The sequence below is a fragment of the Vidua macroura genome, chromosome Z (assembly GCF_024509145.1).
Source record: "Vidua macroura isolate BioBank_ID:100142 chromosome Z, ASM2450914v1, whole genome shotgun sequence".
Taxonomy (NCBI): domain Eukaryota; kingdom Metazoa; phylum Chordata; class Aves; order Passeriformes; family Viduidae; genus Vidua; species Vidua macroura.
Window position 1 is genome coordinate 58,405,624 of NC_071611.1, and position 134,454 is coordinate 58,540,077.

A 134,454-nucleotide genomic window follows, 5' to 3' on the forward strand; every position below is an offset into this window, starting at 1 on the left:
AAAAATACAGAAGCTGAAATTTACTAGCCATACATCAACGCCTTAATGAAAATGACACAAATAGACCGGCTGACAAGTCTAATCAGAATACACTAAATTACTAACAGTGATTGGCTGTATTATAAATATTGCTTCCCTCTGCTAGAGAAAATATTTCAAAAATGAACCAGGTTAAACCAGACTGAAGAATAACATTAAAGAGTTAAGTTATGCCATGAACCATATAGACGTTAACAAAAGAGAGCAAGTCAGCTTAAGTCTTAAACAACTTCATTTTATAGACAAGTAGGAATGGAAAACATGCTGCTTTCCTGATCAGAAATTCCAATGGCTTATGTGGAGCAACTGTACAAGCAGCAATCTATTTCTCCCCATCAAGACAAATCAGCTTATTTCTTACAGCTCTGTTTTCTCTTACATATATATTCCCTTGTGTATATATTTTCAGGCATAAGTATGAACTTTCCCCACCTGCTGAACAAGAGGCAGCTGGAAAGCAACACCACGGAAAGGGACATGGGGGTTCTGGTTGATGGTGAGCTGAACATGAGTCAGCAGCGCCCTGGCAGCCAGGAGGGGCAAGCGTGTCCTGGGGTGCATCAAGGACAGCATCGCCAGCCCGGCAAGGGAAGGATTGTCCCACTCTGCTCTGTGCGGGGGTCTCCTCACCTCAAGGCAATTTTGGGCACCACAAAAATATGTTAAACTGTTAAAGGGTGTCCAAGGAGGGCCATGAGGCTTGTGAAGGGTCTTAAGGAGAAGCCTTAGGAGGAGTGGCTGAAGTCACTTGGTTTGTTCAGCCTGGAGAAAAGGCTGAACAACCTTAAACAACCTCCTCCTGAGGGCAGACCTCCTCACAATCTACAATTTTCTTGTAAGGGGAAGAGGAGGGCCAGGCACTGATCTCTTCTCTGTGGTGACCAGTGACAGGGCCCAAGGGAATGGCCTGAAGCTAGGGGTTTAGGTTATATTCTAGAAAAATAAGAGTTGTGTTAGGGGTTTAGCTTATATTCTAGAAAAAGATTCTTCACACTAAGGGTGTGGGCACTGGAACAGGCTCCTCAGGGAAGTAGTCACAGCACCAAGCTTAACAGAGTTCAAGGAGCATTTGGACAATACGCTCGAGCACATGGTGTGACACTTATGGATGTCCTGTGCAAGGCCAGGAGTTGGACTCAATGATCCTTGTGGATTCTTCCAGCTCAGGATATTCTGTCGTTCTGTGAATTTTTTATTGGTAAGGAGCACTCCAAATACTGAATATTTTTGTTGAAAATAAAAAAACCCAAACAAACCAAGAGATAAGGGTGCAACTCCAAAAGTCACTTCTGCACCTTTCTCTGAAAAGGAGCAATGGCTGTTATCTGAGCCAATGACCCTTTTCAACATGCCTTATTTTCCTAAAGTACCAACAGCTATATTTTTCATATTTCTTGAAGCCATGTCCAGAAAAACCAAACAGGTGTAAAATTGCTTTGGCTGAGCTGGAGAGCAGAACACACGGTTGAAATAAATTCCAGAGCCTCCTTCCTTGGAGTGCATCAAGTGGAGAAGGACAGACCACGGTAATGGCAAGATTTTCCATGGAAAACACGGAGAAAGAGTACTGGGGGAGAGTGGGTAGGGAGGGGAGAGAGAGGAAAGATATGAAAACTGCCGGGCAAAGATTCCTTTGCCCCTGTCCCAGACAACATGGCATTGGCAAGCACCCAGGCACACTCATGCACATACAAGACACACGTCGTGCTGTCTGCCGAACCTCGTTCTCTCGTCGGGCTGGGCGCCAACGACGCGAAATGCAATCCAATGGCGTCCGCACCCTCCTCCCAGTAAAGAGTTATTTTAAAACTTTACGCATAGCACTCGCTAGCAACAGTGACCAGGGAGAAAAGGGCAAAGGAGAAGGGCACGGGAGGGAGCACAGGAATAAGAGGAGGGGTAAACCCTACCAAAGCTGCTGCAAAACAGCTGCAGCAGCATCAGAGGGGAGACCTGGGACGGGAAGGATGGCTCAGGGTCCGGGAGAATCGGAGACGGCGTCCGAGCTCCGGCGAAGCACCTTCCGCCGGGCTCGGCGCTGGCCGCGGCCCCGCCTGGCGCTGAGGGTGAGGCCGGGGCTGGTGTTCGCCGCAGGGGAGCGGAGCGGAGCCCGCACGGGCTGCGAGGCGGCGGCAGCGCCGCAGGAAGTCGGCGCCCGAAGGCGCTGGCACGGGGGTGGCGGTGGGGCGGCCCCGCTCGGGCCGGCCCGCTTTCCGCAGCGGTCGCGCGCCGAGAGCCGCCGCCGGCACCCGTCGTGTCGTCGACGATGGTGCTGCCGGGGTCCTGCTGCCCTCTCCCGGGATTCGTCCCGCTTCCTCAGGCAGGGCCCCTCCGCCCGGCCGCGCCGCCGCGCCGCCGCCCGTGCCCCCTGCTGCTGTTCCGCTCGCTGTTCGGGCTGGCGCTGCTGCAGACCGGCCTGGGATGCGCCCTGATGGCTCTGTGTTTCGGGGCGCTGTCGCTGAGCAGCGCCCCGCAGGTGAAGAACGCGTGTCCCCTCTGGGCCGGCTCCTCGGTAAGTGACGGCTGCGGGCCGGGACACGCCGTGCTGGGGTCCGGCCGTGCGTGCTCGGCACCTGCGGGGCTGCTGTCCCGAGGGAAGTGTGGTCCCGCTCCTCCGCGATGGCTTGGAAACGGCCTCCGGGTAACGGAGTAACGGCTTTTTGCTGACAGCTTTGTAGGTTGTCTGCAGGAGCCCAACGAGATTACAAACGTCGAAACAAGCAAATAGGGGGTTTATTTCCTGACGTGCATTTTTTTGGGAAAAAAAATGTACTCGCTTATTTTGCGCTATCAGACACAGGATTTTCAAAAGTTGTTGTGTGTGTAAATGTTGCATGTTTGTGCTTTGGGTCTTTAATCGTAGGCATAATGTAGAGATAAATCACCAATGTTCCTGGGGAAAAAATGGATGGACTTAGCACAGTTTTGGAAGGAGTACTGAAAGAAGTTATTCCATCTCCTGTTGGGCCCTGCTTTAAACCACAGCTTTATAAATATGGAATATACACAAGAGTTAATATTGCAGAAGCTAGGCAGCTTCTGCCTAAGTAAAAGTTAGTAAGTGTAGCAGGGTCAGACTGATTGGTCCCAGTTTTTGGGCCCTCCAGCAATCAGCAAGTCATGTACTGGGATGGAACACTCAGCTCCTGCTGCCTGTGTGAACAGCATCAGCCTATCCTTCATTTTAAATATTTCAATTAAATTATCATGTTGTTCACCACCTCTAAAAATGCTCTCAGTGCAGTAGTTTAAGGATCAAGTCATTCCTGTTTATCTGTATAATGCGGTGTTCATCCCTGAAGGTACACAGTCCTTGGGGGGTGAAGGAAATCTAGACTATCCAAATGTCTCTGTTTGGTATCTCTCTTGTGATCTTTCATCCTTTCTTTTTTTTTTTTTTTTTTTTTTTTTTTCATTCTTACTCTAGCTTAAAAGAAGTTTAAGTATATGTAACCAATGGACTTTCTTTGAATTCTGCACACAGAACTATGATTATGCTTTTAAACTGCTTTAAAATTGTATGTGTAAGATAGAGGAATTCAGTGTTTTTAATAATCAAGAAGGGTGTTGGTTTTACTTAGGGTTTTTAAAATTATATTTCTGAAACAATAGTACATTCAGAAAAGTTACCAAAATACTGTTTGGGTGTAAAAATATAAGCGAAAATTTTAGCCGAGAAGCAACCTGGAAAAGCAGATGCCATTAAAAGCTGACTGATGTGTCTGGTTGGGTGCTTTTTGGTTTGGTTTTCTTTTGGTTATGGATGTTACATGCTGACTTGTGAGGAGCATGTCAGGAACATTTTGAGAAGGACTTTCTTTTCTTGTCTTTAACAGATGTAATGAAATAAATTTGTTGTCCTTAAGGAAAAAAAAAAAACAATTTACATTAGTATTGATGTACTTTGTTATAAAATCATGTGTCCATTTTGCAGTCAGAGAATTCAAAAAATATTTTGTTATGAAACTGCAGTTATGTATGTGGTTTTGCAGTGATGATATCTGTAGGTGTTTTGGCCAAGTCATATATGCATGTTACACTAGATTAGATTGATCATGTCAAGTGAATGAAGTTACAGAAGGGATTTATTAAAAATACTAGTGGATGACTTCCTGCTTGTTCCAGTCTTCCTGTTTCTTTTTTGGGTAGGAGCTCGGCTGGCTTAGTCACAACATCCATCAAGTTAAAAATACAGCTGCTGATTTAGGGGACGTACTGAGAAACTTATTTGCCTTTCTTTACAGGGTTCCTCTTCTTCTGTGAGAGAGTATTTGGGTGTGCTGTTTGTTTCAGTTCTACAGCAATTATTTATAGTTTCTTAATTGTTTGGTCCTGTAAGGTAAAGAAAGAATCATAAGGATCAGGTCTGTGATTTAGCAAGTTCGGTCTAAAAACTGCTGTTGCAGAAGGATGTGCTTTTATTTTAACTTCTTCCCTCACGTTGATACTGGCATTCATCTGATTAAATAGCAACACTTTTCAGGGAGGTAGTGCTGGTGCTCTTTATTGATTTTGGTAGGGTTCAGGCTCTGGGTTTTAGCTCACCAAAATGGTCCGAAGTCAGCAAAAGGGAAGAAGGAAGTAGGCATTTAATGAAGTGCTGAGATGGTGATGGAGAGAAGGGAGGAAAAGGACAATATTTAGATTTGCCTAGCCATGTTGTAGAGAACAAATACTTAATTGGCTGAATGCAAATATTTAAGGCAAACATGGAGGTTGGAATTGCTGACATACTACTTGTCCCCATGCATGTTTTCTTGGAGGGAAAAATAAGAAATGAGCAAATTTAATTTGGTTGTTATTTCATAGCATGGTTCTTAGGAGCAAAGAACTTCTTCAGCACAGGTATTGTCTGCTTTAAACTGCATCTTCGTATCTTCGCAGCATTGCTGTAGTCTTCCAAAGTACAGTAATAAAAACAGTGTAAATGGCATTTTATGAACAGTTCTTTGCTTCTTGATGACACTACATTTTTTTATGTTGTAGGCAGTCTTATGTGGAATCTTAGGGTTAACAACATGGAAGAGGCCAATGCGGCTTTTGGTAAGTATGGATTAGACTTTGTAAGGAAATAAAAAAAAGGAGCCAAATTTAATAGTCACTGGTAAAAAAATAATCACCCCTTTCTCCTTTCAAAAAACTAATGTCGAGTCTTTCTTTTCAAATTGTAGAATCATAACTATTTAAAGAGAAGTCAAAGACCATGCAAAGCCATATTCTTTCCTGCATGGATGAAGTCCCAGTAAGGGCAAGAGTGGACCATGTCTGGAAAAATTGTTCATGTTATTTAAAGCGCACATTTTATGGTTTTTTATGTATAAAAAGTGCTGGCTTAGAATAAGTAATTTAGTTCTCTGAGGCAGTACAGCTTAAACTGAAATGAAGGAGATGGCTTTAAATTCTGGATTAGTTGTAGTGTTTTAGTTTTTGACAATGGATTTGAAAGCTAACTTAAGACCTTTGAGCAGGATCCAGTGCTAGTTTCATATACAGCTAACACTGTAACATTGCTGTGAGAGAAGTAGATTGATGTGCAGGGTGTGTAAGCTGTTTCTGCTTGTAAGTGAAATCTGAAGCTGTGTAGCTCTTAATGTCTCAGAGTTGGGATTTGAAAAAGAGTTGTGGAGTTGCTTTTGTTTGTGTGTGAGTTTGGGGAGTTTTTTCATTTGTTTTGTTGATTGGGGTTGTTTTTGTTTATTTGCTTGGAATTTTTTGCCTTACTGTCATTTCTGAAGACTTTTTTTGGGCCAAGGCAGTTGTTTAATTTTTCTGCAGCACTCTTTTGGGCTCCACATCAGTATCAGTGAGGAGTACCAAGGATTAGATGTGTGAGCTATAGATAGAATCATAGAATCATAGATTCAGCAAGGTTGGAAGAGAAATTTGAAATCATCAAGTCCAACGGTCAGCCCAACACTGCTCCAAATCCCTAAACTATATCACCCAATGCCAGATCCAGATGCCTCTTGAACATGTCCAGGGATGGTGACTCCACCACCTCCCTAGTGCATCCTATTCCAAAGCATGACTACCCTAACAGCAAAAACGCTTTTTCTAGTATCTTATCTGACTCTCCCTTGTCTCAGCCTAAGGCCATTTCCTCTTGTCCTCTCACTGCAGGCACTGTAGTGGATACGGGCCCTGGCTCACCACAGCCTCCTTACAGGGAGCTGCAAAAAGCAATGAGGTCCCCCCTGAGCCTCCTCTTCTTGAGGCTAAACAGCCCCAGCTGTGCCTCATGAGAGATGTTCTTCAGTTCTTTCAGGAGCCTTGTTGCCCTTCAGTGGACAGGCTCCAGCCCCTCAGTGTCCCTTTTAAAGTGAGGGGCCCAGAACCGAGCACAGACTTGAGGTGAGGCCTCCCCAGTGCCTGGTACAGGGGCACAATCACTGCCCTTGTCCTGCTGGTCACGCTGTTCTAGACACAGGCCAGGACGCCACTGGTCTTTTTGGCCACCTGGGCACACTGCTGGCTCATGTTCAGCTAGCTGTCAACCAGCACCCCCAACATCCATTGTTATTTCTCAGTGTACGTTGGTTAACGCGGGCAAATTCTTTAGGAGTTTTGTGGATATAGAGAGGAGCCAGCTGTTAGAGACCCCCCATCTGGAAAGGCCATATTTTCATCAAGATAAATGTACATACTGTCAGTCTCAAACTGCCTAAGGCTTGTACGGTACTCCTGTGTTAGTAGTGCCTGAGTTCTGTGCTGTTTCTATAGCATGTTGTCACTTTTTCACTCTTTAACGTTCTCGTTTGTATAAACCTTATTTTCCTTTCCTAAATTTACTTAAATAGAAAGCACAAACTCTTCTTGATCCCTTCCTTTATTTTAAATGATCTTTAGGATGGTCACATGCTGAAGGAGATTGCCCCGGGATATTATGCAGCAGGAAAGTTTCTGATGTGAAATTGATAAAAGCTCTGAGCAGCTTGCCATGATTTCATAGCTGACCCTGCTTTTGAGCAGGAGATAACACTGGAGTCTTCCTCAGCTCTCTCACAGCCACAATTATTCTGTGACTATGTGATTCTATGAAACTGGGTTTTTTTTTCTTATTTTTATGTGTGTTCTATAGAAGTTTGATTTTTGATAGCCATATTAGATCAGCCTTGACACTGGGAAGCATTTCTGCTAAAAGAGCAGTGAAACCCTGGAACAGGCTCCTAGAGATGTGTTTGATGCCCCAAGCTGTCAGTGTTCAAGAGGCATTTTGGACAATGCACTTAATACTGGGCTTTGATTTTTGGTGAGTCCTGAAGTGGTCAGACAGTTGAACTAGATAATTGTTGTAGGTCCCTTCCAACTGAAATACTCTATTCTATTGGAAAAATAACAATAAATAAACATTAAACTCTTATTGAGTGTAAGGAAATCATGCCTTAAACTAGCTACTGTCTTTCAAGGACAGATTGTTAGTTTCTGTGAAAATACTTATGTTGGGCTAAATATCTATTATGTCTACCCTCTAGTAACTTGAATGCTTTCTCTAGGGAGTTATGAAGATGCACTATTACATGAATTGTAAAAGCAAGCTTCCTAAATGTCTCAGTAAGGAGAATCATTACACAGTAATGACTTAGAATTATGACATTCATAAGGAAGACTTAAAAAGTTCATTCAGAACTATAACAGATCCCTTTGTCAGTTGTGACTGTCCTCCTCTTACAACTCCTTATGTAAAGCCTTAGCACTTCCAGTGATGGGTTTCTCACAATCTGTGTTTGGGTTTTTGTGAAGGGTCAGGCTGTCATGGCTGCCACTTCAATCCAAGGCCTTGGTCATGGAGAAAACAACCAGACTGTAGGGTTTTTTTTCTGTGACAGCAAGATTCTGGTGCTGCTGATGCTTGCAGAAAGCACAGGGCTGCAGCGCTGTGAGAAAGGAGTTGGGGATGGGCTGTGGTGTTTCAGCCACTCATGTTTTTCCTTGGAGGGGAGAAAGGAAGGGTAGCGCATTGGTTACAGATGTAGTGGACCTTTAGTAGCACCATCTGTAAAAAAACAGCCATGAAGAGGGATGGCTGTGATAAGACCTTTTAGTAATTAAAATGGAGAGCCATATTTGGGGTTTGCCACCCACACTGTTTTACAGCTGTATTAACAGTGTGGGATGATACTAGATAAATAATATATCTCAGAGAGAGGGTACTGCAAAGCAAAATTAAGTCATATCTTTTGAAGGACATTTTTGCAAGGAAGGCCTAGCCTTGAGCAGTGCAGCTGCTGAGAAGTCTGGCTTCAATCCTTCCTTTGTTTTAGGTGTTTGAGGAATTTCCATTCTGGATATCAATTGTCAATCAGTTTTGGAAGTCAGCTTGTAATGCTTGTGCTTTGAAGCTGGTTTTTCTTTGAGGTAATGGTGATTTAACACTGCACTCAATGATCTTGGAAATGTTAATGATCCTTTGTTTCTTCTTCTTTAGGACTGTCCAAATGTATTAATGTGGAAAGGAAAACTCACCACCACCTACCCCTCCAAGTTATTTGAGTATTGACTCTGAACTGTTCTGGGCTCAATGTTACCTTCCATGCATAGAATCCGGTTCCTTCCTCTCTTCTTCTAAGCTCCTTCCTTCCACACAGCTTTAAATCTTAGTTTTGCTTGAAGGAGCTTAAATTCTTTCAGAGAGTACATCAATTCTCCATTGTTATTTTGACTGTGTATGTTTTGAGGGCTCATGTCTTTGACAGGTCATGCTTCCTGCTATAGCCTCTGTCCTTACTTGTATGCCAGATTGGACTGATTTGAGTTTATCTTGCATTCCCAGGAGTTGCCAGGAGCTGTACATGCTTTGCTGAATGCAGAAGCCCTTACCTAATGAAGCATCCTTTCCTTTCAGTCATGCACAAATTAGTTACAACCCTGTAGAGTGCTTTTTAGGTGATTCTGTGATTGTGTTTTTTTCTGGTTTTGGGTTTTTTTAACCACCTGAAACAAAGACTTTGAGTTAAGTATCTCTCTGGTGTCTGCTTGGTGCTTGAATTCTGCTGCTAAAGAGGAGACTTAGCTGTGATCGAATGAAAGGGAAAGGAGTGCCAGAGCATTCAACAAGACACCAGCCTGTTGTGCTGTGCAGAGTTTAGCTGCTGCAGCTGTAAGTACTGGGGAGCAGTTTGGTACCTGCAAAATGCATGGGACCAAGAAGTCAATAGAACACATGCAGCCTGGTTGGATGTGACTCTGGCTTTTGGCTACATCAAGTACTGCATGCTTGTGTTGTTTGCTAGCATGGCAGCTTTTGTGTTCATACATGCCACTGTTTTCATGTAAAGATTTGAGGGTTTTGACAGAAAAGTCAGAGTTGCACATGCAGCATGAATCATTCAGTCTAGATTCTTCACATGTTCTACAGTGTGGTCACATAAGGATTTGAAATTTTTATTTGAAACACTTTTAACTTAAATGTGTTAATATTTTTGGTTTATGACAAATATTTACAGATCTTACTTTGGAAACAGGAAAGTTTATGGAATTCAGCTTTTATTTATAACCTGGAAATTTTTGAAGAATTTATTTGTGGTAAACCTTGTTTTTAATTGAAAATTTTTATCCAAAGAAAAATATATTCCAGAAAACTTTAAATAAAGATTTCTTAGGGCTGACTACTGCTATGATATCTGCACTTTGACAGATTTTCATTTAACTAAATTTAACTAAATTCTAAGAATTATAAGGATTTAACTAAAATTTAATGTATAGCTCAAGGTACTTCATTTGGGTAATGTTCTTAAATTTTAGCTCTGCTAGTTAGTTCACAATGAACTGTGAACAGAAGCTCCATATCATGTCCTTAACCCTGAAAACCAGTCTCTCCCTAGGCATGTGCTTTATAACAAGCAGTCATTTGACTTGTGAGAATTATTGTAGTAGTATCCTTTTTCCCTGGATTTTAGAAGTAAAATAGGTCAGTATTAACCTCTTTGCTCACACTCTAGACTCCAGCATTGTCAATAAGTAGTAATTATGCAAAGGTTTTAAAGTCAGTATAAGCAAATAGAAATATGCTTTAAAGTGTGGAAGTATGAAAAGCCATTAGAAGCTTATAACCATTTTTATGTTGGAGAAGCTTTTCTCTCACACATGGGGCGTTTTAGTGTTGCATTTAAAATATGTGACTTTTTAATTAAATTAATTAGTTTGTCTTTTCTTGTGGGGCTTTCATTTGTTCACAGTTGTATTGTGAGTTTCCATATGGTACAATGAATAGCACTCACAACTGACAGAAATCTAATAAGGTCCTATGAGTTTTAATTATTGCTATTGCTGCTGTGCATGTGGACAATTAATAAACAGATGTACTCTTTTCTACAGGATGTTTATAAAGAATATACATAGGCTTAAACGGATATAAGAGTTGCTGATTGTGAAACAACTGTTTTTTCTTTCATTTAAGTGCCTCCTTGGGCATCAGTCTTGCACATGCATGTTCAAGTGAAAGCAGTTCCTCTCTGGCATTAGATACTTGCTTCAAAGGCAGCAGCAGCAGGACAACAAGGAGCTTTCCCCTGCAGAAATAAAGATTGTGTCAGAGCTTTAGTATGCAAATATATGCTTCCTTGGAGTCCTCAAAAAGCATGATGATGCTTTTTTACCTGAAAGAGATCATACATGCAAGACATTAGCAAACATGAATAGAATGCACTTCACTTTCATGTAGTTTAATTCATATGAAGGTTCCTCACGGCTTTCTGCAGCTGTTCACAGTCCATGTGTATCTAATGCTCTGAATATGGAGCTGTGAGCCAAACTGAGGCCATAATTTGAGTTGCTTCCATTTTTCTAACTGCAGTCAAGTCCAGTTGTGTGCCACCCCGGACCGTGTCCTGTAGGGTGGCCCACGGAGTTGGCAATGTTACCGTCCCAGGTCCCACGAACCAATCCCCCAGCCGACCAGTTGACAGTGCCCAGATGAAGTAATCTGTGGCATTAGCTTTCGTTCTCCCCGGCTGCATGCAGTAATCCTCCTCCCCAGGAACAAATGGGAGTGCACTCCGTGTAGAGTTCCAACTGGGTTTATTTGCAGGCTGAGTAGAGGGTCCACAGGGGTAGGATGAAGGTAGGCTGGAAAGGAGGCAGGTGAAGCAGGAGGGAGACAAACCACAGGAGGAGGGATCCAGGGATGGAGCACCAACTGACAGCAGAAACTGTGGCTGGAGCTGAAAGCTGACAGCCGAGCGTCTGCTGAGAATCCCGGCGGGGGGGGGGGGGGGGGGGGGGGTGTATACAAAGTATATAAACCGGGGGAAGGTAGGCGGGGACAGGGTACAATTAACCAATGGGGACAGGGGTAGAAGGAGGAGTTGAGGTGGGATTATATACATTTAACCAATGGTGTAACATGAGGGGAGTGACTGTAACACAGGAGCCAATGGGGGAATGGGGAGATAGAACTTTCTGGGCTGTGGGAGTGAGTCCCGGGTGACTGGCAGGTAGCTATTAACATGCGGGAGCAGGGAGCTTCGGGAAATCGACACAGTTAAACAAAAGTATCCTCCCAAGTCATCCCAGGCCTGTTACCCTCAACACCGACCCCCACATCTGCCCCCTTTTTATTAATTAAATAAACGTCCCCCAAGGTTTTATTGACGGCTCTCTGGAAGCATTTCAGTGCCAGTATCACAATGAAGACTATGATGAGGATCCACAGCAGTCCTTTGATGACAGATGCAGCCCATCCTGGGATTCCCCATTTTGCCAGCAGTCGGTTGGTAGAGTCCACAGCCACGCTCTCCGTTTGGAGGGTCTTGACTTGGTCTCGGATTTGTTGGATATTTGTCTGGATCGACACGCTCTTGGATGATAAGTTGAAGCAGCATATTCCGGCGAAGTCCTCACAGCCATGGCCATGGGTGAACAGTAAAAAGTCAATGGCTCCCCGGTTTTGAAGTGTTGCGTGCCTGGTGGTTTCCTCGTCCACCAACAGATCGGAAAGTGCGGTGGATGTGGCATTGGCCTGCTTACTCAGCCAACACCCCAGGTGTGAAAGCTCACTTAGTGCCTTTGCTGCTGCGTACGAAGGTAAAAAGATGGATGCAGCAACCCTTTTGGCTTTGTCCCAATTATAAATTTGGGAATCACAATTTGGGTCGAATTCAGCTTAGGATCTTTTTGATGGGCCAACTGATTCTCTTTCTTCCAATTCATAATTTGAGTCTTGTTGGGGAGCCCACACCCTGTCACCGCAGATAAGGAAGACCCCCCCTAGGGAGCACCCTGGGAACTGAGGAGGACTTGGATACGGTGTTGCTGGTATAGTTGCACCAATTTGCTGTATTGTATCTCTTGTCATGGGGAGATACATCCTTTCTATTAACTTCATGTGAGCCAACTGGGTGGGATTTGGTTATCTCTGCCCAATCTTGCTGTGTGGGTTGGTAAAAGAACCTCACACAGAATGTAGCTTGCGAGGAGCCCAGTAGGTCCAGTTCCTGAGGCTCCTGTGGTGCGTGTGGCAGAATCCGTGTCCACTCGTCCCAAGTGTCCACAGGGTTAGGTTTCTTACCTGGGGTAGGGGTAGGGGTAGTCTTTGGGTGACAGGGGTATTCCCACTAGGCAAGTGGACAGTGGTCATCGACACTTCCTGTGGCCAGGCAAAAGTTGTCTTGTTGTAAAGACTTCACCAGCGTGACCCAGATGTTCTCACGTGGCTGCGGCACAATCCATCCTGCTGCTGCTTGGATGACAACGAGGATGGTGATAGTGGTCACTGGGGGCATCCCTCTGGGCACTGCTGGGACAGCTGGAGCTGTGGTCCCATTCTGGTTTTTGAAGGGTGGAAAAGACATGTATTACAAAATGCATTAGTGCGGTACGAAATCTCACTTTTCCCCCCATCTCCTCATCCTTTTTTCCTCTCTTTTCCTCCATCTCCTCCCCCTTCTTTAATAAAATAGTAGTAACGAAAAGAAAAGGTAAGTAGGGAAAATAGGGTTGGGATTACAGGGTTTAGGGTTAAGGGATTTTAGGGAAGAGGTAAGAGGGAAAAGGTGGAGGGATCCAGGGTGAGGGAACAAAGGGATTGGGGTCCTGACAGTGTGGTGGGAAATATCTTCTGGTAATCAAAACCCTGGCAGTGAGGTTGGGTGTCTTCTTTTTCCTCTGCCGCCAGGCCACTGCGTCATCTGGAACATCTTATGTGGTCGTGTTAGGTGATGCAGCTGTGGGTGCTTCTTCTTCTGGTGACATGTCCAAGTATGGCTTTATGAATTTGCTGGGGATCCATCTTGGGCCAGCCTCTGTTGAAATACAACCATACCCTCTCCCCCAAGTTATCAAAGGGTATGGTCCTTTTATGTCTTTGGACTCGGGGTCCCTGAACAACACCGGTGGTCTTTCTTTCAACTGCACGTAGGTATTATTATGGAAGTGGTGCAGTTACTTAGACTCTGCACTTACTCTGCCTCCCAAGGCATCCCAGGGCTGTTACCCTCAACACCAACCCCCACATCCAGTTACATCTGTTTATTTTTTTAAATACCATGTTTGCCTTTCTCTATTTTTTCCTAAATTGAGATGTACTTCTCTCCTCTGGGTAGGATCTTCTGTCACTGGGATAAAGTGTAACCCCTGTTTTTACTTGTAGGTGAGTAGTGATGGAGAAGATGTTTAAATTTGCATCTGCAGGAGAATATAAGTAACTAAATAAGCTGACAGAATACATGTTAGATTGGACAGTGAGTGACTGAATAAGTGGGCACAGAGGGTTGTGATCAATGGTGAAAGCTGAACCAGCCAAGGACCAGGGGTGAACCTGAAGGGTCGAAACTGAGGGGCCAGTACCACTGAAGTGAGTGCTCTGCACAGTGGATCTGAGTGTACTCTCAGCACAGGCGATGCCAGACTGGGAGGAATGGCTGATATGCTAAATATAGCCATTTGGAATGACTTGAACAGGCTGAAGATTGCATTGAAAGGAATCCCTTGAAGTTCAACAATGGGGAATGCAAAGTCCTGCCTCTGCAGGGAAATTATCCTATCACACAGGTGGGAACAACATGGTGGAAAGCAGCTCTGCAAAGAAAAACCTGGGGATTGTGGTGGACAACAAACTGTCCATGAGATAGCAAAGTGCTCTTGTGGCAGAGAAGACTACTGGTGTCCTGGGCTGGATTAGGCAGAGACTTGCCAAAGGGTCAAGGGATGTGATCCTTCCCACACCTGGTGAGATGTGAAAGCTGTGGCTGTTCAGTCTGGAGAAGAGGAGGCTCAGTGGAAATCTCCTGCATCTCTATTAATAGCTGATGGGGAGGAACAAAGAATAGCGAGCTGGACCTTCTCAGTAGTGCTCACTGGCAGGACAAGAGGCTGTGAGCAGAACTGAGAAAATAAGAAACTCCTTCTGAACATGGAAGACAACCTTTTTACTGTTATGATGGTCAAAAACTGGTGTAGATTACATATAGAGATAGTCAAAATTAACCGGGCATTATATTCAACAGCTTGCTGTAGGTCATAGAATCATAGAATGTTCTGGGCTGGAAGGGGTCTTGTGGTTCCAGCTCTACTGCTGTGATGCCTGCTTGAACAGGAGATTAGATTTAAATGATCTCAAGAGGTCCCTTCCAATCTCAGTTATTGTGTAAAAATGCTGACCAGTGATAGAGCAGAAAGAAAAAAGATTTTTTCTCTTGGCAGTCAAGTACAACGTCTTGTCCACTGTCAAGTGTGTGGTAGAGAATTTTGTGGTTATAGTTCAGATCATAGTAGTGTTTTAGATTGAATATAGAGGAATTATTCTTATCTTCTGCTCATTTGGCAGGATTTTCTGAATATTGGATTATCCATTCAAAAATACACTGTGCGTATAATAAAAAACAGATCAAGATTATACTTGCACATGGTAGAATTTATTAGAGCATAAATGCAGGAAGTATCATCCTTGTTTCACATACTTATGATAATGCTCCTCTTCCTCTTTGTTCTTTGATTTCTGACATTTCTTTAGAAAAATATTCATTGTTTTGTTTGTTTTTGAAAATTTTGGGTTGGAAATCTTGATTTTAACTGTAACTTTTTGTATTGCTATAGACAAAATTGTTTCTATTGCAGCTTCTGTACCACAGGAGACAACTTAAATGTGAGTTTGCTAGGGTTTTGTTTTTGTTTGTTTGTTTTGTTTTTTTAATCTTTCTTTACTTTGGCCACATTACTTCTTTTCTTCATTTATCATCAGCTGAAAAAGGACAAATACACCTCTTATTTATCTTAATATTATTTAATGACATTTATGCTATAGAGATATTTTATGTTGAAGCAGCTTCTATTTCACTTACAATACTGGCTAATTCCTAATTGTCAGTGCTCTGTGTTGAACCCAATTGAAAATTTTTCTTTATATGAAATACCTGTGTGTACCAATTTTTTTTCTCAAAGTCTTTTGTTAGAAGAGTAACTAAGACAATTTAGGTAAAAGCATAAGGAATGGGTTTCATTTATTTACATGCTGAGCATGGTGTAATTTTTAAAAAGTCATTTGATTCTGTGTTTGTATGGAAAAACAAATGACACTCAGAGTGCTTTCTAGAACTAAACTCTTATCTGTGGTTTTATTATTAGTACAAAGCTAGGACAAAATGCTCTTAATAATTTTTAAATTATTTTGTTTTTAGTGTGTCTAACACAAAGTAGTCCCAGTCCTCTTCACAGATTCACTAATAACTACATCAATTATTGGGGTTTTTGGAGTTAAAATCTACCTTACAGGATAATGTTATGGTCAAATTAGTAATGACTAGTAATGTTGTAATTGAAGAGTTTAGCTTGCATAGTAATACTCTTTGGCTCTTCTCCATTCATGGGGGATTATTTCCCTGAACCTCAGAAAATGGAAACATAATTTATGCAGCAACTGTTACCTGTTTCTGCTTCAGATTCCAGGTAGCTAACCCTAGTACATCAGCTAAATTTATTTGAAAGAGCATGGTGTTCTTTGCATGTTTAGGAAGTCCTTGTTACTGGATCTCTTCTGTTAAGCTCTCTGGAGCAGAATTGAACTCATATCCCTCATAGTGTCCTTCTCTTCCTCTGTATTTTTGTCATGTCGAACTTTTTTAATTTGGACCATTTTGATACAAAGAAACCTGAGTAGTGAGCAGATTGTTATTTAAAAGGATGCTTTAGGACATTAAGAATCTGATACCTGCTTTGTGAGATTGAATGCCTAAAGGAGGAATCGTACCTTTATTTGTCTCTAAAGTAGTAGTCTTACCCATATCTTATCCTTACTTCTCTTGAAGTACAGGATATTTTTACCTGTATGAATAGGATAGGGATGGTTCTTTTGTATGTCCAAAATCCATATCCAAAGTCATGTAAGCTTAGATTGTAAGGGCATAGGTGAAAGCAACACATCATTTTGTCCACTGCTTCTGCTTGTCCTTTTTTCATGTATTTATTACTCTTGCCATTGCTCATTTTCTGGTGGCATATAAATCTGAAACTATTGTCTCATTTACAAATATTCTGGTTTTAGTAGCCAGGAGGAAATAAAATCATGCAGCTCAAGTCTCTAAAATGTTTCCATCCTCACTGTACTGGGACAAATATTTTTCATATATTTGTGCTGTAAAATAATTCTGGAAATGTGCAGAGTGAATGTTAGCTTAAGATGTTTTCTTCCTCTTCAGTTTTTTTTACTGTTCTGAATGTGTTGAGAGCTAAACTTGGTAGAAGAGTATGGCACACAGTGGAAGTTGGGCAACTTGCAGATCATACTTTGCACTCCAGCAAAACCTTTAATTGCTTGTGCTATTACTACTGACATTTTCAACAATTGCATAACTAGTCCAGAATAAGGAAAGAGAAGACAAAGAATTTTGGGAATAGGTTAAGACACATCAGGGCACTGAAGTCATGGGCAGTTTTGAAAAAGCAGAGTCATTCCCAGCTTCAGTTTGTGAATGGGATTTGCTCTGTAATATGTTCCTTGAGTTGGGTTCCTGTGCCCAACTGCAGTTAACTTTGTTTTGGTATTCCAGGTTAACCTGTTTGTTCTGCTGTCTGTGATCAGTTTTATGCTGAACGTGACTGGATTAATACTAGGATGTCAAGGCATTCAATTTGTGTCCAGGGTACCCAGATGCAATTTGGTGAGCACACATATTGATTTACATAGATTTCTTCTCATTAAGGCATATTAGCTGGCTGTGCTGAGATCACAAAATGTCCTGATGTAGAGTTGCAAGTAATTAAAGAACTAGCACAAGGGATTTCTGTAGTAATGTAAAAAATGTATCTGTTGAACAAAGCCTGAGTGTGGGTAATGGTGAGCTACCCAAAAAACGTTCAGTCCATTATAATCTGTGGGTGGGATTATTCTTCCTGTTTTGCCTCAACTGGTGAGGACCATTCTGTGATACCTTACAGCAGAAGCTGTAAGAAAAAAAAAAAAATAAGGCAGATGAAAATCACAGTAGCTTTTCAGAACACTTCCGCTTGAGGAAGATGCAGTCTGTACAAGGCAGGACAGAATGCAAAAGATTTTTTTCAAGTGGTTGTCATGAGAAATAGAAAAATCACTATTTATGAACTGGAAACTGCATCCCAAACCTTTGTGTTCAAGGAGGGTGTGACAGGAACCACATCCATGGAGGTGAGCCCCATCTGCAAGCTCCAAGACAGATACATCCCCTGAAAAGGGAAACTCTACAGTCATCAAAATTTGTGCTAAAGACATGTTTGGAATGGGCAGGCCTTCTCTGCCACCCTTTAAATTGAAAAGTCAGAGGTCCAGCTGTCAAAGACAATTGGTTTGCTCGCTTGGTCATGGGAAACTTTTACATTTGTCGTATTTTAATGGCAAAAAACAAACTAGCCCTTCAAGTGTCTGGTCAGTTCCTATATCTACTCTTGTTATTTCATACATTAAAATGTAACAATTACATTATTTTTCAGGGTTGGAACAACATAAACAGCGAGAGCTGAGTTTTCAGGTGAAAATCAAAATGTGAAGTTTGGCAGGAGTTGGCCTTTGATCCTTGTGGGTCCCTTCCAACTCAGGATATTCTGTGATTCTATGAAAGTGTCACAAGACATGTAAATTTAAGGAAAGAGGTGATGCATGTTGGGCAGCAAGGCCTAGAAATCTACCTCAGTTCAGTTTAAAGTATTGTTTGAGTACATCCTGGAAATCACTTTTATAATTAAGGGACTCCAAGGAATATTTTTCTAGTTGCATATTCTGTAATAAGGTTTACCATAATTGTTGGACATAGCATTAATTTTCAAGGTATGACTGAGAGGGGTAGGCCAGATCAGGCATGGTTAAAAACAAAACTAAGATTCAAAATGTATATAACTTCATGGCTTACATTGAATGTAAATTCAGCATGAACATACTAGGAAAATGTGAGGAAGTAATGTTGTTGGAGGATCCGTCTCCATCGTACTCCAAAATTATTCTGAAGCCTTTTGAAACAAATTAAGTAGATTGTAGTTAAAAACTGTTTTAGCGTATTTTGTTTCCCCCATTTTTAAGACTAAAAAAGATAATAGCCAGCTGTCAAAATATCTGCTTTCCTTTCCTCAGATTTCTCTGTGCATTACCTCCATTGCCTTCACAGGAGCCTTTCATAAGAGGGCTTCCAGCTTCTCATTTTGGAAGTTTTATTCTTTTCCTGTCTGTGCAAGTGGTCTTCCATAGACATTTCTATCATTCTGCCCTTTCCTCTGAGCTTGCAAGAAAAAAATTTTCATAGTCATCTTTGTTCCCTCCAGCCCGTGTCCAGAGAAACCCTAAATTCTGGGAAGAAGGACTTGCTTTGTAGAGAGTAGCATCCATTAGTGACAGTGAATGAAACCTGACCAAAGTTCAGAGATCAAAATACGGGTTTCTGTGTGTTTCTTGAGGTTCCTGCTCAGCACCAAATCAATAACTAAAATAATAAAAAAAAAAAAAAAAAAAAAAAAAAAAAAAAAAAAAAAGCAGAGAAGAGCTGAGATGCTTTGAGTCACAGACTTCCCTGAGGATTGTGTGGGGAAGGTCTTCTTGTCAGCTCTGCTGTTGGCCACCACACTTTGTTACAGTGTTCCTGGGGCAATATAAATGTATGTTTATCAAAATTAAGGTTTCTCCAGGCACTGTTCTATTTTCTTCCTTCTCAGAGCTGCCTCCTAAGAGAAAGATGTTGCAGTAGAAGGTCTTTGGGATTTCTGCTGTGGTAAAGGTTTCAGAGAGCTCTTTGGAAGCTGTGGAGTGAGGTTAGCCATGAGGTGCATTTGCCTCATACAAGCCTTTGGAATTGGTCAACCATAATATTGTTGCATCATCACAAAAACAGCCTTCAGTTTGAATTTGGCTTTTTCTGTGCAGCTGAACATAAAGCACCAGGTCAGAAGTATCTTGAATTTAGGTTATAAGTAAGAACTCAATGAGTTTCACAAAACTCAGAGCTAGGCTGTCACATTTTGTGTGACAACCTGTACTTTAATCTTTTGTAACAAAACTGAATCTCTGAAGTAAAACTGGAATGGGTTCCTAGGCCCTGTACTGCCTAAAGATGTTTGAACTCTAAGGAACACAATGGAGAGGCATGTCCTGAGGAGCTAAACTGGGAATTACTCCGGCCATCTTCTGAGACAATGTCTTGCAGATCTTGGCGAGTCCAGTATCTGTGACTTACATCCCAAAATCTGAGCTGGCACAGAAAGCTGGTGGAGTTTGGTAGCAGGTGATGTTTTTCTGCAGCTGGAAAGCCATACTAACGGATTTGATCTGTGTTGTTTATTGCAGCACACCTGTCTCTGATGTGATTTCACTGCACTATACTTATGTAATACCAATCAGAGGGGCTGAAGTGTACTGCCCTCTGGACCCACCTCCGCCTTATGAAACTGTCTGCAGCTTAAAAAGCTCTGAGCAGGTATGGGCCACAGAAGTTTAATGTCTGATTTGATTTTTTCCACTTCAGGGAGAGGTTGCACTCAAGCATGGTACATGTATGTCAGAAGGATACATTTGATTACGAATGTAGATTTCACCAAAGATTTTAATTAATCACTTACCTCTGGAACTGAAAAGTTTTCTCCAGTTGGAAAACTGCCCAGGCATGGGAGAAGGAGCAGAAAGCAATGTGGAGCACACCTGTTGCTGGTTATTCTAAAAGACCTCCTTGCTTTACTTCACTTACTCCTCCCATGAGGGACTAGGTCAAGGTTTTTGCATCATTGGTCATCCTTTTTCACTGGTGTTTTCAATAGAGAGGTGCTTTTTCTCAGAAAATACTGGATAGGATTAAATTCACTGACCTGGATGATGAATATGAATATTAGACATGCACTTGGCCTTGATTTTGCCATGGAATTAAACTCATATCACACAGTCTCTGTGTAGTTAAGAACAGGTATTCAATTTCTAAGGTGGACGTTGCAGTTCTTAGGAAATGCCAGAGAGAGATGGTGACTTGTGAATATTCAACTTTTGCATTTTATTCCAGGGAGGTGCACTTCAAATAAATGGTGTGGAAGATGTTGATTCAGGGGAAGTAAGTGACAGACAGTCCTTTCAAGGTAAAAAGTAATTTTAAAGTTTGTTCTAGAATGTTCTCTCCAACACATACAACTTAATGCAGCAGCAGCAGCATTAATTCTTTGAAAGACAGCCACCATCCTGCAAACCAGAGATGCAGAATCATGATTGTTTTGGGGGTGAGAACCAGGATTAATATCTAAAATGTTTAAAAGCATAACAAGTTGTTTTCATTCAAGATAGAAAAAGAAGGATATATTTCCTTTTTAGTAGCCTGAAAGTTAGTTTTTGACATTATATCCATATGTTGCAAGAAATGATGTCTAGCTCCAGTGCTTCCAATTGCTTAGTGTATGTCATGGGGCTTGTTAACATTTTGTTGCTAGTAAAAATAGGAGAAGGATGGAATAATGCAGTACTGTGTAGAGCTAAACTGGGAATTACTGCATTATCCAGCCTGAACTGGAAGAATTACTAAATAATTTCTGCATCCTGGTACAGGAGATAGCTAAACTACTGTTAGAGACCACATCAAGCTTTGCTTTGTACTGTTTCAGAAAATCATGCCTACAGTCCCATGTTTTTTTTAGCCTAATGTTTGTTGCAGTGTAGGCTTGTGGCTAAACATTATTAACTTTCAGCTTTTCCAGTACAGCCCACAAAAATGTGTTCCAATTTTCATTTGGACTTGGCCATTATGGCAAGATTGTCTCATTTGCAATATCCACACAAGAGAGTAAAGACTCTGGCAGGGGGGAAGCCCCAAATCTTTTATTTGATTGTGGCCTTTCTTCTGCTAACATACTTATTAAACTGTAAAAAAAAACCTGGGTTTGAACTGCGTGAGTTGGAATTATTCCTTTTATATGGATTTAGGGGAAAAAGGAGTTTGTGTAGAATCATACTTTAGCCAATGTCAACTCTGTCAAAATCCCCTTAAATTCTGACAGTCTGCCTGAAACCTCTGAAAACAAGCACTTGGGTGCTTCTGGTGTCTTGCCAGCTGTGATAATCAGAATGAAACCTTTTGCTACAGCTCCTCTGAATTTCTTTCTCAAAGCTTTCTTACTGGTAAAACTCCTGTTGCTTTCTCTGAGCTTCCTGAGCTCAAACAAAAAGAGGTTATCAAATACAAAGATACATGTTAAAAGTTATGAGGACTGGAAACAGGAAAAAAATAGCACAGAAAGTGCACCTGCAGTGAAGGACAGTTTTGATTTTGTTTTGATTTGTTTTGAAAAAAGGCTCTGATAAGACATTGGTTGAGGCATTTGTATTTAAAAATTTCCTTTGGAAGAATCAGACCTACCTGAGCACATATGGCAAAGGGTACCCTCCTCTCTATCATCCTAACTGGTTTGTCCAGTATATTTTTAAATAAAAATGTCTGTAAAGAGACATTTAATTATCAGCCTGCCTGTTAAATTCAGATAAAAAAAGAAAGTAAGCCTCTTAAGAAAGAAAATTAACATTGCTGCTTTTTCTAGATGCCACAGCTTCCTAGAATTTAAGAAAAAAGAAATACACTGAGCAGTATTTCTTCGTTTATTTGAATTTGGAGAGGTGTACTACATCTGGCTGGAATTAAGTTAATTTCCTTCATAGCAGCCTATGGTGCTGGTGTGGATTTGTGACCTGTGGAGAGTGTTTCAGCATTGTCACTGTTTACGGACTGGCTGGGCATCAGTCAGCTAGTGGTGAGGTACTGTTTTTGCATCATTTGTTTTCCTTTGATTTTCTTGAGTTTTTTCCCTCCCCACCTCACTCTAGCTGTCCTTATCTCAGCCCATGAGTTCTGCCACTTTAGTCCTTAAATTCTTCTCCCCATATCACTTGGGAAGAGTGAGAGTGACTGTGAGGGACTGAGCTGCCTGCTGCAGTTAAACCACTGCAGGAGGGAAATATAAAATGGGGGCTTATGTTGGAATTGTGGCAGAGGAAGTCTGTGGGCAGTCTCAGCAGATGCAGTGTAGCAATCTATAAATAAAACCTGATCTTTCCGTTTATGCTGGCAGGCTGTCATGCCAGGGTATTTGTGTATGATGCTGTGATTCCCTTGGCATCTTCAGGGCTGATCAACTGAGCAGAGCTCCCAATGGAAGTTAAAGCTGTGGACTACTCAGCCAGCAGAATGAGGGGAATCCTGACTGCTCTCTGCAGGAGGAGCTCTAAAGCTTCTCTGTGCCAGCTAAAATTGTTTTACTGACTTCATAATCACTCCTGTTCAGCAGAATGGGACTTCCCCTGCTGACTGTAGTAGGCAGGCAATGCAACCTTTTGCTGGTGGCCGGAAGTGCTTGGTAGCTCTCTGTATCATCACAAACTAAGTGTATGCATTTCCAGTACACACCACCACAAGACAATTATCTTTCCGAAACTTTAACATTATTAAGGATTATCTTAAGATCACAAAATCTGTTGATTAATCTGTTTAGGATTAAAAAAAAAATACCAAACAAACATCTCCAAAGTAACTGCAGCATTGTACTTCCAGGGCTTACTGCTAACACAGCTCCACTGGTGTTGAAAAGTTTAGATTGGTGAGGGATTCTTTAATCCTGCATGATTCTTGGTCTGCCATATTTTGTTGCTGGGCCTTACCTTTTGATTCGCTAGGCTGGTACCTGTTTCATATAGGTTGTGTCATTCTTTCTTCTCTTTAGAGATTCTAAGTTGCATTTGTGTAGATAATAAGGTGGTGTGCTCAACAAGTACATATCATCAAAGCTTAAATTTTCTTGATGCTCCTGCAACTGCCACATACCTGTTAAGCGTGACACCACAGATTTTTGCTGTGTTCTGAATAAAAGACTGTTTACATTAATTTGGTTTTGTACTGGGTTTGCATGACCAAATTTTGGTAGTGGCAGGGAAGCTGCTGGAAGGTTTGAAGCTTCCTCTATGCCTGGCAGAGCTCCAAAGATGGACCTGCTGCTGGAGAAGGCTGGACCAGTTAGAAATGATGGTAACACCTCTGTAACAGCATATTTAAGAAGGGAAAAAAAGTTACTTTGCAGATGTGTTGGTGGTCAGAGAAGAGCAAAGTGAGAATATGTGAGAGGAACAGCCCAAACACCAGGGCCAGTGGAGAAGGAGGGACAGGAGGTGCTCCAGGTGCTGGAGCAGAGATTTCCTTGCAGCCGATGAAGAGGCAGCTGTGTCTCTGCAGTGGTGGAGGTCCATGGGGATAAAGAGATCCACCTGTTGGTCATGAAGAACCCCCGCTGGAGCAGGTGGGTATGTGTAAAAAGGCTGTGAACCCATGGGAGGCCTGTGCTGAAGCAGGCTCCTGGCAAGGACCTGCAGGCCCATGGAGAGAGGAGCCCATGCTGGAGCAGGTTTCCTGGTAGGACGTATGACCCTTTTGGGGGACTCATGCTGGAACAGGACTGACCCCACAGAAGAGTGACCCACACTGCAGCATCTTAGGTAGAACTGTTGCCTGTGGAATGGACTCAAGCTGGAGAAATTCTTGGAGAACTGTCTCCTGTGGGAGGGACCCTACACTGCAGCAGAGGAAGGATTCCTCTCCCCGAGCAGTAGCAGAAACGTGTCATGAACTGACCGTAACCCACATTTCCCTGTGCTGCTGCAGGGCAGAAGATAAAGCCCGGGGAGGCATGGGGGAAGATGTTTTTAAGATCTGTTTTACTTCTCATTATCCTGCTCAGTTTTGGATAAAATCAGCTGATATCCATGAGCTGAGTCTGTTTTGCCCATGATAGTAATTGATGAGTGATCTGCCCCTGTCCTTATTTCAAGTCGTGAGCCTTTAATCATATTTTTTGTCCCCTGTCAAGTTGCAGAGCAGTGGCTGTGGTGGGTACCTGGCATCCAGCCCGGGGTGGCCCACTACAGATTTTTTAACTCCTGAATGATCAAGAAAATTGGTTATTGTAACATGCCAGGTGCCACTAGATGGAGATACAGAACCAAGTTTAGTCAGAAATGCACACAGCTTCATCCTGTCCTGTTCATTAAATTGTAGCACATAGTTTCACTCTTAGGAAAAAGAGGCGTGGGAAGGATCTAGCATATCACAAGAATCCAGGAAAACATTTAAGTAAAAATTTTAATTCCTTTTTAGGGACTGGTCACTGATTTACAAGATATCTAATTGCAAAAGTTGACCAACCTCTCTGACCCTATGCTGTCATATCTTGGTACAACTGCCTATATGGAGGGAGGATTTGGGGCTCTCTGAGACTTAGCTTTTAGCCACTAAAGGTGTAGTTCCCTTGTCTCTGATCAGGTAGTTTAAGGTGATTTTTGTACAAGGGTGTACTAGACCCTAGTCTCTTGTTACTCCAGTTGCATAAGGCCAAACAGGTTTTTTCTAACATTTAAACAAGGTTTAGACCAATGTTACTGTTCATTAAGTGTGGGTCTGTGTACACATACATGCACCTCTAGACCTTTGTGTCCAGTCATTACAGATTTGCAGATTTCCCCATTACAGATAGGGAAAAAAAGTCAGTCTCTAATGGCTTCCACAGATTAGCTTTATTTTGACTGCTTCTACTTTTATGTTTCTTATTACTCAGCTGAAGAAATTCAGGAGCCTTCCAGCAGAGTAAGTTTTTCCCCTTCAAATGCAAGCTGTGTGCCTGAAGAAGTGAACAGGAGAGCCTTCAATCCCTTGTGGAAATGTTCTAAAAGTGACCCTGTGCTCCTGCACTGCCAGCTGCCTCAAGGTGACTCTGTTTTCTCTGTCAGTGATTCTGTAATGGTTCTTTAAAAGAACACTTTTCAGAAGTTTGTTACATGGAACCTGGTACCTGCAGAAATCAGCTACTGTTTTCCAATGGAGCACCTACATAACAGTACTTTGTGCTTTGCCAAACCTTCTCCATCTAACTCCTTAGTCTTGCTGCTGTTTAGGTTTTTATATCTAGAAACAGGGTCTGTATCAGGGTCTGGGTATGAGGGAGGGGTAGTGGAAAATGAGGCAAGAGAGCACACGGGATTCTTCAGTGCATTGACATCTAAAGTCTTACAAGTGCAGATGTCAATGTGAGCAATTTAAAGCAAAATTGGCTTGGGGATTTGGTATCAGCCTATAAATTTGCTCCCCTTTTCTCAATCCTCATATGTGGGAGGGGTCCCCGCCCTCCCTTGGGAGGCAACTTCAATATAGCCAGAAGTTGTCAATCACATGCTGTTTCCCTCCCCAGTTGAGGCTGTCTGTCAAAGCTTAACACACTCCCCGGTTCTAGAAAGTTCTTCTGTTCTGTTAATCCCATTGGACCCTGTTAGAATGCCACTCCTCTCCTGTATCCCGATTGGTTCATTACATGTCACCCCATCCCGTCTCCTCCCCTCTACCCGTTACCCATTGGTTGGTTTGTGCCCTAGCCACTCCTATCCCTCTGCCCTTATATTCTCGGTCCCGCCCTTGTACTAGGCTCCCTGAGTCAGTTTTCCCTTCGAGAGGTTGCTGTTCCTCTCCTACAATAAACCTCTCGGATCCTGCTGCTCGGGAGACGTCTCGTCTTTATTTGGTGGAGCTTTCCGGGTTTCATCTACCCCTCCCTGCGGACCGGTCAGCCGAGGATCACTCTCCGGACTGGCTGGGAACCCAGGGAACCCCCGGAGGACCTAATTTTATACACTCATATTGTCAAAAAAAACCCTCAAAAACTCAACACAACCCATGGTGGAGAGTTAATGAAACTGCTTTGGTGTCAGTGATCTAATTCTGTTGCTGTGGGAAAACTGTTAATGTGACTACACAGTCCGCGATACTGCTGACAATCTTGAAAAATGCATCAGTCAGCAGTCTTGCAGTTTTTACTAGAGGATATTGGAATCCCCACAGTAGCTGCTGATACATGCCAGCACTCAAATGTAAGTGCCAATGGGGCATGTTAGTAACAGCCATTTATTTTGGATATTGGGAGCATGCCTGTCTGGATTACATTTGCTGTTTTTGTGGAATGTTTTCATGGCTTTGCTGTATCATGTGCATTGTCTAGTCTTCCTATCAACTTCCACCAGAGCAGCCCAGAGAATCTGCCGCTGAAGCACTGGTTACATGACACAGAGCCTTTTCATAGCTGTGAAAGCAGAGTGCTTCCGCTGTCCAGAGACCCCACGTCAGGAACATTTGGAAGCTTTAGGCTTGGTGTTACCTGAAGTTAGGTCTGTTCAGCAGTTAGATCCGAGTTAGTCGTAAGTGCTATGGCATAGGAAATTACTGCAACAGAGGAATTTGCTTCAAGTTCGTGCTCTTCTTGCTGCAAAGTTTTGCATCTCCTCCTGACATTTTTTGGTCTGAAGCCAGCATTAAAGCACTTATTGAACAATCTGTAGGTGTGGTTTTGGGATTTTTTTGTTTTTTTATTCCTTTTAATGGGGTCAAAATTTGGTAACTGGTTTACACCAAAGGCAGTGAATTTTTATTTTGACCGAAGGCAGTGAAATTAATTCTGTATTGCCCTTTGTTTAGCCCTTGAAAGGTAATTTAGAATGTTTTGGTGTGGGTTAAGTTGGTTTTCTTTTTTTCCATTTAATTTCTACTTTGTAGTATTACTAGCTTCCAGCTTTACAGGTAGCTGTTTTCAGGTACAACTTGTCCTCTTGACTGCTAATAATTACAAGTTATAAAGTGTTTAGGAGACATCATTAAAGCCATTAAACCTTTATGTTTACATTAACACTCAACACTCATTTCAGGTCTCTTTAGATCAGAAACAAGAGAAAGGAACCAAATGTACACAAAATGACAAAGAGCTTTCCAAAGGGGAAGAGTCCTTCCAGACACTTTGACATGTAATATGCACTTAGTCATAGCTATGTATGACCATTTTACAGGCATTTTGTGTAAATCCAATAGTGAGCCTTCCATGCCACCCTGACCGTGCCAGACTGTTACGTTCTACAAGGTTAAACCATGCATTGCATCCTCATTGAATCAGGAGGGGAATCTCTGGGAATACCATGAACAGTGTGGATTATTTGCTTTGTTTCATCTTTGTCTTCAGGGACAGTGCTCAACAGTGAAACTGCAACACTCAATGATGTAAATCCACTGAATGCTGTCACCTTGCAGAAGAGTTCAAGAGCAAAAGCTTCGCGGGGAAGACCCCAATCTCTGATAGACTATAAGTCTTACATGGACACTAAACAGCGTGTGGCGTGGGTCCTTGAGCAGTCCTGCAGCATGAGCCCAGACATACATGACTTGGTGGAAAATATCAAGTCTGTTTTAAAATCAGATGAGAAACATATGGCAGAAGCTGTTGCCAGTGCCACTTTCCTTGAGCAGGTAGTTTAATTACTTGTACTGATCAGATGATGTGGAAACCCACTGCCCCTGATTTAGAAGTATAGGTTTCCATTTGCCAGTCTGTGTGTCAGAGTTTTTGGACGAAATTGGCTTCCTTCAGCACTTTAGTTTCATGTAGGGAGTGTGTGAGAGGCTGTGACATTTCTTAATCTATCAGCTAGAAGCCAGAGTATGTGTTTATTTACAAACTGAGTCAGTCTTCTATGAGGAATCATGAATTGTAAATAACGTAACAGCATTTTAAACTGAGTGTGGCAGGAGAGAGGGAGATGTTATAAATAAGCATTTGCTATTGCAAACCAGAAGGAATGGAGGCTGACAAGGAAATTTTTTATGTCAACCCACTAGAAGCAACTTTTTTGTGATTGGCTCCCAGGATAAAAATATGACATAGTATTAAAAAAAGAAAAGCAGAAAATAGAAAATCATGTGCTTAACATTAATGGAATGAATATCCAGAAATTTCAGACACTGAAGATTTCATCAAACAAATGTTTTGGTAACTTACAGACCATTAGGGCAGATAAATTGATTATGCATAGCACAAGTGATTTGCTATGACAGCTGGTTTTGGTTTGGGTTCTCATGCAAAATGCATCGGTGTCATTTAGGCTCTGCAAATAAAGTGGGATTTCCCACTGCAGCCTTCAGGCAGCAAAAGCCTTGACAAATTTGACAGAAACAGAAAAAGGCTCCTTAGGAGAATTTAATTTATCACACAGGCCTGAGGGTTATTACAGTTCAGTGGCTTCTGCAAGGAAGAAACATCATGTTCCTTTTAAACCATACCAGACATGCCATAGGTTGGAGTGAGAGCATTTGTCTGCACCTTCGAGGGGGAAACCAAACCAATCTAACAAAAACCCCAAAACCAACAACAAAATAAAAAATCACCCCACCCCTTCTCCCAAGTAGGACTGCTGTTCCCATGCCTTCTTGGCAAACGCTAGGGGTTTTACAGCTTTTAAAATTATTCTTTAAACGTAACAGACAACACTACAACTAGCTTCTTCCTATTTGGGTAAAAAACTGTTTTAATGGAACAAGAACCTGAAAACAAAACTGATTTAAACTTCTCTTTTCTTTTTAAAGGTGATGATACCTGCCCAGCAAGCCACATCCTTGAGAGCCATGTGTTACCTTCCAGATTGCATCCTGGATTGCTGTACCTGGAGAGCTGTGGTGACCTGAGTATTTTCATAACAGAGGGAGAACAGCTAGCAGAGAGGAGAATCCAAAGAGCAGAACATGAACGGACTCAGAGTGTCATTGGTGTTCTCAGAGAAACTGTGCTTTGAGCTGGTTTTTTGGTTATTCCTCAGCAGAGCACTGCTGTCAGACATATACATACTACAGAAGAAGATAATCTCTGGCAAATGGGTGGATGGGTTTGTTGGTAATCACCTTCTTTTTTAATACTCTTATGCACAGACCCCAAATGGCGAAGATTATTCTACAAAGAGTAATAAGCAGATTGAAAGCTGGCCTTTACTGGGCTCTCAGCTGCAACTTGCCTGTTTGTGACACACTGGTGCCCTGCATCTCTGTGAAGTTTGGAAATGTGTAGTTGTGGGATATGATGATCCTTGTGGAAGGAGCTGTCAAAAGCAGTATTGAAGAACTTTGCAAATTTTTGGTACTTTGGTTTAAATGAAAATCTCCTGTCAAAAAATGGAGACTTTCAGATACAAACAAAGTAAAACAATGGTGTACAGAATTCTAAAATTCTTCTTTATAAAAGAAGGTTGTTGATGTGCAAACTGGACTAAAATAAAATCTGTCTTGAAGTGCTCTTTTGGCACAGTGAACTTCTCTCTTAATGGCAGAACATTATTTTTGTCTTAATGGTGGAACAACATCCAAATCCAAAAGCACAGGTCTTCTGCAACAGGTGGTGCTGGCTTGGTACTGTCCCAGGAAGAAAGGCATCTCTATGTAGTCTCATTTAAAATGCTGTTTATAACAGCAAGTGCTATGAACAAGAAGCTAGTATAGCTAGGAATATTTTATATTCCTTCAGGTGCTGGGAACCTCAGATTGTGCAGCATCAGGCAGGGCACAAGTTTTGCAGATTCCAACCATTTTACCCCATTTAGATCATTAGAAGTAATTAAAATTTTCTTAGGGAACAACTATACTCATCACTTCTACAGTCAAACAAAAGGGCTGTTCACATGGGACCTTACTGCTGCACCTCTAGACAAAGGCAGGGACACACAGGTATTGCTGGGTGGTGTTTACCATTTTGAGTATCACTGGGGGTTGCCTGCAGGCTCCTTTCTTAAACTAAACAGTCTAAATTTATTCTGCAAGGGACGTTCCTGGAGGTCCACCTGTAGTAACAGCACAAAGTACAGCACACGCCTGGCCCTACTTAGGTAAGAGGCACATGGATCACAAACTCTTCATGTATTGTGATTTTAGGTCAGGATTGCTCCATATGCTTCTGCACTGAACATTTATTTAAATTACAGTCCCAGCCCTGACACTGACACTGTCAATCCACGTAAGTCACCAGCATCACCTCTTCAGCCTGCAAGGCTCTACAGGGTGCTGGAACTGAGATGGGGTCTGCTTGTCCTTAGTGTGGATCCAAACTATTAAAACGGTGAAGAAGGGGACAAGAAACATGTCCCCTGTGAATACAGCAAATCTGCAAAATTTTTATCTATACTGCTAAAGTAAGGGCTTATGTTTATCCAACAAAATGCAGAAAAGTTTGTAACACAGAAATTAGTATGTACAGATAATAGTAAGAATAAATAGGAGGGTGGTACACGGGGTACACACAGAACGTAAGCTCAGCCTGTCCACTGCACCCTTTACCAGGGACTTTACAATTTCTTCCATCTGCCATTTAAGCAACTAAGGTGAAATACTTCATTCTCTCATGTTGATGGTATTTCTATTTCATATTACGAACAGCCACTGAGTGGCTGAATGCCCATGTTTAGTTTTCTTCTGAATCAGGTGTGGCATGTATTGTCATTTCTGTGGTTTCAAAGAATTCATGAGAACCTATGAGGCACAGAAAATCCTATGAAGCCTCACTAGAAGAAATACTCCCTGGATGACTTTTTTTTCATTAACTTTCAAATATGATCATATTTTTCATAATCTCATTATATATTTTTATTTTATTTCTATGTATTTTTAAAAAAGGTTTTTAACCTTAGCACAGGCTAAGTTCCAGGATTAATTCTAGGGACAGACATATCACAATTCTACTTTTTATTTATTCAAATGGTGTTAGGTCTTTAATAATAAACCACGTTGATGACATTTAAAGGAAAACAGTTATTTCAGAAATTAAGTGTGAAGAATTTTTATCAAATCCCCATTTATGAAAAATTCCTATTTAAAGTTATTCAGTCAGAGACATAGTATTTCTGTCACAATCAGAGTGGCATTTCACACAGTAAAAACTGGAATACCACCTTAGATTAGGAATCACATTTGTTTAGGAGCACTAGTGTCATGTATTGCCTGAAAAGAATGCTGTTTTAAAAATAAAGGTAACAGCATTGCTTCACACCCGCAGAAACATAGATAAGAATTACTCCAATCTAAGTGGCAAAAAGAAGTTCAGACTCCTTCCAATTATGTATGCATTCACCACTGGCAAGTCAGCCTCTAGGTCAGTATGAGCAAATTCTCAGCCTTGTCTGAGGTATTTTTGTTTTGTAGTTTATTGTTGCAAATCTTACAGACATTAGCGCTCTGTTAAATAAAGGAATGTAGCACAGTAAATACATCACAACAAAATAACTGGCCAGAAACCCCTTACCCCGTCTCATCCAAAGCAAAAAGCCCACGCTTCTCCCCTCTGTCTCTCCCCCAGATCAAACCAGCACAGCTTCATTAGAGAGGTCAGAGACCTGTGGCAGAAAACATCAGAGTAATTACATTCAGTAGATGTGCAATATCATCATTCCAGGCTCACATATATTTATATATATATTTATATTTTTATATAGAGATCATTACAAAGAACAATATTGTTACAAATACAATACTATGCTTTTCCCAATGCTTTGCAATAATTTCTATTAATCCTCTTTACAGAACAATAGTACAACTTCATAGTCTAGGTACTGTGCTAAATATATACAAGAGATCTCAACCATGTTGCTGTCTTGAGAAATATGTTTCTTTTAGAAAAGAAGGAAAGCTAGCAAACTTGGAAATCCAAACTGAGACTCAAACAAGATCAAAATAAACGTGAAATTTCTCAAAAATAAAAAATACAAGGGATGTTTCATCCTTAATGTAAACACTGAAGAGTTAATTAGACTATACGAAGCAGCAAGGATGAAAGAAAAAGAATTCAGGTCTGTCACTGAAGAAGGAATGTAAACCTTTGAAGGAATGTTCCTTTGCATCTGTTAAAAATCCCCATATCTGATCTATCAAACCACTGCAACAATCTAGAGAACAGCCAGCTTTCCCGTTTGAGTTCCATTTTCTTGAAACTCCTTCTGTTTACAGAGTAAAATGGGATTGTTTACAAGACTGTTCTCAGAATTGTGCACACACTATGGACCTCTCAGTTTAGAAATCTTATGCACATACTGTAATTGAAAAAATGAGATTTTTTTGCTAAGCTCTGGTCCTGCAAGCATTCATTTGCTTAATTTCAAGCACCTATTTAGGATGAACAATAACTTCAGAAACCCCCAGCTGCAAGATGTCCAAAGAAACAATGGTTTCTTCTCTTAATACATTTGCATGTTCAGATCTTCATCATTTTCCCGTGAAGTGAGCTAAAGACTTCACCACATGGGCTAGACAGAACCACAGAAGCAAGTGAAGTGGAGGGCATACACATAGCAGGAACCAGAAGCATAATAACTGTGTCTTCAAGCGTTCACTGAGTTTCCTTCAGGCAATTTATGGAAAGGCTGCACTGTATATAATCTTCTGAATTGTACATGGTTATATACCATATTTACATTTATTACTATATATATGGAAAGTTCTAAAAAAAGGTTCAAATTAGCATAAACCAGATGTCTACAGTTAAACAATATACTCACAAGCCATTAATTATCTTGTTGCATCAATGAGGCAGCAGAGTTAAGTACTAACCTGCAATACTAACACCATTCTCTTGTGCAATCTGCTATTCTGGAGCCTTGGATTAAATTGTGTAACAACAAGAAATGCAGTAAAATCAAGTCATCATACATTAATGTCAACACTAAAACATATCCCCTTACTACAACAGTTTATGCACCACTTCATTACGTCCCTTAAATATCTGCTTCTCACAGAAATACGGTTTATCCTCTAACTCTGATCAAGCCGTGGTTATCCATGACTTTAGAAAGCCAAAAAATGTACCCCTGACAAGAGTGCTCAGTGGTTCTCAGCAGTGTTTGCAACAAGTGCACGTGCACACACCCACTTCCATGAATCCCCATAGCAATGTCTAGGATCATCACTGGACTGCAAGCAACGCTTACATTGCAAAGCTCACGTCACAACAAGTGAGACACAAGTGACTATGAACAACACCACGTTTGCAAAGCAGAAGTGGTATGTGGCTGTGTGTTGTCTGCTCTTGTTTTCATCTCACTGAGCCTTTCCATCACAGCAAAACACAGCACAAACTGTTTCTTTAAAAGAAATCAACATACTAGCCTGGACTAAACACATGGTTCAACTTCAGTATAAACACCAGCATACAGTCCTGAAAAAAGTAACTACAGAGAATGTAGAATTCTCTCACTAGGAAGAAAAGACACTTCTTTTTTATCTTGAACCCTCTTAAAAAAACCAAAGAACCCAACCCAGCCCCCTTTTCCCCTTTTGTCTCTAGCATGCAACTTAGAGGCTAATCAAGTACAAAATTTCATACATCCCTACAGTTAATCATCTTCATACAAGTGCATATAGTACACACATATCTCTTGTAAGTGCCATACATATGGGAAAAAATCACAAGCTAAATTATATAACAAAATAAATAAGTTTATTCCTGCCTCATCCTTTCAACTGTTACCTGTATCATGAACTAAATAGGAAGTCAATAAAATTAGACAGGTCTTTGGACAAAAATATATGTTAAAACTGGCTCAGAGAACAAAATTACTTAGAATAGTCTGCAGATCTCTTATATTCAAACTTCATAAATAGGAAGCACAATTTTAAAAATGTCTATATACACTGGCACACATGGCTATGTGCGCCAAAATTGGAATTAAGAGCCTAGAAAAAGTGTTGCTATTCAGCAGATCCCCTCAATATTTTTCTTGTGGCTATTTAAAGATTCTCCCCCCCCCCCATTTCTTTAACCTCTAAAATCAGGAAGGGACTATAAAACACAAAGCTGAAGAAAACTAGGAAATAGAAACCTGGGGGCAGAGAGGGGGAGGCAGCTGTAAAAAATGCCTCCCAAATTTCCTAGAGTAAGTAATGCAAAAATAACATGTTTCAAGAACTTACAGAGTATCTTGCAGTCCTACTATCATGAAAAACTGATGACAGAAAGGAATTAAAAGGTGTGTATTTGGACAATTCATTTTACAACAGCAGCATTTACTGAGTCTTTATAAGCAGGCAATTTTTCCTGAGGGCAAAATAATCCTTTTGGTATTCTACTTTCCACTTAGACACAAACCTTTAGTACTTTGGTGCCTGTGAGAAAATAGGGCAAGAGAAGCAAAGTCACAGGCAGGATATCCAAGAGGACACCTTTTACCCTATACTTCTATCTATTTGGTAAAGTAATTATTTTTCCTTCAGCAACATTTAATTTACTCAGTTTGTAAAATTACAGCCACAGAAATAAAACTGATTATGTAGCATGAAATAGAGCCATCTGTGAATACTGCTGTAAACTATGCTACTATTATCTTCCTGTTTTGCATGTAGAGCTATATGAAGTTTCACTTGTAAAAAGATGCAACCAAAATAGTTCCACAGATACATTTTGCCCCTTATCAAAATGCAAGAAAATGGTGGGAAGAAGAGGAAAAAGGGACGAAGGGGAGAGCAACAGTGTATTTGTGTCTGTGATGGGGCGGGGGGGAAAGAAATGTCTTTGCAGACACAGAAATGCAGCACTAGAGAGACAAGCACTAATGAGAAAAAACATCTTCCATGTACACTATGGCGGTGAGGTGTCAGCTTCAGATGTAAACTGGTTGCTCTTGTGCAGTCAACAGTCTGTACATGGCAGCTGGCATAGTCTTCATATGGATCTAGAGGAAATAAGCCAAGTTAATCGATGTTCCTAAACATGCATACCTGGGTAAAGGATAAGGTCATACAAGGCAGAAAATACTATAAAACTTGAGAGTTTTCATACCCTTATTAAAGTATTGCAGGTGATGATTTTATGAAATAATATGTTTAGTATTGATGAACCATCTAAAATTGTTCACATGTCATACTTTCAAGGTATGGTTCTTCTAAAGCATAGAAGTATGGGGCAAATAATGAAAGAAATGGTGTGCAGGCTTGCTCTTCAGCTTTTTGGATTTGATTAGCAACATGCCAATAGAGGTAGAACCACAGAATTATGGAACAGTTTGAATTGGAAAGGACCTTTCAATATCATCTAGTCCAAACTGCCCTGTTGCAGATATCAACATTTTTCACTAGAACAGGTTGCTTAGAGCCCTATCCAACCTGGCCTTGAACACTTCCACGTATGAGGCATCCACAGCTTCTCCAGGCAACCTGTTCCAGTGGCTCACCAACCTTATAGTGAAGGATTTCTTCCTATGCCTGAGCTCAATCTACCCTCTTTCAGTTTAAAACCATTGCCCATTGTTCTGCACTGGAGACCCTGGTAAAAGCCTCTCTCCATTTTTCTCAGAAGCCCTCTTTACACATTGAAAGGCTGCTGTCAGGTCTCCCTGCAGCCTTCTCTTCTTCAGGCTGAACAACCAAACCTCCCTCAGCTTTTTCTCATGGGGGAGGTGCTTCAGCTCTCTCACCCTTTTCAAGGCCTGCATCTCTATCTGCTCAAGCAGGTTCATTTGTTTATGTTGAGGGCCCCAGAACTGCACACAGTACTCCAGTTGGGGTCTCAAAAGAGCAGAATACAGAAGGAAAACCACCTCCCTGTTGGCCACACTGTTTTTGATGTAGCCCAGGGTACAGTTGGCTTTTTGGGCTTCAAGTGTCCATTTCTGGCTCATGTCCAATTTTCCTTCCACCAAGTTCCTCTCTTCAGGGCTGTTCTCAATCCCTTTAGCACCAGTCTATTGATGCTGGAGACTGCCCAGACCCAGAGGCAGGACCTTGCACTTGGTCTTGTTGAATTTCACAAAGGTTACATGGGCCACTTTTGTAGCCTGTTCAGGTCCCTCTAATGGTATCCCTTTCCTTAAGCACCAGTCATCTTGATGTCACCTTCAAACTTGCTGAGAGTGCCACTCATTCCCACTGTCCATGTCACTGATGAAGACATGACAGACAGAGTGCTGGTCCCCATACAGGCCCTTGAAGGACACTGCTCGTTACTAATTTCCATTGGTTGTTTTACTGGTAGCAGCAATGAACTCTGCTATACTGCCTAGACACATTGCTGGTTCCTACCTCACCAACAGCATTTGAGAGGATGTGAACAATTTTCTCATGGGGTGTTGCTACAACGCTCTGCCCATTGATTTCAATGATTCGATGGCCAACACGCACACCTCCTCGCTCTGCTATGCCTCCTCTCATAAGGCTACAGATCTGGAAGAGAGAGCATAAATTTATCATGGGCTGGATAAGGAACAGAGACTTTTGACTACTCATTTTTTGCCTGCAATATATGAATCAACATTTAAACACAGACTTGCAACAACAAATTCAAAGATGCAATCAATCGTTGACTCCAAAGCAAAATTTGTTAGTGACAAGTAGCTAATGGATATTTTCTTCCAAGAGCAGAATGTACTGTCAGAAAAGGCTGTTTGTGTTGTACATTATATGTCTTGTGGTTTGGAAATTTATGAGTGTAGGAAGGACCTTAATTTAATCATGTTCATTAGGCAGATGCCTTACAACAAAAAGAATTAAGAACTGGCTTTTTTTTTTTTGAAATCATGCAATGGCTTGGTTAAAGACATGTATGATGCATGCTGAAAGCAGACTCTTCCCGCACATTTTTGGTTTTTTAAGCTGAAACGTTTTTATTCCTCTGGCTGACTGTGAAGTAAGTAGAGTCAAAGACAAAAAAGACTCTTATTAACACAACTTTTATATCTCAGACTGAACAAATGCAAAATACTGCTTGCTGTAAGGGAGAAAATAGCAGCTTCCCTCTTCCCACACTGAAACTTAACCACAAATATAGAGGAAGTTTCATGTGTGTTAAAGCTTGACCAGAAACCATGGAAGCTACTTACGATCCCATTCTGCACACTGAAGCCCAACTGATATCTGAGGTCTGGTCTTCTGATCAAGACTGTGGTTACTGGAGGACACCTAACTATGTTCAGTTTAACCCGGGCCTGATTTTTCAAACCCTGAAAAAAATAACAAACTGAGAGTTAAACATGTTATATGTGCAAAACAAAACAAAACAAAACAAAAAACAAACAAACAAACAAACAAAAAAAGGTGTTAGAATGCTGACATGGGAGCTGCCTTGAAAATACAGATCTTTATATGCATTGTACCAGAATCTGATCACTGAATGCCAGACAAAAGCAACAAAACATTCAGTGAGATGAGTGATAAAACATCAAATTTTTCTTGCCAAAAATCCAGCACAGTTGTTTTGGGAAACCTAGATTCCTGTTAGCAGCTTCTTCATTTGATAACAGAAATAATGCATAAAAGGAGTATTAAAACAGGTCTATGCAGCTCACCAAATAAGTCAATGACTTTTAAATAAGTAACTAAGTAAGTTACCAAACAGTTGCTTCCCTAATGAAATATACTAAATTCTGTCAAGCAAGCAGCAGCTCCCCTTTGTATCATCCTTGTACAAGCAGCACTCACATAGTTTCTATTATTCACAGAATCACAAGATGGGTACTGCTGGAAGTCCCCACTGTGGGTCATCTGCTCCAACCTCCCTGCTCAAGCTGGATCATCCCAGAGCAAATGGTACAGCATTGTGTCCAGATGGTTCCTGAATATCTCCAGTGAGGAAGACTCCATAGTCTCCCTGGGCAATCTGTTGCAGTGCATGGTCACCTACACAAGTTATTCCTTTATGTTCTCATGGAACTTCCTTTGCATCAGTTTCTGCCTGTTGCCCCTTGTCCTCTTGCTCAGCAATGCCAGGAAGAGCCTGGCTCCATCCTCTTGGCATCCTCCCTGCAGATACTTACACTGATGAGATCCCCTCTCAGTGCTCTCTTCTTGAGGCTGAACAGGCCCAACTCCCTCAGCCTTTCCTCAGAAGAGAGATGTTCCAGTCCCTTAACCATTTTTGTACCCCTGCCCTGGACCCATTCCCAGTTGTGCTCCATGTCCCTGTTGTGCTGAGGAGCCCAGAACTGGACACAGCACTCCAGATGAGCCTTACCAGGGCTGAGCAGAGGGGCAGGATCACCTCCCTCGAGCTGCTGGCAGTGCTCTTCCTGATGCACCCCAGGACACCATTGGCCTTCTTGGCCACACAGACACACTGCTGGCTCATGGACAGCTTGTCCACCAGGATCCCCAGATCCTTATCCACAGAGCTGCTCTCCAGCAGGTCAGCCCCCAGCCCTCCCTGGTGCATGGAATGGTTTCTCCCCAGGTGTAGGATCCATCATTTGCCCTTGCTGAATGTCAGTAGGTTCCTCTCTGCCCATCTGTCCTACCTATTGAGGACCCTCTGAAGGGCTCCTTAGCACTTGGGTGTCAGCCACTCCTCCCAGCTCAGAATCATCAGTGAACTTGCTGAGGAGGCATCTGCCCCTTCATTGAAGACACTGATGAGTAACTTAAAAAATACTGCACAAGTATTGAACCCTGAGGGACACTGCTACTTAGAGGCCTCCAACATGACCCTGTGCCACTGATTATGACCCTCTGGGATCTGCCATTCAGCCAATTCTCTATCCACCTTGCTGCCCACTAACCCAGTCCACACTCCCTGAGTTGGCCTACAAGGATGTTGAGTGAGACAGTGTTGAAAACCTTGCAGAATTTGAACATCCACTGCTCTCCCCTCATCTATTCAGGCAGCTGTTCTTCCATAGAAGGCAATTAATTTAATGAGGTGTGATTTACCTTCAGTGAATCCATGCTGACTACTACTGATCACCTTATTGTCATCCACATGGATGGAGACGGCCTCCAGAACGAGGTGTCCCATCCCTTTCTCAGGGATTAAGGTGAGGCTGACTGGACAGTTGTTCTCTGGTTCTCTATCTTGCCCTTTCTGAAGACCAGGATGACATCTGCTTTCCTCCAGTCCTCAGACAAGTCTCCAGATTGCCATGAACTTTCAAAGATTATGGCCAGGACCCTTACTCTGGTGTTTGCCAGCTCTCTCAATCTTGGGGTCCGGGTGTCGAGGTGACCCCAAGATTGTAAAAGTCCTTGTTTCCCAGCCTGCGCAGCCAAAGAAGGAGTCGGAATGCGTAGGGTCGGCTTCTCAAGGTTGTTTATTTTTCCTTATCTATAACATTCTTTCTCTGACCTGCTGAGCTCTGTCTAGCAAGGAGGCCATGGCATTCGGTGTCACCTCAGGCAGTGTTTACATTTTATATTACAAACTACATTTATTACGTTTACCATATTGTGCCAATACCTATCATGTATGTTAGACAGTGTGTCTCTACCTTCAGCAATTGGAAAGGGGCACCATCACAGCAAGACATGGAGGACAAGAAGAAGAAGAAGAAGATCAGGACATGCCCAAATCCCTCCATCTTGTCCCCTTGAACTCCATTCTAAAAAGCCTCAAAATTCTACTTTTTCACCCTGTGTTAATTCAACTACCACACTACTCAAAGCCTTGTGGCTTGTAATTCCTCATACAAAGTTGGCAGCTTTTTCCACAGGCTAAAATCGAAGCCACAGGTGTTTCTGACTTCATGCCAAGGTCTCCAAACCCCCTGCCAGGGTCTTGAGACAGCCAGGGCAGCCAGAGGGATGTCCTGGATTCTCACATCTCAGCATCCATGAATGCATTGTATCAGGGCCCATGGATGTGTGGATTTTGAGTTTGCCTAGGTGTTCTCTAACTCAATTCTCCTTGACTAAGGGAAAAAATTCCTTCCAACATTCCTTTACCTTGATTTCCTGGGTCAGATTCCTGAGGGTTGGTCTTGACAGCGAACACCAATCCAAAGGCACTGTTCAATAACTCTGCCTTGTCTGTGTCCTCTGTCACCAGGATGCCCCTTCCATTTAGTAACAGGTGCACATTATCCTTTGTTTTCCTTCTGTTGTTGATGTATTTGAAGAAGCCCATCTTGTTTTCCTTGACATCCTTAGTCAGATTTAATTCCAAATGGGCCTTACCCTTCCTTGTCTCTCCATAGTCTGACAACCTCTCTATATTAATTGCAAGAGGCCTGACCCTGCTTCCATCTCCTCTGTATTTCCTGCTTATGCTTGAGTAATAACAGGAGTTCTTCATTTATCCATGCAGGTCTCTTGACCCCTTGTCTGACTTCTTGCTCACTGGGATATGTACTTCTTGAGCTTGGAGGAAGTGATCTTTGAATATCAACCTTCCCTGCAGGACCTCTTCCCATGGGAATCTCTCAGCATCCCTAAAGAGGCTAAAATAAGCTCTCCTGAAGCCCATGGTTGCAATCTTACTTGCTCACAGACTGGCCCCAATCTTCACACCTCCAACAAGCTCTTTCCCGTTTGTTGGATGAGGTCATGCAGCACACCCATTTCTTGTGGGACCCTGCACCATCTGTGACAGGAAGATGTCACCAGTGCTCTCCAGGAACCTCCTGGATTGTTTGTGCTTTGCTGTGTAGCTTCTCTAGAAGATGTCAGGGTAGTTAAAGTCTCCCACAAGACCCATGGGCCAGTGACTTCAAGGCTGATTTGAGCTGCCTGTAGAAGGCCTCATCCACCTCTTGACTAGGCATCCTGTAGCACACACCCACAAGTGTCACCCTTAGCAGTCTGCCCTTTTATTCTAACCTGTAAAGTATCCACTTACTCATCATCTACCCCAAGACAGAGCTTGATACATTCCAAGTACTCTTCCTCCCTTCCAATTGAGTTGTATCACATTCATCATTAACTCCTCGCTACTAGAAGAAAACTGAATGAGAAAAAAATATTTTTACTGTCAGGGTGGTAAAACACATATTAACTGGAGAGGCTGTGGAGTATCCAGTCTTGGAATTATCTAAATCCTAGTGAGCACAGCCATTAAGAAGCCTGATCTACTTTGAACCAAAATATTGGTTAGACCAGCTATATGAGTGACTGCCAGACTCAAAGACTGTGTTCATATGGCTCTGTGAAAACAAAAATGTAATAAACCACAAATAAAAGCCATCTTGATCCCTTGTACAACTCCCAAGTACTCAGAGCTCTTGGACATTGTTAAGAGAGATTGTTGAAATGCTTAATTCACACAAAATATAAGCCATAAATCCATTCATAAATAAAATCCACACAAAGAATGAAATGCTTTCTAAAAAATACAGCAACTTTCAGCTCACTTAATTAAACACCTACCAATTCCAGTATCTGCTTCTGAATTCCTTTCATATGTACAACTGAAATCTAGGTCCCACTGCAATCAAGGTGTCAGATACTGACTTCAACTGATTAATTCTGGAAAGTAGTTTCTACTGTAGCTAAGGTAATATACTCAAGTCTCTACATAAAAGTTCACTGCTGCTGATTCTGTTGAGTTGAGCTCCAGATTCAACGGTGACTTGAGTAACTAAACTGGTATCCTGGCATGATGAACTACCTTGAAGTCTTGTCAGTGCCTTAAACTGGATGTAATCAATACTGGGTGCAAACAGCTATCCACACTGCACTGAGCTCATCTTGGCTCATTCTTGCAAGGTGCTGCAAGACAATGAACGGATGTCTGATCACAAAATGACAAAGCTCATGGCTGTCGGAGCTGCCTGTACTGCACACTCAGGAGAAAGAAGGTCTGAACTCCACCTCTTCCATGACTATGGACTCTTCTACTCTGCTGAGGAATTAGCATTGCATCTCACATGCTCAAGGGCTATTCACTTTATACAGGCAGGTCTTGACCACACCACATACTGTAGAGAACAGGGACTTCTCAACCTGAACTATGCTGTGGGCACGATGTTTATGGAAAAGTCTAAGGGACTTTGGACTCAGTGTTCTAATCCTGAAAGGTAGGAGTCATGCAGAGTACTGGGGATGCCTACTTCCATGAGGAATTTAAGTGTCTAACTTCAGTCATCTGAATTCACTCAGGGTACATGCTCAGAACAGATTTGATATCATCATGCCCTTACTTTCCTGATGAATGTGCAAGTTACTTACATGTATTCCTTGGGGGAAAAAAAAAAAATGTGGTCCCTAATGACAAATTCTTTTAATTTTACAGAAAGTGCATATTTTTCAGAAGTGGGTAATCTTCAGCAGTATACAGACTGGTAACATAAACTGATCAGAAACAAAATAACTGTATTTTGACCACCTTTTTTTGTTTATCTAGTTCATGAGTATACTTCTGATAATAGCCAGTACCAGATGCTTCTGAAAAAGACAGAACTAGCATAATCCTATTTGGGAATAGCTACAACACATGGAAAGCGTCTTCCTAGCTCCATCAGTTTGCAATTGGTTTATGGTAAATTAGGAGCAGAGATAACATTCATAATACTGAATTATCTTGTTTGAAGTGCTTGTGACGTATGTTTATCCACTTAATATCATCTTTTCAAAGGAGTCCTTCCAGCATGCTAAAGAAATCTGAAATCTGGGATATTTCTACCATATTTAATGATCCTCACTTAGATCATTTATATACATACTTGTTTCCAAAAGTGCTATATGAATAACTCCAGATGTTTGGTTATGAAGATCTGCAAACATACAGATCATCTCTTTAGAAAGACAAAAAAAAAACCAAAAAAAACCAAAACAGCTGGCAGTTTCTGTGGAAACTGTGGTAATTACCAGGGAAGAAGAGAAAGGCCTGCAGAAGCTGGAAACAGCAAAGCTGGTTGGTTCTGTATTGAGAAAGTACTGATGAGCACAACAAAATCTCCGTATGAATAAGGGAAGTATAACCTACCACAATTTAAGAAATAAAAATGATGTGGGAGAGGAAGCAACCACAAAGAGCCTAAATTTGCAGGGGGTTTTGTTTTGATGATGCGGGTGCAAAGATATTTAATAAGATTTTTTTTTCTTCCTTTCTTTACAGATATAAGACTCTTTTTGCTGTATTTTCAGTTTGTCACACATGCTATCATTTCTACTCACTGAATCTAAAATGACTGGTTCGGTGACTTATGCATCTATTACTTATCAGAACTCAATATTAACATTTTGGGAATGGAAAATCTTTATAACAAACATCTTAGTTCAAGTATTAAGAGATAATTAATGAAAAAAAAAGTTGCACTTTTTTTTACTTGGCAAATTTACCTTGTAAATGGAAATTTATTTTGCAATTAAAAAAATCCAGACTGAAAGAAAAAAGTTACATAATAGAACTTGTTACCAAAAAGTTGCCTAAATTACTAAGTCTAACAGGTACATTTTTAAAAATCAGGGAAGAATGCCTGTATAATGTACGACCAGCATTACATGTCTTCATGTGATGATCTGCAGATTTAGGCAGGACCTTTTCAATAAATAACTAATTTCACTAAATAACTGATGAACTTTGTCTCAAACACTCTCTAGTGACGCATCTTTCCTGCTCTTTAAACTGATGTTGAAATACTTATTCCTTTATATGCTACAGCTACCCCAGGCACTGTTCAGTTCCAGATGACCTGCAACCTTTTCACTGTCACATACTTTTCTGATACCTAGAAGAAAGCTCTTCCAATTAAAATGTCCCATTTATGCAAGTGAAGAGAAGCACCAAATAAGAGAAGCAGTTTGAAATAACTTGTGCAAAGATGCCACAGAGGGTATGTCTTTAAGCCAAAGTTTTAAAGCTTTAAAAATAGGTATAAATAAACAAAAAAGCATTTACTCTATTTCATCCAAGTATTAAGAGGTATTTGACAGCTAGTAAGGCTTATGACAATATTAGGCACCTGTGCCTCCATTTGTGATACACAATTTCAAGTGTGTACCTGGTAATATCTTACTTCTGCACAAAATATTCCCTTGTAAAGTTGTGCACAGAGCTCTGGTACACAAGTAAATAGCAGAGCAGTCTGGAATGGCACTGGATGTTATTGTTCTGGACTTGATCAAGACTTTTGATTCTGTCTCTCAAGAAAACCTCATAGCCAAGCTCAGGAAGTGGGTGGTGAGATGGATTGAGAACTGGCTGAATGAGAGCTCAGAGGGTTGGGATCGGTGGCACAGGTCTATTTGGAAGCATGTATCTAGCAGTGTCTCCCAAGCTTCAATACTGGGTCCAATCTTATTTAACTTATCATAAGAGATGGAGTGCCTCCTAAGCAAGTTCACTGATGACACAAAAGCTGGGAGGAGTGGCCAATACCCAAGCAGTATGCAACACTTCAGAAGGACCTTGACAAGCAGGAGGAGTGGGGAGAAAGAAAGCTTCTGAAAATAAACAAGGGCAAATGCACACGGGAATGAAAAACCCCAGGCCCAGCACAAGGTGTCCATGAGCCAGCAGTGTGTCTGTATGGCCAAGAAGGCCAATGGTGTCCTGGGGTGCATCAGGAAGAGCACTGCCAGCAGCTCGAGGGAGGTGATCCTGCCCCTCTGCTCAGCCCTGGTAAGGCTCATCTGGAGTGCTGTGTCCAGTTCTGGGCTCCTCAGCACAACAGGGACATGGAGCCCCTAGAGCAGGCAGGTTCTGTCAAAGGCTGGCATTAGGGGATTGGAGCACTTCACTTAGGAGGAAAAGGTTTACAGCTAGACTCAATGATCTTAGAGGTCTTTTCCAACCTAAAAAATGCCTCAGTTCTGTGAAAGGCCTGGTCAGCATTGAGAAGAGACAGCTGAGAGGGGACCTCATCAATGTGCGTATATGAGGAGAGGATGCTAAAAGGGTACATATTCAGGCTCTTTTTAGTGGTGCTGAGCAATAGAGTGAAAGGCAAAGGGCCAACACAGGAATGCAGGAAGTTCCACCTGAACATGAGGGAGAATTTCTTTCCTGTGAGTGAGACTGAGCATAGGAACAGATTTTCAGAGAAGCTCTGGAGTCCCCTTCTGGGGAGATATTCAAAAGCCATTGATACACAATCTTGAGTAAGATGCTGTAGGCAACCCTGCTGGAGCAGGGAGGTTGGATTAGACTACTTCCTGTGGTCCCAACCTTACCCATTCTGTGGTCCTGTGGGGAGTCAGAAAATTCATGTAGCATAATTCACACTGTTTTTTTCAGATCATGAAATGGAAAGTGCTATGCAAACATTTGGTAAGAATTTACTTCAGAGTTTTATACTTTCTGCTCTTCAATTATGTAATCATTTTAAAATGTGTCGCTTCCAGAAACATTTTCCCTACCTTTATAATGCTCTGACATGTTGAGAGTGGTAAACCAACCAAGCTGGTCCCATTGATTGACATGATCTGGTCCCCTATGTTCAGCTTCCCAGACTTCTCTGCTGGTCCTCCATGCATCATGTTGGCTATGATAACTGTAGGCAAAATGGATCCCCAACCAGACTCCACAATCACCACACCTAGAATTTCTCCCTTTTGCTTTTCAATGTAAACCTGAATAGTAAGAAAAAGTGTTTAAAAAAAGTTTCTTTCACACCCATGGAACTAATATCATCCCACTCCAAACATTCACCAAGCCAACAAATATTGCAACCTGCCTTCCTAATTCAAACCTCTTAATATGCAACCTGCCTTCCTAATTCAAAGGCAAAACAAGATAGGGTGCATGTTTTACTACCTTTCATTTGCATTCAAACAGTAAATGACACACAATACAGACTTAGTGCTGAACACCCCTCAGAAGTAATTTCTGTTTATGAGAAGAAGAAATTACAGTGAAGGAAACCCTGGTGCCATGGGTTTTGTTGGAAAAAGCTAAATAAGAAGAAATTGAAAGAGTTTACAACTTTGCATTGGAAAAACATGACCTGTGTGTTCCAGTTGCACACTGGCTCATTTTTATTAAGCAAGCTGTAAAGCCTTCTGGCATATACAGTTATTTAAAACCTGTAATCAATCATGTTCATAAACATTGGTGCTTCTATAAATTTTATGTTGTTCACTGAATTTTTTTAAATTGTATTAATCTGTTAATCTGCTTTAAGTTTGCTTTCAAACATGTTTGAAAATTGTTTGGTAAAAAAGAACAGAACCAGATGGCAAATCAGTTGACTGCTGGTAAATTTGGGGTTCACTGCCTTTGAAACAGAACTGATGACAGGGTGTCCTATTAGGGAGATATTCTAGACTAACTGAGATAATCTATAGGAAGTATTAATGGTTTTTTAGTTTCTGCCAACACAGACCTGCAACTAATAAATAGCAGCTGAATATTTGTGAGAAAAAAAATGAGACATACATCTTTGCAATTTTCAGATTTGGAGAAGTGAATCAGATCATCATTGTACATGTCCTGGGTATTAAGCAAGTCGCTATATTCCTTCTGGCTAAGGTCTTCAGGGTTGATGCCATTTGCCCTCAGAAATTCTTGGTAGGCCACACTAAATGCTTGACCTATGGACTGTGCAATCAGCTGCGCCTGTAGCAGTTCCCAGAGAAGAGAAAAGAAAAAAAATGAAACATTCTGATGATCATGTCCACTGACACTTTCTGTTACAATCACACTGTAAAATGGATCATCAAGTTGATAAACCTACAAATTACCACAATCCAGTCTAAAAAATAATTGTGCCTTACAAATTAATTTTGAAGACCCACAAAATGTCAACACATTCAGCTCTTCCATTAATCTAGCCCAGTAAGCAATTGTAAATTACAAATATCAGAAAGAAACACATCCTTTCATAGGTAAGAACTACTAATGTAAGTGTAAAGGTAGAGCCACTGCAGCGACTGTGGCTTGCACCTACAATTCTTCCCACACATGCTGCCCCAGATGGCTCTCCCTTCCAGCAAAGGCTGTCATTGTCTGACAAGCCAGCAGTGAAAACGAAAATGTCTACTAAGAAACACACAACCCATTTAAAAGGGTATTTCCAACTTTTCTTACCATCCCTTATGACATTGATAATGACTACTCCTACCTCAGCCTCAGCCATAAAAGGAAAAAGGCAGCAATTAGTGACCAGATTAAGCCCTTAAGTAACTGCAAATGGTCATATGCATCTCTTTCTTCATCCTGCTACTACATTCAGCCTCTACCCCCTAGATTTATTTCCCTCCTTCCAACTCACATAATCCTGCCAGCTCTTTGCATCTTTCTTACTCATTCTGTCCTTTGTAGGCACCCTCTTGCACCTGCAGCTTCCCAGAGTCTGTCTGCACCCAAAGCCACCAAATGCACCTCTCGCTACACTGCATTGCTCCCACTGTGAGCTGTTTTATTTCTGCAGCTGTGTTAGAGAAACTGGGCAGCAGGCAGACACAGGGAAAGTTCTGTGCCAAGCAAGGCCAGAGGGATGGCTGCCTTTGACATGTAATCACAGTTAGGCAAGTAATGGGCAGGACAGCAAAGCACAGCAGGGTGCAGGGTACTGCTGTGTATATTCTGTGTATATTCACTGCAATTCATGCAGTGAGCTCTGGGTAGTGCACAGGAGGTGGCTGCAATGTGCACTGAAACACAGTGCTGGCTGTGGCAAAGGCAGGGAAGAGAAATGCAGAGCTCCACAGCTGACAGTGGAGGCCTGGCAGAGTACTGGTAATGAATGAATGCTGCTCAGGTGTACTTTTATACAGTCTGATGGCCATAATAAAGGAAAGGTACCAAAACTGAAATAAAAATGTTGCATCTTAGACAGCTCAAACTAGCACTAAATCTGCTGACAGCATGATTGCTGGTGCTGAAAAGACCAATATGTAGACTGGTAGTATATTACCAAAGCTAAGATCAACCTAACTTTGACAGCAAGGACAGAAAGAAAATGTGAAAACTGCACCTCCATAACACAGTAACCTAGGTGAAGAGTGCAGACTTTACATTCATACATATGCATCTTCACTCCAGGAAGAGATCAGCTTAGACACCTGGCATTTGGACACATCACTAAGGTTCAACTCATTTAAAGGTACACCTCTAAATAGTTGAAAATCTGGTGCTGTCTGATGAGACAAAGACTCATCCAAGCAGAGACATGTTCTGGCCAACACCTACTTGCAGGCTTACAGCTTCTGTTTTACTTACTGTGTAGATTCTGCCAAGTAACCAGCTGTCCCAGAAGAAGAAAAGACAAGTTTTATAATATAAACAGGCCATATTACTTCACTGGAGGTACAAAAAGTTTGAAGCTGCCATTTCCTTGCTGCTAACAAGGTGCTACAGTCCTTCCATTCTGACTGTTAGTCACTTCAGTATTTGAGATAAATTTGTTAAGTTACTGTGAGCTATATACCATGACTAAGGAGAGTTGATATAATCTGCAGTTTCTCAGTATATTTTCCCCATCAATGAGCAATGCTTTTATTGGATCTACAGGCATTTTACAAGCCAGTTGGATTTACAGGCATAGAGAGGATCACACATGACACAAATACAGGCTGATTCAAACAAATCATAGATTGGGAAGCTCAAATATTAGCGCACCAAAGTATCAAGAGCAGCCTAGGAAACAGATCCATTAAGTATGGATTATGTAGAGGGTCAGACCACCCCATGGTGAAGGAAAATAAGCCCCAGACTCTGGCACCTGACAATTTGATTTCTGCTTTTTCAACTGGCCAGTAAAAGAGCAAGCAGTGTCCAAATTTGTGACTAGAAACACAGGAACACTAAGAACAGCAGCCCCAAAGTGGGCAGCATGTCAAATGTTATTGAGCAAAATGTTATTAAGCAAAAAATACATTGGCTACTGTATTTCACACCAGATTCTTAAAAGGCTTTGCAAAACAGGTTTACATGTTATTTTGTGGAAATAATCCAGAATTTTTATACTTTGTTGATTTTGGTCCAGGATTACTTTCATCAGTGCTCATCCTTACTTTTTAACTTCAGCAGTGGGTCATGTATACACATTCATGTGCAATAATATATTAATGTGCAATAATATATTCAGATAATATATTCAGAAGTAGGTTTAGAACAGATTACATAAAATCATTACATAAAATCAGCTCCTTATTCAAGAAAATCTTCCCATCTCAAAGTCCTTGCTGTTCACTGGAAGACATGGAAGAAACTGGTATTTTCACTTACTTCTCTTGAGTATGTTATTTTCCCAGATTATTATGGCTAATTTGACTATGATCCTAAAAACTACATATCTAACCACGTCAGTGTAGTAAGTTTGGTTTTACTTTTCAGTTACTGAAAGTTACTTTTAAAAAGATCATAAAATCAGCAAGTTATACACAGATTGTGAAGACAGGAGGTCAAGTCCTATGTCAGACAACTTAAAGTGTAAAGTACCTTAAACACGCCACAGATTAAAATTTAATCATTTGTGTCTCTATTCAGTATATTTTGGGATTGCTGAAATCACAAGATTTCTTTGCTGGCTTTTTGATATGATGACAGCAACTACAGCCCCAACACAAACCTCCAGAAAAATAAAAAATCACCTTTCTAGTATGCATCAGTGATTGATCCTCAATGCAAGATTTGGGAGTAGAATTTCCCTACGAAAATAAGCACCTCTGATAGACTTTACCTCTCTTATGCAAAATTTGAGCTGGTATTTGTAAACTGCAGCAAGTGGACCCTCCTATCACTCTTATGGGGAGGCACCCAAGAAGCTTTAAAAAAGTAAGCATTTCTATAAACACCAACTTCCTGTGACATGTCATGTCCAAACATATAAACGGCAGGAAAGTTCCTCTCCTCAGATGAAATATTGGGTGCAGTTAAAAAGCAAACAGGACCACCCACAATGGACTTTGGGCCTATCAAAATGTGCTTACTTTTCCAGTCCTAGAAAACTACAAGACAATGTAATTACTTACATCCTCAGACTCAAAGACATGACAAATCATTTTGTACTGCCTCTTTCCATCTTGAGAGGGGTGAGATGCTTCTACATTATCCTGGGAGTTAGAGCGTGGCATTCGCCTACGAGCCATCAAAACAACTATATTTCCTATATCAGCAATATAAGAAATGGTCCGCAGGGGATGATCCATCATGGTTTCCTGGGAAATAAGAAAACCAACATAAGCAGCTGCTTCAACTAAGTTCTTATTGCACATCTAGTATTATCAAAACACACAAATAATTGTAAGACCTCTGCTAGGTGAAGTCTGTAATACCTGTCATGCATGAAGGGAGATACAATACAAACCAAGAGCTTCACTTTCCAAAAATAAAACAAAGAGAAAGTTTTACAAGGTTTTTTTTCTGTGGAAAAGCACATCAAGACCTCAACTGCAGAACCTGCATATGCTGGGCTTGTATGTGTACAGGACTATGAGCAACTTATTGCAGCTAAGCATTTTGGGCTGCTCTGGGCACAATCAATACTTGATGCAGCATGACTCAGAAGACATACGCTGACTGCAATTATCTTACCCACAAATTCTAATTATGTCTCCAGTCAGACACACCAGAATAACTGCTTGTGACATGGCTCTTGACCATGGATTTCTGACTAGAGTGGAATACAAGATCCAGCACATTTTAAGGACAAATTTTAACATGCATGTGAAAGTCTATTCCAGTAGTCTACTCCAACAATATTGACAAAGATGTCTATGTCTATACCTGTGTGTCTGCATTCAGTACTTTTATTCTCTGTGTAGAAATGAAGAGGTCCACTTCAGTCATGGGTTGAGATTCACCTTCTGGAGCCTGCAAATAAATGGATTAGAGTCAAACAAACACATTTGGTAACATACTTGCTAATAATTATGTTAGTTCACGTACAGGGGTACACTAAGACACAGTCACCAAAACAGCAATGCAGGATAGAGTATTAGACTGCAGAAGCAAAAGATAAACACAAAGATATGGAAACTATATCATATATGTGAAAGTGAATTGGGTATTGTTTGAAAAAAAGTTAATGTTATGAAAGCTTGCCTGCTATTTTTCCTGATTCAGTAAAATTATACCCAACTGCAAGATGAACTATAAAGATTTTTTGAAAAGTAATATGATTTTACCATTTTCTGCACACTATGAATCCCACTTCAAATAAGGTTTTCATACAAGCCATAGAAAGGCCTAACAGTATCTCCTGCCTGAGGAATTTCTGTTTGGGCTAGCAGTGGCTGCCAAGACCAATGGAAAAACCTGTACCACAGGAGGTACTGTTTGAGCTATTCATAATGCAGTTCTGGCAAGATCTTCACAGTCAGACAACATACTTTTCAAGCAGTAACCCACTTAAGAAGTACTATTTTGTTAATAGAAAGCAAACATTTGTAATATTTTTAAAATTACATTTGTTAAAAGGTAATTGGAAGTTCCACAAACAAAACTTATTACAAAGATGAGTCAATCTCAGTATATTTACTGTATGTATAGACAAAAACTTTCTTTTTTTGCATCCAGCAATTTGACATCTCTGTGAGTCAAACAAAGCACTCTTACAGAAAGATAAAATTAAAATAAAAAAGTAAAAACAAAAGTTGAAAAACCAAAAAAACAAACAAAAAAAACCCACACTTCATTTTAATCCATCATTTTACGATGTTTATACAACCTTTGTGATGTCAGCCCTGATTCTTTAATATGCATTTTGGGTACTGCCTGTAACCATTTGATAAATCCAATCTTTCTTCTATTTCTAACATGAAATGGCTAATGAGAAGCAACAAAAAATGGCCGATCAGGCAACTGATTTCCCAGATAGGGGATATCATATCAGATATGTCAACTTGTATGGTGGCTCAGAAATAAATCTGATAAAACCTTGCTGGATGCAGAAAATAAAACCACAAAATAAAAAGAAAGGGAAAAACCCTCCCAAGAAAACAAAAGAACAAGCATAACATCAAGCTGATGAAGTTTGTACTGCACCTTCTTCCTGCTTTTGGCTAATTTCTGGGCCATCTGCTTAGCATGGAACAAACAGAGACAGGAGAACAGTTAGAGAAGAACTTACAGAGACTCCAAGTCAAGCAGGAATCTACAAACTAATGTCAGGGCTCACAGACTACTAGCTGGTCTAAATTAGTCCCTGCTTAGATTAATTTCCTCCTTTTCTTTTTAGCTTAAAAATTGTAAAATTTCATGTTTAGCACAATTAATTTCAGAAATGAAAAACAGCACCAAAAGAGTCAGGAAGAACACAAAAGGATATTTTTTTTCACTTAAAATGTTACTTGCAATAAACAAGGTTATTTTGTGTGCAATTGTTTTTGAGGTTTGGTGGAGGGACGATGGTTTAAGAAACAGAACAAAGCTTCCCCTCACTTACAGCAATGTAAACCATGAAGTGATTTCTTCTGAAGGTACACCAATGTAAAAGGTGAGAGAAAAATTGTATGCCTTATTATTTCAGGTTTTTCAGATCTCATACTTCAACAGACTTCAAAAAAATAACCTCTCTAACACTATGCTGCTTTTTCCTGGAAAAATGAAATGACTGAAGGTGACTTTCATTTTCTCCTCCTTTTGAGAAAAAAAATCTGTACCAGTGTTCACACAGTGAACTGGTCAAGAAATTTTCCTATGACACCTACACAAAGATATGTCCGCACTATCACATTTTTTTCAAGTAAGCAATGGAGCATGTATTTCAGCTCCAGAAACACCTAGTCGTAGACATTTCTACAAACAACCCAAACAAACATAATTTTTACAGTCTTGCAATCATGAATTCAAACCAATGGTGAACTGAACGTTACAGAACTGCTCACTGAAGGAATGCAATACTCACCAAGCTGGCAATTAGCCCTTAATTTCCAACAGTAACAGGCTCTTTGCTCATTAAATTTACAGGTGTGTTTGTGGTGGGAAGGAGGCTATAGTTAGCATTAGCTACTTCTACAAAGAGCAAATAGGAGGCCTGAATCATGAGCCACATCAAATATTTTAATACTGATGCTCACAACTTAAATCTGTTAGGTTTTGTCTGAACAAATCTAAAGCAGCTACTTAAAGTTTAGGCCACACTGCTTATTTACAAATAGAAACATTCTCAAAATAGCTTTTAGTCACCTTTTTCAAACTAAGAAGTATTTTATAGCCTGATAGGTTATTTTGCAACAGGTGATGGCAAACTATTGCAAAAGCATTTAAAACTGCCTTACATGGCAGGCTCTTCATTACATTACTCTCAATTTAAATTAATACTCAGAAATAATATACTTATATTGAGTAACAGCCTGTCATACAATGGGCAAGGAGGAGACACTCCTGAGACAGAGCATTTAGATAGCTTTCCAAAATCAAGCTTTTCTTTCTCACCCTTCCCAAACTTCAGAATGATGGACCTCCCAAAAGAAGAAAAGCACAAAAGGCCAAAATTAAGAAAAAGGGGGGAGAAAAAAATCATTGAGCTACAACTTTACAGTGTAGAATCAACAATTTATCAAAATATACCATAATTCAATTTAGTGAAAATTTTGTTCTTCAAATGGAAGCATATTGAAGAACTACTTTCAAATATTTCATAAAATAAGGCAATGATAGATCAAGCACTTTTAATAAGTGATTTAACACTGCACAGAAATGTCACAAAAGAAGTTATGGTCCATGAACAACAAAAAATTAGGATAATTCTATGCATGATACTTTATTAGAGAAATCCTCTTTATCACCACATTATTTTGCTAATTCAAATCTCAGATTATTTCTGTATTCCTAGAAGAAAAAAGAAAACAAAAACAAACCCAAAATATACCTAATCCACACAATTTTATTTTTTTTTTAATATATAGAACACAGGATTTTCATTTAAGGTAAATTAAATGTATTTTTCATATAGATGCAACTTCCAAAATTACATACATTAAAACCCAACAAGCTTCTTTTTTTGCTACAGAGAGGTCCTGAGTTTATTCAATGCATTTAGTCTCTACAAAAACTGTTTTGCAACTCAGTGAGCATTGAGAGGACAATGAGTGTGTGAAAATGTGTGAAATACTAAACTAAATATCCACATATAGGTTTTAATCTTAAATTACACTCATAAATTAAACCCAGTGTTACCTAGAAATGTTTAAACCTGCCCCACAGCATGTTAAAAGTGCCTCCCAATGAAATATTCTTAACTACATTTGATGAACACCTTCAAAACAGTGTATCTGTTTTAACTTAGCTGGACTTCACAGAGGGCGAAGGTCAAGCAAGAAAATACCCAACTCTTGTACTTTTAACTGAAAAGACACTTTCTTAAAGAAGAAATCTGAAGAACTGTTTTCAAATCTGTTCGCATTCCAAAAGAATGAATATGTGGTCTGAAGGCTCTGCTAAAAGGAAGCACTTAAGGGATTATTAAATTCAGACAGTATACACTTTTGTGAAGGTATAAATAGCAGGGCTTAAACAAAGCTCTTCACCTCTTTTTAATACTCAGCTTCAAGTCTGTTATTTTAAAAGCTCATTCTTAATTCATAAGCTTTGTTTCCTTTAACAATGGAGAAATGGTTGATATGCAACAAGTATGGCACTCTGTAAACAAACATGAGTAGGACAACATCTTTCAAGCTATACAAGCTGTACAAGCTATAATTTACACATCTGGGATATGGAATATCTGATGTAGTGATGAATCTGGCAGCAGGAAGTCCATCTGTCATAATGAATTTCTCTCTGAAAATGTTTAGCTTTAATGGCAACCAGCAACAAAACCAGCCAAAGCCAACCCTAATAAGCCAAGAAGCCTAAGGTGCAGGGCGATTGCCTGTGCTTTACCTAGAAGCAGAAAGCAGTAACTGTCCAAGAAGTCTTCAAAGGTATTGTGTACAATAAAAGTCAGTAATTTTCTGAAATACATTGAGTTTCATAAAATTAAATACACCAGCTAGGGTTTTACCAGGTCACAAATGCTATCATTTAGGCCTCAAGCCTGAGACAAATATACTATAAGAAAGGATATGCATGCCTGCTGATTTACATAGATGCACAAATTATGGCGTTTGTGAGTGAAATGCATTAAATAGATTTCTTCTGTTTTGATGCACAGAAATGCTGAGGCACAACAGAATCCTCAGAACACTATTTTGTTAATGAATTTCTACAAAATATGTTTTGTATCAGAGAAAGATTCTATACTCTTACACCTCTTAGGCCCAGTTTGAATCAATTTGGTTTCGTTTTTGTCTACCATATCTCTGCAATCTTTTTCTAATGTGTATTCCTACACAAGTTTTACTTTCTAGGTGCAAACTCCCTGTGGTTCAAGTTCCACTCCTGATACCTATTTCCTATGATAGCTGATGCTAATCTTTCCTTTTACCCTCCAGTGACATGACCCTCCTAGATCCAGCCTCACCAAAGCCCTTGTTTCTCTCCCTTACCTTTAGTTTCCCGTTCACTCAAATCAGGTAAGTTTTCTAACACACAGCCAAGCATGAAGAAGGAGCACTAAACAGAAGGGCACAGCCTTATTTGCCCAAAGCAGGAAAAAAACAGACTCTATAAGAAAAACTCTTCACTGCAGGTTTGGGGAGAACCCACCAAGACCTGCCATTGTTGAAAAAGCTGCATGAAACACATTTTTCAAGAATGTCTCTTAATCCAGAGTCACCAATGAACAAAGAAAAAACCACTCTTTTGCAAAGGGTTCAGTAGTTCAATGTAGTGAAGACTTCTACAGAGATGCTGGAGTATAATCTCTAACAGGAAGGCTATATTCCTGCCTTTTCTAAAATGTGAGTGTTTACAATTTTCAGAGACAAGGTTACAAGAACTTATGCATTTGAACACCAGCAAAATCACAATTTTTGGAAGTTGTCTCTATGACTCTATTTGGAGCTTCTGTGTCAAAGTTATATACAGAGACTAAACTGAACATCTGCCTAAACTGAACATGGAAAGCAGTGGAAGAATAAAAGGAGTATGAAGCATCAGCTGACCTTAACAGACAATATTAGACAATAATAGGTCTTGCTGATAACCTTTTCTCCCCTTACTCTCTCTTTTATACAATTGCACACCAAATCTGAGTTGGAACCCAAAATAAAATATACAAAAGAAGAATACACAGGTATTAAACTAAGAAAAAATTCCCAGAGTGGGTTGTGTTGATTAGCTGAATTAGCAGAAGATGAAGCTGTGTGCCTACTAGCCAGTCATGTGTGGGTAGCAGGAATGTTGCAGCATCCTGTATAACTGTGCAATACTTCATCCACACACCTTAATTTCAGCTGACAATGTCATAATTGTAACTTACAGTACAGCAACATTCGCATTGCTGGAAATGGCCTGTACAGAAATCAGTTGGAATTTCTCTTTTGAAACAAAATTTTTCAGATTTCAGAGAAATTATTTTTTCCACACTTCTCTGTGTGTGGAAAATCACAAGCTTTTTTTTTTTTTTTTTTTTAAATCAGCTGACAGCTGTTATGTGTGGAGAAACAAGTGTCCACAACAGGGACAAAAATAACTGCAGTCACTACCACTCAATGTAGCAGTTCCATTGAGTGCCAAGCCAGCAGCAGCTGCAATACTTACTAATTATTTCCTTAACCTGTTTTCCCTCCACACCCAGATAATATAAAACTTTGACCACCACTCACTTCAGATTCTGGTTTAGAGTACACAGCACAAGTATCACCACAGGGAATTAAAATGACCTGGTAACATCCCCTTATTAGTCTTGTTCCATAAGCAGCATATGATTCATTTTACAAAGGAAAGGTGAGGAACTTCCCCTTCTGAAACTACAGATAACCCCACCTGAAAAAATTACTGCTTAAGAAAGAAGTTCATATCCACAATCATAAAACAGCCATACAAGAAGCAGCAGGAATTACTCCTCACCTTGATCCTGCTGACAGCTTCCTGAGCCTGCATCATTCTCACATTCTTGGATGGAGTTTTATCAGAAAGGAGTTGAGTTGAACCAAGGTAATTGGCAGCAAAAATGATTCCATCAATTAAGTCTTCAGGATCACAAGGTCCAGGAACTGTAACACAGGAAAGCCATCACTGAAGACAATCATGATGAAATACAGCCAAAGCAGAACTGTGACAACTTGAGTCTGTACCTGAAGGCTGCAAATTCTCCTCTGAAATACTTCAGTTCAGCATGACAAAAAGGCAACCAGTACTTTCAAAGGCACAAAACATCAAACAAATAGAAATTTGTGGTGGGTTGACCCTGCCCACCAAACCCCTTCTATCACTCCCCTTCTCAGAAGGGCAGGGGAGAAAAAATATAATAAAAGTTTCATGGGGCAAGACATGGGGCAAGAACAGGGAGAGATCACTCATCAGTTACTGTCATGAGCAAAACAGACTCCACTTGTGGAAACTTGTTTCATCAATTACTAATGAAGTCAGAGTAGAATAATAAAAAATAAAAATAGATGCTACAACACCTTCCCTTATCCCTTCCTTCTTCCTGGACTCACTTTTACTCTCAACTTTCTTTATCTCCTGTACCCAGAAGTACAGGGGAATGGGGGCTGTGGTCAGTTCATCACATGCTGTCTCTGATGCTCCTTCTTCATCATGGGGAAGAGGCCTCACATTATTCCTCTGCTCTAGAATGGGATACCTCCCACGGGAGACAATCCTTCAGAACAGACTGCTCTGGTGTGGGCTACAGCATCACAAGTCCTGACACCAATTGCTCCAGGTGAGTTCGTCTCTCCACTGGGCCACATATTCTGCAGGGAGCCTGCTCCAGCCTGGGATTTCCATGGTGTCACAGCCTGCTTTTTTTGGGCATCCACATAAACTGGCATGGGGTCCTCCAGGGGCTGCTTGTGGGTATCTGTTCCACAGTGGAGCTCAATTGGCTAGAGGGGCACAACTGCCTCACCATGGTCTTCACCATGGGCTGCATGGGACTCTCTGCTCTGGCAGCTGGAGCATCTCTGGTCCTTCCTACTCCACTGACCTTGTCTTGAGAGATCCTTCTTTTATACATTCCCAGCCTTTTCTTCTCCAGCTGCAGTTGCTGTGGTGCGGAGCCTTTTCCCCCTTCTTAAATACATTATCCCAGAGGTGCTACCACTGTCACTGATGGGCACAGCTTTGGCCAGTGGTAGGTCTGTCTTGGAGCCAGCTGGCACTGACTCTATCAGACAGGCAGGAAGCTTCCAGCAGCTTCTCACGGAGGACACCCTTGTAGCCACCCCACTACCAAAACCTTGCTACACAAACCCAGTACAACACCGCTCCAGCAAAAGTTACAATTGTTAATCCAGCCTGTTTCTCGCAATTGCTCATTCTTTTGTGAGTAGGGATCAGCTTGGAGCAAAATAACCTGTGATTTTTCACTGTGATAAAGAGACACACACAGTTACTCAGTTTGCTCCTCACCCACGAAAAACAGCCTTGCAATTCTCAGACCAACAGCAGAAAGAGGAAAGGTACAGTTTCATAGCAGCAATCAGCCTCTTTCTTGCTTGGGCATTAACCACAGTTGGTGCAACAGGCAGAACAATCTCCCCGGGAATGCTCTACACATACCACACATCACAATATTTTTATGCCACAGATCTTTAAAAATAGTAGTCTTAACAAGGATACTGTGATAAAGTACTGAGTTAAATAAAAATGTTATTAAATACACAGAGCATGGGCTCTCTTGATGGCAAAGCAACACTCTTAGTCCACAGATCATTAGAGATCCAACACCCATCAACTTCTGTGGAAAGTGACGGGGTGTAAAGTGCTCCTAACCAAGCAAGGCAAATCCTTACAAGGCAGCACTTATGATTTGTAAGATTTTTGGCATTTGGCAGCTTTATCTAAAAATTTTATAGATTAAAACATTCAATTTTGACACCACATTAAAACTGTCATGATCTAAAAGCGAATGGTTAACATAAGAAATTTCCTGTTCTTAGAAGTAAGGGAAAACAATTGTTGTTCAAGACAAGTGAGAATATAAATCATATTAAAAATGGTCACAGTAAATATGTTCACATTTTATTACAAAACACCTTTGTTTATGTTTGTCTTTCTTTTTTACTCTAAAATCAAGGGGAATCTTGTACTATAAGGTGATGGGGCTTTAAGTTCCAAATTACTAAGAATTCCAATTTTGTTCTAATGATAACATAAAAGACTAACAACCTCTCAGAATTAGCATGGGTAGCTTTGGCCTCAAGGAAAAGCAAGTCATTATTATGATTCAAAAAAAAAAAAAAAGAAAGAACTGGAGAAAAATATCACACAAACTACATACATAGACAGAAGCACACGTATAAAACTTGTGAGCAGGCTTGTCTTATCATTTCTTTAAATAAAAAAAATTATGACTAGCAATTTTAAGATGCTTATCTCCAGTGTGCAGTTTGCTCAGGCAGTACATATCTCAAAAATTCTCAAAATGAGCAAGTCACTTGAAATTGAGTTATTTCCTTAGGGAAACTCCTGCATCTGGAAGTACTACATATTTACACAGAAATCACACAGCATTTTAAGTGTTGCTATTTATTACTCTACACTTCAAGGCCTTTTCACCACTTCCTCCACTATACTAAAGAGGTGCAAAACCTTTTATAGTACAATTTCTGATCAAAAATGGGCAAAGGTATAAGACCCCAAGAAAGTGCATATTAAATCCCAAAAGGGTACATGCTCCAATTGCATCAGAGGTGAACACACAGACAGCATTGTTTTTTAGAATATCTCCTCCTTTTATTATCTCTGACAACAAAACTATTATCTCAACGAAAACATAGCATGGCAATTTTTTCCGTGGACTGCTGGTGCATAAAAATTGAACATTTGTAATTTTAAGGAATTTTGTGCTGGACCAAGAAAATTTTAGTGTACAATTTTTTTTTCCTAAGGTGGAGATAATGACTTTTAAAATACAGACATATATTCCTATATTTAAAATAAAGTCCCTTGATAGACAGGACTATCAATATGAGATGAATTTAAATTCTAAGACAGATCCTTCATTGTTGCAAAATTCCAATGCTTAGCTATGAACTAACTGACATTCTAGCCAGAGACTCCAAAAGGCAGCTTATACTCTGAAGACTAAAACAACTATCAATTCGCATTCTAAAGAAAATGATCACATTCTCAATTAAACACAGTACACTGTAAAGCAATCCAAGGAGTGACAAGGAAGTCCAAATAAAGTATTACATCAACTGTATTTCTTGAATTTCATCAAGCATATGGAACAATTACGGTTAATGGAAAAGTAAAAAAAACCAAAACAATGAAACTTCTGTTTTCTGCTTCTGTCATAACTGCACACAACTTGTGTTCCTCCTGCAGTATACACAGGATGCAGACTCATACAAAAGGTAACAGCAGTTCATGTGGCAGGTAACTTGCTTTTTCATATTGTTCTGAAAAAAACTTAGAACTACTGAAACCTTAACTCTGAGATGGGAAGCAGTATTTAAGTAAGCGGCAAGTAGCTGTTGAACAAAGCAGATTTTCACTGGCAGGCCTGCCCATAAATCCAGCTGAGATTAGATTGAGCCTGCCAATTGAAGTCAATGCTGGACAGAGCACTATAGTCTTCTTGCTTGTCCGTTTTCCTTGTCCACACACATTCTTATGTGTTGTGTAAATACCATAAAGAAAGTAGCGTTTTAAGTGATACTGAGGAAAAAAAACAGCATAACTGATACAGAAACAATGAATGAAAATTAATAAAAAATGAAAAGCTCCATGCTTCCAAATTTCAGAGGGAGCACAGTAGGATTTAGCTCAGGTTCTGAATTAGACACAATTTAATCTAAATCAGCACACCCAACTTTAGTAGCTTTTCTATTCAGCAAATAAAAGTAAAATTTTATACATTATAAATACAGGAGAGTTTTTTTATGTGAAAAAAACATTTAGAAACTGTAGAACTATCTTACCTTCAACATACGTTGGAAATGAAGCCAAGCTTTTTCTGGACTGTAATTAAGACAAAAAGGATTTCAAAAAGAACATAGCATGCACAAATATGCATTAAAAATTTCTCCGTCCCAAAAACCCCCCAAACTTAAATAAGCAATAGTCATTAGTAAAGGTAGAACCACTTATTTATATTTAGTATTTTCAAGATCTAAGCACCTACTAGAGTAAATTCAATGTATTCCATTTGTGTCTACTTAGTAGAAAACATGGTAAGACCACTTGTTGGTCTTCACTAGTGCATTAATTATCTACCAATAGGTGCACTACTTTTAATAATCAAGAAATATGGAGAAAAGTACATAATACCTCAAAGATACTGGATTTTCCAACTACAAATAAATGCATACAGGAACATAAAAATTGCACTTTACTGTTATAATTCATGAATGAAACCATCATTAACAGAATACAGTTATTCATTAAGAAATGGTTTTAGACGTATCCCTCATATTAACAGTGCCTACAAAAAGCTTTCTAGATTTTAACAGGTTAGGGAGCAGCCTCTGTTCTGTGGGATAACCAGATTCACCATGACCTCACCACCAACTGTACTTACACCATTTTGAGCACAAAACCACATTTGGTAGCACCAATTACATAAATAGTGAAGGAATAAATAGAATCTTGAATTGTGCATGTAAATACATACACTAAAGTAATACCATACATCCTACTGGTAGTTTCTGTGAAAGACTATGAGACTAACCCTTCAGATATCTGATGGTTACAACTTTCAGTGAGTGAGATTCACCACTCTGTTTAATTAATAATGCAAACTATATACAAATATTTATCAAACAAAATTGTATGTGGCATTATATAATTGGTAATGGATATACTGAAATACCTGCTGCTATCATAGGCAGGTAAGTGGGTAGTTAATGAATCTGTAACTGACTGCACTAGCAGTAACTCTTCCAATGACTGCTTAATATCATTATATTAAAAGAAAATCTATACACATGATCAGAATAATGCATAAAATCTTGAATAATTTCCAGTATTTTTCTAGATGATATACATGGAAATATATGCCAAATTATTTTTCTTTATAACAGGCAACTCACCAGGGTCTGTGTACTAGTGGAAAACCCAGGTAAAACTAGAAAGGTGACAGTTACGTAACAGGTTGACTGACTTAACCCAAAGGAGTCTTATCCTTTGTAAGATATGGAAAATTGACACAACAAATAATATTTTTAACCAATGATGCATGTCTTGCTACAAAATAAAATTTGCGAATTAAAAACAAAAGGCATGTGACACAGACAACTGAGCCTGTGCAAGCTGTAAGTTCTGTTCATTCTCTATTTTCTCTAAATTTTCTCTAAATTACTAAGCTGTGTTGAGAATCCAAGAATCCATCAGGTCCAAGAATCCAAGAGTCCATCAGGTTCTGTACTAGCATTGATAAAGATGTCAATAATCAATGATCTGCTGCTGCCAATGCATTTCAGCTGCTGTGAGGACACTGACATGCCTTTTCACATCTGTGGCTCTTTCACCTCTTCAGATGAATGCTCCTACTGAACCAGCTATCCATATAAACTCCAACAACTGTTTGTAATAATTGCTGATCTAGTGCTAAAGGGGGCATTCAAACACTGGGTGACAGGCATAGAGGACAAATCCCCCACAAACAAGAGGCAGCTCACATACATAACAAACATACTTTACCAAGTATTTATTTCTTTTTAAGCAGTGAACAAAATCTTTGATACAGATTTAGCAACTGTTCAGCACTCCTAACTAGAAACTTATTTTCAGGACAGAGTGGTGCATCATATATGTCTTTATTCTCACACACAAATATAATTTTTCTTGTTCATTACCCAGGTAGAAAGGCATTCTATTAAACCATTAAAAGAGTAAAGTAACAGGTAAAGTTACCAGTAGGTAGAAACCTACACCTTTTAATTTTACATAGCCATGAATAATGAAATATCAGGGTCATTAATATTTCATTACTTTCAATAATCTTGCTGCCATCTGGTATTATAAATTTATATTTAATAAAAATGTTTCTCTAAGACCTAAAAATCCAGAAATTATGAGGCTGTTTTATCACTTTTATTCTTGCATTACAAATACTAAAGTGGGAATTATTCCCCATTTGAGGGAAACTAATAGCCCAATACATTCTACACTGAAACCTGGTTTACAGCCTCTGTAACTATGTGTAAGCACATCCTAACAATGGAAACCAACAGTGCTTTGTTTGTTTTCTTTCTTTGAATTAGTTTACTGATACCTAAAAATAGCTAAAATATAGAATACATAGTGGCAAAGTCTGTAGTGAAGAATGCTTAAGGCTTTAATAAGCTAACAGTAAAGCAGATGAAAACTTAAATGTATGATCTATAGTGGAAAACTTCAAAATATGAAAAATTATGGGTTTCTTCAGTCTTTTGAAATTTTACATTATTTTCTAAATGCAAATGCAGACTGGCACTATTACATACATGTTACAAGCTTTTCTATCCCTTGATAATCGCAAAAGTATAAAGGAACAAATGGATTATTTAATTAGTGTTTCATTTTTAATCCACTTATAGTAGATCAGGTTTTTAATTTTGGAAGATAACTCATCCATTGCTACCAGTAACAATATAGTATTTTGTTATGGTAATTTCTAGATTGTTTTCAAGTTTGTGAAAAAAAAAAAAGGCAAATAAACCAAATTTTTTGCAGATTTTTCTGTTTACAGAACCTGCCACTCTATACTAATCCAAATCCTTTTTATGTCAAATGATTTTCTTTTCACACTATGAGCAGTTCTATTCACACTTATTTTGTTTTGCTGGAACTACTGCAGTCTAAAGCACTACCAGCTGAGGGAAAAGCCCCAAACTATGTAGCTTTATTCTGAGAAGCCTGGAGTCAGGAACTGAATTCGGATTAACAATCACTTGCAGGCCAGTTTCTACAATGACAAAATATTAAGAAACATAATTTATTATGTAATAACTTAAGCACTTTTTCATCTGGCTGACAAATACTCTTTCTTAGTGGGGGGAAAAAGGAAAAGGCTTCTTTGTTTTGTCTCTGCTACAGAGGGGATGTTGGGTGTTTGGTAAATCAGTACCCTGCAGCCTGTTAGACAAATTTAGTGACAGCTTAACACAGAAATGCCACGACAAAGAGTTGTGGTATGCTAGAAATTCAAACAGCCGGGCAATCATAAGGTAAAGAAGCATAAGGAAAAGAAAAAAAAAAAAAAGAAAAAAAAAAGAAAAAAGAAAAGGGATTGCACAATTACAAGGGAGCAGGGAAAATAAAAGGCATAAGCAAAGGCATAAGCAGCATGAACCAGACTGTGGTCTTTAAAAAGGTTTTACTCTACCTCTTTATTAGTGGAAGCCTCTGCTGTACTGCAGACATCCTGGTGATGTTGTCTGCTTGATGATTCAGCACCTCGAGGTGAAGAGGAACCTGGAGATGGAGACTAGACATGGCAAGACAATCAAGTTATTGTGAGTGCTCGATGTAGAAATTATTCTTTCATTTTTTGCATCCTGTGCTCTGACATTCTAAGAAAGAAAAGGTAAAGTCACTTAAGAGTAAGCTGTGATGGGAGACAAGTGAATTGACCTTAAGCAGCACACAGGGATTCAGCTAAAGTTTATTTAGTTGTCAAACCGGGGAAAAGTAATAAAAGACTGAAATTTCCCCATAAGCACACAAGTCCTCAGTTATTAACCTGAGTGCTAAACTAATCTAATCTGAGCAGAGGAAGGTCACAGTGGTTGTACATAAAGGTTATTTCATTATCTTAAAAAACAACTTTTATAAACTGTGCAGAATAATATTGATGTATTTAAGAATGTATTAATATATTCAATGACAATTCAATACCAGTGTAATCAAGGACTGGGATTCCTCAATCTAGATACAGTAAGGACTTGGAAAATATTCAACAGTTCATGCTATTAGCTCAATATGTGTGCTTTAGATCTGATTTCCTCATTCTTCTCCTTTTTCCGTAAACAATTCAGTGGAGAAACTGTCTATGTGATTGATCAACAAGTATCTTGATAAAGGGGAAGAACATTTTGGGAAAGGATATTCTAATCATAGACAATTCCTAATAAATTCTGGTGATGTGAAAAAGCTGTAGCAAGGTATCTGAAGTACAGAGCAGGGGATCCTGATATGAGGGTGTGACACAAGTACACAGAATGTGGAATTAATGAAGGTAACCAAAATGAAAGAGAGTACAAAGCTTTAACCCAGCAGGCATTTTTAGAGGCAGATTTTAAGGAGATACCTACAAAACATGTCTGCCCAAGCCAAAATGGAAATCCTATAAAGGGAAGTTTAACATTTACCTACAGCTGGGTATTTAGCCCAATAGCCCTGGCATTCTACAGTCTCCTTTAACATAGGAAGAGTGCAGCTCTAGCTGTGCCAGCTCAACAGTTCATCACTGATGGCAAAACAAGTAAAATGCTATTCTTATATTTTCATAAACAGTACGACATAGCTTTTCTCTGAGCCAATAAGTCATATCAGAAAAGGGATACATTTCCAGTGGACTGAGTTGGCAGCAGCTCTACCCTCGGCAGCTGAAAAATTGAGTTCCATTAAATAGTCTACAAAAAACTCACAAAACCAAACCAAGAACAACAACTAAAACCCCAAACATCTAAGTTTCTCTTAGCCTCCCTTAGATATGAAATGAAACAAGAAAACATAACTCCCTTCTCCACTTCTCTTTACAGACATTCCTCTATCTCAGATAATAACTAAGTATTAAGATTATAGTTAACTAATAAATGCTTCCAAAGAGTTAAGAAGCAATTCTTTACAGTATCTCCCATGTTAAAGAGCAGTCCCTGCATCTCCCTGTATTTTGAATTACAACTGCAAGACAGAAGAAGATGCAGCTGTGAAACAATCCCTAGAAAGCTGGCATGTTGCACTATCAGACTGAAGAATTACTTGCCACATGAGCAGGGGCTGTGGGAGAGATACAGGCTCCCTTGAGTTGCTGTGTAATTACCAGTCAACAGTGCCACAGTGATGCAACTGCACAAATGGCAACTTCTATTTACATAAGGAAGAGTTTTCATGGTGTTCACATTCTTATTATTATGCAGTATTTATATATTATGAATAAATTTAAAAGGTGCATTATACTATCAATGCACTAATGACATCTAGACATTGTAGCATTCAGCTTTAAACAAGAAACAAAGAAATCAAATTAAGTATGAAATATGTACATGCAAACACACAAAAGCACTCTTTACAATGGCTGAAAACTCATATTCACATACTGAAGGATAAAGATTAATGATTTCATTTAAACCAGACAATTAGCATTAAGAAATGGTGCATCATTTGAAATGTACTAGCAGTTACTCCAGTAGCACTGTAAGTGCCTTTATCTACAAAGTATTAGAACTAAGTTATTACATGGCTTTCTATGTGCTGTGTTTGAATGTCTGCTCAAATATGTGTTTTGGGAGAGAAAAACCTCTGAATAACAACAACCAACCAAACAACCCCCCTCTAAACCAAACCAAGAACTAGAATTACCAAACCCAAATATCTAATGTCTTACAAAGTCTGCTGCATGACATGACATGAGAGCTGTCCTTGAAAACATTTGTACAGGAAAGTCCAGTCCTTGAAGAATTAACACTCAATTCTCTTTGACACCAAAATGCATTTTTGGAGGTACTGTATATAATGTACAAGGAAAGAATGCAGTCACAGTAATAACAAGAAATATTTTGATGCATCATAGTGGATAGATAATTTGCAGAGCTACTCTAAACAAAGTCTAAAATAAAGGCTGAGTGACTGTTTCACTTGTCATTAACAAAACAAGTTTTAGAAGCCTAGCAAAGTTGACAGAACACAATAAGGTTACATGATGCATGCTGTTATTAGGCACAAAGGTCTATCAACGGAATTAGATTAGATTTTTTTACATGCAGCAATAAAAAAGTGATAGCTATCCCTTTTTCTCTTGAATATCTACTTACATTTTTCTTACGATACTCAACCTGGTACATCCAAAAATTCTCCATCTCAATTTTGGCACTGACTCTTAACAAACATGCAACCCACTCCACTTGAGAAACCTTCCTTGCTCTTGTGCAGAGGGATCTAGTAACGGAACTTGTAAAAGGAGAGGATTGTGTTGCATCTAACCTATCTAGGTCAATCAGTTGTTTCCTAAACATCTCATGAAGAGACATGTAACTGACACTGAAACACTGAAACTTATAAAAGCAGCGTTGTTTTATGTGCTTTCAGCAGGAGATCATTTGAATAGAGTACAGCTTGAGGGTCACATAGGCTAGGACAGAGGGGATGAAATCATAGAATCATAGAGACATAGAATCGTTTATATTGGAAGGAATCTTAAAGATCATCTAAATTTTACTGCTGCCCTTGCCATGGACAGGGAGACTTTCCGATAGATTGAGTTGCATAAAGCCCCATCCAGCCTGGCCTTGAACACTTCCAGGGATGTGGCACCTGGATAAACTGTGACAGTGCCTCACCACTACCACGGTAAAGAATCTTTCCTTGTATCTAATCTAAACCTACTTTGTCAATTTGAAGTGGTTCCCCCGTGTCCTATCACTACATGCCCTTGTAAGAAGTTTTTCACTGACCAGTATCTCTCAGTCCTTACCTGTAGAGCTGCTTTCAATGAATTCTTCTTCTTCCAGTTTGTGTTTGGGATTGCCTTGGCCCATGTGCAGGACCTTGCACTTGCCCTTGCTAAATTTCATGAGGCTCTCACAGATCAGGTCTGCCTCTCAAGCCTACCCATGTCCCTCTGGATGGCAACCCTTCCCTCCAGTGTGTTGATCACATCACTCACCTTGGTGTCGGCAAACTTGCCAAGGATGCACTCAATCCCACTGTCCATGCTGCTCACAAAGATATTAAACAGCACTGGTCATTTTTTGTTTTGAAAAAGGTAGTTTATTCAGAGCTTTTTTATAGTACCATGTGTGTGGACAAATCAACAAATGCTTCAGAAATTCAAGATTCACTTAAACAACAGGACATTACTTATTTGACACTAATGTCTACCTACAGGCACTATGGCACAGGTATGGCAAAGTCTCCTTATACATTAGCTCAGGAGACAATCATATAAAGCAAGGCTTTTTTTTTTTTTTTTTTAGAGATAGTGCTCTGAGAAGAACCCATGTACATTAGGAAAAGGTCAAAGCACTATCAGATCTCCAGGTCCAACACGCAAATATAGTCAGATGCATTCTATCACAAGAATTGCCTTTATCAGGACAACTACGGCAGTAAATCTCCCAGGTTTTAAGCCAACTATGTGATGGCAGTGTCCTCTGTCATTTATACAGCTCAAATTCTGTTCACTAAAATACAGACTGAGACCATAGGTTTTAATTGGCTCAAATACCAATAAAGAATTAAGCTAAAAGCTAATGATTATTAGTTGTCTTTGAAAATTTGTTTTAAGTACAGTGCTAAAAATGGTGGGCTTGATAAAAATGATACCAACTTAGCACTTTACATATACCTGCATACTGTGGCACAATCTATGGAATTCAATTTATAATTCTGACATATGGATTTAACTTTGTACTGTAGTTCTGGTATAACTGCCTCTGCACACACCCTGTGCACTTACCCATCTGTTTGCTGGGTGGTCCAGGACCTGCCCCTGTCAGTCTGTGCATACATGATAGGACTAGATGACCTGAGACAAGGTTACTTGGCTGAACTGCTCCTTCGGAACAACACATCTGATTAACTGCTATAGGACCTCTCCATAGAGGAATTTCAGGCAGCCTAAAGAGATTCCCCCAGAAGGCTCCTCCTGTGCCCAAGACAACTGATAAGCACCATTTATCATTTTAACTACCTACTATCTTGGGTAGTTAGCATCTGAAGTGAGGGGCTCTATCAACAGGCAGCTGTTGCACCAGGATTCTGACTGATCCGACAGCTGACTCATGCAGTTGCTGCCACAGAAATGACCAATTTGCTTATAGGTAAGACACTTGCTCCCTATGCAGATAACATCATGTACAACAGTCTTATTACACATTTAATGAAGGAGGTGTTTTATATGTAGCTTAAGGTAAACAATAGCAATGAATCAGACATGCTGCAGTGATCACATAGGATCACAGGCCAACTGTATCTAAGAACAAATGCAGTTTGGGAAGTCTTGGTTTGTGGAACTTCCCCTGATCCAGGTGATGATGTCCTGCAAAGACAGAGCCTCCCGTCACTTACCACCATCTGAACAATGAAAAACAATCCCATTTGAGAGATCTGACTCAGTGCTGGCTGCTTCTCTGAGTACGGACTTCCTTAGCCATAGTTTCACTTCAACTTCCAGTGCAGTTTTATGTGTCAGTCTAAAAAAAATCACTGTGGATTTTCTCCTTTATGTTCAGAAGATTTTAACTATAGCAAGTGCTGTTTTCAAGAGCACAGAAAAATAAAATTACTTTAATCTTTCAATAATTTAAAAAATGTGATTTTTGGTTTGGGGCATTTGAGGCTTTTTTCCCTGCATAAACTCAAGTCTGGGTCTCTCATAAATTATGGAAACCTGACATATAGTTTGTGTGCTCAACCAACAGTTTTAAAAGATCTATTCAGAAAAAAACTCAACAATATACTGTCAATAAAAATTCATCTTTATTTCAATTGTTTCCTTTCCCTCTTTTTACCCCTTAGTTCATTTATTACTGAAGCCTCCTTAATTATTTAAAAGACTTCTCCGTTGCTTTTAATAATACATTACTTCTTCTGTGGAAGAAGTGAAGCAAATTCATCTCCATGAAAACACTGAGGTATCAAAACTGAGAAAATCCTGCAACTGAGAATGCAAGGGTTGAAATAAAATATACATAACCAAAAACAAAGGAGAAGCAAAACAATGCAGCTCAGTTCTGTTCCACCTGGCAAACTTGTCTTCAGCTCTGAATTTCTACTTCACAAATCTAAACCACCCATATACATGATTTTACTTTGTATTAGGGTTTATTCTAACATGCCACCATCTCAAATGTCTGCAGAGGAACAGAGATTATAAACACCAGTGATAGGGCTTTGCAAAACCAAAGTCTTGGCGTGCAGAAACAAATCGTGTCCTGGACATCAACAAAACTTGGTTTTCAGATCTATAACCCCAGGGGATAACTGAACGGACCTCAGAAAAGAAGTCATGGTAATTGGTTCTCAAATGAATGATTTCTACCTCCAAACCACTGTTTTCTTCTGATGCAGTTCCACAGCCTTTTCCATTAAGAGTCAGTTTCCTGATGCCACACTTCCTGCAGCTGTGCAGCTCTAACTGCTATTGTATTTGAGAAAGAGATCTTCATGAGGCCATATCCAAAAGATGGTCTGCTTTGGTTTGAAAGGTTTCTGATAAACACACTTTGGAAATGTATGCCAGTTGTACAGATCTCATTTGTGTGGCAAATGTTTAAAAATATTCTTACTGCCTTTATTCAAAAGACATTGAGGATTTTTCAGCTTTTATCAAATACACAAGTACACCTTCCCCACAAACTCACTGTCCAGACCACCTCTGATTCAAGTGAAAGCATGCATCATTAAACCAGGGTGCACAAAGCACATGACAGCTAATATTTTCAATGTTTAAATATTAAACAGGTACATATTTAAACTATTTATTTATTCACAGAAGGCTGCTACCTGCCTCCTACACCACAGGACTATCAGAGTTTATTACAATAGAATCATCCATGGGCAGTGAGCAATTTACATTTCTCATACACCTTATCAAACACTTCTTTTGAGAAGAAATACCTAGGAATGACTTATAATCCTGGTAGATTAACCTGTGAATAAAACTGGTATCAGGACATTTTAAATACACACAGATACAGTGATCTGTATCTTTCTTACTGTCACAGTCGTTGCATGTTTTTCCTAACAGTCCCAAACTATACCTTGACAATACCTAGCTTCAGGCTAGCTGAATACCTCTGAATTGTTAGCTTCTTAAAATAGTCTCTGAACACTTCTAAATGGCACCCTACCAAACATTCTGCTGTGAATGTATTACACAAAAGCTTAGCACTGTGGAGTAATAGTCACTTTCTTGGGATAAAAGGCAAAGGAGGCTGTTGCATTTAATGAGCCTCAACCACAAATCATTCTTCTTGCTTCACTGGTCTCCAGTGGACAACTTCTAGCTAAATAAAAAGTGACTGTTGTTTGTGTCTAAACAAGTCTTACGAGTTTCAATATCACATGATTAAGAAGGCAATATTATTAGAAATATTTTCAGGTAAGTTGTATCTCTGAAAGAAAATTGTTTAACACAACTTGAGGATAAGTTTCAAAGTAGACCTGCAAAATAATGGAAGGCAAAAAAAGCACCCAATTTGGATTATTTATCTACAGCAATTTGATACTTCTGGGACAAGAAAATGGCGTCTGCCTGAAGGTAAAAACATTCACATTTCCAGGTCAATAGTATAAATCAGACTGAAAAACATCTCTGACATATACTGGTTACACTGAAAAGTCCCCATCTGAGATCCTGCTTTTTTCTCAAGGGGGACAGAAGAACAATTTATAATTAGATGAATGGGCTCCAACTATGTTTTTATTACATTGATCGCTTATGGTCATTTGGTCAAAACAAACTATTTTTGCCCAATTTACAGCTAAGCAATTCTAGGAATGCTGCATTAAAGAAAGCAGACAGTTTATGAGTTGCCATCTAAATTAAAGAATCCAGTAAAGCAAATATCACTTCTCCAAGGAAAAACAAAATTCCTACTCAGTCCCAAGTCCCTTCTACAACAAGTCTTCTCCTCAATCTGCTACAGATCTTCTAAATTATTTGTGTAATTTACTTCTTCCTTCTAAGCACACAGACTCTTTGTACATCTACAACCACCATTTCCCTCTTCACTGAGCTATAGTAACTGTCATTATAAATTACTGTTTTCATTTCAGCCAGCCCTGAAAATTTAGTCAGGTTCTTATCTGACATGGTACAAAAAAATATTGAATGAAGAAAATTTTTGGTGCAAAATGGGAACCTATACATACTTCAATATCTAATGTATGCAGAGAACAATTAAAACACCTGTTTTGTTCACTATATGAGCATACCAGGCTGAGTCATATCAGCACATGTCAGAAAAGTTTGATTCTGCAAGATGCTCAATTCTCCCAGATTTTGGAGAGCAGGTGAAGAACCTTCAGAAGAATTTGGTGCTCTCAGGATCTTCAACCTAATGTCACCATCATGGCACTCCATTACAATCAGTTAGGAAGAAACAGGAAGTTATTTGATCTTCCAAGCAGTAACAGCATTTTCAGACACTATGGTAAACAAAATGTGCAGAAAAAGAGTAACGTGATCTATTTGAAAATGGGGACAGAAATAATTTTAGTTTTGTAAACTTCTAAAGTTAAGCTAGAAATAGTTCCACACAAAATAATCTGGGAAGATTTCTTCCCTCATATGACTGCAAATCAGCTCTGTAAAAGACATAATTTTAAAAATATTTGTAAAAGTAACTTTTGCAATATAGTTGTTTGTTTGGGCTTTTTTAAAGGTTCAATTAAATTTTCTATTAAGAATCAAGAAAGAAGTCCCACAACACTCTCATCACTGTGTTTCCAACAGTTTTGCAGGAAAAATAAAATCTGGATGCTATATCTCACAATCAGCTTGCATGTTTTTACAGCATCCCAAACACCATGCTACAAAAATCTCTTTCTATCTGTACAATACTAGCCTTCCTCATTTTGAAGACAGATAAACAAATCACAAGCCTGTCACAGATCTACCCAGCATGTGATCTTTTTTCACCATGTGAATTCCCTTTGCAGTAACTGAGGTGTCTTGAATAGTTCCCATGCATTTCTGGAATTCCTAATGCTTAAATCTGAACAACTGCCTTCACTACTCAGGTTTCTGTAAATACCACTTTATAGTGATAATGTAATATGTAACAACTGAGATTCATAATACACTAAGTTCTAGATACTCCAAGCTGACATGCAACTTTTCTAGAATATGAATCTGAACTATGATACCATCATAAAGAATATTACCAGATTTCTAACAAAACTGTTGGGACTGTTACATGACAGAATATGAAACCGAGTGTTGGAATCCTGGATGCTGAGAATTTTATACTTTCTGTGCTGAAAGACACAGACTTGCAAGAGAGCACTGCATTTGACCTGAGGCTGTGGAGAAGACTTCCAAAATTGATCAACAGCACTGGGATTATGGGTGTGTAGTTGGTTAGAAGTATGTAATATCACAGGGTGGAAACTTAGATTTTGGAGTTTTAGAATATAGAAATAAATATGAAGCAAGATGGAGGTTTTAGGGTGGAGACAGGTTGTTCTTCTTTACCTTCTTTTTCCTTCTTCTTCATGGGTTTGGGTGATGTTTTGTAATTGGACAGAAAAGTCCGCATTGCGGGCTTTGGGGGATCAGTTATTGGGTGAAAAGGGAAAATAACCTAGGTGTCATTTCTTAATTGGATAATTTAGTCTTAAAAGACCTTGTAACAAGAGATAGTTAGCCATTTTGTGTCTTGCTAATGAAAGACTGCAAAACTCATGGCTGTAAGGCTGTTTCGCTGATAAGAAATAATAAATACCTGAGTCCCAACAATCCCAGCCTCGACAGAGGTAGAAAAAACGAGCAGAGAACCCACACCTAGAAACTTAAGAGTTAACAAAAGCATACAAAGATAGACAGTTTTGTTTGGTTTGGTTGCTATTCTAAAATATATTATAGCAGTAAATAATATAGCAGCATTTGTTTCAGAAAAGACACATAAAGAGCTTCATGTGACAAATTCTTATACAGCATACCTGAGGTCAGCACTGTTAAATAAAGAAAAATCTGGATACTTGATAATGCTTTAAAACAAAGCACTTTTTCAAGAACGAGACACAGAACAAGAATATAATACACCCCCCCTTACTGCCATGCATGTCCCAGTTAAAGGAATTAGACACATATAACCTGAGAGGTGAAAGCTTTGTGTACTCACATCCCCATCTAGTGGCCTCTGGTCATCAGAATCTCTGGATGGACTGATGTCCTGCCGCATCACCCAGATAGGCTCCTTAGGTTCATCAGGGGTATAAGGAGAACGGATGGTCCTTGTCTTCACTTCTTCAATAGCCTCTTTAATATCCTTGATAGCCAGGGAAATTGCATCTCTTTTTTCCTTGCTGTACCTCTGTACAGATTCTCCCGAGCCAGATGTAACTCGAGAACCAGATGTTAGCTGACCATTACTTTCATGCCCACCACTGACAAGAGCCTGGTTGTGCTCCAAACTCTGCTCTGACTCTGGCATGTCTTCAGCTGCCTTGTCTAAGCTCTGGGAGCTCATGCTCTGCTTCACCTCTGCTACGATCTGATCAATGTCCTCCTCTTGTTCATAACTATCCATTCTTGGGTAGGGTGCAAACTCTGCTTCCTTTTCAGGACTGTCAGACTCTCCATCAGACCGTTCATCATAATGGTGAAGGCGGGCACCAAGTGCCTCCTTGCGGTAATTGTCAGCTTCCTCTCTCTCCCGCTCATACTGCTGGATGCCCTCCCTACCATCAAGATCTGGTGTGTCTCCTATTTCCTCATACACGTGCTCCTGCAGCCCATAGTCAGCATAAGCCTCGGCATACTGTTCATCCTCTCCTCGGTGGAAGAGGCGATGTGTGTATACGTAACCCGAATAGGCTGCATTCATGGCTTCCTCGTGCTCAATGGAATGGAAATGTAAGTGATTGGGTAATGTTCGGTTATGAATGGCTTCGCCATGCTCCGCCTCGGCATTCTCCGTATACTCCTCAGACTCAGGCCTGTACTGCACTGCATATGCACTCTCATCCTCGTTTTCCTGCACTCTCTCAACGTCGTAACTGTCCTCCACTGTGGCTATCACATCCCCTTCTGCAGTATCCGTGTGATTGTGGAAACCACTCTCAGTGCTGGCTGACCGAGCTAACATGCCTTCCTCCTCCTGCCCAGACAGGCCCACGTGGCTGCTGTTGGTGTGCCCTGGGTAGCGAACCACATACCTCTGTTCCTCTTCCACCTCTGAGTGCTCCAGGTCAGCTTCCACTGACTCACTCACTGCTCTGTTTGCTGGCTCTTCACTGATCTCCCCCTCAGGTGGTCCAACCAAATGGTTCATGGCAAGTTTTGGAGAGTAGGTCACTTATTCTGCTGACATTTTGTCTATCACAGCTGGAAAGAGATAAAAAAACCAACTCTGACATTACTCCCAATAAAAAAAGTGGAGTTAATAAATAGAAGCAACAAAATGCACCCTTCCTTCCCAGCAGACAAGCATTTGACTCAGCTCTGCAGTCAGATAATAGACAGCACAACAGTATGATCTCCCATGCAAATGATCTCCAGCAGCAGCAACCATCAACAATACCCTTGGGGACTGCACTTCCCCCTTCCATGGACAAATTCTTTATGGAAGTGTAATTTCAAAACAACCCCTTAGAGATACCCACATGCACTGCAGTGGCATTGCAATGATGCTGGCATATTAGAAAAGCTAATATTTGCCAGGAGCTGAACCATGTCAGAGATGACAGAAATAGTTCACCTTTGCTCCAGCACTTTCCCCACGGATCACTAACTTGGAGCCAAGGAAGGATGCTGTAATGTAAAACAGCAGATTTAGTCCTGTCACAGGAGTCTGCAGTTATTCAGATACATGACAGCTATGCATTCAATAGTTCTTCAGTATGACATCTTCAGGTGAACTAGTCACCCTATGCACTTTTAAAAAATCACTAGAAATTAAAGTTGTATTCTCAGGGCACAGTACATCTGAAGCACCTGTTTCTTCTTCCTAGAGAAGCACACAACAACTAGATACAACACAGTTATCTTTCTGGAATCTACCTATAATCAGTTAAGATGGCTTCTTTCCTAAAACATGGTGAACACATTTCTAATATTTATAACCATGGCTGCCTTGAGACTAGTAGGGCATCTCAGCCTTGCTGAGTAAAAAATCTCAAAAGGTTATATACTACTAGAGAAGTCTGCCAAGAATAAAAACTATGCAGGGAACAGAAATAGGCCTATCTAGCCCATAAGGTTTTATTTTTATAGAACAGCTTCAGCTATTTGGAACCTTGTCCTATATGTTTAAGATGCAGTGTCATAAAGATGACATGTAATGTCCTTTTGGCTACCTAAATCAAGCTATATATCCATAAATAAAATACAGCTTTAGCTTGTGACTGATAAGTACTAAAAGAAAAGGTACTTATTGGAAGACTGCTAACTTGAAGGATCTATAAAAGCATGTGTCAATTGCCAAGTAAAAAAATTAATGTGAATATGAAATAGAACTTGGATCAAATCTAGTAAACTGAGGCAGGGAGGCTCAGGTGGCACTTTGCTGACTAAATGAGCTCTGTGCAGAAGTAGGAATAATCTCCTGTGATGAGAAGGCAACAGCATTGTCACTTGCTCTCTGTCAGAGAAGTTGACAGGCAGGCAAGCCAAGGTGTGAGCCACTTACATTATACTTCCACAGGAAATCCAGAGGGTGCAGCTTCCAACTCAGAGAACACTCCTTGTTTTTGTTACATCTAATGTTTTAGCCCTTTAAACACAGGAGTCCTTATTAAAAAAAAATACAGTTGTAAAGTAATAGCTAATAAATCACATGAGGTGGACCTATAAGGATGTTGTACACAAACTAATCCCTTTTCAAAATAACTATGAAAAAACCCAATTTGTTTTTTTCCACTTAATGAAGGTGTGTTAGTAAGATTTCAGTGACAAGATAAAGTCTTTTCCTGCTAAGATTTCCAAGACATTAGGAAAGAATGGGCAAAATACAGGTGTATATACTGGTGTGCACCAGAACTAAACACTCTTCCCCCATCAAAGCATATGGTAAGAAATCAAGAACAACAATATTGGACAGCTTTCCACTTTTAGCCCAGAAAAAGGGTAAGGATGCCAAGGTGCAAGAGCTCTTTGAAAAATCCTTCCCAAGAAGGATGAGAGCAGAGGAATACATTCGGTACAGGTAGCTTGGTTTGCACCCTGCAGTGTGAGCTGCAGATTGAGCTCTGGGTGGCAGGAGCCCCAGGCAAGAGGCTGGGAAGTGACAACTCTTTGCATAACACAGGACCCAAAGATGCTGGCACCAGCCAGGTGGATGGACAGGATGGATACTGAGACTTGGGCGGAGCCATAGACTCGGCAGGAGAAGTGAGACTTTGGCACACTTGGACTATGAGGGGACAAGAGCCCAAGGGTTCCTTTGTTCAGGCTCCCTCCTCCGAGGCTCAGAGCTTGAGCTGTTTCTGTGTTATGGCACCGTGAACAAATGCCTTTATGCCTTTAACCAAGCCTCTGCTGTGGGAAATCTGGGGTCATACTGGCCAAGAAACCTGGGCTGACCCTGTGAGAATTTGTGGGGGTCCCATCAGGTCACTGGAGTGGCCACCATGAAGGGGCTTTGGTCCCAGCTGTGACAGCCCCTGGTGGTGGGAGAGTGACTGCCAGAGCCTTGTGAATGGTCAGGCTGGGAAGGTTCTTTATATGGCCTGGTTTCATTGAAATAAATTATAAAATTTCCACTCCTTTCCACATAGACAGAATTAGGTTAAAATAGAGGGTTAATTAAAAAATCTAAGTAAATTTATTGCATTCAACTAGCCCCTGACTTGTGACTCAGTGTCATTGGTCACTCCCAGAACAAGGGTAGTGCTAGTCAAAACAAATCAAGTAACAGATAAACACAGGATAATGATCAACTTTCTTAAGTTTTATCATGTGTCCTGATACATCTTTAATTTAATTATGTTTTTTAGAAAAGAAGGCAAAAAATCGGCTACATGAAGATAACTCAAGCCAAATAAGGTATCAAATGCCATAATTTTTATGACAATAAAAGTGATACTTGCTGAAAAAAACTGATAATTGCTGAAAAAAAGTTATCCTATTTTAGAAGTTTTAATACATGCTTGCAACATAATGAGTTTTATGGATGCAGCATTGCATTCTTTTTCCCGGTCCCTGGCGGCTCGGGGAGCCCGGCTAGGCTCAGAGTATTGTCCGGGAGCCCAGGGTTGCCACGTGGTCTGGGCACTCTCGTTTAGTGCACCAGCGTGGGCTGGCCGCGCTCTGTAACCGGCACTGAGAGGAGGCAAAGAGGCGAAGGAAGGCACACCCTGTCCTTGCAGTTGGCTGGAGAAGGTTTATTGCCGCATGGTGCTGCGGTGGAGAGCAGCGACCGCTCCCAGCGCCCATGTGGACAATATGGCGACAAGACAAAGGAATGCAAGGGGTTTTATAGGGGGTGGGCAGACATGGGCAGAAGCCCCCCTCGCATCAATGGGGACAGACAATGGGGGAGTGACGTGGACCACAGCAACCAATGGGAACACGACAGGGATGGATACAGGGTTCTGGGACGAATGGGAATGCAGGGATAGGGTAACAGACACAGAAGTCTCAGGAATGAACAGGGGGGTGACCACAAGACTGACATGGGGATGCTCCAATGGCAGACAACCTGGAGTGAACCACTGTGAGGGGAAATGGGGGTACATAGAACTGGCTAACTAACATTTAACAGAACCCCTGACGAAACCAACCCGGGATGCAACATATGGACAGACAGCATCACTGACATGTCTTAGAGAGATTACAAACCATACAAAATATGGCTAAATAACATCTGGGAGACCCATCATTTTCCTCTGACAAAGTCATAGCTTCCAAAGTTCCATGTGTAAAATTTTTCTCATTTAAAGAATACTCTCAGCTTGATTTCAACTACTGATATCCCAAAACTTTCAAGGTTGCATATTTTGAAGGGATGAGGTGGAAATGTTAAGCTTTACTAAAAGCTTTTTACTGAAAAACACCCTTCTGTTTGCCTTTCCTCCAATAAATTAAATTCAAGCTTTTCATTTTGAAAAAATAACTTATTATTTATTTTGAAATCTAAAAAAAATTCTTAGTTGTTTCAAAGTAAGTTGACTTAGAAATCTGATTTGAATGGATGGCCTTAGGTCAGCTCAGTCCCAGTAACCTTCAATGAAAAGTAAGCTTCTGAGTCAAGAAAATTTTTTTTTGTTTAACAATCCGTCTTTAGGACAGTGAATTAATGAACACCCATGAAGATTGGGGGTTAGAATTTACTAAACCTCTGTTTATACATGGTAGCTGGAAGACTACTAAACCCCACTTATTATCTATTCTTAGCAGCCCTTTCCTCAAACAAATACAAGGCCTGCCTGATCTTTCCCACCAGACCTGCAAAAAACCCTTTATTTCCTGCAAGCAAACAAAAATCAATAATCTACACAAAATGCTATAGACAGAAGAGAATATAAGCAAGAGAGGTTATCCGACCTTGGAAATATAGACACAGCACCCAGCACCCATCTGAATGATATTATAGTTTCACATTAATTACCCAGAACAGCAGCTGTGCTCTGGTAATCACACATATTTGGGAAAATGCTCTGTAAGTGCTCTTAGCTTTGCACACAGGACTTGATGGATGAATCTGTGTCCACAATAGAGAAACCAGAAGTTGATTACTACTGCAACTAACTCTTTGCTGAAGGTTAAACTACCTTCCTGTCCGTAAAGAAGAAAAAAATTAATATATTCACATATTTCTTAAGCAACATAAAGTTGAAAGTTTAAGAATTTTTCTCTACTACTTTAAAACACCATTTTAGAGCAGACTATCATCTCAGAGCAAGAACTCAACACACATGCCAAGTTCTACTCAGGAAATTATAGGCAGTAAGAAAATGTGGAAGTGTGAGTATTCAGATTCCAATTTAGTTTGTTATCTCTTACCAAAGTCCAGGTGAATAACTGTTTGATTTCTCATATATGCAGGCAGAAAGAAAACAATTGTTATTATTATTATAAATATTACTTTAAGGGTTTCTTTTATAAGAGCATTATGCATCGTATTTCCACAATTTAACAATGACTTGAATAAAAGCTCACACTCTTTATATGTCTGTATACTATATTTACTGTCTCAAAACAAAGCTGTGTGCTACATTGAAGCTAGACTACACACACACACACACACACACACACACACACACACACACACGGTTTTCTGTCACATAAAGGATAACAGGATAACTCAGGAAGGGACCATAGGAGGTCTCCAGTCCAACCCTGCTCAAAGCACAGCCAGCTTTGAGCTAAGAACAGGTTTCTCAGGGCCTTATGCAGCTGGCGGTTGATAACCTCCAAGACCAGCAATGGCAACAGCTTGTCTGGGCCCCAACACCAGCACTGGACTGTCCTTGCGGGAAAAAAAGTTTCTTCCTTATATTCAGTTTCAATTTCTCCTGTTTCAACATGTCTCAGCTACCTCTAACCTTCCCGCCCACTGCACACTACTGTGAGGAGCCTGGCTGCATCTCCCCCATCCCGTGGGCAGTTGACATGGAAGCCATCCCTCCTCCCAGCTGAAGCAGAGCTGGTCCTGCAGCCTCTTGTGCATCTCTTGTGGCTTCCCATCATTTCCCACCAGTATCATCCCTGTGTCAGGGACTCAAAAGGGAGGCAGTACCCAGGTGGGTTCTAGCAGGCTCTGAGCAGAGGGGATAGTTCCTATCCTACCCTCTCTCTCAGAATCATGCCTGACTCATACTGCCCCAGGTGCACCTGACCCTTATTTTGCTGTCTGGGCCTTGTCTCAGATCTGCTACTTATCCCCACCAGACCCAGCCTGTATCATCATAAGGGGTAGTTACATACATACATATTATTTTTGGTAATTAATTATTTCATTTATAAGAAGCATAACTGTTTCTCCTTATCTGGCAGTTGAGTGTGTGAGCAAAATAATTTTGTCTTCCTTGAAATACTTCAGCCACATTCACCCATGTCTTCCATGAAAAATAGCTATTCTTTTAACATACTTACATGTATCTCCAAATGACACTAGGAATACAGAGGCCTCTGACCGAATTTTCAAAGGCATCCCACCTCAAGTGGAAGTCTTCTTGGCACACGCACTGAGAAATTTCTTAAAACACCTGTTTTTCCTGACTTCAGCTGAAACATAAACTTTAAGAGATTTAGAGATTTTAGAGGACCTAAGATTTTAGTTAGAGATAAGCCTTACTAGAGTTAATTAAAATAAATGAGTAGGCCTTGGTGAAGTTAAGAGTTAGTAGTTAGATAATAATTGATTGCCTGTCAACACAATGTTTAGTTAGCTGGGTTTATAATGAAGAATATAGAAACTGACGAACAGCTTTTAGGAACATAAGACAATTGTGGGCCTCCTCTGTTCTGAAACCAATTGAAGACAGGGAATGGGAGTTCTACCAAGGTTCATTTGTCGTATTTGCATTGAAAAGGTAGAAAGGTCAGAATGAGGAAGACTTCATTTATTTCCTCATTTTGGGACCCCTCCCCATGAAAGGGACCACTGACCCATTTCAAGGAACAAACTACACATGCTTAATAGCTTTTGGAATGATTAGCATACGAAGCAAGGAATGGGATGTACTAAATTATGAATATGTATTTGTATTTTGGGTATTCAATACTTGTATGGATAAAAGGACTCTGTAATCATTTGAAAGGTGTGATGTGTATTTGGGAGCTATCCCGCACACTGCCTGGCGTCGCAATAAACATACACTTTCTAACTTTAAACTGCTAGAGTTTTTGTCCGTCACAGTTGGGTATCAGTACTAGATCAATATCCATATTTCTTTAATAAATCACAGCAACACACCAATGTTTCACTAGTACAGATTTCAAGAAGATATATGAACACAAGCTACCTCTCAAAAAACCAACATAATCTTTTAGCAAACAGATGACTTTGACAACCACCTTAATTTTTTTTTTTTCTTTAAAAAGCCCCTATGGTGGGAAATTTCTGAGAATCTGACAACATATGCAATGCCTGCTTTGAAGGAGTTCTCCTCCTGTATTAGGTAACTCTTTTCTGAACTGCAACCTGCTTGGGAAACCTCATTGCTTCTTCTGCCATGTGCTAAGTAAGCTCATCCAAAACACCTTTAAATAAAAAAGCTGTGAAACATATTTCTTGCCAGTCAGCAAAAGCAGCACCTGGAAAGTAACATTAACATCCCACCACATGCACACACACACACATTGCTTCATAATGAGGCTGAAAAGCTGTGAACACTTACAGTAACTATAAAGCAGAAAAGATGCATGCACAATATTGCTTTGCACACAAGAACCCACAACTTTTGTTAATAGTAGACAGATTTAGAATTACCAGCATTTAGAGCAATCAAAACACTTTACACTTTTCTTCCCTTCCAATTCACAGATTTTCAAAGCTAAAATATACTCCTGAGCAAGAAATACCATTCAGTAACCTTCAATGCAAACAGTCCAGATCTCATAAATACTTTAGGGCACTGGAGATGGGGAGCACCCTGATTAGAAAAGGAACAGATCCTTCTCACCACCTAACACTGAAGTCCTGCCTACACAAGAAATAGAGGCAATACATGGATGGAAGCCATCCATCTGCTGCCAGACAAAGGTTAACGGATATTATGGCCCAAACAGACAAAATTAATTAAAACCACTAGAGAAAAATCTTGACAAGGAACCACAGGCAACCTCTGTAGTGAAGTGCAATGATTAGACACACAGGACCAAAACCACCTTTAAAAACACATCACAAATCCCAGATCGTAAGTGGTTGAGGGAATAAATTTACTATTGTCATCACCAAAATGATTAAGCTTCCTAAGTAATAGTCCTATTAACAGCTAAACTAAGGAAATGTAGGGTTCTCTTTCACTCTGATGTCATTTTCTGATAAGTTACTGCTGGGTTTATTCCTGGGTATTAGGTCTTGCATCTTTAAATAGCAGACAGATCATGTAAAACGTAAAATGCTGGAATTGTTACTCTGGTATTCAAAACATGGTAATAAATAAAATCAATTTTCAAAGGAGAATGAAAAAAATTTAAAAGTACATATTGTCAGAGTATCACAGCATTTAAAATCAGTATTACTGATGTCAGTATCTGTTAGAAGTACAACTATGAAACATGAATCTATACCAAATCTAGAGTTCATGGCTGTTTGTAATTTACTATTCTTCCTCCCCTATGTAAAAGGGCAGAACTGTCTCAGAGAATACCGTATAAAATGCTGGCTCCTCAGTGATGAATTCTGAATTCAAATTATCTTTACAATAGTGACATTTTTATAGCAATGAAGACTACCTTCTTCTCTCTATTTGAACAAAGAGGGATTAGATCTAACCTACCAAAAAGAAAAAGAGAAAAAAATCAACCCAACAAGCCCAATATCCTTCCCATCCCCTTAAGAGTCATTAATAGTGCAATATAAATAAATGTAGACAGAACTAAATTATATGATCCAGTGAACTGCAGGGCATGACTACCTTCAAGGTGATTAAGGCCTCAAGCCTTACTGACAGAGTAAAAACACTTATGTCCAAAAAATCCTTGGATTTTCCTCCTCTGGCTACACATAAAGACTTGATCAAACCTTTCTAGATGTAACAGTCTTCCTCAGGTGCATTCTAGGCCAGTGTTGCACAGTCTACATGCAACTACCTTGGATACAAGCGAGACAGAGGATTGATTGAATTCCACTTCAACTTTCCCTCCTCAAAACACCAATTTTGTTACAGGAAAGGAAGTTTTCAATTGATTTAAATGCTAGCTTTTTGAATTCTTTTATGCAATCAATCCACAGGTTGTGTCAGGTACACAGAAACATTTGGATGATATTGAGACCACTTCAAGGGTTTTATAGAATGTGATAGAAGGCTTTTCAGCAAATACACAGCTTTAAGGAATATCAAGCTAAACAAAAGACAGTGAAGTCCAGCTAGTTAAGTCTGTCAGCATCATCAGCTTCTTCAGCTGAGTCACAGAACACTGTTTCAACTCATGGAAATTGTACAGAAATGTGCTGAAACCCTAATAACTTCTGTCACTCAATCAGCAAATGCATTTGTTCTGAGACACTCATTATTACCTGAGAATTTCAAGCTAAGGATATTTCCTCATGAAAAGCAATCATGGTCCAGACAGCATAGAATTAAAAGATCTGATCCTCCCTTAGTTAATTTTATTTCACAAGTTCCAAAGGAGTTGTACTTGAATTAAACTCAAAAACGGGGACATACAAGACACAGAACTTCCTTGCCTTTCATGTACTCAAAAAATGTACCACTGCCTGGTAACACATAGTTACCAGAAACACTGGATTACACAATCTCCTAACCCCAATCCTCCACCCTATTTTTATACTAGGAAAAAGAAACACCTCAAAATAGACAGCTATTATTTAAACTTTTATTTTTATTTTACTTGCACTTTACAATGTGTCTTTTTGACAATGACTTTTACAAGTCTTTCTCTGAGAAAATCGTATGTCAAAGACAATATGTAGGATGTGAAGGTATTATTCAGAGTAGAAAAGTATGAGCCAGAGAGAGAGATGAGATAGCTAAAATTCCCAGGTATTTGGTCATGAGCATGCAAGTTCTCACCAATCAGAACAACTGAACTAATACTTTTTATCTGTGATACAATAAGCTTTTAAAGGACCTGATATATATCTGGACTGCACTATTAAGAAGAAGGTTTCAAGTACTAGCTAGTTTATCTCTTATTACTTATTTCTGAGTGACAGCAGGACATCAGGTATCTGCTTCCTTTTACAGAAATTAAGTAAGCAAGAGCATGTAAGGGCTGCGGGCTAGCAAAAACTCATGAAGGAACAGTGAAATCCCACCAACAAAGGTATTTTATTTAAAGATCAGAGTCATAACTGAAGTTACAAACAAAAAAAAAAAAAAAACCACAAAACCAACCAACCAAAAAAACCCACAAAAAACCAAAACAAACCTCAAAAAACCAAAACAAACAAAAAACCAAAAAAAAAAAACCCACAAAAAAACCCACAACCAACCCTGCCCCCGAAACCCATCAAACAAACAAACAAACAAAACCCCTTGGTGGTTTCAAACTGCAATATTCCTAGAATTAAATGCTACTTCAACAGATTCAGTCTTCTAGGTATACTTGTAAGTATCTAGCAGGGGAAAGAACACCTCACAAGAAACAAGAACTATGGCACAAAACAACAGATGCAAAGAAGAAGGAAACAGGAATGCATACATACAGGTTACAGGAGATTAAGTTTTTTTCTCTTCTTTACATGGGCAGCTGTCTCTTGTACTCTTATTTTCAGTTGCCATTTTAGCCCATATAATAAGCCCAATCTCATCTCTAACCATCAACTTCTAACACTTGCATATCATTTTACTACTTCTATTTCAAGAAGCTGCTGATTCAGTCCACATTAAAGTAAGAAAATCAAAGCTACACAGACCAGCTCTCAAGTTTCCAAAGGCTCCAAAGAAAACTGATCTGCCGCTTGTATTTTCTCACAGACTGGCAGCTGTGAGAAAAGTTACAGTGTCCAACCATACAGATAGTCCCACAGTCATCTCCAAAACCGTATGGGAAGATGGCACACAATTATTTCCAAGTATAGTCCTGAGGGAAGAGGTAAAAAACTCTCAAGCACATCGTCCACTGTTACAACCTTTCTGAAATGCTGTGGCCACTTGTCAGCATTAAAGCAGATGCACCACAAGGCACTGCACACCAAATTTTCATTAGCAGGAGTGGTCTTTGGCTAGATCAGCACCTATCTGCATTTGACTGGTGTCACCAGACATATCTGCCTGCTCCCCAAATAATTTTTTCTCCTAGCTTGTAACATTAGCAATTTCTGTGCCTTCCATGAGTTTGAAAGCAAGATACAACCTGTGCTACCCCTCCAGAGCTGATGAGATAAGGATTACTCAACCCAACAGGGAGGACATCATCATTCGTTTCTCTGAACTAAGGAAGATCTTGACTGAGACCTACTTTTACAGCACAAGCACATTCCTGTTACTGGAAATAGCTGCTCCAAGGCGACTACACATGAAATCTGTTACCCAGGCATAATTAAACCCTAATGAAGGCTGACACTTCTCCACTTCTGCAGCTTACAACAGAACTTGAGGAGTATTAGCAATTGCACTGTACACAGCTCAGGGTGCTCAGATGCGCAGCTTGCTCACAAATTACAGTCTGAGCAGGGAAATGGAAGTGATGCCTGGTTGCAGCCACTGGGGTCCCATCAGGTTAAGAAAAAAAAAAAATCTGTTGATGTTAATTTTAAGTTAACTAGATCACACACACTACTACCAGATAGTGCAAATCAAAAGCAGACACATTCTGTAAAAGGCACAACACTTCCCATACACTTGCCAGTCTCTACCTGCTAAGGAAATAAACTGATCAGAGCAGCACAGCTACACAGGAGAGTTTGGAAGAAAATGAAGAAAATTGAGGAGAGTCACTCAGCATACTTTTCATATCTCTATGCAGTATTTACAGCTAGAACCTCCACACAGACCAGTCCCAGTCAGGACACACAGACAACAGGAAAGAGGATATAGTGTAACAACATTTAAAGATAGAGTCACAGGCAAAACCGAACATAAATTAAAAATTTTCTAACTGCACATAATGTGGCAGTCACCAAGTTTTAAAAATTACTTGGACCCTGCCCTACAGTGCTTTTGTCTACCTTCAAAAGAGAAACAACACCTAAAAGAAGTTATTTTTTCTCCTCTTTTTACATAGCAATACTTAGATTTTAGCAGAAGTGTGTATTCCATGTAAAATATTTTATTATGCATTCTTAACATTATAAAATCCTTTTATATTATTAACACACCCAACCAGTAGAATTACAGTAGAGAAAAGTGGCAGCTAAAAAGGGTGAGTCTAAGGTAAAACATGTAAGAATAGAACAATCCTGAAATGTTTCAATACTTGAAGTACTTAAAGTATTTAGCTATTCACTGATTAGTATTTTTCTCCTTTTTGATTGCAGATAGTCTGACTGTTAATGGCTCCTTTCACTTATCCTCAGAAGTTATTATTAAGGCAACATATTTCAAAGGCACCCATAACCCTTTTTCTACAGGAGACAGAAGCCCTAAATATTTTGCTTTGTTATATTTTATAAAGAAAAGATAAGGTATTTCTTAAATGTTCCATTAAACCTAGATAAGGGGGATTCTATAATTCCAGGGAATAATATATTTGAAATTATTCTGGGTTGGTTTTCTTTATACCTTTTCAAGGAAGAACCATTCCTCCTAGAAGAGAACATCTGAAATCCAAGCTTAACTGGTATTCTAGGCTCTACTTTTTGCCGGTATTTAACTCAAATTAAAATCCATGCCCTGGTCTCTATTATCCATCAGGTAAAGCATTGGTCTGACCTCTCTTCAAATACCTGAGCTTTGCATATGTGATATTATAAGAATGCACATGCTAACTTCCTTTTTCTTTGCTATACTACAGCATCCTTTCATTTTTTGTTTCTTAAGTTCAAGACAAAAAGTACTGAGGATGTGATCTCTCTCATGCTTTGAAGATAGGAAGTCATTGAATTAGCTTTAAACATGGAACTAGATCATAAAAGCAATGAAAATAAAAAAGAACTACACATTTCTCATAGCTTTGTAGGTTGCTACAGGATTATTTTAAGTTTACCACTTACTGACAGAATTCAGCACCGTGTTTCAAATCAATCAGGCACGTGGCTACTGTCAGTATTAAGTTACATGAACTTCTCTGGACAAGTAAACTTTTAGCTGTATAGAAGTTGCAAAACCCATGATGATCAGTAAATCCAAGCTCCTAAAAAGCACAAACCATTATAATCCCCTAAGTTCTTGCTTGTTTGAACTGCAGCATACACCATTTAGAAAGGCCTGCAATTTTCAAAGTTTGTCAATCCAAAACATCCATTCCATTATCCTACAGGGGACTTACATTAAACTACCACGCTACAAGTATTAGACATTCACTTACTTTTTAAGATATTAACACAACATACTCTTCCTCACAGTCTTCTGAAACTGTGCCCATAAGGGTTACTAAAAACTAAGAGACCAAAATGCTCTTCTGCCACACGCTTCTAAACATGTTAAATCAGTCATCTGAATAGAACAACTTCTATGTGTAAACACAGCTGGTCAACAGTAGGAATTTTACACAACCAAGTTTCAAAACTTTCAAAAGCTCAGGCCAGTTTTCAAACTGCTGAGAGTTACTTGTGCAAATCCTGAGCTCAAATACACATCATCCAAGCTCTGGAATGAAAGGTGAGTCGCTACAAGCTGAATGTTTCAAAAATTTGATTAAAGCCATAATTAAAAAAATTAAAATTAGTCCTGGGAAACCAGTGATGGACCTTTCAGGCCTATGATCATGGTTTTGGCTTTTCTGAAGTACTCTGAAGTTCTAACTCACATCAGTTCTAGGGGAAAAAAAAGAAAAAAATGGAAGTGGAGAGGAAGGTAAGGGAGCATGGAAAAAAATCTGCAGTTTGGAAAGGGAATAGATTGTCTTACACACTTGTCAGAGACAGTTTCTCAGAGCAGGTTTAGCTGTGTTTTATCTTGGATCTGAAGTACACTTTTGAAGGCAATTTGTGATGGTCCCCACACACTGTACACTTCAGTACACACGGTGGAGGAGACTTGGAGATCACCAAATGATTTCTTCAAAACAACTATCAGAATTGGCAGAAGAGAGGTTTTGAGCTAAGAAATGCAGGTGAATAGCTGCAAAATAGATAAATCTAACATAACAGCAAAATCCTAACAGAAAAAGAAATCATTGTAGTGACAGAAAAACAAATACATTATTCAAAAAAACCCAAACATAGAGTATCCCTTTCCTCCCCAAAGGTTAAAATAAAACCCAACCCAACCCAACAGAAAAAAAACCAAAAGCCCAAATCCAAGAAAAAACCCTAAAACCACCCACCAAAATAATTATTTGTACTATGTTATTTAATTCTGCATGGTTTGGGAATCTAAGTAACAATCATAGTTCAGCTAACCAAGTAAGTTGAGAAGCCAAATACAGATTTTATTTTACAACGTATATGAGTAACACCATGCAGACAAATATTTAGAGGGCTCATCCAAGAAACCTGACTATTACACTGGAAAGCAAATGAAAAAGATATCAGCAAACAGAGGTGTTCAAGGTGCAATGACGAAGAGCCAACAAGCTCAAAATCAATAACCCATACCTGCTGCAAAGAACTAAACCACCAAAAAACATTTAAGGAAAATAAGCAAGATAGAGTTTCTTGGTACCCCACAACAGCAGAACAAAAGCACCTGAGTGACTACAAAACAGAGCAGCCAAAGGCTGCCAAGCAGCAACGACATCTCCCTTGGCTCCCAGCCATGGCAAGTGCAGCCAAGTCCCACCCCCACACATTTCCCGTGTCCCAGAGAGGTTGGCCTCTGTACCATCATGGTCCCGGTTTTCCTCACCTCAGCCTCATTTCTGCATAATAGAAAATGGAGCTGTGGCTCACTTTGCACTGTTTTGCCCAGACGAATCTGAACTCCGCAAAATAACAGACTTGAAGAAACACGGAAACAACCTATTTCTGTTCTCACCTGCCCTCGACCCACAAGTATCTCTTTTGGTCGTACTCTGAGCAATTCCTATGTGTGTACATGTATGGGGGAAGATGGGTCTCTTCTGTGAAAGCTCAGCTGGCAGCGGGGACAGCAGAAGTCCATGTCCGGACAAGACTTGCAGCACCAGCCAGTGCTGGGGCTTTGCCAACCACAGACCTACGCATTCGGATGACGGTATCAAAGGACCACCTGCAAACACATTAGCTTCCCTAGATTTCCTACCAAGCTGGGGGACTTGTTATGTTTTTTCCAAAAAATCACACTTTTTACCACTTTGGTTGCAAGGCCTGCATTTCTCCTGTCACCTCATCAAAAGACCCTGCCCAGAGTCACAGGCAGTTGCACTAGTCGTTTCTGCCAAACCCCAAAACTCCCAACTATGCATCCCCTAAGCAAACTCAAGGCTACCCAGAGCTCTTCAGCTGCACACTGCCATAACTGATTCTAGGCTCTAAGCTTCACAGTACAAACACTTGCCAAATCTGAGTCATAATTTAAGAAGAAAGTACCTCCCTTTTCCCTCCTGAGCTGCAGTTGCTCTGAGGTGTAATGTTGAGATGGGGTGCAATGCTTACTCCAGGAAAGAGGAGGTGGAAGAGTCAGAAATGAAGGAGTAATGTTGAGCATGGAAAAATGTGAGGGGGCTCCAAGCAAGGAGAGGGGCTTTACGTTTTGTCATTGTTTCTCACCATGCAACTCTACTCTAATTGGCAATACATTCATTTTCCCCAAATCAAATCTTTGCCCATTACAGCAACTGGAAACCCCCGTTAATCTCAATTTGCAAGCCTTTCCATATTATTTTCTCCCCAGTATCCTATTGAGGAGGAGGAGTGTGAGAGAGGCAGGGAGACAGCAGCCAGGCAAGGTCAATATGCCACAAGCTCAGTGAAATAAAAGAATTATTACGAAAACAGTATTGACATATATTCAACTCTCTTTAATTTAATGCAAATATGGGGAAAGCTGACTTCACATGAATAGAGAAAAAGATTTACCCTGGGAAGGTTTGTGGCCATCTTTTTTCCCTTTGCCTCCTGGGCAGAGCCAAGCAAGGGGGAGCGAGCTGGCACCATTTCCCCTCCGTCTCCCTGTGGCAGGCACCATCTTGGAAGGGGTATTTCTATCATTTTGGGTTTCTCTTTGTTCTGGTGGAGTTTGTGAGACCTAGCAATTCTGTATCTCATGATTATATACTGTTATTTTTTTGCCTGTTGCAGTTTTGCTTGTTAGTAAAACTGCTGTTTTTTGACTCTCATCAATCTACTTGTATTTCTCCTTATAGGTGGAAAGGGACTGGTTGAAACTAAGGGGAGGTAACTAATTTTAAAGTGTCCACCTCTTTAAATTGTCTTAAACCAAGACAGACATACATGTTGTTCATCTTCTTCTCAATCCTCCAAATGTCTTGGCACTGAAAAGCCCCTTTTACAGACCAGTCTCCAGCAATAAATAAAAAAACCCTCCGAAATCACTTTGCCTGGCTTATACCACAGTAACATCAGCAATTTAAATCCTCAAAATTCTTATCTACACTCTTTTCTATTTTACTTAGTGCTGTCATAAATAAAATGCAAATGAAGAGCCCTTTGCTTAGACTTTTGTAAACTTTCAGTTCTAATGACAGTTTCTGTAATAAGACACTCAAACGTTAAGAGTGACACCTTTCTATCCAATTTACAAATATGAAATAAGCAAAACCATTACACCTTCAGTAAACAATATATTCAAAAATCACACAGAAAAGCCACCATAGACTCTTGTGGTTCTTGAAATTTCATGATCACAGCTATGGAGGACACTTTGCTTTTTTTAAAATAAAGTTTCTCTGCTTTTTTTTTTCATGCAGCAGAACACAAATACCTTGAGCTTTAGTACTCCCAAAATCTCTCAGAGCTGCTCTGCAGTACTTGTTACCTACAGCTGCCTTGGAAGACAAGGTGCTACCTTAACAGAATTACAAAAAGAAGTCTAATTCTATCTTAATAAAATTACAAAGAAATCCAAAGTTAGAATTAACTTTCAGAATTCAAAATCAAATCATTTTGAGCCCACATTTGTTTTATCCTTTTCTTCTATGAGATTTGCAATGTTTCATATTAGTTAAGGAAACTACTGAACTGTAATGCAGGCATTACACTGTCCTAAAAATAGACACTATAGAGAATACTACTAATAATATAATTTATAATAATTAAATTATTAATTATAGCAGTTGTTATTTATTATAATATTAATCCTTATATATTATTCATTTTATTTAATATATATTTATATAGTTTAAAGAATATAGTAATGTAAAACTATTTTACTGATTGGATTTTTAAAAAATAAACTCTATTAGTGAGAATACCTGGCTGCATCACTAATAATATTACAGATATTATTTCTGTCCCAAGAGGATAACACTGATAAAACTAACAGCTTAATCTGATGTTAATGTACTGACTACTGAGTAAAAGTTTCTTGACATCCTCTGGAGATAGGCAGAGAATACCAATTAAGTCCAGAATCTCAGCTTTAGTTCTGCTTTTCTTGTCAGGAATATCACACTATAAAAAATGCTAAGCTGCTGTCTATATCTGATGAATTCAACAATTTATCAGTTAAACTAAATAATGTATTATATCTGACTTTGGTTATAAAAAATACCTTTTTTTTTACAAACCAATTTACAGTTTGAAAAGGCCAACTAGTTTATTAAGAATTATTTTCATGTAAGTTGTTAGGTTATAATTGGAGTGTTTTTTCATTAACAGGATAAATAATCACTGCTGCAACTTGCAAATCATTGATATATTCATGCAACTGGAGCAAACTAACATTTCCCTTAACTAAAACACAAAGACAGGTTCTTATTCCAATATGTGGTATCTGGTACACGGAGGTTATGTCAGTATACTAAATTTTCAGAAATAATGTTACATAGTTTGCAAGGGGAAATCAGCTTCCCTTTCAAATCTATTCCTAAACAGTTCAATGATTCTGCATTTCTTTAAATAACAAAAGGGAATTATTTTATGACTATGCATTAATTCAGAAAAAGGAAAATAAGTAACAGAACCAACCAACCAAAGCGCTTCCTAAAAGCTGGTAAAATATAGTTTCTAGTACACCTCAGAGTAGCATGTCAGTAACTGTTGCTCTAAAGAGCTCTTGCTCTGACAGATCCAGGCATATGATTCTGTCTGCAAATGTATCATTACAAAAATGTGTCTCAAGTCTCTGCAACCCAAGCAGGTGAACTAAAGAAACCCAAAAAGCCACAGCAACCACCCAATTAGATCTACATCTGTAAAACTCTTTTTGGCCCTATACTTGCATGCTGGTGATTTGCAGATTCCACATCATTTCCTAGCAAATTGAACAGAAAGACTTTAGTAAGAAATGGATGGTGTGTGAAGGAAATTTTAAGAAGTGAATGCAGAGTGCACTGCCTTACAATAAATTAGGCCCTAATAAGGACCCATGAGAGCCCACAGTGGAAGTGTGAAAACCAGGGTACCCTACTGCTCTGGCACATACTCCAGCACAGACACTAAGAACCCCATCATGAGTAATTGGATCCAGGTAGAGATCTAAAACAGAAAAATTCTCTGCAGTAATTGAAAAATGTAAACCAAATTCAAGCACTCTTAAGATGGTAATAATGCATGAATTTTCGACTGCCAAGCCACCCACTCTAAAGCAATCCTGTTGATAATACTGCAGAAGGCTTAGGTTGCCCTCAGAACAACATAAATTATGAAATCTGAGTATGGATGTAGCAAAACTGGGACCAATGACAAAAAGGTAATTATGAGGGGGCTATTTTCTTCTGAAAAGTTTTGGCAGAGACTAGGAGGTACAAAGTGAATGAAAGGCTCAGCCTCAACTCAGAAAAAAAACCCCAGAGACTAACATAGCAAATAAGGAATAAAATGCCAAATCAAGGGGAGAAAAAGGAAGGTGGTACTTCCACTGGTAACTGTGTGGATACCTCTAGATGGTAGTTATGCTGACACGTGGATTCAAGTCCACAAAGAGGATGGAAGAAAACCCTTTGGATGACATGCTGGACTCTTAATCAGGTTTTTGTTTTTAATACTGTTTGTCCCAATTTTCTGGGTTTTGGGGGTGGGAGGAGGAGGGCACCTGTGGAGGCAAGAAATGGATTTATACCTCTATTACCTAGAAAACTGTAGTTTAGCAGTAATCACATATATGATTCCTCAAAATCTGCACTCTGTATCATTATGGAATTGTAACCTGTATACTTGATTGCATAGATTATAGATTATTTTGTACAGACTACTTTGCTGCTCTACCTGTTTACTCTTTGAGTGTTCATTAATCAATAAATATCTTAATAGCTCACAACAGCTAATATCTCACAACAGTTAAGTCTGAAGTCTCCATTCTAAAGCAGGGAGTGTCAAATCTTGGCAGCAACAGAACACTATTCACACAGCATTTTTTTCTGATCTTCTTCTACTACATATGAGTGAGGCTGTGTGAAAAAATCCAAGGGTCATAAAGGAGCAGCAGCCTCACCTTCCTCAGACTGCCCAATCCAACAGGATCTATTTTCCTCTAACAATGTAGTATTAAACCAAACAAACCTGATACACCAGCAGTGCACTGCTCTCCTACCAAGACAAATCAAAATCAGGTTGACTCATATTACTATGGATTAAAAAACTAATACGTAAAAAACATACTAACAAATAGGGAGCAATGTAAGAATCCAATTTTTTCCATTAAGACTAACAAAGAAATAAGTAGCTGCAATGCTTAAGTGATTTCTATTATAAAGTTTGTGCCACTGCTTCAAGTTTGTAGAGTTTTGATTGTTTTCATAATGAGGCTGAAAGATATGATTCAAGAGCATAGACGGCAGTCAGAAATTCTAGATTTCTATCTAATTCTTTCCTTCCTGACTCTGGGCAAATCACATAAAAATTTCTCCTTTAGTGCAAAGAGTATGACTCAAAAACTTACCAGGCTACTAGACTGAAATGAAAATTAATCAGTGCTTATCTATAGTAAATTCTGAAAATGAAAAGGACTATTTGAATCAGCAAGGAATTCTAAAGCAACACATGACTGACAACATGAAATGCAGTGGGAAGAGGTAGAGACAGTGTTTTTTGAAATACAGTTTCTCTAAGCATAGGGAACAGTTACTCTCTATTTCCTTCATCTATTTTATTTTTGTAGCAGGGAAAAAAAAAACTTAAAACAAGGTCAGTCTTCTTAAAACACTGAAGTTATAAATACAGAAACTATACCATCCTGAAACAAATCTCCTGAAGATAATAAGCTGGGAGAATTTCTGAGAAATGTGTACTTAGTACATAATGTACACAACATCAGTAATTCAATTAAACACGTCTCTCTAGCATGTTAATTATATGTGACGTAAATTTTTCATTTTCAGTTACATCAGGTATACTGCAGCAGATGTAGGAGATTTAAGTATATATAAATATAGATTATTTATATAACTATAAAATGTATTATTAAATACTCAACACCCTAAGGGAAATGCAGGAAGACAGGAATAGAATTAATTTATTGTCTTTAAATCAAACTGGGTAGCACTTGAAATAAGGTAAGATGTCACAAATTGAGGGAGCGAGTTGAGTTACTCTTTGTGGCGCAAGACCATAATGTCCTCCAAGTATTAAATACCTGGTGGCCAAGCTGAGCAATGTACTTCTGTGTTTAAAATTGATGCTAAATTTTTCAGCAAAAGTAAAGAAATTCTCAGTTTCTATGTTTAGGACTGCTTGGGTAGCTCTATTTGCTGCAGTCTTGCTGAAGCAAATGGGCATCAGGAAGAGGTCATGTTCCGTGTAAATATTTCTACATATTACAGGAAGCACATCAAATGGCAGAGATCAATCCAGTAGTTTCACAGTACAGCTGTTCCACTCACTGCAGGGCAGATCCAGACTCTTCTGAGAAGGATCACAGGCCAAAACACAGACTGATACCTTTAATCCATGTATGCTGCTTATCTAATCTTGGAACTACTTTGCAAGGAAAATTGGCAGGGGCTTCAACAAGAACTCCAGGAGTGGCCACAGGCTTTCCCATCTGCTATAAAATATTTAATATCCCAGTCCTTTTTGCTTAAAAAACATGCTTGAAAATTTTACTTGAAAGTGGTAAATCCTTCATCTGTTAGAATTCAAAATTGGCATTTTATTAAGTGCACTCAACTCAGCAGAGTTGGACACCAATAGGAAAGGCTGAAAAACTTCCAAACATAAGTTTTGCATTAACAATGCCATCTTGCAACTCATTAAAAAAGACTACATAGTTTTTGATGTATGGGATTAAAAAAAACCCCTACCATCTCAGAGACACTGGCCTCAAAATAATAGCTAAATTCAACTTTGTTGTATTTTACCAGGGATTACAATTATCTGGTCTAAGTAACTTATTTTCTTATTCCATAGACAGATGGGGAAGAAAGCTTCCAGGAGTTTGCTCCTGGAAAAAAGGATCAGATCTTTCCGTCCAAACAATAATCACAGAAATCAGTCCCAGCTTCTCAACTAGCCATGTAACCCCAAGGGACTGACCTTTGGTGGAACCATCACAGGGAGCATACCAGGTGGCTTCCTGAAACACAGACTGTTATTTCATAAGGCAAACTTGCATACTATCCCCAGAGATGGCACACGATCCAAGATACAAACAACAGGATGTCATGCACACATCTGCTTTCTCAGTAGACAGCCCCAGATCTGAATGCACCTTACATTTCAACTATTAAGGATCAAAAGCTGCTGTCACACTGGAAGGTAGCATAACTACAGTGTACAGGCAACCATGCTGTATGGGAAAGTCCATCCATTTCACATTTCTCAAATGCAGCTGAGTGACAACATAACCTCAATCCACAAACTGACAGTGACATCAGCCGTGCAAGTGGACCCTGCAGCCCATGCTACAAACAAGTGAATCTCCACGTTCACATGGAGGGATCTGCTCCTGTAGTCCTTCTTTTTATCCAAGAGTCCAATATGCCATGAACCTTACGCTGCATGGCATCTAGCTCTACACAAGACAAATACAAACACAATGGCAAAAAATAGTTGGGGGTTTTTCAGCTAATTTTAAATACACCTTCACAACACACTTTTCACAGGTGTCCCATGGAGACTCAAAAGGTATTTTAATATCAGGGGTTTAGTCTGAACTACTTTCAGTGTGAAGCAGCTTAAATACAGCATTGTGAAAAATGCTGTGGAAGTTCCTTGTTTCCTTCTCCTTGGCTCTCACATCAGAAATACACTGAGGACTATTTTTATCATTCTGTTCTATATTTTATGCATCAATTCAGCATTGAATACAAAGGATCCCCAGAAGATCAAAATTAAAATTTCAGATAAAGGTTACTAGGCAAGAGAAGCACAGAATTTGCAAAAGAATTAATAAAACCTGTAAGGACCCATAAGAGCAGGATCATTGTAAAGATACAACTCAGAGAAATTAAATATCTACCTGCATAGATTTCATTATTTTGGCTTATTTTCTGCATATTTTAAAATACCTCTGATGCCCTCTAGACTAGTACATCTTGGAATTTACTGCTTAAGAATTAAGCATCAGTTTTAAATGCTGTAAACACATCTTCATGGGTAAGGGCAGAGAATACACTCTGCTACATGTTAGTTAAAGGGAAATAGCCATATATATATATTCAGAACTGAAGGCTCTATTAGTCTGTGCAACCCAAGTCTTGAATAATTCCTGATTGCTTATTTTTAGCACTTGTTTACTTTGTATTATTTAACATGTTATTGTTTTGCTTTTGTAGTCTAAAAGAAACTTAATTCCAATTCGAAACCTTTCATAAATTTAACTATACTGTTCCATCTGAATGCCCTACAAACATTACACTGCACCAGGCAGCCAGCTGTGCCAACATACAATCTGGATGGAAATTCAACAAACAGAAATGCTGAGATAGATTGATTACATCAGTCATTTGTTTATACTGAGACCCCCTGTAATACTACAGAAAGGCACAGTGTAAGAATCAGACCAGAATGGATTTGTGTATTATATTAGTACCCAACATGTTGCAGTTCACTCTCCCTGCATAAGCAATTTCCATTTTTGCTCTCTCAGGCCCAGCATGCTATTTGTGACATGAATCAAATTATATTGCTATTCTCAATTACTTAGATATAAGCCAGTATTTTGCACCAAACCAATCTCCTTCAAATTTCTTCACTTCCTCTGGGAATTATGTTGGACATTATCCCTAATGTAGAACAACTCAGTAAGCAGAAAGAGAGAGCAGAGATCATTTGAGAGACAAACACTCAAGAAAACTGAGCAACAGTAACATCAGCCTGTAAAACTCGTTACTGAAGGCTTGAGTTGTGGCTTTGACTTTATTAATTTGCAAACATCTACTCTCTTTTTAAATTGCATCACAGAACTTGCATTCAAAGGGAAAAAAAGTGAAGTGCCAGGAAAGAATCCATTGTCAGAGCTTACAGTGTAAATGTGTTCTAATCCAGTTCATGCATCATAAATCAAAGATTCTCGGACTATTAACCACACAGGATGCATGTCAAGTGAAAATACTTACCATGTATAGGCAAGTGCAGAGGTTTCAGATTCTGACAGAGAGAGGATCAGCCAATCTGAGCTTTCTGGGATTTCACATCTATTTGAAAAGCAAGAAAGCCATACTCCTTCCACTCCCTCTACATTATCTGTGTAGAGTGTGCTCAGATGTGTTACAGTTATTAACTAATGTGCTAGGCAGCTAGTATTCAATACAGAATTAATACAAGTTAACATGTTTAAACTACCAGTAAACAAGCAGCCATTACATTGTCTTTACAGCTCTCCCTTAAAACCATAAACTGTAAACAGAACCCCTTTACAGATACCTGCTGGGTATGTCACAACATTTTAGCTCAACATCTAAATTACATATTGGAAGTTACAACTTTGATATAGCCATCCCTATTTTCTCAAATACTGGTATATGATAAAGCCATTGGTATTTTCTATATGGTTCTTTTATCTGTTACAGATTACATATGATATCTAATCAGCAAAAATGGAAAAATGATGGATGGAGTAAAGAATTATAAAGTTGGTCATAAAAGTATATGAGTATTATTATGAAGGAGTTTGTGAACACTTGGGATTACTACTTCATGAATTAAACAATTCTATTGCTCAGGTAACTCAAAAGAAACTCAAATCCCTATGTCTGGCTATTCTTTGTCTTCTAAACCATCTTCTATTACTACTAAACCAAAATTAATTCTAACACCTGAAGAAATTCTGATCAGGCAAGAAAGAGAACCATATAATCATACGCTGAATTAGAAGGGACCCATCAGAACCATAGGGTCCAACTCCTGGCCCCACACAGGAAACCCCAAGAGTCAGACCATGTGCCTGTGACCATTGCCCAAATGCTTCCGCAACTCTATCAGGCTTGATGCTGTGATCACTTCCCTGGGGAGCCTGGTTCACTAGGGCAGAGCAGAGCAGGACAGTCCCTTCTCTTGCCTGGATGGTGATGCTGTGCTTGATGCCCCTCAGGGCACAGGTGGCCCTCACAATCTACAAAGGGTCCAGAGCTACATGAACATTGTTGGTCCAACACACACAACTGTCTGGTCAACTTGGCAACTGCCAAGTTCAGTTTGTGTTCTTTTCAGAGGCAAAAGTCAATGTATTTTCCCATTTTCTCATCAGCAGTTTCATTAAAAATGAAACTTTTTTTACTTCTGTCATCTCTTCTTCCAAACTGGTCTGGAACTAACCAGCAAGAACACTGCTTGGAGAATAGGAAAATATAAAAATATGAAAAAAAGAAAATAGATGCTTTACAATACCAAGTTTGGAGAGAGGAAAAAAAAAAAAAAAAACAAAAACCAACCAACCAAACAAAACAAAAACAAAGAAAAAAAAAAAAAAAAAGAGGTGGTTCCAAGTGGATTGATTTTACCCTCCAGTCTGCAAAACCAATCAAACTGCAGTTCTGTGACAGCATACCAAAACTCAGCAATCACCGAGTCATATCTTGAGATGCCACCTGACACAACCATATCAATGCGCCTGTCCCTGAAGCATCAGTGACAACAATTACATTTCTGATATGTGTATTTATCCATGGCTACTTAGTCAGATTTGAGTATTTCGATATTCTTACTGCTGGCAGTTTTCCCAAGCTCTCATCTGACTCTTCACCATGTCAGTACAAGCTGGTTAGTTATACCCAATCCTGCCAAACTCAGAACAGACTGCCTGCTGTCTCTTTCTTCACTGAAGATATTTTCAGTGCTCTGTACACACAATCCCTTCTTTGGCTAAACAATCTCCACTTAATTGTGGGGATTCCTTCTTCACTCAGTCTGTCCTCAAGAGACTTCCACAGCCCTCTATCAAACTTTCACCAGCTCTCTCCAGCACAGCATGCCAAACAGGATATACCACCTGAGCCCACACTGAGCACTTCATACCTCTCCTAAGGTTATATTCCTCTTCTCAGTACAGCACTTCCCTTCAGTAACAATAATTTACAGCCAACCCATCTCACGTTAGCTGCAATCCCCACAGAGGTTTTGGCAGACCTGCTACTTATCCAGCTGCTCCCGCCCACAGTTCCATGCATCTTGCTTTGGCACCTCCTGAAGGGCACCTCCCATCCTCTCTGAACACACACTGTAGTTGTTTTCTTTTCCTCCTATATCCTTGTGGGTCCCCTTCAAGACTGCTGCCTCTCCACTCTAGTTTTCAAACCTTTGATGAACATGTTGAGTACTACTGTCAAAATCCTGAAAATACCACCTTGATGAGATTCCTCTCTGTGGTTTGCATACTATATTTTACAGCTGAGATTACAATGAATCTCAAAGGAAGTGCAACATGGAATCCATCCAGACTCTCCCCACTGCCATTCAAACTAATAAATAATTAAATAAATTTAGACCAGGGGCTTATCAGGAAACCTTCTACAAAGTAAAGCAAATATTACCTTTAAAATTAAAAAAAAAAAAAATCACAAAAAAAAAAGTTGACTCAACTCATAGTAAGAGGATACCTTTGTAGCTCACCTTTATCAGAGGAAAAAAATTTGAAAACACATCAAAAAAAAACAATCATCAAAATAAATCATAGCCTTGGAACAATTCTCCCTCGGGAAGTGAAATTAAAAATGTAGAAGTCAAGAGAATAATAAAATCACATATTGATAAAATAAAACCCTACCGTTAAAATTATTTAAAAATGAAAGTAGAGTAACTCACTATAATTAGGTTCATTCTACCATCTTTAATCTGCTTTTAATGGAAATCTCTTGGTTCAGTCAAGACAAAGAATATTTTGTCTGTCAATCATCTGTCAATTCAGACAATAATATCCAAGACAGAAAACAAAATACAAAACAGAAACGAAAATGCCAACCCTTTCCATTATGATGTGCTAATACATCAATTTTGACAGTCTAAATTCTACTTTATCACAGGGAAAAAGTTATACACTAAATCAATCTACTGTCTTGAAAATTTATTTCTAACGGATGAGTTTTCCTTTTTATAACCCATTATTTTCAATTATTTGCCACTACAGCAGTAGTTGCACTGTAGTGACAGTGATAGCAAGGATTCCAAATTATTTCAAATATTTATTGAAAAATGTCAAGAAAACATTTCAAAAAAATAAAAGGTCTGATTATCACAAAGTTCTGTATTTCTTCTGAAGGAACTGAAACTACTCTCTTGAGGAGCTCATTCATTTGTAAAACCATTATTGGTGCAAATAAAAATACTACTATTAGCTGCATGACCTTTTTAAGAAAGATGACTACAATTGAAAAATGACAAATGCTGAAACTAAAAACAGTCCTCTAAGGATTCTAATCTCCTTCAGTAATATTTTATTCAATTAATCATAACTTAAGTCTCAGACAGAAAGAAAAAAGGAAGCAAAAAAGCAAAATGAAGTAATCATGGGCTGACATTTAGCTTATGGAGAATTATAAATAAATAGTTTTTAACATCAAAACATTTAAATTGTGTTTTTAGAAATATAATTGAAATTCTGTACTTCATATAGCATCAACTCTTTAAAGATCTATGGAGAATGCAAATACCAAATCACCAAAGCCATAAGCAAGAATGAACTTATAAAGCACAAACAATAAAATTATTATCTGTTCATAAGCAATTTTGTGGAGAGCCAATTATATATGTGAAGTATACAGAATTTTTTATTCAAGTTGATATCATTCAAACAAAAATGCTGGCACAATTATATCTTCATTAAAGATTTAAGATATTCTGTCCCTGATTTTCATTTACTGTTTACCACAAAGAAAACAAAGAGCCACTCAAGCTTGTAAGATTATAACCTATAAATAACATTACACTGGAAAACAACATCCTGTGATTAAAGAGGCTGGAAGGTAGGCTGTTTTGCTAACAAACAATAGTTTTAAGTGACTAAACATTTGTTTATTTCTCACACTTAACTTTTTTAGCCACTGGCCAATTCTTAATTTATTTTGTAAGTCTCAAAGATAATGGAATTTCTTAAAGCTTCAGAAGTAATCCCAGCAGGTGGAAGGTGAGGTCCAGCAACAGTCAGCTGGCCAATCCACACATGGCATGACCAGGCCCACAGCTCAGCAGGTCTTCGGCATGACCCTATCCTCACCCTCTTCTTCATGACCACCTTCCTGGCTTTCTAGGGAGATGTCTACTAAGGATATGGGGAGTAGACAAGAAAGCAACAGACGAGTATAAGAACAGTAGACTTATGAAATCCTTATGACTCTTACAAATATCAGGCTCTTTTTGTCTTTGTGTAATTTCTTATGAGTGTTCTCCTGCAAAGCATGGGAGGAATCACAGACCCGTGGCCATATTTAGTGCATCATACAGAGCCTCAATGCCAGCCTCCCTTCATTTCACCAGTCCTGGCTTTGGATCAGACAAATCTCCTACATCCTCTCATGGAAATTCTTCCCCATAGCAGCACTTTTCTGTCTACACTGTGCTAGCCACTCTTGTGTCAGGTTTTGTAACTTCACTTTCACTCATCTCCAAACACAAACTAACTGTATTGTGAAAGTGAGTAGTTCAGACAGCCTACTGCTTTGAATTATTTAAGATACTGAAAAAGCTTTAGATTTTGAAACACTTGGGGCTGACACAGTTCTATACCAGTGTGGCAGGGATCAGAAGGTGCCCCACCTTCTCTTGCCAGGTGCTGATGCCAGGGCCAAGGAGCAGGCAGGCAACATGGTTACAGGTCATACATGGGAAGATATTTCGTTTGCCTGTTGAAACATTTTTAACTGCAGGTCCATTTTATGAGATTCTATACAAATTTCCAAATAGCACACTACCAAAAAGTTCAGCTCCTTCCCTGTGTACAGAATCCATCTACTTTGTAATCAGTTCTTTAATAAATGATGTCCCTGTTTGGATTTACTCCAGAAATTATTTCTTCTAAATTTTGCAACCTGCATATTGAAATTTTCTGAGTTCTGAGAAGACCATAAAGTAGGGGCAAGCTATGACAGAAAGCAAAAGATAAAGCATAGGAGGAACTGTACAAGAGCAAAACTCAAGTACAGAAATGTAGCATTGTCACTTCACTGAAAGACTATTTTACCATTCACCTATTACTTCTCAGAAGAAGCTAAAAAGATAGCCAGAAAATAAGGATGAATAGTGCCTCTTTCATCCCAAAAGAACACGGAGGATTTCACTGCTGGCTTGTGTATTAACCTATACAGTCTGTCCCGGTGGACAAACCCCTGAAGAATTCTGCACAAGGTAGTGTGGTATCATGATTCATATTAATGCCAAAAACACTGACTAAATTGTGTAGAAACTTAGAAGTAAACAGACAAAATAGTAAATAAAAGCTTTTTAAAGTTTCTGCATAATCTAAAAAATACATCCATATTGTTAAAGACAGGCAATTTAAAACACCTCAGTCATTTATGTGGAAACTATTGTATGACTATTGTTTCAGGAATTTTTTTCTATCTATCTCATTCCCACAAACATGATCTGGATAAGAAGGAATTTTTTCTTAAATTTCCTCAAGCTTCATAAGCCTGAGGCAAGCCTAGTGTTCTCCACATTAGAGGAGAATTTAACTGCTCACAGTAAAAAATACCTTATTAACAGAAAAATTGCCATGAAACAGCTGCTCGGAGTCCAAATTTACGAGCTTCTGCAGTTTTGGAGGGGTCCTGTTTGTGGTGGGTTTTGTTTGATTGGCTCAACAAAAATTCAAAAAAATCATACATCAACCAAGCCATTCTGTTAGGACAGTGCATGCACAAGGAGAGTATCGTCTACATGCAGCTCACAAGGGGGAGGAATAAAGTTACTTACACAGATTTCTTTTTTGAAAGCAACATAAAAAACAACAGCAACAAAACAAACAGAAAAAAAAAAAAAACCCAAACAGCAGAAATGTGGAACTTGTATGGCAAAATTTATTTCAAATAGAATATGGGCATGTTCTCCTGAGGCGTCAATGCCTCTGTGCCACCTCAGCTCAGTTTCCTAGTAAGCCTTTGACAGTATAAGTAACAAGCATATGGATTACACAGCAAGGAGGGACCTCCAGTTTATTCTAAATAAAAGTAAATCCACAAAACTGAATACAGTTTTGTGCTAATGGCAGGATTAGAGCAAAGCTACAGAGATTTAAATCAGATGCCTCTGAATTGTTTTCTTCTCATTAAAAACATTGCTTCTTCTAGATTCCTGGAGCAGGCAAAAATCACTATTTGGGACTTGGCTAATTCTGCTAGAAACAGATCAGTGAGACCTGCTAAGTCAAAAAATCTTAAAGACTCTTAGACATTTCTATTTCCTACCTTTTCAAATATCTAAAGATTTGCAATCCTGGGATCCCCAGGAAAAAATCTCATTTAGGTAAGACATAGCTAAGCTCAGAAAATATGCTGTTGATAATACCTTTCACTCCCACTAATTTCCACCTCAGAGATTTTGTATGTTGAGGCTCAAAAGCATGACCTCAGCTGTTATCCAGGGCTTCCACAATGCCATGCTCAACTAGCCTATTCATAGCTCAGAAAAAGGCTTTACAGAGCTTTACTAGCTATTCAAGACCAAGCAGTTAGTGAAAATGTAAACAGAAGCATGCAACGTAATAACTACTAACAAAATAAAGTCAGTGTTACTTTAAATTAAAAAGGTCATCTCCTACACAGAAAGGATTACCAATTCATTACTTTTCTCCTTACTCCGTCAACACTGAAGCAGCAATGTCACCTCCATTGCTTTTTATTGTTGCATTACACATAAAGCAAACAAAGAAAAGGTATTTTTCAGGTATTTCTACGATTTTTCAAATAATACACATTCAAGTTAAACCTCTGCACAAGCTTTAGTGAATCTTACCGGAAGTCATGGAAGACTGTGAAATCCCTTAATAATAAGCTCCAGGCATCAGGCAGAAGTTGTTTAATTACATATTCTGTATTTATTGAAAAGATAAAGCTAACGTTCTTAGTATGCTGGTTGAAATCACAAAGTCTGCACTTGAGCTGCCCAACCATTTCACCACTCTCTCAATGACTTCTGATCTGGGTTACATATGCAGCAACAACATCAGCAACTTACTATCAAACTTAGAACCAAACCCAGAAGTTAAGAGCTCCTGGCAGATTTTCTGGTGTGCCTTCAAACACCTCACACAGCACAGCAGAAGTAGAGCAGTCACAAACCACAGCTGGCAGGCAGGTCAGGACAGCTGGTAACTTCTCTGTTTCACTGAACAGGCTTCACATTAGAAATCAGAGCTGCTGCAGGTCTTTTGCGACACCCCACCAGAGCCAGCAACCCACGTGGGCACACAGCTATGGGGATCACACAACTTTCTACTAATATGCTACTTCACCATTATTCCAATTTTAAAGATCTAGAAAGGGTTGTCAAATAAATTGATTTTATACAGATTTCAAAAGCAGGAAGAAGATCTTAAAAATATAAAATTTATCCGTAACTGCTGTGTACATGTTGTAAAAGGTGCTTTATTGAAAATGGTAGTTTTTCAGCTCTGACTCAAAACCCTCTTTTTTGGAAAAGCTAAGGGGTAAGGGAAGAAGAAACAAAATGTACAACCTCTTAGACTGTTCAATACTTGCAACCAAAATACATCCAAGGAATTGACTAATTCAGTGACATGCCATACAGTGATTTCTTCAATTCTGAGTAGCACTGAACCCACAACACCAGTTTCATACAACTGCAGTCACACCATGTGCAATCAAAACTTCAGCACACTCACTCAATGGAGACAGCCTTGATGCCTGATTATTGCCTTTTGGTCTGCTGCAAGTTGTGGTCATGCAACAGGCACCACTACCTGCTTTGTACGCTGAAGGAATTATGGTGATGGGCAACATGTAAAATGCAAGTCAGGATGATTACAGCAATAGTCTACAGAAATAATGTTAGTAGTTCTTCTACTACTAACAAACATTTCTACAATGTCAGATTTTAAAAGCATTGGAAAAAAGATTAGGAGAGAAGCAACAACAAGAATCCTCAGGTTTACAGTGGCACTGCTTGAAACTCCTATGGGGAAGAAAAGAAAAATGTTCTGAAATAGCTCAAGGTATATTGCAACCAAAATATCTACTTCACCTTTTCATTAAAATGTTTGCATACAAAACACAGCACCTTCTTTTGATAGGTAGCTGTGGCAGTCAAAGATACTTCAGCTAGAAATGATATTCTCCCTGGAAAGAAAATCTAACAATCAGGAGCTAAAAGAGTTTTTGTTAAACTATATTAACACCCAAATCCCATAAAGAATTTTCCAAACCTATTCCCCAGCAGTGCTTCTGCTAATTCATCACTACTATTACAGTTACTCACAATAGTTACAATTATTTTTTCCAATATTTTAAACTCTGAAACATCCATGTCTGTTTTACCACTTTCAAAAAATTAACTAACCCTCTTCCCATGTTGGCCATTATTTCACTGAGGGTGTTTGCCCAATTTTTACTATTTTTGTCTAAACTCTTTTTTACCTAGCATTTGATTGCACTCCCTTTGCCACTCACTGTGAATCCATCTGGTCCTTACACATGAAAGATGATTTTTCTACAGGTTTTACTTCCCCTGTATTTTTGAAGGAGGAAAGGCAAGTGGCACAAATTGTGGTAGTAATGTGTGAAATTATATCAAAGATCCATTGGTACAGGAGACGCTTGCTAAAAACATTACAATCAGCTGCAGAGGAATATAAAAAGTTGCTACAAAGCATAACCATATGCAATTACACTACAATCACCTGATCTTCCTTTGTAAGACCAAACAGATATGGTACATTCCCAAACTCTACTGTGTATTACTCCAACTTGAAATATCATGCTAAAAAAGTTGACAAGTGAAAGAGTCATGGAATGCTGCTTCAAGGACAAAGCTAAAATTCAAAATAATTTACCACATCATCAAATTGTTTTTCTCATCAAAAAAGCAACATCAGAAAACTACATCTAGGGACAAACAAGAAAAGAAAAGCTGCTTAAATCAGTTTCAAGGATAAATTCATCCTGGATTGTAAAAAGCAAAACTATGTGAAAATCCCTCTGAAAGAGATTGTTCAAGCTGAGGATTGCTCCCTAAAGTATTGTTGAAGCCCCTGCACCACTGGGTATTCACCTCTCTGAAAATGTATCTTCTCTCACTCCCTGGGAGATTTTTCCACAGTCTGGTAGACATCAGCGTTGAGATGTTTTTTTCCAATGCTTAGTTCCTTCTCTATCTCACCATATCATTCACAGTTAATTCCTTCTCAACATACATAGCTTTGATTCATACTGTTTCTACCAGGGCTTTTTATGGTTACAAGGTAAGATTATTCCTTTTTATTAACAAAAAGGAGATAACATTTTGTTCCTCTCAAATTATTAAGCATCATTGCTGTCCTGTGAACATCTTTGTGTTACTTGCACAAGACAAGCAACCTAAGCTGTAAAATGCACAAAACTTAGGCAGAGTTCAAAAGTTTTTAAGTGCATTTAAAGCAAAGAGCTTCAATAGCAAGACATGCTTCAACACTAGAAACTTGCTATCAAGATTCTAATTACTCTTAAATAATTTCTTGTACTACTTGTTCTCTCTCTTCAACAGGTAAAAAAATTTGCAGAGTGAAACCTTTTCCTCACAAGAGACATTAAAAACCATGGACTTTTGTCATGCCTCAAATGTAAAGAATTGAAGGAAAAAGAAAAAAAAAAAAAGCTTTTTTAATTTAGAAACAAAATGCCATTTTCACAGAGTAGACTAACTACCCAATTTCTGCCCAAAATCACTGTAGTTCTTTCTTTGACAGGGCAAGGTTTACCAGGTAAAATGGAAAAATAATCCAGGAATGTATTTGTTTCTAACAAATTGAATAAATAAGCCAAACCCTCACCTAAAGCAGTGTAGAATCACAGCAGCAACAACAGCATAAGTTCATTGGCTGATCAGAACACTACAGAAGTGCCATGCACTTGATATGCAGACAAGAACAAGAGAAACTGTCCATGTCAGGCACAATGAGGTCTTCTGTTCCTGTAATTCGCTAAGCACCTTAATCAGCAAGGCACAAGAAAACCAAACACCATCTTATTAATGTACACAGAGATAGCACCTCAACAATATATTTAGTATTAATAAAAAGAGGTAAATGTAAAACTGAGAAAAATTTCTTACTTTGACCATAAATTCACAAGGGCACAGGAAAGGGAAAGACTTTCCCTGAGTCTGATATATCAAAGCTATGCATAATGGCCACCACCCACTACCAAGTCTTCAGTATTATGTAACAAAGATTCATTTAGATGCTCTGGGCCAGTGGCTCCAAACTGCAGACTGCCAAACTGTTTCCATGTTCAGAATGGTCAAGCATCTGTCAATTTTTAAGCTCTAACATACTGCCACTAATCCTGTCTATGACTGTCCAATAATTTTCAAGAGCTAAAGGTAATGGTTTTTTCTGAAAAATATGTTTTTAGGTTAAATGTAATTCTCTCCCCAAACCTCCAACACAGGTTCACCACATCCTTTGCAAAGGCTTTTTTCTAACCTTGATCTAGTGCATATAAAAATCCGTCCATATATATTACATCATTGTTTTTTCTTGGGAAAAACACCACATGTACTGTGAAGTCATGAACCGCTCTACATTTAGAGCCAGAAGAATTAATCTCAGGACAAAGAAGAACAAATAGAAAACACTATGACATTACTTACAAACCAGATACAGATAGGAGAGAAGAGAAAAAGAATTACTAAATCTCAACCACAAACATTTCAAAGGCACGTAAAATACAAAGTACCTACAGCAAAACTATTCATGTAAACAAAACACTCCAGATGCAAAATACTGTATGTACATGAGATTATGTTCCACTTCTCACAAGTGCCATGCAAATGGAGCTGAATGGTGACAATGCTATTCCTTAGAAGGAATTCAATTTTTACATTCTACACTTAGGAACAGGAAAAATACAATTATAACTAGCATAGAAGAAAGTTTCCTCTGAGGTACCTGGGTCTGAGACTGAAGAATCTGTGATCATAAAGATAATACTGGAAACAAAAAAGGAAGGCACTGCTACCACCCTGAGTCCTCAGGTTAAAACTTCCAACAATACCACTGCCACCTCATAAAATGTGTATCAAAACTGGTGTCATTTCACTCCATATTTGTTTCTGACACTTAAATGCCTCCTCACAACCGAAAGTGTCAAAAATCTCATCAGTTCCCAGTGTCAGTGCTCACTTGTTAGGCTATAACCATCAGCAAGAGCAGACTTGGGAGCCACTACAATAGAATTCAGAAAGCTGTGGAGAAAGCCTATCACAGTTGATGAGCAACAGAACAAAAGCCTAGACTTCTAATGCTTTAGTCTCTCCTGAGCAGAAAATAGCTTCAGATTTACACCCCTGAAGCTTAATATGTTGGTATGTACATCTTCTCTTTAGGCAGGACTGCAGCCAGAAGATTTGCTCTTTGGATAATGAAAGCATGTCAGAGATCTTTTGGGAGATTCCTTCCTCTTTGTTTAAAAAGTTCTTATTTCATGAATGTTGTTTTAAAACAGCTGTGGTCATTGCTTCTTCAAGTGTCTTCAAAAGATTCATTTAACAAACAAGTGTGCAAGAATAAACAGACTTCAGAAATTAGTGAAGTCTGAAGAAGTAATTCAGGCACAAGAGCAGGTGCTTTTTACGTTGTATGCTAAGTGCCTGTTACATATTTGGCATTGCCTTGGTTACAGTAACTAACAACACACCAACATGCTGTGTCATCAAAATGCACCAAATGGATGCTTCAGTTACACAAATCTCTTCCCTTCCCCACTCCTCTCCTCCAAACAGGATGTAACTTTTAAGAACGGGGACAGGCACCAACATGGAATACCTATGTTGATAATCACTTCCCTGCCAAAGGGTAATCACTGTACTAGTAACTTTAGTCAAAATAATGCTAACATCTGGACTTAATCTTGAAAGCCACAGTGCCTGCAAGGTTTCAGGGAGTTTGACCAGGTGTCCATGAACTACACAAAACTGAAAGTCTCAGTCAAGTTTGATTTTTTTTTCCTAAAAAATCTGCTTCTGTCACCAGCCTCAAGCTCCCTGGACACTGCCAGAAAAGGTGACTGATATTTCTTGCACATTCAACATCCCAATTTGTCTTCCTAGAGTAAAAAAAAATCCACTCCTCTGTTTCCCACATTTTCCCCACTATGAACTCACATTTCCTACTGACTGATGTCCAAGCAGACCAGACATAAGAACAGGGCAAGGCCTCCTCCTCATCGGGGGGCACTAGTGGAAAACACGTGGGTTTTCCAGGAGACTGCAGAACAGACTGCTACTTCACATTGAGCAACTTTTCTCTGCAACCACAACCCTCCTTCTGATAACCCACCAGTATTACAGGCTGTTTAGACTAAATGCAAAGAACTATAGGTAACTTCACAGCACAAACCCTCATATTTCAAAGATGCGATAGCTTTGCACTAGCAACAGTGTCTTTCCATCTGAGCATGAATGCCCACAGATGGCAGGTGAAGACCAATGAAACCTACCCTAAGGGGTAAGTTTTATCTGGACTGCACTCACTGCTCTGTACCTCACTACATCTGAAAAGTTAAAACAGACAAAGAGACCACAAAGGTTTGTACACTACTACACCATAGTAATTGTGCCAGATATTGCAAAAAGCCATGAAGCCACAGGATTCCTGTCATACACTGGAGAGAGAGAGTCTTCAATAGGCAGAGTAAATAATGTGATTATGGATATGCACATATCCAGGAGGTTAGTCTTTAAGGGGAGGGGGGTGTGTGCCTGATTTTTGATACACTAAGCATAATAACATAGACACAGAATATTATAAAAACAGAAGAAGAGCAGGGCTGTTTGCATACTATCCTTCAGTCTTTAGAGTTCATATGATTACTAAACTTTCAGATTAATTTTGGAATTACTTTAACTGACTGAAAAAAAGTATGATCCTCTTCCTTCTACCACAAGAAACTGTGTTAGTCAGATCCTGTGACTATCCCATCCTGTGAATCCCTTTCTGGTAATTTCACCCTCTGGTTTTCAGGTGTAGAATACCTACAAAAGTATACACAACCCTTAGTGTTTCAAATGGCCAATGGCCCTAAAATGCTGCTTGAAAATACAAGTTTCTTGGGCAAGCAGCTAAAAACCTTTCTTTCACATACAAATGAAGTTCTGCTTCTTAATGTAAAAAAGGAACGCTTACCTTACTGCTGTTCATGCTATTCTGCTATCCAGATCATACCTGGTGTACATATACGAACTTGCACGACAGTGCCTGTGGATGCTAAAGATCGTAACACAGACTTTAATATTGAAGATCAAAATTGAGTTGCGAACTGTCCAGATTTCAACAGTTACATACTGGAAGGAAAAAATAAAAAATATTTGAACCTCTAGTCATTATCTTCATGGATAAAGTGGCTGAAAAAAAGATATCTTCAATAAAATATGAATTTACGCATTGAAAATGTGACATATAAAAATTGTCTTTGCTCCATGCACAAAAAGGTTGTTCACTCCACTTTTAATTCCTAGAGAATCACAAAAATCAGTTTCGAAGTAGGGACCTTTCTACTTTTCTGAAAATCTACCGTATGAATGTTAACTGTATACAGTTGCTGTATACAGCAATTTTGCTTTTATACAAGCTGCAATTGTGCACTTCTTTTTTTTTGTATTTCCTTTTCACACAACTATATTTCCATGCTGACATTCAGCTTAAACTGCTCCTATTTGCTATCAGGAGGCAATTTATCCTGAGGGTGGTCTGGTAGGGAACCAGGTCTCGTTTAGGAAATGCTTTGTTGTCCTTGGTCAATGATAGCTAACAATGGGACACCAGTGACACAGGCACTGTCATACCCAGAGCAATGGAAGACATCAGCTGATGTTCCATGTCACCTGCATAACCAATATAGACCCAAAGAGTCATCCAGTACATTACTGAGAATACTTTATATCTAAGAAAACAATTACAATGCACACACATCCCAAGCAATATATTCTTCTCTTTCCAGCTTACTTATTTGGCCTTCTTTGAGGCAAAAATTTTGCTCAAGAGGCTAGATTATCTTGACTTCAAATCCAGAAATAGCCAAGTCTGTAACTAACAAGAAATACTAGGGTTTTTAAAATAATGTAGTTCGATTTTAATCCAAAATATGTTTGATGTATTGTTGATCAAAGCATTAAATCTGTGTTACTCTCAAAATACAAATGTTTTATGTAGCTTTTAAATTTTCATTCAAAAGCAGTTTGACCTAAGCTGAAATAAAGACATTCAGTCTTTACAGCTTACCAAGGTAAAGAAATAGAAAGATATGTAAGGATGTGTTAAGTCCACACTCAACTTCAACTGCAAACAGAATCTGTGTGGGCCAAAGGGTGCCACACTGAAAGTACAATGCATTAGAACTGCCTGACTTGGACATGACTTTAAACTAGGGCTAAGCAGTTAGACTAATCAACATGAAGCTGCAGTTAAAAGTCTAAAGCCTGGATGCTGAAGCTAATACAGAGTCAATATTATGAAGTACAGTGCTGTCCCCTCAGGCTAATGCCCATCTCCCCACCAAGAAGGCATCAAGCTCAAACGTCTTCTTCCCTTGCACCTTGCAGCATAGTCCTACACAAAGAAGATTTTGAGGACTTTTGGATTTTCTTAATGTTACAAAATAAAATTAAGATGCCAAAATCTGAATGATGCTGTGGCAGTCTCAGAAGTAGATTACATTCATCATTTATCAGCAAGGAATGATCGCTGTTAAGCAAGAGCAGAACCATGAGTTCATCTTTATTTATCACTGAGACAAAAGGCATAACAGCTGTGATTATCAGAAATATTCACTAAATCTGGGGAAAGGTTATGTAAAATGTCCACTAAAAATAGAATGGAATTACAAAGCTAAAGGCTGGTTTTGTCTGACTGACTCTTATTTAATACAAATTTCTGTCAGCTCACCACAGCCTTCTTACTGGGAGAGATTTTCTCATTAAGTTAAATGTGACTGCATTGTACATACATACTAGGAATGCTGTTTAATAAATCTTCCATTTCTTAAAAACAGCACTCTAATTTTGAAACCACTGCAACACAAAGAACATAATTTTCTAAACTTCTGGGCAATAATTTCCTCCATTTTGACCATCTTAAGAATCCAACTAAAAAAAATAAATTTCAGGTCATTGAACTGGCTAATACAGCAAATACACCTGTATTTCAGTACTTTCCTAAGGGAAAGTGGTAAGAAGGGCAGTGGTAAGAAGTACTTAAAAACTAGCACCCAACAGGAGGACATCACCATTACCCTCACATGCCTTCACCTCAACACTCCCACTGCCCTTCATCCAACATTCCCACTGTCCCAAATGCCCTGCAGCAAAGCAAGCAACTTTCTGCAGGGTGGCTTGTTCAGTAGAGGATGAAGAGGGCAGTAGAAGCTGGAGGAAGGTTTCTGTCCAGCAGTCATATCCCACCCCACCAGGACTCCAGCAAAACCTGCTGCACAAGCTAGTACTGGACACCCATGAGAGGCACAGCACTCCAGAGCTTCCTGCCCTGGTTAAGCCAAGAGTTACAAACATGGCATGTGCAGCCCTTGTCTCAGTGACTTGATTTGAGCAGAGCTTAGATCAGATGGCATCCAAGGATCCTTTCCAATTCAAATTACTCTGTGATCATAAAAAAGCTGGTGTGAGAAAGCTGTTAAGGAAAAAGAAGGAAAGAACCCCTCAGCCCCCCACACATACCATACAAAAACATACCGATCTCCTCTTCCAACAGTGGAGGCAGTACCCATCCTCCTAACATTTACCTGGGACAGAAACATATAAAAAACCTACTGGTTTTGCCTGTTTTTCGGATTTGAAGTGTTAGTTAAAGCACTCTGCTGATGTTAGCCTGGGAAAAAACTGGAGCAAGAACTTGTACCCTGTGCTTCTCCACCTGACTTTGGTGAGAGCTTTTTTTCTCAGCTCTTCTTTTAAAAATGTTTTTCCCAATTTAATTTTATTTACTCTAAAGAGTTACATTCGATACTTCCAAAGCACCAAGATTTCAAACATGATCAAAGTCCCATCAGAATAGACACTACACAAATACATGGTAACGCTAAGACTGTTGGCATGAACTGCAACTTGCATATCAGAATAAATAAATAATTTTTTTTAAATCCACAAATAAAGCATATATTAGGAAAACCAAGTCACAGTTATATATGTTTAAAATCTTCCATTATGTTCTTTTTTCTTCCTTCTTCTGTTTTAAAAAAACTTTCCTTTTACCCAGACCATAGATTCTTGTCCACCCCAGTTTTGAGAAAGCATGTTTATTAAAAAGAAACCAAAATCAGAATAACCACCACAAGAAGAATGATCAGAAAGCTACTGTCTTATGTACAGAAGTGAAAATTCTTGCAACAAAATAAAAATATCTACTCAAATCAATATAGGTCACCAAACGTATAAATACTAGATATTGAACAAACACCTTAACCACATACACATAGAAAGGCATTTCTCATCCCCAAAATGGAAAAAATAAGGCAAAAGTGAGTCAGTGTAGGGTAGTCACTCAAACGATCTTTGCCAAAATGGGCAAATTTTGTAGCCTCCATGGCTCTGCTGTTCTCATGTTTTTCTGACCTGTGTTCAACTTCTGAGTTTAGAGTTTGAAAATTAAATACAGCAGGCATATTCCTGATATACAAAAAAGGTTCTGGAGAGTTTAATTAGTTAAAAAAAAAAAAAAACAACAACACTAAGAGGATTCAGCCTGAATTCCAGGGATGTGTTGCTCAGTTGTGACTAACTCACAGACTTTTAATGAAGTTTCTCACTCCCTACAATTACATTTTTCTCAGATGGGTGACAAGGTGGTCGTCTTCTTAAGGAAAGCAGCACTTATGGAAGTGCTCATCAGAAAGAAAGACACAAGTAATTCTTAATTGCTGGCTTATGAACAAGATCTGACAGACCAAAGAATAGGCTGGAAACAGCCCAAGAATAGGCTGGAAAACACAAAGGGAAGATATATGGCTTAAAAAAAATAATACTTAAACATTCTGAATTTTTGGTTTTAATTGGAGAACATCAAAGGACATCTCCTCCTTTTGCTAAGTGATAGGAAAAATAAAGGCTCACAGTGTGGTTTACCTCATGGAGAGCAGATATTGTTTTAAATACGTCTAACACATTTATTTCAGCTTCCTTGATGATGTTGAAAACCCCACCACTTATCCACAGACAGCTACTTACACAGGTTCATGGGTGATGGAAACTTCTTGTGATGGAAATTTTTAATTAGACAGAAACCACCACAGGAGACACAACGGACCAGGTGAGATGCCACCTGCCTAGCAGCATCTCTGTAGAAACAGAACTGCATTTCATTCTTCCTCTCATGTCAACATGGATGGTTTCTAGCAGAAACGGTTTAGTGTGAAAACACACGTTTTTATGGTTCTGGAGTATCTTCAGCTAAATCATCTGCTATCCACAGCTGTCATGTACCCATTGTACTGTTTTTGTATTTATTTCTTCAGCATTAGGATAGACATTATCATCATGTGCATACATATGTGAAAGCAGCAAATAAAGATGTTTCCCTAGGCCCCTTCAATAAAGCAACAAGCATGCAGATTTTTAGCAAAACACTGATGCATGCAGTGGAAACAGAAAAATCTGTTTCTGTAAAGAAACTATCACATTGCTCTTAGTAGCTGACTTACCAAATCAATCATTATTATGAAGAAAAACCAATCAATCTGTTTCTCAGAAACCTTTAACCCCTACGCAATATTACTGACAATCTATTTGAAATAAATGAGCAGAAGGTTGTTTGCTAGAACTCTCATTAAAAAGGAATCTTCACCTTCTAGAAATTAAAAATGCATTTTTCAAGGCTTCACTTAAGCCTATGCTAATAAGATCTTCTTCAAAGTTAAGATGTAATTAGTCAAGCTGCACTGCCTATGGACAACATGTATTAAGCTATCTGAAGCACCTCTTATATTTTTAATAACCTTTTTTTAGATCTTAAGAAAAAAGGTCTGATTCTTTCAATTCATAATCTCATGTAAATCCAGAACAGCTATGATCAATAACAGACAATTCATGCGCCAAGGGAAAAAATGCTGAATTTGAAGTATCTAGGCCATGACATACAAGTGAAAAGTTTTAGCTCTCAGCTTGGTTTTTCCTGCATTTTCACGTTTCTATTTGAAGATTGAACATTATATTATAATTCCTTTTTTGGTTTTTTAGCATGTTCATTTGTTTTGGTTACTAACCCTGAACTCACATACATGTAGCAACATGGTGTTTATTTTCCCGGCTACCTTTTCTGGACTTATGATTACTATTTCCTGCTTTTGCTTGCCATAAACATTACCACACACTGACACAATCTAAAGCCAAGCAACAAAACCACTGCAAATGACTAGCCACGCTGGCCTGTTAAAAATACAAAACAAGCAGCTGAACAGGAGATTCCGTTTTGTTTTACCCTCATGACTTTTCTGCTGGCTGTAGTGCTGATAAGCACTGCTTATATAAAAAAAAATGTTATCTACATTTCAAAGATGCACACAGTCCTCATATTGAAGGTTTTTTAAGTTTAAGAACATAAGCATTGCATATGACTGTGGGTTCAAATGGTATCAAAGAAGTTAGAAGCCGGCTCCTGGTCCAATTAAAATCCATTCAAATCTCATATGCAAAGAGTTCAGGTTTCTCATTTGTGTTCCTATTTAGATATATCAACTTTAGCCTCAAAATTAGTACTCCTTTTATTCAAAGTGTTATGGATTACTTACATTACCACAGAGCAAACAAAATCTTCAGATTTATAAGATGTTTTATATCTTCAAAAATCCACACCCAACTTCCCTGCCCCAAAATAATAAGGGCATGGCGGACTACAAGATTCTCGCCTTTGGCATCCATGATGCCACTACATCCTGTATCACAAAAGCTCTTCTAAAGCATTAGCTCTCATGTTTTAAATACATGAAGGCAATTCTATTAAATTAAAAAAAAAACAAAAACCCACAAAATAAATACCAGAATGCATTCCCTTCCCAACAGATATGAACTTGTAAACTTGTCATAAACAAAGGATTGAGAAGGAAATTAACAACTCAGCAAAATGTAAAAAGGATTTCATATTAAGTAACCAAACAGGTTACTTAAAATCTTTGGCATGTCTCCCTCTTAACACACCACAACTATCTTTTCTATCTACCTAGATGCATCAAATCCCCTTCCCAGCATTCTTACATTTTTTTTAACTGAAGAGCTAATCTGTAAATACTTTTGATAGCCTTTCAATAGGCTGGCCATGCATCTGTTAAAAGACAGCATAGTCGCCAGAAAGTTTGCTATTTTAAGGGCACTAAGATAATGCACTAATGTAAAATAGAAGTATCATTTTAAGCTACAACTAGAAATGTCCAAAACTCAGAGCAATGAATTACATGATTCACAGTACCCAGCCAAACTTGAACCACGATTACTTTGCAGAAATCAGTCTGGCCTAAAATCTCATTGATATATCAATCTCAGACCACATTTTCCAAGGAAGGCAAGCTGTCTTTCGCTAAGGTTTACATTTCACTCATTAAACATCCAAAACACTCATCTAAGGTGCTCTACAACACTAAATGTTCTGCTTTTTCAGAGTTTCTTGTGATCGTGCCTTATTATTCACCTGACACTTAATTTTTTTCTGTACAAACATGCACGAATGCACAAAATTCAACAGTAACTGCTCTCCTTCCCTCCTGAACAGCACTTCTAGACAGTCTATCCTGATCCTTCCTCCCACAGCATTAGAGACAAAGGTAAATACACACCTCACTTTTGATTTGGCAGCACATAAACACATTCTATGTCACCATCACCTTTGGGAAGAATAGACAACATGTGCTCGTTCCTGATATGGGCTGCAAATGGAGGTGCAGGTGGTCCAGATTTAACAGCAATGCAGCAGAACCTGGAGTTCTATGACTGGAATATTGGCAAGTTATTTGGAACCCCATGGGCCACAGCTGCACAGCAGACACAAAACTGCAGCCACCTGGGTGTACTCTTATCAGCTGGTGTAACGTGACGCATGTCAAAGACAAGAAAAACGCTACATGGCTGATCTGCCCTACACCCACATTAGCTCACTCTTAATGTATGCAGAGTCAGGCAAATATCTCTGCCTTTCGTTCCTCAGCAGCTATGAAAACAGCCAGATCTGCAATGCACTCTCTAAACCAAACTGCAATTCCACAGCCCAAAAAATCTACAACAGGAGAAAGCAAAAAGATGTAGTTTTCCACCCTAGACCCACAGCCCCATCTCTCTTAAAGAGGAGATTTATGATAGCAGTAAAACAAGTCTTGGTAGACTGCTCCTATTGACTCTGATCTTTACAGAAAGCAGATGTAATGCATACGGCTGCACTGACCACGACTCTGATTCTGGCAATCATTGTTATCAAACAGCTTCTCCTGAAAAAAAAAAAAAAAGAAAAAAATAATAAAAATCAAGACGCCTTCCTTTTCCTGAAAACAGAACGTGAAGGTAGCAGATGTCACCTTCCCCCCAGCCCAGGGGTGGAGAGCACGCTCCACGGGGAGGACGGGGAGATCCAGGCCCCCCTTGGGTTCCCTGCTGCAAACCAAGACGCGGCCGCAGACCCCGGCAGCATCTCCCGACGGAAGGGGCTGCCGATACCATCCTGATGCGACGGCGACCATTAGATCGCCGGATGCGAAATCCCCACATTGCCCCCTCCCCCCCCCACCCCCCATTTTTCCTTTCCACCAAAGAAAAGGTGCGCGAGGGAAAAAAAACCTAAAATATAAAAAACAGCAAACCAGTGCACTGGGGTATGCACGGCTCCACACAGCATTACTCTACACACATCCCACCCCCACCAAATAAAATAATGGAATAAATAAGCGGAGGGAAAGCACGCAATGCCTCGCCGGAGGCCGGGAGGGAGGCGGTCATGGCCGCGTTGGCGCCGCTCTCCGCAGCCCGGGGCAGGTGCAGAGCTTCCCGCTGGCTCGGAGATACGCGCACGCCCACGCACCCGGACAGAGGCCGCCGCAGCGCCTGCACCCCGCTGCGGACAGGAGCCGCCGGGCGGGACTGGGCCGGCATCCAGCGTCGGGCATCCGCCCCGCGGGCCCGCTGCCTCCCCGACACCGGCGCCGCGGCGGGGGCCCAGCCGGACTCCCTCCCGCTCCCGGCCGCGAACCCTCTGCACCTGGTGCGGGTCCGCGCCGCCTCCTCAGCAGGCAGGGCGGCTCCGGCGGGGGCGGCGATGCAGTGCAGGGCGGAAAGCCCAGCAGCCGGCCGTTCCTCCCGCGGCTACCATCTTCCTCCTCCTCCTCCTCCTCCCGCGGCCACCACCGCCCGGCCCGGCCCCTCCCGCCGCACCGCCCTCACGCGTCAGCGCGCGCGCTCGCTCGCTCCCTCCCGTCGCCTCCGGGCCCGACGGGCGTGGGCGGTGCCGCCCCGCTGGCCCGGCAGAGTCGGGGGTCGGCGCGGCTCGGCTGGGCTGCTGCCGGGGGCTCCCGGCGCGGCGGACCGCAGCCGTGCGGGCGGCGCGGCCCCGGCCTCTCGCCAGTCACACGCCTGGCGCTCTCCGGACCGGCTGCCAGCGCGTGGGCAGCTCGGAGCGAGGGAGGCCCTGCGGAGCACCGACCTGTCCGTCTCACCTTTCCTGGGCACGGGCCCCGCAGCCTCGGTGGCCCAGGAGGGAGGAGGCTCCCGCCGCCGAGGAGGAGGTGTGAGGGTGGGTGTGCCAAGGCGCCGCATCTGCATCGGAGCTGTGAGGGGCCCTGGTCGTCCTCCTCACCTGGGGGGAAGCTACAATGACCGAGGTGCAGTACACCTCACCAAATTGTGCATGCAGCCTGCAGGGAGGCTTACTGCTATGCTAGAAAGGGCTTGGCAGTGCCTCTTTCCCAAAATACCTACGCCTGTGTTCACATACACAAACACAGCGTTGGACCTTAGCGTGCATCTATATCCCAGCTGTAAAGTATCTCGTATCTTCTCCAAGCTCCTACTCCTGTACTTAACTGCTTCAGTGACTCCACACATGCAGAAAAAATCCTAAACTCCTCCAGACAGTGTCTTGTATTTTATGGTATTTAAACAAAATAAACTATCAGAAGAAATACATAGTTTCTTTTTCACAGCCAGATTGATACCTAACCAGGTATCAAAGGCCAGGGGACTTTAAAAAACCTAACAACTGATGAAAAGTTGTAGTATTGGCACCCTAATTTGGTACATTTTGACAGTACTGTTAATTTATCTCTTCAGGGAACACGTTGTGTTAAACATCTGTGAAGTGTTTAGGCAAACTCCACTGCAAACTATCATAAGTAATTTACATATAAAGGCTTCTAACTAATTACTATGGTAACTTGGTGTTAGTTTGGATTTAAATTCTGTTTTCCTCCTTCTGGTGGATAGAGACTTTTTGGTTCTTGGTAACACCGCCTATTCCCCTGTTACAATATAGTTCAGTCACTCATGTTTAAATGCCCAATGCCAAAATGCTACAGTATTCTCCAAATGAAGACTTCAAAAATGAGAGTATGAAAAAATATGTTGAAAAGAATGAAGAAGTGAAGGAAACAAATTTTTATTTAGACAACTGCTACCAAAGTCCCTTCCTCTGTTTTTAATACATTGTAACACTTAATTCCTTTCCCTCCTATGCTAATAGTTTCTATTCATCACTGTTTTTCTATCCTGTTCTGGAGGAATCTAACATTTGTAGCAAAAATAAATAAGCCGGGAGGCCATGTCTGTTCCCTTCTTCTTTGCTATGTCCTGTATATATGGCCCTGGAATAGCCCCGGGTCACCACTTAAGGTGTATAGAATAAGCATGACAGATTTCCAAAACTATCAATTCTAGGAGAGTTTCGTTAGATAAAACACTTCACTTGCAATCAAGCTCCTTCCCCCTGTTCTTCCTCTCAAAATAATGAAGCAGTTGGTCCCGAATGGGATCTAAATTTGTCCTTCTCTAAGAGGGACGTTTGCCCAGGTGACCTCTAGGGGTCCCCTCCGACCTACTTTTTTCTGTTATATTTCTATCGTTTTAAAAAATTAACAATAGCAGTCTCAATGACTGCTAAATTATATCCTAGGTAAGTTTCATGTCCTAAACGCATCTTTCTCACAGAGCTCCAATTACCGCCTGTGTTTCACAGCCCATGATGACAGGTCTTCTAGCACATAAGTTATCCATGAACCCGAAGAGACAGACACTGCTAGAATGCAACAGTATTAGTATTGCTAATGCTGCATTAGCATTGACCTTCAGGCTCTTGTTTTCATTATCATTATTTAGTGAAATTTCAATCTAGAAAATTAAAACCAACTGAAAAATCAGAAGGAAAAGCACCAAGACTAATCTATAACATTTATAAAATCAAGTAGCACTACAGATGAATCAATACTGTCTGCTGGATATTAAATTATAACCTTTTGAGGGTGACAGCTTTGTAAGTAGCTGTGGTAATCAGTGACAAATACGTACCAGCCAGCTTCTGGCATATTCAGACAATCTTGCTAGGTAAAAAGCGCTATTTTACACTGAACCCATTTTTTCATTGTATGGTGGGGGTCATGGGGAGGGGAGGGAGAAGGAAGGGGGGTGTTGCTGTTTATATATCCATTAGCCTAGATAAAAACTTTGGCCATGGCAGCTCAGACACATTTCTCCTACATTAGCCTACTAATCTAGTCAACTTCTATGTGTTTTCAGGAACCGGACATTGCAATGATCTTAGCTTTGTGTGACGTTATTTTCAGGCTTGGGCCAAAAGCAAAACAGCTCTCACAGGCTAAAAGAACAGTGCAAGCTTGACATTTTTAAGGTCAGATAGCTCAAGACCCAGAAGGGCTGGAAATGAATGCTTTCTACTGTCTGAAAGCTTAGGATTACAGCTTTCGTATCTCAAAAAGCACTAATCACTGACTGTAGTGGTGTGAGCATTACCTATTGCTAGAAGAGAGTAGGCTGTTTCAGGGGTGCTTGCTGGTCCTGAAATAGGTGGGTTTCAGAAGTCAAAATGTTTTCAAATTCTGGTACTGGATCAATGAACTAAAGAAAGGCAGTTTTATGAGTATCTTCCAGACTCAACCATCTTATCTTCTTTACTAGCTTCTTGGTCTGAAATATCTAAGTCAATAGCATGGAATCAGATCTATGGTTTTCAAGCATAAAAATCCAATTTTGTCAACTATTCTGACTTCCCATATAAAATTTCACTGTGCCTTCATCCAGTCTGTCTGTAACTCCTTAGCAGCATAAGAAACACTTAAGTTCCACAGACAGTGATTTTCCATGTCAGGGAATGATACCTTAACATAACCTCCAAGCACTCCTGCAATCTCCACGTGCACAAGGAGGATGCTCTTCTTTGTCACTTAGAGAGGTGTAGTCTTGAAGAAATCAAACACTTTATTCTGTAAATGCTACTTCTCTCTTATCTTTGATTGTATTGTATATTCACTGATTCAGAAAATAAAGAATGGAGATAAAAAGAAGTATAATATCTTGCAAACTAGTTACCATTATGTATCTACCAGACGTAGGAAGGCTCAACTTCACTGACATAGCCAGACTCACAGAAGCCATAAAGTAACTTTTATCCTTCACAAAGGATATCAGCCTTCAGGTTTCTAGACAAGCAGGTCTCTCATGTTCTGTGGTTAGTTTCCTTTGGGGTGGTGAGCCCATATTACTTTCTGTGTACATTCAGTAGGTTTCTCATCCCCTCCTTTGCCCTCCAAGTTTAAAGAAAGATAAATTTTATCTTTCTGCTTCTCTTATGGAAACCCCTAATCAGAGAGGAATGGAGACAGGCATCTTCCCTTCTCTCCCCTCAATGTCCAGACTCATCAACAGGTTGTTCCAGTGCAATCTGACAGTTTAACCTCTAAACTGGTAAATTTGCAGTGGTTAGTTCTGCTAGCAGTGATAGCAAAGAATTGACATTTTCCCAGTTCATTTTCATATTCCAAATTATGACTCAGTGCAACCAGCTGTGGCTTGCCGTGTATCAATAAGCATTTAAGTCTGCATCCCTATTTTTAATCCAGTGGATCCATTTAATTAATGCAAGTATGTTCTCTTCATCAGTTGAAGACCAACTGCTGACCGAGACAACGCAAAGTCCTTCTAGACAGAACGGGATTTCATGTTGTTCCCTCTCCATCCTCATTACAGTCACTTAGAAACTGCTTCTCAGCTCTGCCACCCTCTCCTCTACTTACTCAGTTCAAGTAGTACTTGTAGTTTTCCCTCTTTTTTTTTTTTTTGTCATAGCACTATCTTACAGGGAAAATTGCAACTACTGCTTGAATCTCATGAGCAGATGGAAAGTGAATTTTAATTTCTGTATTAATTCAATTCAAGCACTACCCAACTGAATAGCCTGTGTTTCATGGGACTGTAGGAGCCAATAAAGCTATTCATTTGAGGACTTTCTGAAAGCTTTTGCTTTTCCAGTCAAAGTGAAAAAGCTTCAGAAAGTAAAGAATAAAGCTGTCATGGGATTAAAAAAAAAAAAAAAAAAAAAAAAAACTATACTGAAGCAAGGTTTTCAGTTTTCCTGGAAACAAACCTGTTTGTGCAAGGGTATGTAAAGGGAGAGAGCCTCTGCTCCCTTATAGGTATCTGATCAAAGACTTTTCAATACCAAAGGGTATAACAAATAAAGGAGGAGCCACAAACACAGCACAGAGAGACACAAACCCAACAGATGAACTAACAGAGGCAAAGGCAAGAAAAAACCCTAAATGACAGGTTATTAAAAAACCACAGGCAAACTGGAAAAGTTGCAACTGATGAGGATGCAAACCTAAGGGTCTGGGGTGTCCAAGGCGATTGGTGTACCTGTGCAGACACATGAAGGATTAGCAGGAGTGGGGAATGGGGAGATAGTGGACAGTGGTAGACAGCAAGGGGTACAAAAGGGACCAGTTACTCATAAAACACAGCCAGACAGCACCTTGTAAAGACAGCAGTTATGCACAGAGAGATCCTTCTTCCCCTTTTCCTAAGAAAAAGCCATATTGTCCTTCAGTAGTGAAGACACCCCAATGAGGAAAGAAATTAAGATCAACAGATTACCAGTGGCTACTAAATTTTCATAGCTTCACCAACTTGTTTGAAATGTTGAGAAATCTCACTGACTTAAAGCAGTCAAGTCCCATAGAGCTAAAGATGCATACCCAGACACGCTAACCTAGTGTGACACTAAAGAACTCAGATACCTTTTAGTTTTTCTTTGTTTCATGCCTGCATGTATTAAAAGGTATAAGTTTTTAGTTTTAGAGTGGATAATGATAATGCCAAGACTGATCTTTCTCTTCCTATCTTCTGTTTGACTCCACTTGGTAATCACTAACTGCCATTACTAATGTAATCACTAAGTGCAACTTCCATTATGTCACTTTTTCCAATCAGACAGAGGTGTGAGGCAGATTAATATTTCTGTTTAAACAAGCAACATTATATGGTGAAAGAAAGCAAGACCTTTAAAACTTCACAGGTTCCACAGCTAAAAATCTTTGTTATCCTCATCTTTTGAGCTATAAGACAATAGCAAAGGGTACCTCACCATAAAAAAAAAAAAAAAAAAAAAAAAAAAAAAATATATATATATACACTAGAGGGTATGCCAGAGTTGAGAATATATTCAAGACTAGAAAAAAAACAACTGTCTCATATTAAATAGAAAACTTCCCACTTCCCTTGTGAACACTCCAGAATCTGAAAAACATTTGTCCTTTGTATTGGCTTTGCATGACCTGGATTTTGGTAGCGGAGAGGACACAAAGATGGCTCCCATGAAAAGCTGCTGGAAGCTTCCACTATGTGCAGCAGTGCCAATCCTGGATGGCTCTGACAGTGGACATGCTGTTAGCCAAAACTGGGCCAATGAGACAGGTTGGTAACTCCTCTGTGATGACATGTTTAAGAAGAAAATCAAAACCAAGTGCAAACAGTTTTACTTCTAGTCAGAGAAGAGGAGGAGAGCATGTGACAGAAACATGGAGACAACAGGGTCAGTGTAGGAGGGGCAAGAGATGCTCCAGGCTCCAGAGCTGAGATTCCTCTGCAGGCTGTGGTGAGACCATGGTGAAGCAGCTGTGCCCCTGCAGCCCCTGGGGATCCATGGGGGATGCAGAAATCCACCCACAGCCCATGGGGATCCATGCCTGCAGCCTCTCTGCTGCCCAGCTGTAGCAGGGGAGGGTGAGCAAGTGACTCTTGTGGGTGCCTGGCCTCGGGCCAGCATCAAATCACGACACCCTCCAAAAGCTGTCATCTTCCCCAAGGAACTGCTTTCCTACCTTGTCAGACATAGCTCATGGAGGTAATAAGCAAGACTCAGACAAAAACCAAAAAGAACCGCTTATGTTGTGCTTTTTTCCATGCTGTGCCCCACAAATTTACTCATCCTCTACTGATACTTCTTGACATAATATTTCCACTTTTCTTTTTTTACCTCTGTACCAGACACTGCAAAAAAGTAGTTCTCCAAGTGCTTCAAATGTTTGGTTACAGAGGAAGTGGGGAATCCATGGTTTGACTTCAGAGGTGTAGAAGCCCAAGAAGACTACAGAGTTAACAGCCAGATACTCCACATTTCCGGAAAAGCAGACACTAGCTTCTGATATCCAGCAAAGGAGTTCCAAATGGGTAGTTCTAAAGGGGAATTGGAAGCTCTGGAAGATTTAGACTTACTGGAACTAGAAAACAATAGAAGACTTGAAGCCCTGTGTCACAGAACAAATAATTATTACAAAGTACAAGCAGAAGGGAATGACCATGCAGACATATTTTTAACCTCCTTCCCTGCATACCTGAACAAGATATCAAAATGACAAGACAATCATAGGAACCCTTAAGTAAATTTGAGAAATATTGGACCTACGGTTCCAGTCACACTTTACAATATACATGAAATACAAAACCCTCAAACTTTAAAGAGTTTTCATATGCCATTACATTGAAATATCCCAGTGTCACTGCTTAATAAACACCCAATCCTAACTACACACTCTGATAGTTCAATGTTATTTTATATTGATATTTATAATTAAATGCATTATTTAAATTAACCTTGGAATTATCTGGATTACAGCTAGAATGAAAGCTCTTTATAGAGCTACTGATTGCCTTGAAATACAAGGACTAGAAGCAAATTTACTGCAGCATTCACTGAAGTCTAGGAAAGAGATCTAAAGATCTAAGTGCATTTCACCAAAAAATCAACAACTTTTCATAAATGAAATCATAGAACTATACATGAAATAGAATACTATTTGAAGAGTTTAACTGCAGATCGACACTATGGATCCAGCTATTAATGTATTTGTATGTGCATAATTAGAAAGTTTACAAAAAATAATGAGCATATCTCAAGTACCTTTTCATTCAGTTCAGATCAGGGGTCAGATTAGGAAGGGTTGTTCTTCAGGTAGTCTTATAAAATTTATACAACAGAATTTATGTTCTAAAGGCAGTCAACTGGAATCAAAGTACCATGTATAGTAGTACTTCTATATTACACATACCTTTAATATGAATCAAAGGAGGTATATTTTCTTAACACGAGAGGTCAATTACCTGCTTTTAAATATCTGTGAAATGCTTTCCCTTCAATTGTAACAGCATAGGAATTTATGAAACCTGGAAAGACTGGCACAAGCTCTTCTGGTTGCTTCCAGATATTAAAAAAGGCAAGCACATCATAGAACATCACACTGAAATTTTAAAAAGTTGGAGAAACATAAGCAGCAATCAGCTGTCCAAGTTCTGCAATTCTAAACAGTATAGCCAGCTGTCTGTTGCCAGAAAGAAGTACCTTATAAAGAACTAACTCCTGTTCATCTCTATCCTTTTAGAAATTAAGCTTGAACAAAGACCTAGGAAAGCTTTTAAAAAAAGGCCTAAGCGTCAGTGTTTAAAAGAACCAAAAGTAAGTCTGCTTATCCTCACCTAATTCACAAGAGAAGATGAAGCTCCTGTCAAAAGAAGTGTATCACCAAAGAGATTAGCAGTAATTGTGTCTGTTACACAAAGAACAAAAATGGAATTCATTGTTGTCAGAAAACAAAGGTTTTTTAGGAGATGAAAAGTTTATTTATAAACTGCCAACATTTAACAAAAACACTGTTTTCAATTTTCTACAGAAATACAATAACTTACAGCGGTGCTTAGTCCATTTTGTCACTAATACATATAAAAACAAGTCTGCTGATAAATAAGTGAAAAAATCTGTTTACCAACCACCACCACTAAAATTGTACCTGTAAATTTTGGAAGACATCTGCATAGAATAGTTAGAACTGTAAGGGTGCTCTTTTTTATTTTGTAAGTAATTTTGCATTAGGATATGCAAAAATTTAATTAACATGCAATACAAAATATTTGAGATAAACAAGGTAAAACTCAGTGTGCACAACTGGGAAACAGTGCTACAATGCCCTTTTATGTTTCTAACTAGACATCAGGAAAATGCACGTTTTATATGGTGGAATTTCAAATACCCTTCACAGCAAAACCAGATGTATAACCATGAAAATCTATACTTGTCCAGGCTTCACTGTAGGAGGACTAAAGGCATCGTGGAAGTCATCTAGTACTAGATAACAACAAATAATTGCAGAACATCTCAAATCAACATTATGTAGATGCACTTTTCAAAGTAGATTAGCTGTAAGGTAGTGATAAGCATTTGTGGAGATGGCAGGGTGACAAATGGGCAGTTTATTGTTGACCATAAATGCAGACAGTATGCCTGGAGAACAGCAACACATAGACCATTCACTCTTTATTAAGACATTCCTGTTCAATATTGCATCAGTTATCACACAGCACTTAGAACCTCATCAGTCATCCCTAAATATCTTGCACAAACCTTGAGCACTGGTATCTATTTCCTGTTGATATGCAATACTTCCAAAACTAAAGTGTTACCCTGGTTTGAAACTTTGTATGAAACTTTTTGCCACTAGAAAAGATGAAAAATCATGAAAACAGGGGAGAGAATGGGGAGTTTTGAGCTGGGGCAGGAGGTGGAGGAAAGAGGGAGAGAGAGGAGAGGAGAGAATAGAGGGCGGAAAAAACCAGAGGGTAAAAGGAAGCCTCCTTAGCTACTGATACCCTGTAGTACCCCTAGTTTTTCTCTAGCTGCCCTTTTAAACTTCTAACATTCCATTACCTTAATGGCTCCTTTTCCACAGTGCTAATGACTATACACTATACTAACTGGGTTTTTTTAATTGAAGCCATAAATACAACCGTTTGTGAAAGACAAACAAGTCCCTTACAATTTATCACACTAAATATGTCATGGCAATCAGGTGGAGGCTGATAACTTTCTCCACAGCATGGCCTGATCTGAAGTCAATGAAGTTGCTGGGAATTTTGAAACTCATTTCAATAGATGTAAAAATAAAGCATTCAGATCACAAACAAATAACCAGATCCTGCAAATTACTTCTATACAAGGACCCTAGTGGGTTTATTACTTGCTCCTTACTGAACTAATGAACATGCAAATTAAGTAAGCCAAGATTGCTCATATTGACTACGGTCTTCCTTACATATTCTTTCTACCTAGCAGCTAGTAAGAGAAAATGGAAAAAAAAAAAAAAAAAGAAGACAAAGGATATGAGAGAAGCTTTTTTTAAGCTTTGCATTTAGGATAATAAACAATACTTTCAGTGACACCCTGTGATTTCAGGTGCTCGTTTTCAAAATGAATCACATTGTCTAAGAGGAAACAGGAAAGGTGCTAGCATTTTCAGTAAAATTGCTTCCTTTAACGAAAGCTCTCAAATCCAGTAATTCAAAATCAGAAGATACTCAAAATTAGGAGTAATTCTGATAATATTTTACGTGATTTATTTTTACAAAAAGAATGTGAGAAAAATACTGAAAACAAAGTACCAAAAAGACTACTTGTTGTTTGTTTTTAAATACCAACTTAAGTCACTAGTTATACTTTTCTAAGTCTCCTGTGATGCTAAAGCACTCATCCAAAACACACCTGTCCACTTCCTTTCTGGAGGACTTGTGAAAAGTATCCCCTGGGTATTGACTGAGAACCCCCACATTTTCCCAGCTTGCAAGACCTTATAAACTCTTTCACAGTCTCAAATACTCTCTACAAGCACTTGGAGTGAACACCACCACTAAGGATTTGGTTGGTGTGTGCAGGCATTTGCCCAAGTATAATGATAATCAGGCAGATTAAGACAGAGAGGGGAAGCAATAGATCTCACTGCTTTCAACAGACAACCTGGCACTGACCCTGCTAGACTCAGAACAGGTCATCCATACAGAGTGTGTCAGCAGATAAGCCAAATGTGGATGATTTTTGCAGAGTTCACAGGACATAATTACAGTTCCACCATCCATCCATTCACACATACATGCAGACTTATTGTGGGAGAATAAATATAGATAATTTATTCACAGATAAATTCCCTACTGATTACCAGAAAAAAAAAAAAAAAAGACAATAATCCCCATCTGACAGGAATGCATCCTATGACAAAGTAAGACCAGTGAAAAACAAACTTAATGCTTTACATTCACTATCCTGTAGAACACTGGTCATTTAGCAGATTACTTTTCAGTGTCTTACTGTCCTGTCATATTTTCAGTCTTTCTGCTACAAAATTTATCATTTATCTAATTCATCTTGAAAATCTACATAAAATTTATAATGGTCACAACTGTGCATTTGAGAAATTTTCATAGAAAAAATATTGCAAAATATTATGTTCAAAACTAGTTGTATATCCCCCTAATAAGAAAGCTATGAGAATTAAATATTTTTGCACAAATCTTGATAAAATAAACATTTCCCTACATAGAATAGTACTTTGATGAACACAATGATGTTACAGAATTAGAGTTTATTGGCTCACTTTAACACTGTAGTGCTGTCACTACCTTGGATCTTAATGCTACTTCAAAACATTTAAGACATCTATTATTTTGACTATATGAAAGTCATGAGATTATATGAAGTTAAGTGTGTTCCCAAGTACAGCTTTCAGTTTCAAGTGTAGCTACTTCAAAAACGAAAAACTGATACAAAAGGAAATGAACACAGTAGGTACATTTCGCTTTCTAAAAACAAATTCTGGTACCTTGTATCATTTATGTGATTTTTTTTTAAATAGCAGATTAAAAAACCACATTCCTTTTATCTACTCATTACACGCAGCCATTCAGCAAATCTTACCATATTAATAATGTACCAATATCATAACTTTATTCACAATGAACAGTCAGGTGTACCTCATCCAAGAAAAGCTCTTTGTTTAACCATGATTATATTCCATTCAGAAAATGTCTCATGAAGAAAATATGCACCTCACTGTGGGTTCTCCCCACCTCTATCTATACAGTAGGATGTACAGCAGGCTCCAGATGGTGCAGATAAAGACATTTAACAAACCAGACTTCAGTTAAGAGTTCTGTTTTCCAGAATAACTCTGTTGCATGTAAGCATTTGACAGCCATCAAAAAAAAAATTTAGCATTCAGAATCCTAACAAAAGTTTTTTAAATATTGAATCTAAGACCTATGGTGCATCAACACAAGTGCTGTAAAAAGCTTCCCCATCATTACAACACACTTTGAGATACTGACTACTTTACTGAATACTACTAGGAAACTCAGAGAATAAATCCAACAACTGTCAGGAGCTTCCTGCAAGACTGCAACAGCAATTCAACAGAATAACAGTATGAAGCAGACGAGACGGTGAGGTCTACTGTACATTACTGGGTACAGTGTTGGCATGTGGGTAGATTATAAAATACTATGCTAGACAAAAAAAAGTAATTAAAAGCCAGTTACATGTTTAGCTTTTTTTTTTCCTTTTTAATCAATAATTATAAACTGTAAAAACGCACCCTAATTCACTATAATAGACTATGCCCTGAGAAGTAACATTATACATTAAGCAAAAGCCACTAGGAAGTGTCAGGTCTGCAGTTCAAAAGTGTAATATATGGAATTCCCTAGAAGCATATTTCCTCCATTTTTCAGCAACAGAGTTGTTTCTTCAGAGGAAAAGACAAATGAAAATTTATGCTTGTTTTTCTAACTTTAACTACAATATTTTTTTTTCTGTTCTCCTTCAAATTCTCCCTGGAAAACTTAATAGATTAATTGATAAAGCTTTTGCATAATTAGGCCACCTCACCAATGCTTTGCTACATTCTTCTTTGCTGGTTGAAAGAATAGAGAAGAGACTGAGAAGAAACATACCTCTGAGTACACACGGAAAATTATCATAGACAGGGACACTGAACATCCTTCGAAACTGACTTGAATATTAAGTGCATTTGAGAATTGGTGAGTTACACCCTATTCTTCGTATCTGACACTGATAAAATAGTAAGATCTAATTACACATATCTCTCATCACTCAATGAGTGCAAAGATGCATTTTGAAGTGACATCCACGTTTCAGTGTCAGTTCATTGCTTTTTCCAAAATTGCTCTAAGAGATACAATTCAGCAGTTGTGGGCTTTTCTCCCCATTTTCTAAGTGCAATGGTTCACCTCCTACTGGATTTTTAAAAATCTCCAAAAAGCATTCTTCCCTTACAGAAGGCAAAACAAAACTAAGCAAACAACAACTTGCCCAAAAATTTAATCATCAAATCTCTAAAGACTCACAACTTAAATTATTCTCTGGTACTCACATTTTGCTCAGTGTATTATATGTTCTTGAAAAAAGTATGCTTTCTGAGTCTGGTTATGCACACAAACTTTTCCAAAACACTTTCTTTCTGTTCATCAGTATTACACAGTACTGTTTTAAAAATTCATTAACAATCTACTTAGGAAAAAAAAATCACTCCCGTCCATAGAGTCTAGCTACACATTCTAACTAAGCAGCACTAGAATAAAACTGGAAATGCCAGAAATTTTCATTATAAGACAAAAATCTAAGCCTTCTCACTATATTATCACTTTGTCTTAAAGAAAATTACATACAAAGGTAATTAATCAAATAGTATAAGCTGACAAGTTACTTTATCCCCTATTTAAATGACACATGGATTTTGTTGTATAAAGAATATGTAAGCAGGCAATAAAATACAAATATGCAGACATGAGTTCATTAAGAATATTAATCAGAGCAGCTATAACAATGCATTCCAATGACTTCATAGAAGTTTGTTATTATAGCTGTCTTTAATGCTGCATGTTTCTCCAATGACTGTAACGCACAAAACAAATAAAATGCCAGTGAAATAACAGTTACTGTATTTAGCAGCTGAGAATTTACCACTTTAAAATGTGATTCCTTCTATTCTAAATTCTGTAGTTTCAAATTACATTTGTTCCTCGAAACCCTTTATTTCTAGTACAAACAAATTTCTACAAAGACTAATCCAGTGAACAAAAAGAATCAATTCAAATGACACATATTACAGTAGAAGACAAAATTAGGAAAGATGCTGAACTTTACATTAAGATGTTTAAAGATGTACAAGGTTTGATTTTGTATTTCAAGAAACTTCAGAGTGTGAGAACCTTGATTTCTGCAGCTTCTACTGGACATTATCTCTGCAGGAATGTTCACTAAATTATTAGTCTCTGATCTCTGAAACACAAAACAGCTGAAATGCTTTATGTAAAGTAGCTGTGCTCAGTACATTAACTACCAATGGCCTAAAGCCACTTTCTTTTTTTCAAGCAGTGCCCAAACAGGACTCTGCAGTAACACCAAGTGGTTAGACAGGTATGCTGCAAAGATCATAGTTCCAAAACTTCACATCAGTTTTGAGCTTAATGCAGTATGTTAGAAGTACCTCTTCAATCAATTTATGCATGAGGCTTCAGGACATTGACAGTTCAAAACAATTTAGATACTATTTTCGTTTTTAATATAATTTATATACTTACCATTAAAAAATTAAAGCTCATATTTAACAACTTACTGTTTGCATTTCCTTCAAACAGAAAGATACTACTTGTTTCAATTTCACTATTTAGTTTTAAGGTCTGCAAACATTTCTAAATGTAACGATTCTAACTGGATTTAAAAAATAGAGTGTAGGAGAATATTTCCATGAGGTTCAGACTTCAAAAACCCACACTTATGAGTTATACTACAGCCATCAGTGTTTTACAAAAGCAGTAAGAATATCAGCACCATCTCTAATCAGAGTTCTCAGAACATTTTCCAAGTACTAAAATTCAATGCAACTCTATTCAGTTATATAGGACCAAATCTTGTCATCCTACAAGAATTCATCACTTGTGCTGACATGAATTAAGAACTATACACATGTGTACGAGGGCACCTGCTTAAATGTTTATGATGCCAAGTTCAAAAATAAAGAACTTCCACAGTACAGCTCTGAGAATGCTAACTAAGACTCCAGATTATAGTCTGAAGAAGTTTCAAGTCAGATTCTAATAATAGCATTTTCTTCTGAAAGCCTCAGTCTTTCCAGTGCAAGAAGAGAGAATCTCTTCCCTTCCACAGGTCAAGAAATGTTTCCTACCATGCTCCCACTTCTGAGATTGCTCCTATCACTACTATTTTTCTCATAAACAGATAAATTTTGCTAAGGTAAACAGAACACACAAAGACCAAGAACCTGACCTTTAGTACACTGCCCCCTTCACTTCACACTTTCCAGATTCATATGAGTCATTAATGGGATACTGTTAATCAAACTGACCCAGGCTACTACACATACTTTAATGTATCATCCACATTCACTAAACATCAGGTCTTTTGGGATGTGTAAATGTTCTTGCTCAAGTTAAGATCTTAAGTTCAGACTCCTGCTTGTACTTGAACCAACCCATTTATCAGTGATCACTGAGGCAATATCTTACGACAAAATCATGCTCTCAAGCCAATCCCACAGCTCCTTCAGACAACAATTATGTTCTTCTGCAACTAAAACCATCAACCAAAACATCACAGCATCCCATAGCACCTCAAAGCTAATGACCATGTAATACATCTATATCTATGGAGAGGCAGGTGTGGATGCCCTCTGAAACAAAGCTTTGACATGGAGATGCTCAAGCCTAGAACAGTCTTATCTATGTACAGTAAACAGAAAAGTGTACATTTGGAAATGTCATTTTTAGCTACTTTGTGCCTGAAATGGATCATGAACATACTCTCAAAAGACTGGAGGTGGTCTGTTTTCATTTTGAAATGCAAGAGTAAACTCCATTCATCTAACTACTTAGAAGTGTAGGAACTTCACATTTTGAGTGCTTTTTTGATTCAAAGTGACACCTTTTGAGCAGGCTACCTGTGTTTTTCCTCCCTCATTGTTTATCTCTCTGC

General features: G+C 39.3%; 2 protein-coding genes across 8 annotated transcripts; one reads left to right on the forward strand and one right to left on the reverse strand.

Annotated features, from left to right (window-relative positions):
- The first annotated feature begins 1,566 nt into the window (after positions 1–1,566).
- ENTREP1 (endosomal transmembrane epsin interactor 1) lies at positions 1,567–29,582 on the forward strand. The gene is given in 9 exon segments (XM_054004011.1): positions 1,567–2,551; positions 5,026–5,082; positions 17,019–17,129; positions 19,710–19,901; positions 20,475–20,547; positions 25,051–25,200; positions 27,490–27,773; positions 28,887–28,916; positions 28,919–29,582. Coding segments are annotated over 9 exon segments (1,317 nt in total). The 5' UTR covers positions 1,567–2,305; the 3' UTR covers positions 29,093–29,582.
- Positions 29,583–34,285: 4,703 nt separating this feature from the next.
- Positions 34,286–119,451, reverse strand: APBA1 (amyloid beta precursor protein binding family A member 1). Of its 7 annotated transcripts, XM_054004398.1 has the most exons (15): positions 119,323–119,451; positions 118,516–118,558; positions 75,483–75,535; positions 73,905–75,109; positions 64,220–64,321; positions 60,834–60,873; positions 56,806–56,951; positions 51,895–51,927; positions 50,635–50,721; positions 49,881–50,066; positions 46,342–46,521; positions 45,324–45,536; positions 37,142–37,261; positions 36,345–36,485; positions 34,286–34,999 (listed from the first exon to the last, which is right to left on the reverse strand). In XM_054004398.1, exons 4-15 carry the CDS (start codon positions 75,054–75,056, stop codon positions 34,928–34,930), a joined length of 2,472 nt encoding a protein of 823 aa, XP_053860373.1. In that variant the 5' UTR covers positions 75,057–75,109; positions 75,483–75,535; positions 118,516–118,558; positions 119,323–119,451; the 3' UTR covers positions 34,286–34,927. The 7 variants fall into 7 exon arrangements, with proteins under 7 accessions (XP_053860373.1, XP_053860372.1, XP_053860375.1 ...); XM_054004397.1 differs by lacking the exon at positions 118,516–118,558; XM_054004400.1 differs by lacking the exon at positions 75,483–75,535.
- Positions 119,452–134,454: the final 15,003 nt, after the last annotated feature.

Coding starts and splice junctions, on each gene's coding strand:
- APBA1 (XM_054004399.1), bottom strand. CDS start 75,056: ATGAACCATTTGGTTGGACCACCTGAGGGGGAGATCAGTGAAGAGCCA. Junction 56,952..60,833: donor ATTTCCAACGTATGTTGAAG/GTAAGATAGTTC, acceptor CCTGTGTTACAG/TTCCTGGACCTTGTGATCCT. Junction 45,537..46,341: donor AATCTGAAAATTGCAAAGAT/GTATGTCTCATT, acceptor CTTACTATTCAG/GTTTACATTGAAAAGCAAAA.